Source organism: Chenopodium quinoa, unplaced genomic scaffold (assembly GCF_001683475.1).
Source record: "Chenopodium quinoa cultivar QQ74 unplaced genomic scaffold, ASM168347v1, whole genome shotgun sequence".
NCBI classification, from domain to species: domain Eukaryota; kingdom Viridiplantae; phylum Streptophyta; class Magnoliopsida; order Caryophyllales; family Amaranthaceae; genus Chenopodium; species Chenopodium quinoa.
Genome location: NW_018742204.1, coordinates 21009875 through 21152806, shown reverse-complemented (window position 1 = coordinate 21152806; position 142932 = coordinate 21009875). Strand labels below are relative to the sequence as shown.

Genomic DNA, 142932 nt, shown 5'->3' with positions numbered 1-142932 from the left:
AATCATATTGAAAATAAGAGATTTTATTGGACTTCTATGCTTGTCTTTTAGAGGGTTTGTACCTCCCATCTCTTTATATCCCTTGAAACACTTTTCAAAATGAAGATGTGTTAGCATTTTACTCAAACATTTTGAATAAAATCAACCTTAGACATGTGACATGGATTTATAAAACTTGCCTTTTAGAACCATCTTAGCAAAATTGGAATATAGTTTTATGGATTATCTTTTAACCTTTTGAGAACATTTCTCAACTTTATTTTCAATCGGGGAGATTAGCAGCAAAATTATATATAATAATAAAATTAGAACGACATGTTACTTATAAGTAAACGCAAAATTCAATTATGTTTAATAAAATTTAAAGTACCATAAGCGAAGAATTAAATATTGGTAACTTTAAAGCATTTATTCAATTTTAATTTGATCCCTATTGAATATAATGATTCCAAGATCCTTTATTTGTGCAATAATTGACCGGACTTTAGCCCTACCATCAACCATTACATTTTCAAGGTGAGTAAACTCTTTACTGATTACAACTCTTTGTAACTCTTGGTTGAATAATTAATCATCACATGTTTAATTATTACCCTTAGCTTCAAGGTTCTAAACTCTTTAGGTAACCTTGTTGAGTATAACCAATCAAAATTGTAAAATTTGTTATACCCCTACTCCCCTAAGATATAATATGACACCCAGCTTTAGCATGACCCATCATAAATATCGAAGGTTTCATCGGGTTTTTGATTGGAAAAGCTACCTCAATATTACTGGGACCTAGATTCATTATGTTGTGATTAATAGTGAACTCTAGCGCATCATCACAAAACATCAATAAAATCTAACATGCATAATAAACTGAATGCATAAACAAGACATAGCATGGCCTCCTAATCCTAAGAAAACCAATAAAGTAAATGCTCCCACTTGAATTGAATCATCACGGATTTCTTCCACCTTGCTCCTTTGGGCCTTCACTTCATGGGTTTCTTGGATTAACTGCAACCTGTAATTTTACTCTATTCTATCTACTACTTAAATAAAATGAAATAAAATTACAAAAATACTTCATCGGTACGTAGATCGTACTTAGATTACAAAAATACATCACGATGCGCAGATTGTATTTAGCAATCTACTGGGCCATACTAGTCATTATATAGCAGTAAATAATATCATATATTATAAAGTGCCACATAATAAATCACTCATCATGCTTTCCTAAACTACAACATCGAATGATCATAATTAAGGAAACATGGCATCTAAATATCTCATATTTTAATTAATGCAATTAGATAATATCATATATTATTCATGACCATCAATAAAATATCATATATTCTAAATTAGTCATGAGATAGAATCAAATATTATTTTAATCTTAAAAGATAAATCATATTTATCCTCAAAGATTATCCTAACAATGTTAGGAAATTCTATCCTAATTACTAGCCAATCACAAAATTTTAAATCAATTATATCAAAAAATAATTATGGGATAATCACATTATTTAAAACAATCTTTATCTTTTTGGAATATGCTCAGAATATTCTAACAAATCCTATCCAAAATTAACAACTTTAATTAAGGATAATTATCAAAAACAACTTTTGAAATTTGATATTATCTCAAAATAAAATCAGATTTTATCTTGAAAATATATTTAAAACAAAATAATTTTAATAAATTTTTTTTTTTAATATTGCTGCTACCACGTCAGCCAGGGAGTAATCCCCAACCAACGAAGCAGCTGCTTCTCGCAAACCCGCAACCGCAGCTAGGAGCAAACCCCTGCCACGGCACTGCCGCATTCCCAACCACAGCCAGGAATACACCACGGCGCAACCAGCAACCTGACTGGAACTATTCCAGCAGGACGTCGGCGCTACAACCTGAGGATTGTCCGCGCGTCGTAGCTAGGCCGGAGCCCAGCCACCTGCGCCTGTTGGCTGCAGCAAGTCGCCGACAACAGCTAGCGGCAGTGCAACTGTTGCACTTCCTGCTGCCGCTCGTAGCTGTGACTCGTTGTCGCCACCTGTCCTCCAGCCTGCGCCCTCCTTCCCTTCTCTTCGACCACCTAAGCAGCCGCCGTGGGCACCTGACGGTGGTTCGACCACCCAGCCACGGTTGCCCCCTCCCAACAACAAAACTTTTCCTTTTTTTTTTGAGAGTTTAATTTAATTAAAAAACTTTTGCAAAATTAAATTAAATTAGGTCTATTGAATTAAATCATAAAATTTATGCCTTATTCAATTTTGAAATCAAATTCACAATTCAATTTCAAATCTAGGGTTCTTCACAAAATTAATTCAATTTTAATCTAACTCTTAAATTAAAATATTGATTATACAAAAATCATATTTTATGTATCAAATCAATATAATTAAAATTATGAAGCATAAATTATTCGAAAATCATCAAAATTAAGCACAAAAATCAAAATTTAGGGCTTTATTTCAATTAAAAATTTTCGAAAAAACTAGGGCTAAATTCAGATTTTGCTAGAACAATTGAGCAATTAAATCATATTTAATCATATCCCAAAAATTAAATCTCCATTTAATATAAAGATTGAACCATAATTAATTATTCTCCCTCCTAATTGAATTAAAATTGTGGACTACTATCAAAGAATTATAGTCAATATGCGTAAATGCAATAGGCTAACTGATACCACTGTAGGGAATTATAGGTACTACGCAGCGGAAAAACATGAATCATATTCATATAGTACCTAATCCCAAGATCTAATGCATAACACATAAAGAACATATAATCGTACCTTTGAAGCGTGATTCCACGTGCGATCGAGAAAGAACAATGGGAGATAAAGAACCTCAAGCGTGATTCCTCTACTTGGTCCACGGGCACAGATTAAGACCTCCACTAATGTTAGTCAATTGCAATTGAACCCTTCAATTGACCTTCTATGGAAAAGTGCGAGCAACGAACCACCATGAACCACCACGAACCACCACACCGCGCCACCAAGGTGGCCGGTCGTACGGACGAGGGGAGGAGAGAGAATGTCGGGAGTTAGAGAGAGGAATTAGGGTATTTGGGATTGGTTGCCTTGATGTCAAAATACACCGTGTGTGAATTATGATTGCTTGCAAGCAACCCTAGGCATGGATCTTATTTATAGATCTCATCTCTAAATCAGAGCCCATGTCAAAAGCCCAAAACCTAATTCTCATCTAACTATGCTAGCCCAATCCATTTCATGATTAGTTAGTTGCTCATGAGGCCCATTAATAGGCCTCTTACTTGCTTAACCCAATACCCTTGTTGTGTGACCTCATAGGATCCATTATAGTAGGTTTTGGACTATTTGACTAGCCCAAAGATCATTGATCATAGTCTAGCAACAGATAATGACGACCCAAAAGAACGAACTTATTATCTCCATAATAGTGATCCTAAATATATCTAGTAATTACAGTTATCGAAGACACAATTCTTTCACAATGCACAATATTGCCCTATAATGTATAATGTATTTAATTTAAATACTTCCTCCAACTTTGTTTTATCTTAACAATAAAGAATTTTACACTATTTATAGAAACTCCTTTGACCATTTTTGTGATTGTATGTTACGGAGTAAGCATTAAGAGAAACATAATCATGTGACTCTTGTTAAATTAATTTTGTTAATTTTAAAAAAATTAACTTTTGTGAATTTTTAATAAAGTGTAATTAAAAATGTTAATAATGCAAAATGTGCATTCATAGTGCTTGTTCATTAGCAGGCAGTAGCACTATGAAAGTCTTGCAACTCTTCCTCTTCCTCTCCTATTCATTATTTTAATTTTAACAAAAAGTTACTCCCTCCGTCCCTAAATTACATTTCTGTTTGTAAAATTACACGTGAATTAAGGAGGAAAGAATAAGACAAATAACAATAATGAAATATTTTAATGGGAAATACAAAACATATGATTTTTTTTAATAAAAACAAAAATAGATTTATGATTAATGATGTCATGTCATCAATCCTTAAGTCAAAACAAAGGACCAATAACATGCTTCTAATTGAAAATTATGAACCAATCATATTCATTTAAATTAGGCACAAGGATCTTGAGTGAGATTCGGACAAAAAGAGTGAGAATGCATTAAATATACAACAGAAAAAGAAAAAAAAAGTTGATTTGGGATATTAGAAAAAAAAATTACTAAAAATAAAAAGGATGAATGTAATTTTGGAATACCCAAAATAAAACCAGGAATGTAATTTAAGAACGGATGGAGTAGTACTAAACAAATTACGTCTACTCGTAGTAATTAATAAGGGTCTAATAATAAGTTGACACTTCTAGAAACTTGACAGACACACAAGGATACTATCATCAAAATAAATACAAGTAGCACCAATCATTTTCTCTGGTCTTTACATGGAACTCTATTTAAGTCGTTTAAATACCTTACCAATTTTTCAAACTCTATAAAATATATACAGTACTTAAAACAATAAAACTCTATTATGCAAATATGGAGTACACGTATAAAAAATTCAATGGTCATATGCCTCATATCATTATAATTTAGTAGGGAAATGCAATATGTAGTTTGTAGGGGTAGAATACATATTTAGGGCCTGTTCTAATTTACTAAATTGAGCTGAACAGAAATGAAATGAACTGTTTATGAGAGGAAAAACCCCCAAAACCACTCCAAATCTCCATAACTATATTTGTATAATTGATTTTGAGAATGAAAAAAAAAAGGAAATTTAGAGGATTTGAGGGTGGAAAAATAGAATGTGGGTAGTTTCGGAGGTAGGGGAATGTATTCAGGATGGTTTCGGTTCATAATTAACTCTAATAATTGACAAAATTAAAAATCATTAGTCATCAAAGGTATATAATATATTTTTGTAAAAACTCATGGGCATATGATGAATTGAATATACAAAAGTTCAGGGGTATATGGTGAATAAACATACAAAACTTAGGGGCATATGGTGAAAATCCGTTTACATAATATAAACTTATCATATTTTATCAAATTTTATATAAATTTATTAGATCACAACTTGTTATAACTTATTTTAATTGTAGTTTGGACATGAATTACCCTTATCGGAACATAGTATAATGTTCCTAAACATATCTAATCTTACTTGAAAAAGGGACACTAGGTGAAAAAAGGCATTAGGCAGCGGTTCAAATCCGGTCTAAGGCACCGGTTTGAACCGCTGCCTATGTGAGGGGTGCCAAAAACTTAAAACCAAGTTTTTGGCACTGGTTCAAAACCGGGTGCCATAGAGTGGAATAGGCACCGGTTAACCGGTGCCATAGGGTAAAATAGGCACCGGTTAACCGGTGCCTAAAACTGCTCTCTCGCCAATTTTTTTTTTTGGTGGTAGATATTTTAGGCACCGGTTGCTGCCTAACCGGTGCCTATTCACCAAATTTTTTTTTTTTGTTTTTTTTTGTCCATCGTGCAATAATATTTAAAAAAAACCTGTTTCTAGCAATAATAATAACCTGTAATTCCAGTAATTATATTAAATATAATAATTAATAATAATATTATTATTATTATAATAACTAATAATAATAATATTATTAATTATTACAATAAGATACAAAAATAATATTAAAAACAAGAATTCAATTATATATATAGATATAAATATTCCCAAACGCAATACAAAAAAAAAGTTGCTTAAATATACAAATAATAGTAAGTACGTACATATATAATGAATAATAAGTTATATAGTTCAAAAGTTAACATAAATAATTTACAATTACAATGCCATTTACATGTTGAAGGTGATAAAAGACGCCAACATGTCACGAACTTTATTAAGCTCCTTGATTGTCAACGGACCATCCTTTTGGACCTTGCAAAACTTGAAATACAAAAACATTATTTTAAAAATAATTAATTAGGCAAACAATATGTATTTTATCAAATATTACCTATATGACTTCTATATAGCCCATTTCCTACATTACTTATCAAATGAACTATTTATTTCTCACAACATGTTAATATTGGATAGTTGTATGTGTGTAAGCCCTAAAATTGTATAGGAGAGCATTTTATTAAGGTTTATGACGCTTTTTACTCAAAATGGCCCGAATATGGCCTATATGACCTTACTTTGCCCATTTCTACATTTCTTATTAAATGAACTTTATTTATCTCATAAAATGTCAATATTATCTAGTTATAGGTGTATAAGGAAAGAAATCACATCAAAAGAGCATATTAACACAAAATAGTCCCAATATGGCCCATATGACTTCTATTCAGCCCATTTTCTACCTTTCTTGTGACATAGCCTTTTTGTTTCTCATAACATGTCATTGTTAAATAATATTAGGTGTCTAAGGCTAGAAATCACATCAATATAGCATTTCAAGAAGTTTAACAACGCATTTTACTCAACATGGCCCAAATAGGGCTTATATGACTTCTATGTAGCCCATTTTCTACATTACTTATCAAATGAACTATTTCTTTCTCATAACATGTCAATGTTGGGTATTTTTATGTGTGTAATCTCTAAAATTGTATAGGAGAGCATTTTATTAAGGTTTATGACGCTTTTAACTCAAAATGGCCCGAATATGGCCTATATGACCTTACTTTGCCCATTTCCTACATTTCTTATTAAATGAACTTTATTTATCTCATAACAAGTCAATATTATATAGTTATAGGTGTATAAGGAAAGAAATCACATCAAAAGAGCATATTAACACAAAATGGCCCTAATATGGCCCATATGACTTTTATTCAACCCATTTTCTACCTTTCTTGTGAAATAGCCTTTTTGTTTCTCATAACATGTCATTGTTGGATAATATTAGGTGTCTAAGTCTAGAAATCACATCAATATAGCATTTCAAGAAGTTTAACAACGCATTTTACTCAACATGGCCCAAATAGGGCTTATATGACTTTTATGTAGCCCATTTTCTACATTACTTATCAAATGAACTATTTCTTTCTCATAACATGTCAATGTTGGATAGTTGTATGTGTGTAAGCCCTAAAATTGTATAGGAGAGCATTTTATTAAGGTTTATGACGCTTTTTACTCAAAATGGCCCGAATATGGCCTATATGACCTTACTTTGCCCATTTCCTACATTTCTTATTAAATGAACTTTATTTATCTCATAACATGTCAATATTATCTAGTTATATGTGTATAAGGAAAGAAATTACATCAAAAGAGCATATTATCACAAAATGGCCCTAATATGGCCCATATGACTTCTATTCAGCCCATTTTCTACCTTTCTTGTGAAATAGCTTTTTTGTTTCTCATAACATGTCATTGTTGGGTAATATTAGGTGTCTAAGGCGTGAAATCACATCAATATAACATTTCAATAAGTTTTAGGACTTACCTCATCAAGCTGTTGAGTGTCCGTACAATGAGTCACAATGTCAAGCATGAATCTCATCACATACAAAGCACAATCAAGTCCATTCTCTTGTTGTGCGCACTAGCATATGACAAACAAATCACATCAGTGAAACATGCAAAGGAAATGAGCAAATATTTACTACCATAGATTTTCAAGATAATCACATTATCATGTAAATTACCAACGGTGTCTTCCATGTTGGACCCTTTGGAGCACGACAATGTAGCTTCTTCATAACACTGTAGTATAAAAAATTACATTCAAATTTGATTAGTCGTATGATTACTAAATTAGTTATCATTAGCAGTGGCGGATCCAGGATTTCCGAGATAGTGTGTCACCATCAATTATTGATCATTTGTGAAAGTACAATTTTTTTTTTCCATGTCTTGTTCATAATTAATTTCAATCCAAAACTTATATGTATAAAATATATATATATGTATATATACATACATATACCAAATTGATTTCAATCCAAAAATAGGACACAAAAATTCATATCACAACCAAATACAGTACTTAAGAATACAATTTTACAAGTCGAAAATACTACAAATAACATGTTATAAACCAATGGTACAATAAAATTATTATATTGAATTAACTTTATGATTTTTTAGTTAATTGATAAGCTTTATGGGAAAATATTAAAATTGGTTGTACAAATATAAGATATAAAAAGGGAAAAAAATTATTAAAAAATTATACAAAAAAAAAGTGAGATAACTTAAAAGACCAGTTATTAAATATAACTGGTCTCTTTAATGAAAAAAAAGTAACGCAAAAAAAATTGTGAAATGCAATAGCAGCATCAAAGAGACCTCTTATATAAATAACAGGTCTCTTTAATATATAAAAAAAAAAAACACACCAAGTCTTTTGTAGCAATAGCAGCATCAAGAGATCTCCTATCTTAATAAACGGTCTCTTTGATATTGTTTGTTGTTACTAGCAGCATCAAAGGGACCTCCTATTTATAATAAGGGGTCTCTTTGATATTTTATTTTCTTAAAAAAATACTGTGTCACCGGACCCACTATGACTAAAGGTGGGTCCGCCCCTGATCATTAGCAATAACCATCAGTAGGTCGCTTTATATATTTACTTTTGCAATATAGACTTCACGAGCCACTTCTCCGATGATCGAGCTGAATCAAGGTGATAAATTGTGTTAGTGTAATTACAAATCACCATGAGGATCCAATGCTCCCTACATAAGTTCACAATAGACAAGGTAATTAATATTTAGGAGTCAACATATAATGAGGCCAAATCGATTGAATTTGACATGGTTAGACTTACTCTCTATAACATGGGGCGAATATGAACTTGTCTCCCGCACGCGCTGATCCCCTTATACTCTGTTCAACATAGTACAACACGTCATGGGGGTTTCCTATGATTTTAGTAGTGGATAAATGCTCGGGGCATAACCACCCAACTTTACAAGGAGAATCAGAGTCAGTTAAGTCATGTCAGTAGAGAGCGATTGAAGAACAATGTCTTCAACAAGTGGAGTAGGTGGCATGGGTGAACCTTTCGAAGAGTGCAACTTCGACGCTTGTTCACTCTTGGACCGTTGTTCACTTAGCTTCTTCTTAGGTTGATCAATTCTTTTAGGCTTCTCCACCCTCTTTCTCTTTGAAGTTTTGCTTCCATTGGAAATCTGAAATAGTTTGAGAAATAATAAGTTTCAACTCACAGTCACTTATACATATGTAATTATGATATGGTTTGAGAATGTATAAGTTTAGTAGTTGAGAAATGAATAAAATAGTCAAGTGATTATGAGTTTATAAGTTATAAATATGTGATTATGAGTTGTTTCAAATGACAAACACTTATAAATATGTGATTATGAGTTGTTTTGAGATGCAAGGAGTTTATAAGTTGAGAAATGAAGAAAATAGTCAAGTGAGTAGCCATTTCGGCTCAAAATGGCTTTATTTTGATGAATTGGACCCAAAAACTTAGAAATTGGCGATTTTTATGTAATTTCAAATGACAAACACTTAAAAATATGTGATTATGAGTTTTTTTGAGATGCAAGGAGTTTATAAGTTGAGAAATGAAGAAAATAGTCAAGTGAGTAGCCATTTCGGCTCAAAATGGCTTTATTTTGATGAATTGGACCCAAAAACTTAGAACTTGGCGATTTTTATGTAATTTCAAATTACAAACACTTATAAATAATCAAGCTCCCATATTTCTTGAATTCGACCATAGTATGACAACTCTGCATCGATAGGTGATTTATCCTTAGAACTTGCAAACTCCCTTGACGATGCCACAAGAGTTACACCACTGTTTTGGGTGGAGGAAGATTTCAAATCACGAGCCTCGGTCCAAAAAGTGTACCCATTGATGTCATATCCCTCAAATGAATGGACATCATCCCTAGGACCGTACGCAAGCCACCGTACTGTATCGGTCACTTTAGTATCATTCAATCCACTCATTACTCGTTCACGAAACCAATCAACAAATTTCTTATTATGCAACTGCATAAGTGCCCTTTCACCTTTGGATGGAAATTCGGCACGCAAACAAGCCATGTGCTCGTCTAAATATGGGTGCACATCTGAAACATGGTGCAACACATAAAGGTGTGCTTGTAAGAACTGATCTCGGTCTGGTAACATTCGTTTCGACCCAATTGTGCCATGACCATCAAGTCTACCTTCATGTCAAGAAGTAGGAAGACCAATAGGTTGAGCAAGGACTATGTAGTCCGCCACAAAGTTACCTATCTCCTCACCCACTGTCCCTTGCATTATACTTCCTTCAGGGTGAGCTCGGTTCCGTACTTTATCTTGTAATGTACCCATGTGTCTTTCAAAAGGGTAGCACCACCTCATGAACACTGGACCGCACAACTTAATCTCACGCACCAAATGAAGAACCAGATGAACCATTATGTCAAAAAATGAGGGTGGGAAATACATCTCAAATTTGCACAAAGTCACAACCACATCTGCTTGTAAAGCATCTAGTGTACAAGGATCAAGAACTTTGCTACAAATTGTATTGAAAAACGAACAAAGGCTTGTAATCACTTCCCTCATGTGTTTCGGTAGAATACCACGGATTGCAATCGGTAGGAATACTTGCATCATAATGTGACAATCATGGGATTTCATACTTGTCAGCTTCAATTCTCCATTTAAGGTTACAAATCTTTTCATGTTAGATGAGTACCCTGATGGAACCTTAATTCCGTACAAACATGCACAAAACATACATTTCTCTACCCTTGACAATGTATAGCAAGACGGGGGTAAATAATTCTTTTCATCCTTCCCTTTACCCTTAACTTTCTTCTTTGACGCATCTTTGGCCTTTCCCTTTCCCTTGCTCTTCTCCTTCCCTTTTTTTGAAACATTTTCATCTTCTATTCTCGGCTCCTTCCCCTTTCTAACCTTTTCTTGAGGCCACAATTCTGGACGAATCCCCATCTCTTTCAAATCTAACCGTGCACCCTTTCCGTCCTTTGTTTTGCCTGGGATATTCATAAGCGTCCCCAAAAGAGCATCACACACATTCTTCTCTATATGCATCACATCAAGACAATGCCTAACGTCATGTTCTCTCCAGTACGACAGCTTCCAAAAGATTGATTCTTTCTTAAACAGAGCAGCTGAGACCACAGTTTTTTCTGATTTTCCAAACACCGTTCGTATCCCTTTCACCCGAGCACTAATCTCAGCACCAGTCAATGGTCTAGGCGCAGTATCCACTTCCACGGTTCCATCGAAAGCCTTTTTCTGCCTACGGTACGGGTGATCACGCCTAAGGAACCTTCGAGTCCGTAGGTAGACATCTTTGTGAGAATGAGTCAGGTATACGCTTGATGTGTCATCATACATATGGGGCATGATTTTTTCCCTTTGACCTTGTACCCACACAATTTTCCATATGCAGGGAAGTCATTCATGGTCCACATAAGGGCTGCACGCAATGTGAACATCTCGTTCTGATGAGCATCGAAAACGGAAACCCCTTCGTCCCACATCTTTCTCAAGTCGTCAATAAGCGGCGCAAGGTAAACATCTATGTCGTTTCTAGGTTTCTTAGGACCAATTATTAGCAATGAAAGAATTACATACTTACATTTCATGCACAGCCAAGGAGGCAAATTATAAATCACTAAAAGTACCGCCCATGTGTTGTGTTGGGTACTAAGAATGCCAAATGGATTCATCCCGTCCGTGCACAACCCAAGCCTTAAATTTCTGACTTCATTACCAAATTCCTCAAACTTCAAATCAATGTTCTTCCACTGTGGAGAGTCAGCTGGATGCTTCAGCATTCTGTTTTTCTTTCTTCCCTCTGCATGCCACCTCAAGTTTTTAGCGTCTTTTGGTATTGAGAACAGACGCTTAAACCTTGGAATAATGGGAAGATACCACAACACCTTAGCCAGAGGTCCCTCCGTGCCATGATTGCAACTCATGCGCTTGTACCGCGACCGCTTGCATCGTGGACACTCCTGCAGTTTTTCATACTCATTTCGATACAAAATACAGTCATTAGGACATGCATGTATCTTCTTATACTCCAAACCAAAGGGACACATGAGCTTCTTTGCGTAATAATAAGACTTAGGAATTTCATTCCCATCAGGCAACATATCACTTAACGCGGTCAACAAAGAAGTAAAACTGATATCCGTCCACCCATGCTTCGACTTAATGTTGAAAAGTGTTAGCACGGCCGATAGTTTGGAGTATTTTTTGCACCCGGGATACAAAGGATTTTCGGAAGCCTCCGATAATAATTCAAACACTTCACCTTCAACACCTTGCAACATCTCATCCACTTGTTCATCCTCGACCTCATCCGCCTGATCTTCATCGGCTCCATCCTCACCATTATCAACAATATACTCATCATTCTCGTATTCCTCGTCCACATGAATCTCAGTGCTTCTAACACGCACATCATTCCGATCAAGATCCCCACTGTACTCTCCACTTTCTCCGTGCCAAATCCACACATGGTATAATTTCCTAAACCCACGACATAATACATGATCTCTAATGATTTCAACATTATCGACCACATTCACATTATTACAATCAACACAAGGACAATAAAGGCCTTTGCCTCCCAGTTTGTGTTGATAAGCTAAAGCCCTCTCGCAAAACTCTTGAACCCCATTCCAAAATTCCAATGTATCGTGTCTACCATACATCCAACCACGATCCTTCTCCATTTAGTAAATTGTCTCTAAACATATATAGCACCATATAATTATAATGTGTAAGTGCTACATATTTTATGTAAATAAAATTCAAGTACAAAACGTGAATATACCATTCATATAGTGAAAAAATGCATGTTTCCTAAGGGTCCTTATCACTCCAACCTAACCCATCCTTGAATGTCTACTCTCACTAGTGAATGTATGTCAACTTTCCAATTTTAAGGAAAATCCGGCAGCATTTCCCCCTAGCTAGTTCTCCAAGTACACGATGTAGATAATTAATTACCCACATATGTACCCAAAGAACATAGTGAGGAAATGGCAAGCCAAGATGTTCCTTAAAATCGAAAAGAAAACATACATTCACCACCTAAGTGAGAGTACACATTCAAGAACAGTCCCAACCGGGGACTATTCAAGACTTTCTCCTAATGAGAAAGCCTTGAACGGGTATCTAGGCATATGATGATGCAATTCAAGTATTCTATATATTGTTGTATTTATTTGCAATTAAACAATGCACAAGTTGAAATTTCATGAATAAAATTTTATTAAATGGATAAATAGAAAGAAATATAGCTAAGTAAAGTTTATAAGTCATACCAATATAGCAACTACCCACTTGAGCTCAATATGTAGTCCTCAAGCTAATTAAACTCGTGCTTCAACTCACAAATCTGTTAAAAAAAAAACAATATACAAAAATTAGGTTAAATATAAGGTATGTACTATTTCTTTCTCATAACATGTCAATTCACAAATGGATCATACTTGGGATACTTCTTAGTATGATTTACTTCGACAAGCTTGTATTGTTCATGAATGTTCATTCCTTTACCACAATCCATCCAACTACAACTAAACAAAATAGTCTTGTACTCTTTTTCGGGACCGGTGTAGACAAGTTCAATTATGTCGTTTAAAATGCCAAAGTACTCTCCACCGTCCTCACTTGAGACACACACCCCGTAATTCATCGTAGATTTGTGTTTGCAATAGGACTGTGTGTGGAAATTAAAGCCACCGACAAATATCTGGTTCCAAGTTCGAACACGCTTGAAAGGCCTCATAGACAATGCTCGCAACACATCGGAACTTGGTTTTTGTTCTCTCACCTATAACCGATACGAATACAAGCGTCACACTAATTGAAATGAAATATATTATATTATATTATCACAAATTAATCGAGATGCAATGTTCGAAAAGTATTATCACCTTGTGATGAAACCAATCAGGGAATTCACTTTCGCATTTCTCAATGACATCTTCTCGACACAAATAAGTTCGAGTACTAAGAATGTAGTCCTCAAACTGCCTAATAGATTAATGACACATGGTTAATCATTGCAGGAATTATATTAAATTTAAGGGATTTTCAAAAGTTTATCGTAAACATATATACCTTTCGTATTCACTAAGAATGCCGGTATTTCTTAAAACGAACAAATGAGCACGTTCGAGTTCCTTGTCATCTAAATACCGAGTTGTACCCAAATTTGACACACGACCCTTATCCACCGTGAACAGCTCTGGGATTTCATCGTTGTCAGCCGGGGATTCCACATCAGCATTCACATTTCGACCTAGATCTCGTGTTTTTGTGTCAATTGAGGGCTGAAAGTAATTGGAGCAGAAGTTTGATATCTCTTCAGTGAGATAAGCGTTGCATATGGAACCTTCAACACAAGCCTTATTACCAATTTTTCGTTTCAGGTGATTAAGGAACCTGTAATTATGTTTATGTAGCCGTAGTAGTATAAGTAACGGAAATCAATGAAAGAGATGAAAGTAAGAGTTGAGAAAGGACCTTTGATTTACCTTTCGAAAGGATACATCCACCGATATTGAACAGGTCCACATAACTTGCCCTCATATGGCAAGAATTGGTAAATGCTCCATGGAGTTGAAGAAAGATGGGGGGAAAACCTTCTCAAGCTTGCACAGGATCTCAGCTATGTTTTTTTCCAATCGCTCCATGTCTCTAACTGTAATTGTGTAGCAACATAAATCGCGAAAGAATTGGCTTATCTCTGTAATTGCATTCCATATATGGGTAGGGAGAAATTTTCTCAAAGCAGTGGGAAACAACCTCTCCATGAACACGTGACAATCATGACTTTTCATTCCATGTAACTTACCTGATTGCAAATCAACGCATCGGCTCAAATTGGAAGCGTAACCATCAGGAAACCGCATCTGTTTGACCCACTCACACAAAACCTTTCTCTGAGCCTTGTCAAGAGCAAATGGAGCCTTTGGCATGAATTCTTTTCCTCTATCATCCTCTTGAAGATGTAGTTGGGGCCGTTTACAGTATTTAGCAATGTCATTCCGAGCTGATGGCGTGTCACAAGATAGCTTTTTCACGTCCATTATAGTGTGAATCAACTGATCAAAAAAGTTTTTTTCAACGTGCATGACATCTAAGTTGTGACGAACAAGCAGATGTTTCCAATATGGAAGGTCCCATAGAGTGCTTTGCTTGAACCACCCTTTTTTTGCATTCTTGAGACGTTTCAGTGCCTCGGGGCCATCTGTTGCTTTCGGGAGGTTTTTCACACATTCCCAAAGTTCCTCTCCTGACATGATGTGAGGTGGTGAACCTTTTGCGACTTTGTTTTTACAAAATGCATTTTTACTATTTCGAAAAGGATGATTTGTCGGAAGGAATTGACGATGGCAGTCACGCAAAGAAACCTTACCACCATTTTCGAGCCAAAATGCTTTGCTTTCCTCCATGCAATATGGACAAGCCTTCTTACCGGCTGTGGTCCAACCAGATAACATACCATAAGCCGGGAAGTCACTAACGGTCCATAGGATGGCTGCTCGAAGATTGAAATTTTGTTTTCTCAAAATATCGTAAGTATTTGCCCCAACTTCCCACAACTGTTTCAACTCGTGTATGAGCGGCTGCATGTAAACATCCAAGTTGCCCTTAGGGTTTTTAGGACCAGGAACGAGTAACGAAAGAAACATGAACTGTCTTTTCATACACATTGACGGAGGCAAGTTATAAGAGGTCAAAATGACAGGCCAACATGAATATTGTCCCCCAAACTGACCATGTGGAGCAAATCCATCCGTACATAGGCCAAGTCGAACATTACGAGGTTCAAAGGAAAACTCAGGAAAGCAACTATCTAGGTGTTTCCACGCTTCACTATCGCTAGGGTGTGCCATTGTGCCTTGAACTCGAGGATTTTTAGCAAGCCATGTCATTTCCTCAGAAACGTTTTTAGTTGCAAAAAGCCTTTGCAACCTAGGTGTGATAGGGAAATAAAATAGAACATTCAAAGGCACTAAGCTACCTTTAGAAGTCTTCTTGTATCGGTCGCTGCCACACACCCTACATATAGATAATTGAGCATCATCTTTCCAAAACAACATACATCCTTTCAGGCATGCATGAATCTTTTCATGAGGCAGCTCTAACCCCTTAACAATTTTCTTGACCTCATAGAATGTCTCGGCCATGTGATTGTTGTTAGGAATCGCTTCATTAACCAAAGAAGCAAATCCATCAACACATCTGTGCGGAAAATTATACTCACACTTTAGGCTAGTGATTCTAGAAGCCATCTCTAACACAGACAATGAACTCCCTTCGTATAACGGTTGTTCAGAACCCCTTAACAAATCAAAAAATGGCTTGGCTTGTGCATTAGGCTCCTCCTCTAATGAAACAGGTGGCTCTTCGGAATGGCCTTGATCTTGAGACTGACTAAAGGCATCCAAAACCATTTCACGATATTCATTTGACTCCCTTCTACGAGTTCCTGGAAACCCTTCCCCATGACACATCCACTCGTAGTAATTAGGTAAAAAACCGCTGCGATACAAATGAAGTTTGACCGTATCTGGATCCCAGAGACGTTTATTTTTGCATTTAAAACATGGACACCTAACTTCATTCGGGTTGTTACTCTCGGGATGATCTTCCACATATTTAAGGAATTCATCTACCCCCTTCAAGAACTCAGGATTAATAGAATTCTCAACCTTCCTTTCGTACATCCAGCTACGTTCTTTTCGTTTCATGATTACAAGTTCTACACAACTAACACATATGCCATTAATCACATTAGTCATAAAGCACAATATATATTCATTATAGATCAAACTGTTATGGAAATGCAAATGAGAAGAGAAATGATTTCCAAGGGTCCTTATCACTCCAACCTAACCCATCCTTGTACGTTCAATCTCACTAGTGAATGTATTCCAGAATTTCAATTCTATGGAAAATCCGGCAGCATCTCCCTACCATTCCCCGAGTACACAATATAGGCGATTAGAAACACATATATGTACCTAGAGAACATTTTAGAGAAATGACAAGCAAGGATCTTCCTTAGAATTAAAACAAAGGAATACATTCACCACCTAAGTGAGAATAAACGTACAAGGACAGTCCCAACCGGGGACTATTCAAGACATACTCCTAATGTGTATGCCTTGAACGGGTATCTAGGCATATGATTATGCAAATGATTTTTTTAAAAATATATATACTTAACTAACATACATAATATTAAACAAATATATCAAGATTAAACTAAACAAGAGAAACATATCATGACACCATACTATTAATATAAACCAAATCAAACCAAACCAAAGTAAACTAATATATTATATTAAACTAAACCAAACCAAACTACCGTTTTATATATTAAATTAAACTAACATATTTCTTAAAAAAACTAAACTACATAAGGTACTTTATATTAAAATAAATTAAACTAAAACACATTATATTAACATAAACTTAAATAAACTACATTATGTTAAACTAAACTAAACCAAACTAACATTATATTGTTTTTTTAAAGAGAAGGGAGCAATTAATTACTTATAAGAGATCACCAATGTCATTAAATTGACCAAACTAAAAGTTATTGAATATCTAACAACCAAAGTAAGATACACATATACATTATATTAGGGTTTGTAATGTAACTAACCTTTAGATCTGCACTTCTTTTTAACAATTAAACCAACAAAATTGTACAAATCCTACAACAAATTAAAAAAAATAATAATTAAGGGTTTATAAGTAAACAAAATTAAATTGAAAAAAAAGGGGGAAAGCAAAGGCAACTTACTGTCAGGCGGAGGTGGGACGTCGCCGGAAACAACCAAGGGCCGGTTGGTTCAGTCACGGCTAGGGGACGGAGGTGCGGCTGCGTTGTGGTGGTTATATGTTATTCCGGTAGTTTTTTATTGCAAAAAAAAAAATAATTGACAATTGCACACACTTACCTAGACGCGGCGGCTCGCCGGAAACCACCAGGGCTCGACAACTCTCCCTTCCTCCTTATCTTTCTCTTACCCGTTCTCATTCTCCTCTCTCTTTCTTTCCCGTTCTTTTTCTCCTCTCTGTTTCCCGTTCTCTTTCTCGGCGGCTGATGTGCATCGTCGGCGTAAAGAAATCACCACCGCCGCCGCGACTTTCTCCTCTCTCCTTCTCTCTCTCCTTCTCTTTCTCTTTCTCCTCGCGCTGCTTCACTTCTCTCTCTGCGTTTCAATTATTTCCCCCTTTTTTTTAGGGCAAGGTCGCAATTTTAATTTTCAAAAAATGACAGTAAACTTTACGACGGAATTTATTTCCGTCGTAATTTAAAACTTACGACGGAATATTCCGTCGCAAAACACTTTACGACGGAATATTCCGTCGCAAGTTTTAAATTACGACGGATATAAATTCCGTCGTAAATTTTACGAGAGAAAATGCCTCGTAATCGAAATTTTCCGTCGCTAAATTGCGACGAAATATTTTCCGTCGAAAATATCCACCTTAACGACGGAAAATCATGTCCGTCGTAAGCATTCCGTCGCAATTTAGCCTATTTCTAGTAGTGAAACACATCATTCATTGAACTAACAATTGCTAAACTAACAAGGTTACTAATATCTAATTTTTTCAAAATTACCCATCAAAACAACTTAAAAGTAACCATTCACCCATTCCAAAGTTCATCTACTTTAATAACAAGCAAGGTTACTTAGCTAATCTCAAATTAATTCAAATATACCCATCAAAACAATTTAATATTAACCATTTAAACATTCCAAAATTCAACTTATTTAATAACAAAGTTAACTAATCTCTAACTTATTCAAAATAATCCATCAAAACAACTTCAAATTAACCATTAAAAGTAAAATACCAAATTTCACCTATTTAATTAAGTACCAAGATTAATATATTTTCTATAATTGTTTCAAAATTATACACCAAAACATATTAAATTAACCATTAAAACATAATAAAATCCAACTAATTGAGTAACAAGGTTACTAATCTCTAATATTTTCACAATTTCCCAATAAAAAAACCAAAAATTGATAAAAATTGAAGTAAAATTATATTTAAACCTAATTAATAAATATATGTCGAAGCAATCAGTAGGAGGGTAAGTAAAGGGAACAAACATAACTCCCACAAACTAATTAATAAATATAAAATAACAGTGCAAAATTTTTAGAAAAATAATAAAAAAATATATATATAAAAATTAAAGGGGCTAATGGCCAAAGTAGTTGCATGCTTTAAATCTTAATGATCCCAATCAATCTGGTGCAGCTTGAATCCCATTAGATAATTTTCTATACTACGTTAATCTAGGTTAGTGATCATTTTTTTGCAAACATTGTATAGTTATGAATCAGATTTTACTTGAAATAAATTCTTGGAACCAGCTAGTAGGATATAGGTTTTGCAAAAATAATTAACACATTACCTCAGGTTTGCAACAAAACAATCAGTCTCAAAACAACCGCTCTCAAATTATTTACAAAACAATAGCTCTTAATGATTACCTCTCGCAACCCCGGGTTTGCAGCAAACCAAAGCCCACACATCACAGCTTTTGCTTCTGCCACCCTTATCTCCCAATTAGCACTACTCTGCTGCACCCCTACTACATACCTTGACAACCCCTTCCTTGTCCCTCACAACAGCACCCAAACCACAACCCAACTCCTAAATAAAGCCCGCATCTACATTCACTTACACAGCTCTTGCAAGCGATGACAACCATCTAGCAGCAGAACCCAACCATATACACTGAAGCATACAAATACTAGACGCAAACTGGGATAATAACAAGAGTCATGTGACCACTTGTTCTCAAGTTTTTTTTTCCTTCTGTTCAATTCATTTATATATACCAAACTATTTTAAGATCTCAATGTGATGTGATTATCATATTTATCTTCTAATTAGGAAGCCCCTAAATTTTAATTTGCTTAACAATTCAACAAGCAAAAGAAATTAATAAAAATACATAATTAATAAAATAATTGTGAATAAAGGAAAAAAAATTATACCTAGAACAGCCGTGGAAGGTGGTGCGGCGGCGACGTTTAGGGCTGCGGCGCGGCGTCTTCAAACAGCCCCAGAGGAGAAGAGAAGAGGAGAACAGCAGAGAAGAGGAGAAGAGAAGAGGAGAACAGCAGACCGAGGCTTCTTCAATTCGAACAGCAGGGCTGTGGCGCAGCTTCTTTAATTCAAACAGCAGAGATGGAGGGAAAAGGAGGGGACGGAGACTAGGTTCGGGTTTTCTGGTGGTGTTCAAGGTGGCAGCAGTGGTGGAGGGAAAAGGAGGGGACGGAGGCAGCAATGGTTTGGGCTTTTCGAATGAAACAGTGAATGTGAATGGTTAAGGAAAGGAGGAAGAAAGGAGGGAAAAGGGCTGGGTTTTTTTTTAAAAAAAAAAACCACCGGTTCACTTAGGCACCGGTTCAAACCGGTGCTTTTTAGTTTTTTGGCCCCGGTTTTAGTTGAACCGGTGCCTTTTACCAACTTATTAAATCCCGCCCAATTTTGGGCCGGTTTTTGGCACCGGTTTGGCTTGAACCGGTGCCAAAAGGGGGTTGCCTTTATGAATTTTTCTACTAGTGGGAATAGGATAATCATGTCAGCGTCATTCATATAAGATACAAGATACATGAATCAAAACTACAAAAAAAAGAATAGACTCTGCATAGATGTGTAGAAGAGAGAATTCTATTTGAAGCACATACCTTTAATAAATTTCCTAATTTGGTACGGATTATTAATTTAGAAATGAATGATAAAATGGTCGGTGTAATTAATGTTATTAATATTTTTTTTTTTCTATTTTCAGCTCATTATATATTGCCCTAAGGGATATATATATATATATATATATATATATATATATATATATATATATATATATATATATATATATATATATATATATATATATATATATATATATATATATATATATATATATATAATATTTTCTTACGAGTATAATTTAATATGTCAACAAATTGATTAAGGTCCTGTTCTCATACGTTGAAATTCAGTTCAGTTCAATTCGGTTCAGTTCAGTTCAGCTCCTAATTTCCTTCTCTCATAAATTATTCATTTCAGTTCATTTCTGCTCAGCTCCTAATTTCCTTCTCTTATACAATATTCATTTCAGTTCAGTTCAGCTCAGCAGTTCAGTTCAATTCAGTCAATAAGAACAGGCCCTTAGAGCATTCCCTCCCTCGTATAAGGTAATAAGGATTACTTTTTCATTGAAAAATAATTGTTAGATATCATACCAAGTTAAAGCTCTATAAAACATTAGAGAAACAAGGACAAATGGAGTAGAAGAAAGATATAAAAAGAAAAAACTATTGTCGTAGTTATGCTGCTAATGTGCTGATCCACAAAACAACCAACCAATTTAAAAGTGATCATCACTTGGGTGAAAAGATTTTTTGATTAGCTAATTACAAATAAATACGTACATTCAACCAGTTAATTAAATTAATTATAGTATTAATTCCTTCCAATATACTTTAAATTTCGGTAGAAAGGCCAACTTTAGTTTGTAATCTTGTGTGCGTCAACTTCACGTTGCAACTTTAGTCCAATGAATCATTTATAAGAATAAACAGTGGAGCAATTTCATTCGTCTTTAATTATGGAGCATTGTTTATGAGGTTGACTTGCATAATTAGACTTGTTTATGAGTTATATCTGTAAGTGAATTTGATTTAGCAGAGTCGTTCTCATATTATTATTATTTTTTTAATTAAAAAAGAAATCATTCGTCTTTAATCTGAGAGTGTTTTTTCTTTGTTATAGAACATTTTATCGTATCATATGTTATTGGTTTTTGTCAATAGGCTAAAACCTAATTGGTCATGTTATATATGATCATACCAAATACTTCTTTATATTTTCATACTTGTAACACATTTTCTGACACGTCATTTAATTGGTCATGTTATACATTGAGTATTTCATTTACTATATACTTCTTTCGTTTTAAATAAAATGACATATTTTGACTTTTGACACTATTTATGAACTTTGCTTTGACCAACATTTATGATTTATAAGTATAAAAACATAGTCACGTGGAATTTTATTAGATTCATTTCAATATGTACTTAATTAAAATTCAATTTTTTAATTATTTTTTACAATAATATAATTAAAGACATTCGATAAAACTTTTACTTTGACAAACGTGATTTTTTTTTAAAAACATAAAAATTGTCATCTAGTTTAAAACGGAAGAAGTATATTTTTAATTGAATCAAAAAAAGTATATTTTTAATAGTTACAACACATTTTCTCGTTACACAATTTGAGGTGTGGTTAGAAAAGGTAAACAAATTAAACCATTTTAATTTGTGAAAATAAAAGACTTAGCAACCTAACAATATTTTATTATGTGGTAAATTTATCTGGCCTTGATTAATATCTTCATTATAAACTTATAAGTAATGTGTATCAAAGTGATGTACGTACAACAAGTAAAAAGACGGAGAAATTATATGAGATGAGATTATTGTATACGAGCACAAGGTAAGTATATTCGATTTTAGGCTTAGCAAGTTAGTTTCATTGGTAAAAAGAATATTGTGGTTTATCACAGAAAAGATTCGAAGTAAATCGAGAGATTCCTTGGTCGGAATATTGTGGGGGGGGGGGGGGGGGACAACTGATTCGTTCCATACCTCGTAGCTGGCAATTTGTCAAATAAAATGCCTTTCATTAATCACAAATTGGGATCTCAATAAATCTAGTACGTACTATTAGACGAACTTACAACCATTTGGAGTAGAGAATAATACGGAGGAGAATTTTAATCTATCTCATTTTTCACTTAATTGATCTTAATTCAGATCAACTCCTTTTTCTTTTTTAATTGATACGGAGTACATTTCTTTAGTCATATTTGTCAGTACACAAATAAAATCATTAATAATAATAATAATAAAAAAAAAAAAAAAAGAAGCAAAAGTTATACAAAGTTGATGGCTTAAAACTATATATCGAGACGAATTTAATAAAACCTTACATGAATATATTTTTCATTATAAGTACAATATATAGAAAACAAAACACTGTCAAAAGGTTAGCACTCAACACGTGTTAATTAAAAAACAGAGAAAGTATGTATTGTGGACCATTCATAAGTTTAGGTTAAACAAATATCTTGTCTTCTCATGAACCCATCAGGCCATTACCATAACCCAATATTAATTCTAGCTTTAATAGTTAATTAAATTATTCATGGCTTTTCAAGCTAAAAATTTATTGGGAGCCATTTATCTTATGTTGTGGCTTATGCCGCTTCTCCAATCTTCACGCAACAACGATAAAATCATGACTAATGTGATAGCAAACTAAATTAGAAAGGGGTTACAACTTACAAATAAAGAACAACCCAAAAATTTTGGACATAAGACGTGCCACGTTCAAAGTGTTAAATGTCAATTTATCAAATATGGACCAAGCAATTTAGAGTGGGAGTCCCACTGCTTTGATTGATTAAAACCAATTAATTTACTAACTTAAAGGTTAGCTTGTGTAATTAATATTGCAAATACGTATCTACTCGATCTTCCAATCAAATGTTAGGTTTAGATATTGGCATTCCACAAAATTAGCATTCCCTTTGGACTACGCAATCAACAATGGGAGTTGTACATTTCACTCGGGATAAATGATTAACATGTTAGCATCAACTGAAACTATATAAAATTTTCCAAGAGTGAGGTTGTTTTTTGTCCCAAATAGGAAAGTTGAATACTTGGTTGATATGACAAGAAATCTTAAGTTGTTACGGAGTATTAAATCTATTCTAAGAAAATTAACGGGTGTCGATTAATATGAAAGGGATGGAATAAGATGCTTACAATTCTAAGATCTTATAATTAGGAGCTACGGAGTACGAAATATGTTTTCAAAAGGTCGTGAAAGTAGGTGAATATTTGTTTATGGGTGATCTCAATAATAAAAAGATTTCAAATTTTAATTAGATTTACACTATTAGGGGTCATTGATTTAAAATCAGATTGGATCAAACCAAATCAGATTGGACTAAAGTAAACCGAATTCAAATAAATAATATTTTAATAGTAAGATATTAGACCACCATATAAAATAGGACCATAACTGGAGTGAATGATAAAGGCTATGTTTGGCAAATGGCTGTTGGCTGGTTCACTTGGCTTGTTTGACCAACTGGAATGTTTGGTTGTTTATAAAAGTGTTTGGTAAATTAATTGTTGGTTGTTTATTAGATAATTTGTGGGCCAACAAGCCAAAAGCCAACAAAAAAAACTATTCAAAGCAGTCTTTTCATTTTGGCTTAAAAGCCAACTTTTTCGCTGACTAAAAAACCAATTACCAAACACATTTTTTGGCTGTTTGACCACCTTAATAAGCCAAAAGCCAAAAGCTAACCAAAAAGCCATTAAAAAGCCAATTACCAAACATGGCCAAAATCGGTCCAATTCTATATGGATCACTTTTGGACATTCTTCAAAATTTTCAATTTTCTTATAATAATATAAAAAATAAATCATTGGTAAAACGAAAGAAAAACAAAATTCAATGTTTTTTTTTTTTCAAAGTATAATATAAAATAGCTTATACGATTTAATTTACCTAAGCAGAAAATAAATCATATTAGACTAATTAGAGGTTTCTAGCTCAATTCAAAGATCGATTATTTTCGACATGGTTTGATCCATGTTTCTAATTCAGATCAAATTTTAAACACCACTATTAGAGTATTAGTACAATGACTCAACGATGTTTAGCCTAGAGGCAAAAACTGAATAATTGTGTACAATAGGTTACAAGTTCATCAAATCTCGCTTTCTTCATTTATAATTTGTGAAAAAAAAAACTACACCCTGTGTGTTATGCTTAGATTAACATTATCCATAATTTTATTTTCCACATTATTAATAAATATTGCATTGTATTGAAAACTTGATGAATGCAGTATGCAGAGCATCATTTAGTAAAAGTCAAAATTGGTGAATGCAGCAGATCAGAGCATCAATTTGAACTCCCAATGCATGAAAAAAATTGCATGGTTCATAATTTGCAGCAATTGCACCTCCCCTAGTTCAATCCTAAAAATCAAAATTCATGCAATTTTAGAACATAATTCCAAATTATTGTAATTGACATTTGCTGCTCTTGTCAAAGATTTGAAGTGACACATGAATATCATGAGGTAAACATATGGATCAATCTGGCATACCATCATCTAGACAACGAAATTGGTGAATAATATCTTTATATCAATATATGGTCCAACAACCTCAATTATATGTATTCATGTCTTCTAAGAAAATTCCAGAACTATTAACGTTTGTCCCCACATATATACTACTTCTCATTTAGCGGCTAGTGCGTTTGTTCTCCAAGTTTTTAGCGACCAATTGAAACTTGTCACGTTTACATACCAGTTTGTTTGGTATGATGATATATTGATATTTATACATAGAAGTATAGAACCCAAACACAACAAGTCTCGTATGAGGCAACTCCCTTGCTATATTTAAAGGGTCGCATTGAGTTTAGCTGATTTATTGTAAGACATGTTAATATTGAATATGGATAAAAGCATGACATAACACGCACATAGATAAACATTACATAACACACTAATATAAATCGTAGTTTAAACTTGGACCACATTTACGTGTAGCTCTTATTAGCTCACACTTTTTTCATTTTATGTGTTGTATTCCTAGTATTTAATTGTATTTTATGTTGTTGCGCGCGCCTATAAGTTAAGATGTCATAGATGTAGTCTTTGGAGTTTAGGTATCAAACTAAGATTCGACAATTGTCTGATCTTGTAACTACGATAGACTTGCCTTATTTTGTAACAGGAGTTTTCATTAACTCATTACATTATTCTTTGAAGTATTTGAACGGATGAATTGCCCAATAATCATTAGTATTCGGTTTTTTTTTTTTTTGTTTTGTTTTTTTTTTTTTTTTTTAATCTAGTATGTAATTATGTTCTATGTTTGTTGTGCCTATAATATATCATGGATGTATTGTTGGAAATTTAGGCACAAAATTACAATTTTACAATAGTCTAATAACAGGATGTTGACTTGCCTTTTTCCCTAATACGAGGCCATTAACATTTAACACATTACATGATTCTAAGAAATATATGAGCCGATGACCGATGTATTGCCTTATCCTATTCATTAGTATTCGGTTCTTTTTTACATACACAATTCAAGTAGCATGTATATGATTCATTCATTCAATTGATGTAGTACATGTTCATAATTTAAAATCATTATACCTTTTTCAAATTGCTTAATACTACCTCCGTTACAGGTTATGTACAACGATTAGATATTTTCCCTCTCTTCTTTATGTCAAATCGTTGCACATAACCTGTAACGGAGGTAGTATTTATATTTTCCGCTTTCGGATTGCTTCATTCTCTAAACGTTTTATGAACTAACTTACAAAGTTATGAATTTCTTATACATCCATCACAACTAGGGCTGTACACAGTTTGGTCTGGACCGTAACCAAACCAGACCAAACCGCATTTTAGCGGTTTGGTTTGGTTTACGGTTTGGTTTCGATTTTTTGGGAAATACGGTTTGCGGTTTGGTTTGGTTTTTCAAAAATTATAAACCAAACCAAACCGTAAACCAGTAAACCGCATTTTAATATTTATATAATTTTTAAATAAATTAAAATAGTTATTATATATTATAAAAAAAATAAAAAATGAAAAAAATGAAAAATCATTAGAAGACTATAAGGTCAGTATACTATTATACTCAATCTCAAATATCAATACTTAAAATTCAATAGGTCATACAACTATAATGTAGTATGAATTATTTTTTTGGACAATGTATTATGTTTTTTTCCACTGTTAATTTGTTATGTATTATTTTTATTATGTGTTATTGTGTTAGCACTTAGCACTTGATTAGTTGGTTGTTATTTTTATTAAAAATTTGTAGTATAATTCAATCCCTTTGGGCTAATTATTTGAACTTTATTATAAGTTTATTAATATTTGACAATTTTTAGGAAAAAATGTCGTCTCATCATAAACCGCAAACCAAACCGCACCAAACCGCATTATTACGCTTTGGTTTGGTTTGGTTTCAATACTAATATGGTTTGGTTTGGTTTGGAAAATTGACCAAACCGTATTTTGCGGTTTGGTTTGGTTTAGACTCAAACCGCACCAAACCAGACCATGTTCACCCCTAATCACAACTCTGTATATACATCCAGTTGTTGGGGCACATTAAAAAAAAAAAGTCAATTTAATTTTAGGAAAAATTGTCAGGAATTACTTGTTAAATAGGGGTATTTGGAAACAACTACCCACTAAAAAAAATTTATCAAAAAAACTACCCTCTAAATTTAAAAAGTTTGAGTAGCACTACCCATTTGCATTTTTCGACGAGAAAGTCCGGCGTATGGGGCCCACTTTTTCTATTATTCTTCTGAAAATTCCTAATTGAAGAAGTGAAAACAAGTAGGGTATGCAATTCATAGATAATTCTTCTCTTTTAATCTATTAATTATGAATTTTGATGTTAGGGTGTAACGATAAGAAAAATTAGGGTTCTAAGAAATTGAGGATAATTTAAAATTGGTTGAATTTATTGCTTTTAATTCAAATTGCTTATCTTAGGGTTACGAATTAAGATCCAATTTGTCATTGCATCGTGTCTTTTCAGAGAAAAATTGAAAAAGTGGGCCCATGCGCAGGACATTCTCGCCAGAAAATGCAAATGTGTAGTGTTACTCTAACTTTTTAAATTTAGAGGGTAGTTTTTTCGATAAATTTTTTTAGTGGGTAGTTGTTTCCAAATACCCCTATTAAGCGTGTAGTTCTTGATAAATTTTCCTTAATTTTATTAAACAGAATACAAAGTACATTAAAATATACAAACTGGTTTTTAAAAAAAAAATATATATATAAGCATTATCTTATCTATCAAAGGTCATGGGTTCTAATCTCCTACCCAATTAACAAATTTTGTTCGCCACTATATACATCACAACACCATACATACACACAAGCGCAGAGGTTATAAACATAATTTAATCTTTTGTTAGATATAAGTAGTATAATTTTAGATTTAATGCAATGAGCTAGAAAGATTGAAGAAAACCTGAAAAAGTTTTAGTAATTAACTTGTTCTTTGTTCCTAGAATACGAGGTTATAAACATAATTTAATTCATGGAATCATAGATGGATGCGAAGTTATCAACATAATTTTAATCTTTTGTTTTGTTTTTTTTTTTTTTCGCTTCATCTGTCTCGTTAAATTTTGTTCTCAAAAGGAGAGTACATAGCCTGCAGAGCCAAAGAAGAAGGCTCTAAAGAAGGGTTGCAACAAAAAATGAGTTTTCTCTAATCCTTAGTCTTTACACAGTGCCGCAGCTGCCTATATTCAACATTCTTTCATCTTCATAGAATTCGGTTTTTTTTATGGATAAGGACCCAAAAAGAGTACAGAAATGGCTTATCCGATAATTAGAAAAGTCATAAGACTCGAAAAAAGAAAATTAAAGTATCAATAATCCCTGTTTTCTTCAATTAATTGTAGGTTGATCATACTTAATCCTCTTATCCAAGGAGGATGATGAATAGTGAGGGTCAAAAGCTTTCCTGAGCTCTGTATACCTCTCGATATCAAAGTTATGGGTCTTCATAAGCCGCTTTTGCTTAGCACTAAACCGGCTTTGGTAGAATCCTTCGAATGAAGGTTCTTTAGCTGTCCTAAGGAAGAAGGTGTATCCAAGCATAAAGTAAACAGAAGTAACATAGAAGCAAATGGGCTCCATCACATCCCAAGATAGTTCCCAGAATGTGAGCCTCATGAAGGCCGCGGTTTGGACCACCATGTAGCCCAAACCAGCCCACAACTCCCGGCGGACTAGTGCCTCCGCCTTTTGGTCAATCTCTGCCTTTTGCTCCTCCAACAGCTCCAGCTCTTGCATCCGAGGATCGTTTGGGTCGGAAACAACTGCAGGTGTGACTAGGCTCTGAATGGCCTTAGCTACCTGTAATCAAAGAAATTGGAAACAAACAATATTTGGGTAAAACTTGATTTCATACTTACATTGGCCAATATTTTCAAAGACTTGATCTTTTAAGACAGTTTGACAACACAAAACACGTAATAACAAAGTAAATTATTACGTGCACCAAAGAGCACATATATTTCAAAACAATTTGGTTACAATTTGTCCGATCACATGATGGCGAATAGGACCAACAAACAAGACTCCTTTTCTTGTATAACTTTTTTACGGAGTAAATGAAAATAACGTATTAGAATTTTCCATTGTATTATTAACAGGTTTCTTAATGGTTTCGTTTTCTTTACCTTTATTGACTACTAACAAATGATTGTAAAATGGACAGAAATGAAATTTTTTAAAAAATAAAAAATAAAAAAAAAAAGTAATGTGAAATGTAACTATAGAATATGCAAGGATGATGATGTTTTTAAGGTCGCTTTCTTGCAAAAGGATCTGGCCCAAGATCATGGGGAAATTGGCTGATGGAAGCAATTAGTGACATCAATTATGTATGATTAGATTAATTATATGATTTTTCACATAAACTCCAATAATAACCTTCCTTAATTTTAAATAGTTCATACTAATTATAATTAGTCATTCATGACCAAAAAAATAAAATCAGTCATCACGATTTTGTTTCATACTCCGTACTAATTACAGTATAATTAGTCATTAATTACCAAAAAAAAAAAATCAGTCGTCACGATTTTGTTTGCAATTTTTTTTTATAAGAACATTTTCTTTATTAACGACATAAAAAAAGCCTTAAAAATTGTTTTTCTGTTGAAGGTAACACCGACTTTATATTAGCTGTCATCACATATCTCTTGAAAAATCCATTATGATGTCTAGTAATCCAGCAATTTAAATAAAACCAGCACTCCAAACATATTTAAAAAAAAAAATTGAATTTCTTTTTAGAGATTTAAAAAAAAATTTAAAAACATTTTGTAGGATATCAGCAAATAAACTCTTTTGCAAATCAAGATCAACAGTAAATTTTCCTTTTTAAGAGATTAAAAATTAAATTTGAACTGTTTGTAGGAGATAATTTCATTTCTAAGTCCCAAAAATAAATCATCTCCAACATTTTTTTTTTTTTTTTTTTTTTTATAAATAATTTCCTGGGTGGGGGAGGGGTAGGGAGGTTAATTGAAATTTTGTTTTTTTTTTCTCTCATAATATATAAATAAATAATTAAATAAATAAAATACACTTCTTTTTTTTTCATCCGTTCCTTCCTCCCTCCCTCTTTGGCTTTTTCCTCTCAAATATTATTTTTTTTCTCCCTTCCTTACTCCTTCGAGAAACGTTACCAGAATGCTAAAAATTTGTTCCACAAACGATAAAATAGATGTCAATAGTGGAACCCTTTTAGATCTGGCGTACCAATGTTCTAACTTCCTGTTCATAACACAATCCAAAATAAAAAAAAAAAAAAAAAAAACACATAATAAACTCATCAGTTCCCATTCAACATTTCAAATAATCAATCACAACTTCAACAATTCAATCTAATATTAGACTTTGTTCGTCATCGTTATGAGTTTTCACATTATTAATCAAAATTCATCTAACAATATATATTAACTTTTAAAAACTACTGAAAACTCGCAATGATACCGAACGAACCCTAAACGATGATAAAATTGAAATCGAAATAAAATGAGAGGATTGGAATTTGTAACCAACCTGATGAGGACGAAGGCAAACAGCGTTTCCAAGAACAATAACAGAACCGCTATCATCTAAACTCTTAGCAAAAGAAAACGCTTGATCTTTATTACCACCAACACTTTCCTCAATTAACTCCATAAATTCCTCATACGTTACCCAATCTCTCTCAACTTCGTTCAACTTTGATCTTATCAATTCAACTTGCGACGCTCTCAACACTTTTCGAACCTCACTCGCCGATAATCCTACCGGCGATTCCTCCTCACGCGCCGCCGTTGCCCTCGATTTCTCCGGTAACGGAATCAACCCGCTCAATCGAATTCGATCTTTTGCGACGTTTAATTCCTTTAGTTTTTCGACGAGATTTTCTCCCGTCGGAGGGAATAGCCGGAGCGCCGCCGATGACGGCGGCATCGCGGCTTGGTAGAGTGGACGGCGTTGCATGTTACGCTTTATTCTAGAAGGTTCGGGAGGCTCAGAGGGTGGTTTTGCGGCGGTGGTTCGTGATATTGAAGGTGTTGAGAATCGTGAGAGATTGAATAATCGTTGTACTAGTGTTTTCTTGAACGCCATTGTTGTTTATGAGAGAGAAATTGATTGAATGAAAAATGGGAAATCAGTGAATTTAATCGGTTTTTTTTTTTCAATTTTTGTGGGTTTTAAGTTGAATAGAGAGAATAGAGATCCGAATGAAAACGGAAGGTTTGAATGTAAAATGTTGGGTAGGCTGCGAACCTTTATATAGGTCCCATAGGTTAGGAGATAAATAAGACAACCCAACAGTTTAATTTTATTTTTTTTTTAAAAAAAAAAAGAAAAGAAAAAGAAAAAGGTAATATGGAATTTATGACGTAAAATTATAAAATTGATTTTGTACTTTTGTGTATTGGGACCTATAATAAGTTTGTGGTACAATAAGCTTATAGGGGTATCTATGCTTAATTACTTAAGTTGGAGTTACGTTTTTAATGTGTTAAAACTTTAAATGGATATCTCAATGTACCAAACCACCAATGGCAATAATTAACTTAAGGAGTTAAGGACCTCAGGGGTGTTTTATTCATCGGATTTTTTTTAATAAATCATCGAAATTTATTTTATTTTTATTTTTACTCGGATTGTTTCTCTTAATCTTGATTACTTTGTATATTTATCTAAATTAATTTTTACTGAAATTATCTTATCCGTTTTTATGGACCTTTTACTTGTAACTTGAAATCGAATTGTCTTCTTTACTTTGATTATTTTATCAAAACTTATGTCATTTTAACTCATCTTATCCAACCTTATTAACACTTAGTTGTAATTAGGGTTGTGCACGGTGCGGTTTGGTGCGGTTTGTGATTTTTCAAACCGCACCAAACCGCACCGTAAAATACGGTTTGGTGCGGTGCGGTTTGCGTTTTTTCCATAATTTTTTTACCTCACAAATAATGATTATTTGCTAATCTTTTGTTATGAAATTTTTACTTAGAAACTGTACAACTATGCAAATAATTCAATAAAGAAGTAGTGCTTTACTTCAATGTTAATAGTGACCCAGTAACATGCCAAGGCAAACATGGAGCAAAATCATTAAGTAAACCACAACCACTCCATTACAACTCCAAAGCACAAGAAACGGAGAGTAATAAGAAAGGAAAACTTTGGTTTTCTTAATAATGACCCACACAATTCAGTACATATAAATACAATATAAGAGTCTTCTTTCCATATAAGAGTCTTTGCATTAAATTGCGGTTTGGCTTGAAATTTTTTTGAAACCGCACCAAACCGCAAAACTGTGGTTTGGTCAAATTTGAAAACCACACCGTAATTTCCAAACCGCACCAAACCGCAAAATTGCGGTTAAGTTTGCGGTTTGGTGCAGTCTAGACCGTACTTTGCACTGCCCTAGTTGTAATATGAACTCAGAATGTGTTTTCTTAAAATTGATTAAAGTTTATCTATCTATAGATATATTTGTTGAACTCATCTCATTTGAACTTATTGACTGTTATAACTTGATTAAATTTAATTAAAATTATTTTTATTTGAATTTAACCTTTATTCCGATTTTTTTTTTTTTTTTATACAACTATATCATTGGTTCAAGACTCAAGAGTGGAGAGAAAAAAATTAATTAGGAATAAATATTTAGCGAATATTCTGTTATGTATATGGCTATGTGCCATTATGCTCCTAAGTGGGGTAAGGCTCTCCGTATAATTGTGGATTAGCAAATTAATTTCAGGGTATCACGAGAAAAAAAATCAAGTTTAATCAATATCCACGTGTTAGGCAGAGATCTTGCCAACCCTCCACCGTCCGATTATTTCTTACTATTGTATAATTATATGATGTGGACTCCTAGCCGTTTGATTGAGTGTACAAGGGAGGATAACTTTCTTCTTCTTTTTTTTTTTGAAATAAAGGGAGGATAACTCATGTAATACACGTGTGACAATGAAGAGAAATTGTCAATGAAGATGGAGCAAAATACCATTGATCGTAGAGGATAATTTTAATTAAATAATAATCAAATTGTATGATAAATTGTATGATTATGACGTGGAAATTGAAAATGCTGACAAGGATAATTAATAAAAAAGGGTAGTAGGCAGCTAAGACTTGAATTAAATTTTGCTAATATTTGATAGGATTACAATAAAATCATAACAATTTTTTTAATATTTAATGCAAAAACGTAAACGTGTCGCCACATATTCTGTTATATCTCTCACTAATTTTCACACTTTAACAGTCTAGATTAATTATCTTTTACTTTTAGTAACCAATAAGGAAAGAATTAACTCAAAAAACGTTGACAGGAAAATTTAGGAGAGTAATTAATGTTTTGAATTTTTTTTTTTGCCTAAACTTGTCGCCGCGTAATTGCCACATTGTCAAGTAAACCTACACCAAAGAAAATTAATTTACAAAAATTAGAAAAATTCTTCATTATTTCTTGGGAAAAGTATAGAGAACAAAAAGGGGGGTTTGTTTAGAAGAAGAGTTGGCACCTTCACCAAGTATTGCTTGCTATTTTAGAGTAGAAAAAGTAGTTGTGATATGGGGAAGGCTTGCTAGTTTTTAGTTTCAAAATGCTGGCCTTACTTTGATTTGAAGTTGACAAATGTGCTACATATAATATGTGATGTCTGCTTATGTCAACTACTATTCAAAAAATTAAAACGGTGCAAACTGTATAAGATGAGGAATAATGAAAATGATATATACAATCTTTAAGACTACGTACAAGAAGATTAAAATAGAATATTAAGAATTGTCAAGCATAATTACAACGATCAATGCTTGATTTTGTCATAAATTCTAAACTTATACTATCAATTTAGAAAATATTATTAATTAATTATTACTGTATTATTTTTATATAGATAGTTGTCATGAGGGTTTGTTGAATCTTGTAAAAAGTAAGATTGAAGAAACATAAATTGGGGGAAAAAACCCTTCATGTGGAGGTTATGAATTTAATAATGTATTAAGGGAAAAGGACAATGAAAGGAGAAATTATTCTGTGGAAGTTGTTGAAGATTGCAATTCACATTATTGCTTGAATTTTAGTGATTGTAAACATGAAATCCCTCTAAAAACTCTAGCTAGTCGAAATGAATGAAGACAGAGACTATGTTGAAATGCATAAAAATCATTGTTATCTAAACTAATAAACTCTTACTTAACAATAATTAATTTTGTAAGATTTTTTACTATACATATGCTTATTTTAATATATATCCTGCTCCAAATAACTTAGCATCATGGGGGTTTTGTTGCCTAAATAGCGAGCATTGATTTTGATCGAGTTAGAATATAATAGACATGTTATTAGCTGCTTTCGGAAATGCATATCATCTTTAATTTGGGTGTGAGTTTCTTAATTAGATTCTAGATCATACAAACTTTACTCCATATTTATAATTTAAAATCTTATACATCTCCATATTTAGTATTCGCAGACTGTTTAATACGGGTAATTTCTTTATGCAATAAGGGCTGTCTTGTTATTGCAACAACTCAAAGTCATACACTGATACACATGTTAAGAAAGTCGCTAGCTTTCCTTTTTTGGGTTGTAACTCGCTCCATCTATGTAACGGTGGTTTTCGAAGAAATAAAGTTACGTTCCTATAACTCTTATTGGTTAATAAAAGATGTGAATATAACTAGCATATGGATACTCAATCTGTTAAAGAAGATGGATTGTGAGGAAATTGAGTTCACTATTTTTGAAGGGCAAAGAAGAAGCCACTATTTTTGAAGGACAAAGAAGATCAAGCCACTAGTACGTACACAATTCAAGTGATATCATGAACAACTATGTTTGATGCCCTTTAAAGTGTGTGCATTGGTCTTTTATCCGTTTAGTTATTATTCGTTTAAGTCATCTTACCTCGTTTGAGATGTACATAATATTTAATTTGAAAGAAACTCTATGACCCAACGTTTCATCTTTTTAACGTAGATTAGGCTTTTGATTAATAAACTTGTATTTTAGCTATTGTTAAATAAACATGTGATAATTAAATAAAAGCCTACACTGGCCACTATTCTCATGTGAAAAGAATTTATTATAGAATATCCTTGTAGCTTAGGCATATGCAAATTTGAGCGAGGTATGAGTTCCTTAATGCCAATTAGTTGGGAGTATTACAAATATAATACGTGTATGTGACAATGCAATGCTTAGCTTGTAGGCTTGTATAACGGCTCTTTCATTTTCTTCTCGAAAGAAAGAACGCATGAGTGCCATGAGCAATAGTTTTGATACAACGTTTAATAATAGCCCTTCCAAATATCATCACATGTGTCTTATATTGGTTGAAAAACAGAGAGTTAACCAAACCACATTATAAAGCTAAGAGATTACTTCTCTTATTAGACATAGAGATAATAATAATAATAATAATAATAATAATAATAATAATAATAATAATAATAATAATAATAATAATAATAATAATAATAATAATAATAATAATAATAATAATAATAATAATAATAAACCGACCCTCTCTCAACCAACCAACCTATATTATTATTATTATTATTATTATTATTATTATTATTATTATTTAACTTTTTTTATTTATGGCAAAGGTGGTCAATCAAGTTAAAATTCAAATAGGTACATAAGTTTATGAAACCAAATAGGTACATAAGTTTATGAAACCAAATAGGTACGAGTACGTAAATTCGATTACTATCCTAGCTTCACCTTATAGGATAAGACGTTTTTTTTTTTTTTTTTTTTTTGTTTGTTTTGAGAGAGAGAATAGGATAAGACGTTTGACACTTCAAAAATCAAAACAATTATAAAGTACTTGAAACAGTGAAAAACTCAAAATGGTTCATACGTAAATGAAAATTATAATGTTGTTTATTTAATACAAATTGTAAATGAAAATTACGGGGTTTAGACTTGACCTTGAAAATTAAAAAAAAAAAAAAAAATTAAAAAAAAACACAAAAAACAAAATCCTTGTTGATGGCCACCAACAACTTTAATTTTCATTATCATTGTTAGTTTTGTTCTAAGTAACTCGGAGAGTTTGTCAGACTGACCGAACATTCTCACAATCAACGATTCTAATATATACATAAAAAGGGTTTTCCTAAGCTATGTCCCCAAGGTTATTGAATTTTTAAACTGTACCCACGCTTTTTCAAAGTTATAATCTGTGCTCTTCACTTCACGATATTTTATCAATAATACCATTTGACAGCCATATCCCTTAACGGAAGTTAAGTTATTTTATCGACAATGGTGTCGTGGCGTTCGCGTCCCATTCTAATTGGTTTAACACTTAAAAAAAATTAAAAAAATCAGAAAATAAAATAATAAAAAAGGTTATTGTTAACGTCAAAAGTTATTGTTAATAAAAATTAGTGAGCTGAGGTTGAGGGCACAAGTTAGACGTTTGAAAAAGCATGAACACAACTTAGAAAACGAAAAAGTTTGGGGGCATAACTTAGAAAAACCAAAAATATATTTAATTCGTATTGTATTAGACTTTACGGAGTACTAGCTAATTACAAAATTTTTAATGGATTTTCCATAGAGGTTTTGAACAATGGACTTGCATGCCAAGTCGATTAGAGACACATTATTTAGAGATACGTGTAAGTTGTACATGTTGCACGAGAAGACATGGTCAACTAAGAAATTATTTGGAGAGATTAATCATACAATATTAAGAATTGAGGGATCTTAAATTCTTGATGAGTTTTGTTAGGGGTGCTAAGGATATGGTATGATTTAATTTGATCATTCTTTAAATGAGTATAAATAGTAACTATTTAATTTGCTTAAACTAACTAAATTAATCATTGGTGTTTTTTTTTTTTTTTTTTTTTTTTTTTGTCAATTTGAAGTTTATGAAGACTTATCAAAGTATAATTTACGACTAAAATGAGTTATTACAAGATTAACTGATTAAGTAAATCAAATAAGTTAAGATAAATAAAAATCGGATAACTGAAACAATATATAAACACTTCGTATACAACATTGTGTGCTTCGTAAATTATAATCGATATTTTATGGTTGATGAGCAAGACTTGTATCCTTGAAAGCATTGAGGATACTCGTATAAAGGAACAATCCAAGTTCCGAAGCCATTTAATTCTCCTCAAATCAAGCCATTGGACAAGGCAAGCATTGGCAAGTCTAGGGTTATCGCATAGATTCAAACACTGCACGGTGATCTAATCTCAACCATGCATATATACATACATATCTGTTATAGTCTACGTAGCTGTATACGTATACTTCATCTGTATCTGTATACTACACAAAGCGGTGTTATACGGTACAAGTTGCTATGTGCCATGAATACTTTTGACCCTTATAAATGTTCTTCTCCTTTCTTCTCTTTTGACGGCTGATCCATTTTCAATATTTGTATATTTCTATTTTCCATTATTGCTTTAGAACACTTTCTTATAATCACAAGAAATAATCTCTTATTTTTATTACTCCGTTTTATTTTCTTGTGATTTTAGGGTTTATAGGTCATTTAAGATTTTATTGATGCTAGCAAGCTATGTTATATGAACTCAGGTATCCATGTCCGACACATGTATGTGTTCAAGCGTCTGACTCGGCTGTTTGTTTTGTGGAAAAAAAACCCCATGGTTTTAAGTGTCCAAGTGTCATATAATACCAATGTCCGAGTGTCGAGGATTTGACATGAGTAGCTGAGGTGAAATCAAGAGTTCATGTAACAAAGTTAGCAAGTTTTGTTCAAAAGAGTGCCAATTTCAAGGGCATTCTACTTGGGCACTCTAAACCCTAAGAGATATGGCGTGTTCATGTCACTTGTTTTGCTTACAATTTTAACAAATAAAGTTGGGTTTGAATAACTTTATTGAACTAATAATTATATGAAGATGATACTATTTTGTAAGAAAAGATAAAGTAATTTTTAACATATTTTTTTATGTATATAAAAAAAGTTTGTTTTTGTGTGGCTGACTACATTATATGGCCGACTGACACACACCAAAACAATGGTTAGGTAACCTCTAACTGATGAGTAATTCCTAACCATACGAGTAACCCCTAACCAAGTAACTCTTACTACACGACGAGACCAGTCACATTTAAAACTTTACATGCAAAAAATTTGGTTGTTTGGTTTGTGTGAAAATGATGAATATTTTTCATTCAAAAAATAAAATGAACATTTATGTTATACAAATTGTTTTTAAAAATATTTTTCTATCATAAAATTGTGGCACTTTTATGTTAGGTACGGAGTAACTTTTTAGTTTAGATGAAATAAATTATTGTGTTGAATCAACATTTTTTTTTGATGAGTTGACTTCAATTTCGATTCCATAATTTCAAGTTTCAAACTAATTTTTGGACCGATTAAGGGTAATTGTCCAAATTGAATTGCACAACTGAGTATATGTTTGTTTTGTTTTTGCTAATGAATTAGAATACAATAACATTGTTTTTCTTTTGCAAATTATGTAAAAACGAAATAAATGATATGATTTCGTGAAGATTTACATATTAGTATGAGAGAGACCCGTGCATATCCAAAATGATTCTGGTGATTATTTTTATTTATTTATTTATGCATATGATCGGCGTATAACTATTTAACAATAAACTATGCGTGACTAGTTGAAGTTTGTACATCATATTTTGCTTACGGAGTATTATTTAGGTGCATATACCATTATTAGACAACAAGAGATTCGACTAGTCGAAGAAATAATATCACATTATTCATAGGCTCATTGCTTCTTTGATACTACATTGCATATTATATAGGTCCTTACAATGCACAAATTATTAATTTAAAAACAATTATTTCACACTCCACGCCTTCTTTGTTGTATTTTAAATGCAGGCCTAGGTTTCACGTGTTATCAAACAAAATGGTCCACTTAACAATTGAAGGAGGTTCCATGCAAAATCATATGGCCGTAGAAGAGGAATACTTCCTTAGTTTTATAACGTGTTTAACTCTCTCATGATAGAGTATAAAACATATTCTTACGCCTTAACCATCAGCTTAAGCTTTTGGTTGAGATGGTCCACTAACATGGTATCGGAGCCAGCGTGACACAAAGGTCACGGGTTCAAATCTCATCTGCCCCTCTTTTAAAAATTAACAAAATTTATATCCTAATTTTGAATCGACATGTTGGTATCAATAAACAAGTATTTTGATATCATGATAATACTATCTACGCACAATCTACATTAACGGACATTATTAGTCATAGAACACTCAAGCTATTATCGACTGTCTCACTGAAATTTTCTAGTCAACACACTCCGTGCACCCACACGCGCACTTACTTGCATGTCTTTTTAATATGGAGTATTTAATCTGAACGCGGCAGGTCAACAAAGTAGGGGAAAAACATGTGAGAATAAAAATGAACAAGCAATCACGAAGTAAATACTTGAATATGACGGCAAAGATAGAATAACCATCAAAGAGTATTTCTTAATGGTTATTTAATGTTATCAGCAAAGTTAAAATAATATAAACGTGATTCTTATTCATATGAAACCTTAGCCTCATTATCTAATTACGCGAATTATAAATTGTTCTTATCTCGTCTGACCACATAATTTAGGACAGGTGGTTTATTCGTGAATCACGTAATATGAGTTGATATACTTTCACGAGGTTTGGGATTGTGTGGCTCTTCCCTATTAATTACTCCGTACTCCATATTGTTATTTCATAATTTCTTTCTTAATCAAACTAAAATGATTTAAATCGACTTTGTTGCGAATTTAATTCGATATTTCATCTTGTAATTTATATTTAATATAAAGAAGACAACAAGCTAAGATGATTAGATGAGAAATAATAAATGAATACTTCTGTTTTGATGTTGTTTAAATTAACAAGACAAGAAACAAAGTCTATTTCTAACATACAATAAAAATTTTGTATTTTCAAATTATAAATTAATGCTTGTATTAATATACGAAGTACTACCCTAAATCTTTATAGAAGTATTTTGAATTTTATCTCTCGTGCATGCATATAATGTAAAACAAGTGTCTTGAAATGAGTCACAGTCATCATGTCCTATAATCATCACTAGTGACAAATTAATTGCTAGATTAGTTTGCTTTGTAACGAAAGATTTCAAGCTACTACTTTCTTTTCTAGCTAATTTGTATCTTAATGATTAGCTACTAAACTGCTAGCTTAATACTTTGGAATAAGTCTTACTTGTCAATTAATTATTTGTCAAGTAAATTTAACTTGTTGGCCTTGCTAATTTTCCACTTCAACTCTAAAAATCAACTTATTAAATTGAACATCTAAAATTACAAGTTTTAGCTACGAAGTACCATACAACCATTGGAGATGTTCTAACTCTATAAATTTACTTCAATTCCTCCCATTTTAAACATAACTTCGGGCTTGTTATCATCATTGACCGAATCAGCTTAACTGAACTGAAATAAATATTTTATAAGAGTAGAAAATTAGGAGCTGAACTGAATTGAACTGAACTTATTAGAGCTGAGTTGAACTGAAAATAATCGTATGAGAAAAGACCCAACAAATATAGTATAACACTCCATCCGTCCCTTAATATAAAGCCTCTTTTCCTTTATTAAGTGAGTAATAAATGCTACAAAGAGGTTTTGTATTAAGGAACGGAGGGAGTACATGATTTGTTTAAAGTAGCGTATGGAGTACATCCAAACTATGATTACTCAGTACAGTACTTAATTAATTTAAGAATAGATAACAAAATCAACCTATGGAGTTTAAGCGCATAGGGCCTTTGTGTTTCACAAGCACATAGGAGGGCAATTTGGGATTTTTTTTTTCTCCCTTAATAGTGGCAGTGGTACATTTAAGGTACCATTATGTAGTGGTACTTTTTGCCATCAAATTTTGTACCGCCACTTTTTCTCATGTTCCCATTATTTACAAAAATGTCATTCTATGTGTTTCATTGGCATGTAGACCCTATGCGCCAATACTTCTCCCGTATATAAGCCTTTAGTTTTGTCATGAATCCATACTTAAATTACTCTGTACACTACTTAATTAATTTAAGAATATATGCCAAAATCAAGCCTATTGGTATAATTAATAGGAAAATTTGTCAATAAATTACTACCGCAAATTAAAAAAGTTGTGAATTACTACCACAAATTTTTTTAAGATGTTGCGATTACTACCAAACCCCTATTAAACCCAACTATGACGTCATTATATCACTTTAACCCATGGTTAAAGCCCTTAACCACGACGTCATTATATCCCTAACCCATTTTCTTTTTGGGGGGGCTGGTTAAAGTCCTTAACCATGGTCAAACACAGGTTAAAGGAATATAATGACGTCATAGTTGGGTTTAATGAGGGTTTGGTAGTAATCGCAACATCTTAAAATTTTTTGCGGTAGTAATTCACAACTTTTAAATTTGCGGTAGTAATTTACAAAGTGGTATTAACTTGCGGTAGTAATTGGCAAATTATCCTAATTTATATATACTGTAGTTATATTTTATTTATAATTTTTACTTTTATCACATTAATCTTTAAATGTAGCCCTTATGGTTTTATACATCATTTTCCTTAATTAAAATTTGCACGGAAAAGATAATCTCCTATAGGTGAAGAATTTGTTCCATTTATATGCAAGAATGGTGAGGATCTTTGTCACATTTTAATTCAAATCATCATCATAGCTTAAAAGCAACTTATTACAGTTCAAGATGATGATCTTCATTCAAGCATTTTATTGACAAACCCTTAATTTGTTTTTATTTATTTATATATTATTTTTTTCATATTGCTTATTATGGGCCTCGATCGAATATAATGATCCTTCTATATCCTCAAAATAAGAATAAAATCATTCTTTATTCTAGAGTGTGTTGTATTATCCATGATAATTTATCATATCGGTAGGTTTTATACACGATGAAAAGCTTAAAGCTAGGTAGGGAAACATATTTTTTTCTTTTCACGTTTATTAAATTTAAGGATAAAGTTAGGCCATTGATGTGTCGAGTAAAAATGACGAGGTGATGAAATGAATATGGATCGCATATAATGATTTTTTTTTTTAAAAAAAAAAAAAACACATTTCAACTGTCTAGTTAAACTTATGAGTTATGATATGCTCCCAAGCTTTCCAAATAATCCATCTACATACTAACTTACTAAGGGTCCGTTCTCATTTACTGAACAACAGTGAACTGAATATTTTATGAGAGAAGAAAATTATGAAATGAACTGAAATGAACAAAACTGAAAATAAGTTGAAGAGAATGAATTGTATTGTTTCAATTATTTCTTCAATTTTTGCTAAATAATACTCATTTTTAAAAAAAAAAATTATATTCATACTCATTGCATGTGTTTTAACATTTTTTTAAATACATTTTCATTATTTTCGTCAAATTGTCTTTTACTCCGTATCAATTATTCAATTTTCATACTTGTATTTTATAGATAAATGTACGAAGTATAGATCAATTTCAATAGCCCTTATTATAAATTTAATTTTCTGGATCATGTGAGATTCGTGAAGAAGAATAATAAATTACAACTTTTTTTTTTTCCAATTCGTATTTTTTATATTTACGCATGAATCATTGAATCACATACATAAAAAAAAAAAAAATTAAAAAAAAAAAGTACGTGCATAATCCAATCGAAATATCAATATTAATGATTAAACATCACGTCAACACTTACTTTCATTAGTTGCTAACCAAGCCACCCACTTATTCAAGTTGGTCTAGCTCTATAGCAGAATCTGATGCATTGGATGATTTGGATCTCTCTCTCTTTTTTTTTTGAAACAATTGGTATTGTCAGACTTCCAACCTGATTGGAAAAGTTTTAGGGGAAGAAAGGTCCATTTCAGAACCTCACATCCTCAATTAACATACCATTATAATTTCTAAAAAATAATTCAAACCTAAAGTGCCAATGGTCCATTTGGCAAAGAAATTAAATGAAAGTAATGATATCATGTGCATATTTCACTAAAATATCTTACGTTAACGCTTTAATTATACAGTTCATGTCATCTAGAAGACTAGAATTGTTTTTTTTTTTTTTTTTTTTTTTTTGGAATTGTGTAAAGACCGAAAAAACAATTGTAAATAGGATTCTATCATATATATTGACTACTATCGAAAAACTTAATCAATTACGTTAGTTGACATCATAAATTTAAAAGTGGTCAAAATTGTGTTTCAAGACTGATTAAACAAATGAGAATAATCTTGTGAGACAAATAGTTCCAAAACTTGTGGTGAAAACAAGTTAGGTAAGCCAAATTAGGTTTCAAGCATCATTCAACTAATTTAGATCTTGAGCTAGAGTTCGAACTTAAGTTATGACCGAGTGAAGCTTGAGTAGCTCAAGAATAGGCTAAGCCATTAGCCTATTATTAGCCCTACTTGAAGTTAAAGGCCGTGATTCCGTCAGTGACGAATCGAATAGAACAAACATGCTAAACGTAGAGAAGCATGGAACAACCCGCTTACATCATACATGGAGTCCACGTACTAACATGGAATTTTAGCAGAGTCAGCACAACAAGCGTGACGCGATTTCATAGCATCAAATCAAAAAACGCCATTATGAATGTCTTACATTACATTCCAAATATTCCTGATCAGCACTTACTAAGCTAATGCATGCTGACATTACAATACCATTGTGTAGTATGGACGGCAACTTAAAGCTACCTAAACAGCAAATTGTTCTCTGGATTCTTTACAGATTAAAGATTCAAGAATCAGATCCAACTACTTCGGAGTCCCATGCAGTATTAGCTCCAAAATTATGATTTGAGCGAGCATTTAGTGGTACATCCCATCAGGTCATAAGCAGTATGAACCTGACTGCGCTGTGCAGAGAACCGTTGTGTGCAACTTCTTCTAGGTTCACCTGGTTGTATGGTAGAATTTGCGCTGATTAAGGAGGGAATTATATGTTGTCCGTAGCTGATTAGGGACAGAACGAAGATCTCCATCTGCAAAACCATCACTGTAGGTGTGAACATGTTATTGCAGTGTAACATTATTGTGTAACGTGTACACGTAATAAATTCTCATTCGAAAATGATTGAATCAAAATTATAATGCCTAGATACTCTATTTAGGAAAAGAAACTAAAAACAAAGACAAATAGAGCATAAATCTATAGTGAGGCCATGCCAAACACAACTCTTTGTTATAAGAGAACATGGAATCTGAGAGGCATAATGATATGAGCATATTCCTAATTGATAAGAGCACATCATAGACACCAGCAACGCGATATTATTCTAATCCCTACAGCAAAATCTAATACCTTAATCCAAAACTGCTTCTCTAATTTCTTTAACTTTTCTTAGGCATATAATATGCTAATCATCTTCATCAGTACATAATTCAGAAAAGCCGTCATGACGTTCGGTTATGCCGTAATAGAAAGCTAAAGTGGCAATCATATTGACGAAATGTTGTTAAAAAAAAAATTATAGCATCATCTAATGAGGAATGGAAAATAATATAAGAGCATTATTGTTAATTAATGCATGCTGAATCATTAGCATAAAGAAGGATTAAAAGATTCATTAGCCAACGACTATACTGCGTAACCTGTCCTGTTCTATGTATTTCGTTAGATCAAGGCGAAAGCAATTGATAATTAATATATTCTTTACTAATCATGCCATGATCCGTACATTATCATCCAACAAGTTTTGTACGTTAAGCAACCAACGACATGTCATGAAATATGCTTATTCCGCTAAACATGATAAATTCATGCATCAAGTTTGCTACATTTTAAAATCTAAGATTGAGCCATATAAACATAGTAGTACCTAGCATGAACCATGTGCTAATGAAGTTATGTCTGATAATTCAATCAGAATCTGCAATCTTCTTAGATTCTCAAAACACTATCAGACAGAAAGAACCAACTACCTCCCCCTTTATTTCTCAATTTTGGCAGCTTTCTTATCCCAGTTCTTTCATATTGGTTATTGAGGTTTTAGGCCAGAAACCGTTAAATTACTTCCAGTATTTACCGATTTCTACCAATTATTTATCCTTTTTTTTTTTTTTCTAGATAATCGTAATGAATAATCTCAAGTATTATTTGCGTGTGATATAAATCCCAGCCCAAACATGCAACTAATTAATTATTTTTTAAAAAATCAATTAGAATAAGTCATATTTTGTACAACTTTTCAAGTCAATCCATAAGATAAAGTTGAGTTGGATTTGTGTCAAATTTGAGTTTATCATTACAGATCTACAGGTACAATACAACACGGGTCTTGTCTGGGTTCATCAATCAAATTCTGTACATGTCAACTTTGCCAGCTTCCTCCACCCTTTAATATATAAATTAAAGAGTTCAATGAGTAACATGTACACATACTTCATTATAAAATAAAGTATTTTATGTTATCTATGCGTGGAGGTGAAGTGGCTTAAAATGAGACATTGCGAGTTTGGGACATAAAACATAACGAGATAAATAAATGGGTTATTTATACATATACAATAATACAAGTACATGTTAGAAAGATAAAGAAAAGGCTATATTGGGCAAGGGAAAGAGGATCTTGATTGACAAATTACCCTTCCTAGTTCTCATTTAACAAAAGCCTCTCTATCTTAGTAATTATACGAAATGCCATGAAGATATGACACTCTTCTGTGTTCACATATCGAATTGAAAATTAAACCAGTAATCACTTCAAATAGCAATGACAAAAGCAATAATATCAAACAAACGCAGAAGCAATCACGTTGGAAAACAGACGCAAAGTTTGGACATAAGCACCAAGTTCAAAATCAGTACCTTAAAGCTAAATAAATGCTTCATTTGCATTTTTAACAAAAAACCGCCAGCACCAACGTCAACACTGGATGCTGACTTCTGATGTGGGGACAGGTTTAAGATGTACATCGTCCATAATATTATAAAACCACACTCTAGCACATGAAATTTATTCCAGAAAAATAAGGAATTAAATCAAGAATAAAGCTATTAAACATCTAATTAGAATTACCAATGAGTAAAAATCTTGGCGCTGATCAAAACAGGTGTTCATTCCAGCATTGGTTGTTCGGACACTGCCAAGTAATATCGCGCCGCGAATTATGTTGTTCCGTAGACAATCATAAAATAAAACTTTAGTCAGCGTCCATATAAAAGCTGGTGGGGCCAATAAGCCATCAATCAAAAGCAACCACAAGTAAACACTAATAAAAACAAATCCTTACCAAGGGTTAGTGGTATCGAGTCAGCAAGCAAGAAAACATTATAGCACATAGGCTAGAAATGCCACATGACTCATTCATCTGCCAAGACAGGATGTCACCATTTTGGGATTCAGAGTAACATTCCACCACCTGAGGAAAGAATGTTTTGCCCCGTTCGAAAACTGTCTTATAGCACTATATACCCTGCAAATAATACATCACAGAATTTTTCGTCTGCAAGAAGAGTTTCTGGAACATCTTCCTTCTGCAAACTTTTCTTCTCCTTACGATAAAAGTTGGCCTCATCGATTCTGCCGCATAACTCAAGCCCTCTAATAAGCACATTGTAGGTCGCTGTTGCACCCTGAATTCCAATGCTTTATCAGGATCTTCAGCTGAGAAACAGGCACTGATTAAAGCAGTGTACAGCGTAGTGGTCTTAATCTCCTTAGGAAATAACTTAAATATTTTCACAGCAGTGTCAAGCTCTCTGGCTTGACCAAGCCTATATATTAACGAGATAGCCAATTGTGGTTCAGAAAACAAATCATACTTGACCATTTGCTGAACTATTGGAAAAATCTTTAAAAATTCTTTCTTTCTAATAAGAACCCCCACTATTGAAAGGAATGCTTCATTTTCAATGTAAATGCCCATATCATTGCAGTTGTTTAAGACCAAAATAGCTGCTTCAATCCTCCCATGAGTACAATTTGCCTCAATGATTTTAGAGACAAGGTCAGGGGCTAACCGCTTATGCCGGTGCACTATTCCAGCATATAGGCGATCAATGGCAGAAAAATTTTTCTTTCTTAAAAATTCAATCAGAAGCCCCCTGTCTACGCTATAATTCATATCATATGTAGTTTCTTCCTCTCTCATGAACTCAGTGTAATCAGAAGCATCATCAGATATATGAGGATTAACTTGTCGAAGAAGCAAATCAGTCTCATTAGCCATCTTTAGAGTTTCCTTTGCTTGAAGATAGACAGGGTAACGAAGAACAAGTAAATTTTCCTTCATGTACAGCAGAATTTGGATAATTGCCCATGCTTCCCCTGCTTTGCTACATTGCTCTACCAAAATATTGCATGTAGCTTTGTCAGGCTGTACCCCAGTCTCTTGCATTTTCCGAAAAACTTCAAGAGCTGATTTGCATTTTCCTGTATGAAGTTGAATATTGGTTGATTGGTTTGGTATGATGTAATTTGCGATATCAACAGATCCAGACGGTTGAACCAGTGAACACGCAGAGATCAAATTTTGGCATTAACTGAAATGTAAATCTCTAAAAAACTAGAACCTTGAAATCATGATAGATTCAAAAAATCTAAGTGTTTCTTTTTTTAAAAAAATTAAAAAACGAGTAAAAATCAAGGCTCCTTATCAACAATAAAGGATGCAATTCAATAACAAATAGCTAAGCAATGAAACATGAGAGTACTATCGGAATTCAGATTATTTCAGAATTGATACTGATTATTTCACATGCCAATGCTTAAGATAGATGACTAAGGCAACAGTATCTAAGTGAAAAAGTCGTTAAGCAATTAGGATCCCCTTGTAATATCCGTAATAGCACCAAGTTCCACATAAATAATAAAATTTTAAATATTCTACAAATCATCACCTATTTCTATAGAGGCAAACTCTAAGAGCATCTTAATAAATCAATTAGAAAGTTCAGAGTCCCATTTGATACGAAGCCTCTGTAGCTGTTCTTGGGCAGAAATCCATGAGGTACACCTCAGAATATTAGAAATCTGTCTAATAATATCACTCATGTAAACCTTTCTATCTACATTTTTCTTATTGACTTGCTTCTCTGTTCTGATTACCTTTCTGTGAGGTGGCTGAAAGGGGCCTTTATATTTACATGAAGAAAGGGAATGTACATAACAAGTAGCATTTTTCCAACTCCAAAAATGCCAATCACTGTAAGCAAGCCGACAAGCCTTGAATTTCCAGAGAACACCTCCAAAGGCATAGGGCAAGGACATCAGTGACCACCAACTTTGCCAAAACAAGGTTTCATATCCATTACAGTGCTAAACAATACTAACCTTCATATTAATTCTGCATAAAAGAAAAGTACAATGAAAGTGTGTCCAGAAAAAGGGGAAGAAAGAAGTGTTATGTCTTAGGGAAGGGGGCTATATCCAAACCTTGCAAATAAGAAAGCACTTTTCATCTTTACAGAGCAAAATAATAAAGAACTTCAGCAGAAACCAATTGACTAAGGTGTATTTGCTAGTGTTGTCTATGAATTTATAGTGTTGGAAACAAAAAAAAATTGTAGAAATATCCACCACAGATATCGGAACAATTAGCAATGCTGAACAAGCACATAGTGTTTTGTTTGTTCATTTCTTTGAGATCAGAAAGGCTACAGAAGGAGGCAGAAAAAGTTATCAGCTAAAAGTTCCTCACATTGGCCCATAAATCCCATTATGTCCACCAGACTTAATTTGAGCAAATCCATAACGACCCACACAAGTCAAGCCCAATGACGTATATTCCCACACAGCTAACCAAACAAGTCAAGAAAAGAGCTAAAGCAAATAAATTCTTCAAGTTGCAGCTTTCCATTATAATAATAGGCATCAACTAGGTATAAGTTCCAGTCATTCAAGGATGTTCAATTTCCATAATTCCCTTTGTACCCCAACATTATACAGACCAACATACCCATTAATTTGATCCACAAAAGCCAACTCAAATTAAATTATTCACAAGGAAAAAAATAAAAGCTAAACGAAGCACAATCAAGCTCAAAGAGGAAGAGAAAAAGAAAGAGTGAAATTAATCATCTAGCGTCGTACTTCATAATAATTACAGTCCACATCATTCTAATAATATACAAAAATTAAGGGTCTAATTTATTCACCTAATTTTTACTTCTCTGAACTAAATTGAATTATTAAAACTGATATTAGTTGTAATTTGAACTTGGGTAACCCTGAACTAATCTGAACTTATTTTTTCTAATCTGAAATTATATTAACTTATCTTAACTCAACCTATCTAACCTGAAATAAGTGGGAAAAAAAAAAGTAAATAGTACAGACCCTAATATTTACATTCGAAACCTATAACTCATTATCACAAGTGGACACCTCTCCTGATACAATAAATAAATAAATCAACTATGTAAGTACAAAAGGTAAATTTATCAAATACATGACAGAAAGCTCAATATTAAAGGGTTATTCGGCTTAACAAGCAGGTCAAATAAAAAACAAAAACTACAGAGCAAGAATGTGAGTCTGCCAAAGAATTCTTAGAACAACAATGTGTGGGATGTAAAATATTAAATCATAACACTATGTGTACATATCTGAAAAGTTAAATCATCCCTTATACAGTTATACTTGTACATCTTCCCAATACCTACATTCTTTGATTCTCCATCTCATCACTAAATGCTCCATCCTTAAATAAGTACAATCCAACAAAATAGCACACAACTCTAGGAGTAAAGAAGCTATACACTCGTTTGGTCCACAGACTCCACGCCAGCTAACACCCAAGGTTAAAACATAACCAAAAGAATAAGATAGGCACTCATAAACTTTTTATGTTCACTTCAATTCAATTCTCCAAGCTTGTAGCAACCCAAGCAGAGCAAGTCCAACAACACTATATCCCACACATACCCAACCAAGTCAAGAGGACAATTCAAACACTTCAATTCTTCAAGTTGCAATGGTCTAGATAATATTGGGAATCAGCGAGGTAAATATTCCAAAAATTCAAGACTTGCAGTTTTCTTGAGCACTTAGAACTCCAGAAACTACTGAACTTTAAAACAATCTTCCCAAACAAAGGACCAAATGAAACAGACAGCAATAAGCCAGAGAGAGAGAGAGAGTGAAACCAATAGTATAGCTGTATAAGACTCACACTTTACACCATCCAAACTAAATAATTAAACCAAAAACGAAAACAATAGGATTAACATCCAAATTCCATAACAGATTATTACAAGTGAGCACCTCTCCCACTAAACAAAAAACTATCAACCCAAGAAATGTAGATAAGTACCAACCAGCATATGAAATTACAAAACTCTAAACATATTACATCAACCTCAATCAGTTTTGAAATTTCCTTTAAAAAAAATTAGTTTCAAAAAGAGCTTTTATATCCTCATCCTCAATCAGTCCTTCAAAGCAGCCCTCCTCTCTCCTACAAAAACCTACTCCAATCTATATCATTCCTCCATCAAAAACCAAAATGATGGAGCACAATCGAAATATCAAGCCTTAAAGGCCTTTAACATGTCAAGACATCTCCATCAAGACAATGGCAAGAGGGGTTGGGGTGAGATTACAAATAGCTTATGCCTTAAAGCGCATATCAATGCTAGTTAATATTTCCCAATGAATTGCAATCCTCTTGCTAATAAAAAAAAAAAAAAAAAAATGACGGTCCTTTCTCTCCTCTCACCATGAACAGGATGCTGTTGTGCTCTCACTCTCATTTTGAGTGGCATGTACAAGATTCCCGAAAGGGGATGTGGATACAATATTCAAACAGATTCATCACATGACAGAAAACTTAATACCATAAGGTCATTAGCTTAATATATAGTTCAAATATGAAAAAACATTCAAATTCTAGGAACTGGAACATAATATTTCCAATCAAGCATTGCAATTATATTTCTTAAACTTATCATGCTTTTACGCATACATGTCTATAAAGTTAATCTTTTAAACACACTTTCTTCCAACACCTACATTCTCAGTTTCATCACTACATGCTCCATTCTCGACAAAGTTCGCTACACCCAACATTGATATGTATCTAAAACGGGAAGATAAATAGATAATTTGCTACAATTCCTACATAAATCAACAACCACACCCTTAAGAAAAACACCATTAGTTCAACTTATAGCCTGATTTTCCTAACAATTTCACCACCATTCGAGCTGCCGGCTGATTTCCATCCAACCTCATTCTCCTTCGAAATGGTTGCTTAATTTAATTCATGAAAGGCTTGCTTAATATGTTCATCAAAAGTGACTAAATAAACTTTATTCTTCTTCAAATTCCATTTTTAGAGTTTTGTTGTAATAGTAAAGGTTGTATGAACAATAGGCTGCAACACATTAACAACCAAATATGGCTTAATTATCGAAGTAGGCTCGTTAAATTGTTCGAGTATTCATAAACAAAAGTTCAATAATCCGAACCCTAAATTGACTATAATGACAATTAAATCAACGAAAGTGTAGAAAAATCCAAAATTGAAGGCTAATATTCATGTTTTTTGAGAAATTTTGAAGGTTTTGGGGCCCGGTGTTGAAAAGTCTTGAAATTCTATGGGATACATCTCGGGTCATATAACGCCGTTTGGAATTATGTATGATCATTATTTGTTATCATAAATGTTCGTGGTAGGCTTGAATTAATGAAATCAGTGCAAGTTGTAAATCGGTAAATTGGTCGTTTAAAGGCAAATTGGATGGTTCCAACCACCCAATTGGAATCCCGGAGGGTATTATGGACTATGGTAAATATTTCGGCAATTTTTATTTCCGGACGTTAAAAAATCAAAAAAATTCAAAATTGAAGGCTAATATCCATGTTTTTTGAGAAAATTTGGAGGATTCAGGGCCCGATGCAGAAAAATCTTAATATTTTAGGTGATACATCTCGGGGTCATATAATGTCATTTGGAACCATATATGATCATTATATGTTGTCATAAATGTTCAAAGTAGGCTTGAGTTAATGAAATCCGTGCAAGTTGTAAACCGGTAATTAAATTGGGCGTTTAAAGGCAAATTGGATGGTTCCACCAACCCAATTGGACTGCCGGAGGGTATTAGTGACCATGGTAAACATTTCGGCAATTTTTATTTCCGGACAAAGAAAAAGTCAAAAAATTCAAAAATTGAAGACTAATATCCACGCTTTTTGAGAAATTTTGGAGGTTTCGGGGCCCGGTGTCGAAAAGTCTTGAAAGATACATCTCGGGGTTATATAATGCTATTTGGAATCATATGTTGTCATTATATGTTGTCATAAATGTTCGTGGTAGGCTTGAGTTAATGAAATCGACGCAAGTTGTAAACCAGTAAATTGGTCGTTTAAAGGCAAATTGGATGGTTCCACCCACCCAATGGGACTCCGGACGGTATTAGGTACCATGGTAAACATTAAGGCAATTTTTATTTTCGGGCGAAAAAAAGTAAAAAAATTTCAAAATTGAAGGCTAATATTCACACTTTTTGAGAAATTTTAAAGGATTCGGAGCCCGGTGTCGAAAAGTGTTGAAATTATATGGGATACATCTCGGGGTCATTTAATGTCGTTTAAAGGCAAATTGGATGGTTCCACCCACCCTATAGGACTCCCGAAAGGTATTAGAGAACATGGTAAACATTTCGGCAATTATTATTACCAAGCGAAAAAAAAGTCTAAAAATTCCAAAATAAAAGGCTAATATCCACGCTTTTTGAGAAATTTTGGAGGTTTCGGGGCCCGGTATCGAAAAGTCTTGAGATTCTAGGGAATACATCTCGGGATCATATATTGTCGTTTGGAACCATATATGATCACTATTTGTTGTCATAAATGTTCGTGGTAAGCTTGAGTTAATGAAATCGGTGCAAGTTGTAAACCGGTAAATTGGCTATTTAAAGGCAAATTGGATGGGGCAAATTGGATGGTTCCACCCATCCAATTGGACTATAGGAGGGTATTAGGGACCATGATAAACATTTCAGCAATTTTTATTTTCGGGAGAAAAAGTTTAAAAAAATTCCAAAATTGAAGGCTACACTACTACAAAAAACCCCTATCGAGTCGCCTGTAAATGACCTAACGAGTCGCCTCAAGGGTGACTCTACAGCCACCGACACGATAGCTTTCAACTTTAGGAGTTGCCTCAGAGGCGACTCGATAGCTTTTATATAAGTCACCTATTAGTTGTTAGGCGACTCTATATGTTAATCTATGGTGTCGCTTGTGTTGAAAAGGGTGACATGTTAAAAATTAACATTTTTTCTAACCACTTTTATTATCTCATATAATGTCAATGTTTATGCTGCTTAGCATGCTTGATATCTGGTTCTTTGCCTGGAAGGTTGAAGTTCTTGCCATTGTGCCAAAGCTACTTTATATGTATATATGATATTGTAACTATTTTTAATATTATTGTGAGAATCAACCTATCGAGTCGTGTCTTACGTATTAGGCGACTTATTAGGTAGTGGTCATATAATAAAGCACCTAACAAGTCGGACTTTTAGAGTCGCCTGTATATAAGGTGCGACTTGTAAACATATCGAGTCGCCTCATACTAATTAGGCGACTTGTTAATTTTGAGTTAAAATCAACAAAGCACCTAACGAGTCACCTATAATAATATACATGAGGTGAGTTGATAGGTTTACAAGTTGCATCATATATGCATGTGACTCTATAACCTGACTTATCGGTGGCTTAAATTAGATTTTTAAAGTCACCTGTATATAAGGTGTGACTCATTAACCTATTAAGTCGCCTTATACATATTAGGCGACTCATTAGGTGAGAGTTATAGCATCAAAAATCACCTATTAAGTCGCCTAATTAATATGTAGAAGGCGACTCGATAGGTTTTCGAGTCGCACCTTACATACAAGTGACTTTGAAAATCTAATTTAAACCACCAAATAAGTCGGGTTATAGAGTCGCATGCATATATGGGGTGACTAGTTAGCCTATCAAGTCGCCTAATATATATTAGGCGACTCGTTAGGTTCTTTGTTGATTTTAACCCCAACTTAAAAAGTCGGCTAATAGGTATGAGGCGACTCGATAGGTTCATAAGTCGCATCTTATATACAGGTGACTCTAAAAGTCCGACTTATTAGGGATTTTTTGTAGTAGTGCTAATATCCACGCGTTTTGAGAAATTTTTTAGGTTTCGAGGCCTGGTGTCAAAAAACTTTGAGATTTTAGGGGATAAATCTCAGAGTAATATAATACTGTTTTAAACCATAAATGATAATTATATGTTGTCATAAATGTTCGTGGTAGGCTTGAGTTAATGAAGTCGGTGCAAGTTGAAAACCGGTAAATTCGTCATTTAAAGGCAAATTGGATGGTTCCACCCACCTAATTGGACTCCCGGATTGTATTAGGGACCATGGTAAACATTTCGGAAATTTTTATTTACAGGAAAAAAAAGTCAAAATTTTTCTAAATTTAAGGCTAATATCCACACTTTTTGAGAAATTTTGGAGGTTTCGAGGCCCGGTGCCGAAAATCCTTGAGATTTTAGGGGATACATTTCAGGGTCATATAATGCCATTTGGAACCATATATTATCATTATATGTTGTCATAAATGTTCGTGGTAGGCTTGAGTTGATGAAATCAGTGCAAATTGTAAACCGGTAAATTGGCTGTTTAAAGGCAAATTGTATTGTTCCACCCATCCAATTGGACTGTTGAATGGTATAAGGGACCATGGTAAACATTTTGGCATTTTTTATTACTGAGCAAAAGAATTCAAAAAAATTCCAAAATTGAAGACTTGAGTAAAAAAAAATCCACGTAGTTTGCGAAATTTTGAAGGTTTCGGGATTCGGTGTCGAAAAGTCGTGAAATTCCAGGGAATACATCTTGGTGTCATATAATTCCGTTTGGAACCATATATGATTAATATATGTTGTCATAAATGTTCGTGGTAGACTTGAGTTAATGAAATCGGTACAAGTTGTAAATCGGTAAATTGGTCGTTTAAAGGCAAATTGGATGGTTCCACCTACCCAATTGGACTCCGAGAGGATATTAAGGACCATTGTAAACATTTCGGCAATTTTTAATTCCGAGCGAAAAAAAAGTCAAAAATTCCAAAATTGAAGGCTAATATCCACAATTTTTGAGAAATTTTGGAGGTTTCGGGCCGGGTGTCGAAAAGTCTTAAATCTAGGGGATATATCTCGGGACCATATAATGTCGTTCGGAATCATAAATGATCATTATATGTTGTCTTAAATGTACGTGGTAGGCTTGAGTTAATGAAATCGGTGTAAGTTGTAAACTAGTAAATTGGCCATTTAAAGACAAATTGGTTGGTTCTACCTACCCAATTGGACTCCCGGAGGATATTAGGGACCATGGTAAACATTTTGGCAATTTATTTCCTAATGAAAATTAGTCAAAAAATTCCAAAATTGAAATCCACGCTTTTTGAGAAATTTGGGATGTTTCGAGACCCGGTGTCGAAAAGTTTTAAGATTTAAGGGGATAAATCTCGGGGTCATATAATGTCGTTTGGAACCATGTATGATCATTAGACATTGTTATAAATGTTCGTAGTAGGCTTGAGTTAATTTAATCGGTGCAAGTTGTAAACCGGTAAATTAGTCATTTAAAGGCAAATATGATGGTCCACCCACCCAATTGGACTTCTGAAGGGTATTAGGGATTATGGTAAAAATTTCGAAAATTTTTATTTCAGGCGAAGAAAAGTAAAAAAAATCTAAAATTGAAGTCCACGCTTTTTGAGAAATTTTGGAGGTTTCGGTGCCTGGTGTCGAAAAGCCTTTAGATATTAGGGGATACATCTCGAGGTCATATAATGCCGTTGTGAACCATAAATGATCATTATATGTTGTCATTATCGTTTGTGGTAGGCTTGAGTTAATGAAATTGGTGCAAGTTGTAAACCGATAAATTGGCCGTTTAAAGGCAAATTGGTTGGTTCCACCCACCTAATTGGACTCCCGGAGGATAATAGAGACCATGATAAACATTTCGGCAATTTTTATTTTCAAGCGAAAAAAGTTTAAAAAAATTCAAAAATTGAAGGCTATATCCACGCTTTTTGAGAATTTTTGTAGTTTTCGGGCCCCGGTGTCGAAAAATCTTTAAATTCTAGGAAATACATCACGGGGTCATATAATTTCGTTTGGAACCATATATGATCATTATTTGTTGTCATAAATGTCCGTGGTAGGCTTGAATTAATGAAATCGGTGTAAGTTGAAAACCGGTAAATTGGTCGTTTAAAGGCAAATTGGATGATTCCACCCACCCAACTGGACCCCCGGAGGGTATTTGGGATCATGGTAAACATTTCGGAAATTTTTATATTCGGGCGAAAAAAAGTCAAAAAATTCCAAAATTGAAGGCTAATATCCACGCTTTTTGAGAAATTTCGAATGGTTCGGGGTCCGGTGTCGAAAAGCGTTGAGATTTTATGGAATACATCTCGGGGTCATATAATGCCGTTTGGATCCATATGTGACATTATATGTTGTCATAAATGTTTGTGGTAAGCTTGAGTTAATGAAATCGGTGCAAGTTGTAAACCGGTAAATTGGTCGTCTAAAGGTCAATTGGATGGTTTCACCCAGACAAATGGACTCCCGGAGGGTATTATTAAGGACCATGGTAAACAGCTTCAAACGCATAAATAACTCATCAATTATCTAAAACGTAAGAAACCTAATCTGCAATTAAACATCAAATTGAACCGGAAAAAGAGAAATACCTAAATTCAGCAATTTTTATTTTCGGGTGGAAAAAAGTCAAAAAATTCTAAAATTGAAGGCTAATATCCACGCTTTTTGAGAAATTTTGGAGGTTTCGGGTAGAGCTATTAATTCAGGTAAACGGGTTTGGTTTGGGTCGGTAGAGTGGATCAGGTCAACTCGAGTCGGGTGAATTCGGATTATTTTCATAACCTATGCGGGTCGGGTTTGTGTTGGATCATGCTTGAGTCGGGTCATGTTGGGTCATACTTCTTATCGGGTTTGGGTCGGGTTACATTCAGATCGAGTGAACAATAGGTCGGGTTTAATTCGGGTTTTCATGGGTTAAAATGGGTTAGGATAATTCTCGGGTTCGAGTCGGGTTCGGTTCAAGACAATAATTTGCGGGTTAGAATCAGGTCGGGTCATTCTCGGGTTTGAGTCGGGTTCGGTTTAAGTCAATAATTTGCGGGTTATAATCAGGTTGGGTCATTCTCGGGTTCAAGTCAGGTACGATTCAAGTCAATAATTTGCGAGTTATAATCAGGTTGAGTCATTTCCTGGTCGGGTCATTCTCGGAGTCAAGTCGGGTTATGTTCAAGTCAATAATTTGCAGGTTACAATCAGGCCGGGTCATTTCCAAGTCAGGTCATATTTGGGTTTAACTAACTATAAATATTCAATTATCATTTTTATCAAGCTAATTATTTCCTTTGACTATAATATATATGACAATATACTAGGGAATTATAGTTTATAATTTAGGAAGATAATTATCTTCTTTGACCATACACCAAATATATAATATATTTAACCCTTAAATTTGAGGATGATGTTCCTTTCTTTTGCTGACCTGGACCGACTTGGTCTCCCTAGACAAAATGCTTTGATCAACAATAATAAGGTTGTCTAAATTGCATTTAAGGTGATTTGAAATCGGGTTAGGAACAATTTGGGTTGAATTTAGTTTAGGTTAGTAACAAGTCGTGTTGATTTCGAGTCTGGTTAGTAACAGATCGGGTTAAATTTTTGGGCCGGGTTAGTAATTAGTCTGGTAAAATTCGGGTCGGGTCAATAACAAGTCGGGTTGAATTTGGGTAAGGTCAATAACAAGCCGGGTTGATTTTGGGTCGGGTTTGTAACATGTTGGGTTAAATTCGGGTCAGGCTAGGAACGGTTGGTGTTGAATTCAGGTCAGGTTAGTGACAAGTCGGGTTAAATTCGGGTTTTGACGGGTTAAAAAGGGTTTAGGTCAATTTCGGTTCAAGTCGAGTTCAATTCAGGTCAATAATTTACGAGTTATATTCGGGTCGGGTCATATTTAGGGCACTTCATGTTCGAGTTCGGGTCTCACATACTCGGGTCAACTCAGGTGTAGGGTTTGATTTCAGGTCAGGTCAGTACGAGTTTGGGTCACCATTTTTTCGGGTTCAGATAAATCGATTAATAATCGGGTTTGAGTCGATATTTCAGGTCGAGTTAACTTTTGACAGCTCTAATTGATTCTGTGATCAATCTATGGCTGTATGCAAAATTCATTTTGTTAGCCCACTTGAAGCACCAAATACGGGCTTGCACGGTCCGACCAATGCTCAACTTTGATTTGTACTCCGTAATTTCTTTCATCAAATAAAGACAAGCAACTAGCGTTCATCGATAAACTCCCAAATAGCGCGCTTTCCGGGACAAGTGGACAACGACTAATAACGATATTCAATTCAACGTTTCAACCCCTCCCACTCCGACGACTTTTCTCAATTTCCATCAAATTATCCCAGAAAATATACTCTTCACATTCACTCCATTAGTTTCAATCATGAAGTAGTACAAAAACCCAATTTTTTTTTTTTTAATAAAAAGTGCCACAAATCTTGTTACTTTTCCCCCAAAAATTCAAATCTAATGGATGATTATTATATGTACTCAAATATCATGTTGAGACCTCAAAACGACTGAGTTTTGGGTCTTCAAAGAACGGTTTAGATCCCCTTTTCGTATCGTTTCTTCATCACCATTTCCATTTCCCTATCTGGGCACCATGAAGTAAGTTCAAATCTAATATCCTCTCAGTTTTTTCATATTCTTATGTAATCTCTCTATTATATTTGCTGTTATTTATCGAATCGTTTGATTTTCCTTCCTGTCTAGATTTAGTTGTCACGTTACTTGTTGTACGTTATTACGTATGACAGTAGGGTTCTGAATAGACTGCTGGTATGGCAACTAAAAAAAAAACCCTTTTCAATTAATTGTAGTTTATTGATCCGGCATTGGGAAAATCGTGATACAGTTATCAGTGTTTTAGATTAGCCTTTCTGATAGATTATGTAGGGAAACATGTTTAGTGTGATGCACATGATGATGTGTAAAAAAAGTAACTTTATAGTACTGTATGTCAATACTAGATTGGTAGGTATTACTTAAACACTAGACATGTAACAGCATGAATATGCTTGATAAATGGTATCTATGTCCGGAATTAATAGTTGCATATACTATTTTAGAATGTCCAAAAAAGTTGTCAAATTTCTTATCTATAAGTAGTGGATTGTTGAATTTCTTTTGGCTGAATGATCGGAAATGGGAATGGATAGAAATGAAACAAATTTTTAAAATGTTCTTTTTGTAATGCCATGTTAGGTGTATATCAATTTCAGAGGGATTGGGAAATTGTGATAATGATGTCTAGATTGAGGTTCTACAATGCAAACTCAGTATACACTAATGTTGGGTTTTTAGGCTTATAGGGGTGACTAAATCGCGATGTTGAGTTTGGCCTATATTGGCTTGGTTCTGAGCCTCTTAACTGCTATATTATGAGCTTGGATTTACGAGCTGAAGGCAATATAATACCTCAATTTGTAACATTTATATTGCTAATGCTTTACAGTAAGCTTGTTTGTTGTAGAGGATGTGCAGTACTATTTAGCACAATTCTCTGATGCTGCAGGACCAGCCATTGGTATCTATCCTATGCTTGTTGCTTGGTTGAGAAATTAGCAATATAATATACAAAGTATTGTAGTAAATTTCCGTTCATTAACAATTTTTAGAGTCGATTTAGCTGTTCTTCTAAGATAATATAAGCAAATTAGAAAATGTTATCTTATTTAAGCAAACATGGCCGTTGAGTTCCTGTCATTGGTAGGCTGAAACATGTAGCATTTTTCATCCTGTCCGTGGCTGGTTCTTAGCTGTTGTGCAGTTGTGTTGTGACAGTTATACCCATTGCCTCTTTGTAGTCTTAAGGTTTTTCGGTTTTCCTTCTTTTCTTGTCTTGACTTGTGTGACATTTTGGAATTGGATTGCATTTGCAGAGCAAGGAAGATCTTTGGGATATCTCTGTCCCTAATTCTCATCAATATGGCCGCTGTAATGGAAAAGGCAGATGAAAATCTACTCCCGTCTGTGTACACTGAAGTTAGTCAAGCTTTTAATGTTGGACCTGCTGATCTGGGGTATCTGACATTTGTCAGAAACTTTGTGCGAGGATTGGCATCTCCTTTGGCTGGGATACTTGTCATCAACTATGACCGTCCAACAATACTTGCAATGGGAACTCTCTTTTGGGCAGTATCAACTGCAGCTGTGGGTGTAAGCCAGCAATTTATGCAAGTTGCTTTCTGGAGGGCTGTCAATGGTTTTGGTCTAGCAATTGTGATACCAGCACTCCAATCGTTCATAGCTGACAGCTACCTAGAAGGTGTAAGAGGGACTGGTTTTGGGTTGCTTAGCTTTGTTGGTAGTTTTGGTGGAATTGGAGGTGGTGTTGTGGCAACAGTCATGGCTGGTCACGAATTCTGGGGTGTAGCTGGCTGGAGAGTCGCTTTTATCATGATGGCTTGTCTGAGTATGACGATTGGCTTACTTGTTTTCCTGTTTGTTGAAGACCCAAGAAAGATTTCCTCTTCCGAAGCTTCTGATAGGTAAATATTACTCTCTTGAATTGTCACTATTATCATTGATGCCTTGCTAAATCCTAATCACCGGTGTCCCATCAATGTAACATTATTTTTTAAAACAAAAAAATATTTTTGGTGTCATTTCTGTTGTACTTGAATGACTTTGTGCCATGATGAGGCCTCTAGATTTGTTTTATTAAGTCTGGCCGTCTGGGGGTACAGTAGGCGTGAATGAAAATATAGTTTTATAATTATACTTGAACTTGTAATGTACAAGGAGACATATTCTTTTGTGGTATATTACTAGCACATATTATCTTCATAAACTTCCATGTCGGAATTCTTTGAGGTCCATATCTGTTTCAATTATTGCAGGAGTGCTCTGATTGTTAAATATGGTGGAAGTTCAAAATCCGTTTGGAATGAGTCACTGATAGCAATGAAAGCTGTTATGAAGGTTCAAACATTTCGGGTTATTGTTTTGCAGGGCCTGATGGGTTCACTTCCATGGACAGCCATGGTATTTTTTACCATGTGGTTCGAATTGATTGGTGAGTATGTTTTAAGAGCTCCATAATGTAATCTAATTACGTGATGGATCCCTGATGTTATTAATGACATCTATCAACAATTTAAAACAAAGGTTTTGATTCATAGGATAATAGTAGAAAGTATATATGAAGTATCTTGCATATTTCCTTCAATTACTTCACTATTCTATGATTCTATCCGTGTCACCTTTGTTTTTGCTTACTAAATGACTCTTACCAATTTCCACTTCCCTGGAAAATCAAGCACTAGTTCTGATGAACCTGCAGCTAACTAGGACTTTATCTGTATCTGTTGCCTCCAGGGTTTGATCATAATTCTTCAGCAGGGCTCCTTAGTCTCTTTGCTTTTGGAACTGCAAGTGGTGCCCTCCTTGGTGGGATGATTGCTGACCGGATTACACGTTTCTATCCCTATTCGGGCAGAATAATGTGCGCTCAATTCAGTGCATCCATGGGCATCCCATTCTCATGGTTCCTCCTCACAGTGATTCCTCAGTCTGTGAACAGTTGGTATATTTATGGAACCACTCTATTCTTCATGGGCCTGATCATCAGCTGGAATGGAGCTGCTGCAAATGCACCCATGTTCTCTCAAGTGGTGCCTGCTAAGCACAGGACAATGATATATTCTTTTGATCGTGCATTTGAGGGCTCCTTCTCTTCCTTTGCTGCACCACTGGTTGGAATACTCTCGGAGAAGATATATGGGTACGATCCAAAATCTGTCCATCCCGGTGGAGGGTCAACCCAGGAGGCCTATGCCTTGTCCCGTGGGCTTCTTACAATGATGGCAGTTCCATTTGGTTTATGCTGCTTGTTTTATTCACCGTTGTATTGTGTATTTAAGCAGGACCGTGAAAGGGCTAGGCTAGCTAGTTTAAGGGAGGAAGTTGCTCTTAGTTCAGCAGTTGACAAGGAGTGATCCATCTTTTCTCCGAAGAATTTGCTGCTCTTAAGAGCTAGGTCATGTTAGCATTGTCGACTTAAGGATTACACTTTTTTTTGCTAGAATTATACCACACGAGTTTAGAGGTGCTTGCAAATATCCACGAGACCATTCTAGCTAGTAGCTACAAAATGTAAAATGCTCCTCTTGTACACAAATTGAATTGATTGGCCAAAAAGGCCAAAATTTATTAAACAACTTTGTGAAGTTTGTATTGTTTTTTACTATAGGAGAAAAAACAACTATAACCTAAACAAAAATGCTTTATATCAATCAAAATGTGTAGTTATTGTTTCATACAAATAATATATGGAGTAATAATAACACATTTTGATTTTTTTTTTTTTTTTTTGGGTGTTTAGAGAGCCAAAATGGCTTTTGGGAGGGAAACTCTAACTACTTGAACTATCCCTTACTCTGATAACACATTTTGAATGCTAATGCCTAATACAAAGTATGATTCTAAATTTTAGCGTCTACTTTCTCAATCAAATTATAAATACGAATCTTCATTATACTATGTAAAGAGATATAGTATAAATTATTAAATTGCTATATCTATCGGTACTAGCATATCAAAGTCATTCACAATCGAGTGATTTTTTAAAATTTTATACAGTGCTCCGTAACAAATACTTCATACTTCGTATAAGTTGAAGAGGCAAAGAGAATAAATCCTCATTCTAATCACTAATCTTCAAGCCAGTAAGTGGGCTAGGTAGTTACACTCCGAGAAGACGACCAGCACAAACTCGGTCAAGCTCTCTATTCCAACTTAACCAAAACCTCTCTTTTTCCAGATCTCTGCGCATGTAATCAAAACTTAAAACCCTAACAATGGCGAAAATCCTCTGCATCTTCACCATTTTCTCTCTCCTCTTCTCACTCTCAACCGCCTTCGATCCAGTCAAGCCGACCGATCGAAAGATCCTCGTCATTCTAGACGATGCATCTTACAAATCTTCTCACTCAATTTACTTCAATTCTCTGCAATCTCGTGGTTATAACCTAGATTTCAAGCTTTCAGATGACCGCAAAATCGCTCTTCAACGTTATGGTCATTACTTGTACGACGGCCTCATTCTCTTCTCTCCTTCTTCTGATAGTAAGTATAGCTTTTCTCTAATTTCTCTCAATTTTGATTGATTCAATTGTTTTCGCATGAATTTCTATTTGTGCATTGTACAATCGGTTGTGCCGTTGATGAATTGGTTTTTTTGAGCTATGGAAGTTTGATTTTTGACTGTTATTTGTTGTGGAAGGTATTGGAGAAGGATCGTTGAAGTTGAATGATGTGTTGGATTTTGTTGATTCTGGACATGATTTGATTGTTGCTGCTAATGCCAATGCATCTGATTTTATCCGTAATGTTGCTTCAGAGTGTGGTATTGATTTTGAGGATGTAAGTGTTTCTGCAGCATAAGATATCTCGATTTTCGTTCATTTTCGAATTTATGCATAGAAGTTGGATATCTTCAGTAATTGTTTGTGATGCATTGTGCATACTTTAAAGAGATTGGTTCATTATCAAAATTTGTTGATCTTGTTAAATGAATTTTGGAAAAAATTTCATTCACAAGACTAAATTTCTGTTCAATTTGTAATTAAGCGTAATTCACAAGACTAAATTTCTGTTCAATTTGGTAATTAAGCATTGAATATATTGAGAAATTGTTTGAGGTTAGAGAAACATAAAATCTTGATATATGTTTGGCAACTACGGTAAGCATGGCTCTGGTTTTACAGCTCATCTATAGTTGGAGTTTTGTGATACGGATTAGCTTGGATTAATATGGACTAAACTGATCATATTGTCCTGTTCGTTTCGGCTTTTAACATTTAATTGGCATAGGATACGGCAGCTGTTGTTGTAGATCATACCAGCTATTCAGTATCTGAAATTGAAGGTGATCATACACTAATTGCCAGTGATAATATCATCAAATCCGATGTGATTCTTGGGAAAAAGAAGATTGAGGTCAGTTTCCGATTCAGTTTTCTTTTCTTGATGACTACATGTAGTTCATTAGTTATTCCATTATTCAGTTTCCGATTCAATTTTCTTTTCTTGATAACATATCTAAATGTTATTGGGTGTTATTTATTAGGCTCCTGTGCTATTTAGGGGGATTGCGCACTCAGTAAATGCTGCTAGTAGTCTGGTAAGTGATTCTATCTTTTTGTTGTGGTTCACTGTTGAAATTTAAGAGCTAAGATGTGATGTTTCATCATGTTTCTGACAAGTTTAACTCTTAAATCAGGCATTGAAGGTTCTCTCAGCTTCTCCGGCAGCATATTCTGCTAATCCAAACCACAAGCTTTCAAAACCTCCAGCTTTGACTGGGACTTCCATCTCCCTGGTTTCAGTTGTCCAGGTTTCACTTTCAATTTCTCTTCATGTTTGCATTGCATCTGAAAACAATACGCTACAGTAGTAAATATGCTATCATGACCTCTTAGTCCTATTTAGAACTTATTTTATTGGTTGGATTGATGTGGATTTTCTCTGATAAATCATAATTCGTACTTACTAGCCTGAGCCTTTTTTAATAATTTTTTTTTTATTTTATAATCTCAAGCCCTTTAATCTGGGTTATGGACCAGAAATTACTGAAGTAGAAGGGTCATGGTCATGAATATGCTTTATTGGTTATGGCATGCGATAGTGTTTAATTCTTGAATACTGCATTACTCAATATCTGCAGCTCTGCTTTTTAACTATGTAACTTAGCCTTTGGTGATGCTTCTTTTATGATGCTCTTGTTAAGGTTAAAGTGTTAAACCATTCACTAGTGTGTACATTTGGTGGCCAATAGTATAAAATATCCTAGTTATCTTTCAATTATCTATATGGATGGCTCAATTATATGTTCTGGTACTTGCTTTCAACTTTATACCCAAGGCTATCAATTTGACCAATAATATGCTGCTATCTTTCAATTAACTACAGAGCTGGCTCAATTATCATGTGCAATTTAAATAATATACGCTCAACCTTCAATGTCATGTTTAATAAAAATGAAGATACGGCATAAAATGCAAAAGTTTCATCAAATTACTTGTTAGCAATATGAAGTAGCTATACAATTATGCTTATATGTGAAATTAACTAAACGATACACTGAAATTACCATATTATATGCTATTGGAAGTAAAAAACACCATTCATTAATATTACCCAATCAGATGCAGATGTTCTAATAAAAAAAAGTGTTAACTGATAAAGAATGATGTAGATAATCATGCATTATTGCATCATGAATATGAGCCAAAAGCAAAATCTAGTAGCCAAAAACCAAAAATAGTTCTCCAAACATTAATCACTATTTATAAAGGCAGTTGAAAAATGGGGTTTGGGAGAGAATCGAGCCAGCGATTTTCATTGAGGAAGAGTTTGTACCTTACCACTAAACCACAACTAACTGATTTTTGGCTTGACAAAGTGTATATATCCTATCTATATGGAGGCCCCAACCAAAACCAACTTATGGACCCTGTGAGATTGCACAGCTCATTAACCGACCCGACCCTAGATATCTATATGACTATATGTGATGCATATCAGTTTATAACTAGTAGGTGCATTATGCATTCATGTGATTGTTCCACTATTTGTTTTATGCATAATGTGTAGTGATTTTAGTTGCTTTTACTGTAATTCATTTCCTGACATCTTCCGCAGCTAATATACTCCCTCCGTTTCTTATTTCTTGCAACAAAGGGGGTAGCGCGGTTCCCAAGTCAAAACTTTTTAAGCATACTTAATAAAAAATAAGGGCATGTAAATGATGTAATTAAGGAGGAGAGAGGGTAAATAATTTATCCAACTAAAAAAGCAATTAAGCAACCGAAGTCAAGCACCACCACCGATGAACGCACGCCACCCACAACCATCACCCAAACCACCGACCCAGACCCGTGCCACCAAACCCACGAAACCATCAAAACCACCCCTCCACCCCTGCGAAACCAACGACCACCGGATCTAGACCCACCGACACCACCAACACCAACTAAACCACTATAGTACCACCAAAACCACCCAGATGCACGCCCCCAAACCTACGAGTCCCTGCGAAACCACCAATACCACAACCACGAGTCCACGACCAACAAACCCACCGACACCACCAAAACCACCAACGAAACCACCGAACCCAGCCAGCACAAACCACCGACGACCCACCAAAAAGCTAAAAACTACCAATCCCGACAAACCACCAAATTCACTAAGAACGGTGAACCACCAAACCCGATGAACAACCAAACCCGACACCACTAATGACCCACCAAAGCCACTAACAATCAGAGTTGAAGAAAATCCACCAAACTAGTGATTTGATTATGAGAGATGCATGAAGAAGATGATAATGAGAGATGGAGGAGGAGAGAGAAAGATAATGAGTCTGATTTCATAGATAAGTAATTTAGATTAGGATTATAATGGGTTGCAAATCTTGCAATTATGTGTAGCATTATGTGTTAACATTTTTTTAGTAAGGGTAAATTGGTCATTTTGACAGCAAAAAGTTTCCAAATAAAGAAAAATATGAGTTTGTTGCAAGAAATGTGAACCACCCCAAAATTCAAATGTTGCAAGAAATAAGAAACGGAGGGAGTATATTGCAGTCAGCAACATTTACATGATGTTGTCTTGTTGATGCAAACTTGCAGGCTAGAAACAATGCTCGAGTTCTGATTTCTGGCTCTTTGGATATGTTTAGTGACCGGTATGTGGTTTCTCCATTGAGGATCTTCTATATATATATAATCCCTTGTATGTATTATTATTATTATTTTATTATTTTTATTTTTGGGTGATACAGGTTTCTCAGGTCAAATGTCCAAAAAGCTGGGACCTCATTTAAGTAAGTCCTGCTCAAATACTTGTTGCTTGGTGCCTTGACTGCTTGTTGAGTCCATATTTTTCTTTAAGTCACCGTCTTTGTTGAGGCGTTAATGATTAAACAGGAAATTGAAAGAATGTCCACTATATATTAGCCAGAATATTTGTTAACTTTTCCTTTACAGACGGTTCCTTAAGATTATTCATGTTAGCCGACCCCAAATCATTTTAGGACTAAGGTTTATTGTTGTTGACTTATTGTTGTCCAATATAAGGTAGCCGCTGCTTGTAATTGTTGAAGGGTCACTGGGATATGTGTAGTGGGCGCTAATGGAGCAGTGGTTGTAGGCTTGTAGCATTGATGATATAAGCAGCAAAAAAGAAGAGGAAAATGTTCGATTTTTTATATTAAGAAATCTTAGAGTAAAGTGCTTGTGTATGTGCATGAGATCAAGAAATACTCGTACATTAGTGTTGGTGACTTGCTAGTGGCAGCCAAACAAAACAGTAAAATTCTTTCTGCAATATTTCCTCTCTTTTCTTCTGGTGTTTTTTTTTTAGTTTAGCTGTCACAAGAAGTGTCAATTGGATACGTCAGTTCTCTTTCTTTGTATAATATGCAATAATCTTATTTCCTGAGGGAATGGAAACGCAATTTTGGCGCTCTCCTGTTCTTAATATGCAATAATCTTTCTTATTATGCAATAATCTTTCTTAATCTTTGTTTAATGAAGGTCTTGTCATACCATTTTGGTATGTTAGGATAATTTTTTTTTCCGTAATAGGTTACTACTTGCATGATACATTATATTCATTCAGTATGCATCACGGGGGTCGAAATTTACAGGCATCTTTATTTTCTACTCCAGTGGTTCTGTAATCTGTACACTGGATGGATAATATCCCCTCCCTGTGGTTGCAATGATCCTCACAATCATCATGATAGTTACCATTCAAGATGTGGCTAGAATTAGAGCATGTTAGGTGCACTTGAACCTTTATTTACATGGTCTTGGTCGTGTAAATGTAAAAACGCATCCTGTTTCTAGCTTGTAATCTAGATAAAATCTAAATACATTTTATGTGTCAAGGAGGTGTAAGATTTGGTTTCTATGCTACAGGTATGAAAAATCTGGTAATGAGCAGTTTTTAACAGAGTTAAGCAAATGGATATTCCATGAGAGGGGTCATCTAAAGGTATGCCACATTCATTTACTCTGTCACGACTCACGACTCATGAAGTGATTATTTGCTTATATGTTATTGTCTTTTTACTTGTAATAATATTGGCTCTTTATTTAGGCTGTCAATGTTAAACATCGTAAACTTGGGGAAACAAATGAACCTTCCATCTATCGCATCAAGGATGACCTGGTAATGCTTAATTTTTTAGTTATTATACCTGAACTGGTTGGGAGGGAACCAACGGGCTCTCATAGAGTTGACTTTATTTCAGGAATACTCTGTTGAGATATACGAGTGGTCTGGATCAAGCTGGGAGCCCTATGTGGCTGATGATGTGCAATTGCAGTTCTACTTGATGAGCCCCTATGTGTTAAAGACCCTATCAAAAGATAAGACGGTAATCTCATGGATTATCCGTAACTTTGTTGGACTTTAAATTGGCTTTATTTGGTTGGTTTTATCGTATATTCAATTATTGGTATTTTTGGTCAGCAGGGATTATATCACACATCATTCAAAGTTCCAGATGTTTATGGGGTTTTCCAGTTCAAGATTGAGTATCAGAGACTTGGTTATACAAGCTTGTCTCTTGCGAAACAGGTGATCTTCTTTACTGATCCATATCAGCTTTATATTTAATACGCCCTTTCTTATAACGGGGAGTTTATCTAAGCTTTTTACTAGTCAGAGTTGCTTTAAATTTTGGGAAATTCTACATTATACCCATGAGGTATTGACTATTCCACGTTGTACCCCTCCCTTTGAAAAGTTCCACGCTGTAACCTCAAAGTCCCAAAAGTGATTAAGTTGTACCCCTACTGTTATCCCTCCGTTGCATGTTGCCGTTAGTGGGGCCCACTTTACACCTATTTTTTTTTTTCTCGATTTTTGTGCTAACAAATTTCCCATTAAGGTTTTAGGGGTCACTTTAGGCATAAAGGGTCCAAATTGAGCTCGAATTTTGCATAAAAGTAACGTAAAAGCCCCGTTTTATGAATTTTAAATTTAACTATGAGAATTCAAATTCACAAAACGGGACTTTTACGTTATTTTTTTCAAAATCTGAGCTCAATTTGGACCCTTTATGACTAAAATGACCTCTAAAACCTTTAATGGGACATTTTTTAGCACGAAAATCGAGAAAAAAAAATAAATAGGTGTAAAGTGGGCCCCACTAACGGCAACATGTAACGGAGGGATAACGGCAGGGGTACAGTTTAATCACTTTTGGAACCTTGAGGTTATAACGTGGAACTTTTCAAAGGGAGGGGCACAACGTGGAATAGTCAATACCTCGGGGGTATTATGTAGAATTTCCCTTAAATTTTTCATTGTTATGATAGTGGCTTGGACTAATGCCTTGTGATGCGTATGTTTATGGAAGTTTTAGCATCAGATGATTTCATTGGCCGTATGGCATTTTTATATTATTTTAATAAATTTATAGCCCATTAGCTTTGTGGTAAATTAATTAGTGATATAACTTGGCTGCAATAAAATAAAGTACTATCTATGAACAGAAAAGAATGTCTTTAATTATCATTGTTCTTTTCTGTTCAGTCATCCTCCTGCTGCATTATAGTGTGGTTGTTGTTAGTGCTGCATGCCTGCATTTACTGAAAGCAAATCAAATATTGTTAATTGCAGATTCCAGTACGTCCATACAATCATGACGAATATGAAAGATTTTTACCAGTGGCTTTTCCTTACTATGGGGCTTCATTCTCGACGGTATCCTCAAAATTTCGTACATGTTACATCTATATAAACTAGATGGCAATACTTAGAAGTAAAACTGATTGCCTGTTTTGAATGGTTGCAGATGGTTGCCTTCTTTATCTTCAGTATTCTTTACCTGTACCACAAGTAGAACCCATCTTCAGGCTGTCACTGTGGGTATGCCCTTATTTGAGACTACAGTCTTTGCTGCGAGGATCAATTCATGATTTTGTTACTTTCAATATCTGAAGCTTTGCGACATCTACAATTACCATGATGTTTTGACGATTTAAGAAGCCGTTGGTGACCTATTTCCGTTGTAGGTCCAGAAAGCCATTATAGTTAGCCGAGGTAATTAGTAATAGCTAATCGAAGATAGTTTGAAGATACCTAAAAGAGGCTGATGTAAGAGCATTTGAGTTAATCTGAGTTAAATTTATTACAGATGCATTTGTAATTTAAGTGCACTTGGGGTCCTTGCAGCCTGAAATTGATATATGAGGTACGCTCCTGATGAGATGGCATCCCTGCTTTTAGGATACTAATTATCTCTTCTCCAATGATTTTAAATCCTAATTTTCTTACATAGAATTGTGATTTTATATCTCAGTTGTAATGGAAAGATTTAACATTATTAAAGTGGAAGAAGTGTAAAAGTTCAAGGGGAAAAAAAAAAAAAAAACTAAAGTTAATCTATGGAAAAAACAAAAGGAAAAAAAAAAATAATAATAATAAAAGGCTTTTTTGTCCCTCAATTTTTACCACTTGAAAAAAAAAAAGAATCGTATTTTCCCACCCACTTAAATAATTAAATTCAACATTTTATCACCTATTGAACAAATTACGCTCATGAAACTTAATTTAAGAAGGAATTAAGATTATGTTCTCATTTACTGAGCTGAGCTGAATTGTTTATGAGAGAAGGACATAAGAACTAAATTGAATTGAAATTAAGTTGAAGAGAATAGTCCCTGAATAGGTGAAGTTTAAGGGAAAATGTTGGAAGTTATGTGGAAAAAAGGCGATGAGTCCAATTAATGATTTTATGAACCTATTTTGTTCAAAGAATGATATAATAAAGGGTTAAATTTTTTAGGAAAAATGGAAACCAATAATCCCACCTTTGCCATTTTCGCTCAAAACAATCCCACCTTTTCGAAATCTGGAAACAATCCCACCTTTAACCCCCATCTGCTCAAAACAAGCCTTTTTACCCATAACCTGTGTTAACCGGTTGTTTTTTCCTTAAGCTTTCCTCTCTAACCTCTTTAATGGCAGCTCCACCATTATCACCACCCCCTCCATAACTAACACCTCATCAACACCACCACATACACCACCACCTAACCCAAACTCGCTAGAAGAACCCCCACCCAATCCCGCTTGGTCCAGCAGCCCCCCACCCAACCTCCTACCCAACCCCGAATCCCCATAACCCCCACCCAAAAATCCGACCACCCACCTCACTCGCCTAACCTCCACCACGACCTCCCAAGTCCCCACCATAACCCAGGCCACCAAATCGGCCAATCCCATCCAACCCACTTAAAACGCTAACCCCTTTTTCACCCAGCATCCTATGAAACACCACGCAACTTGAACTCCCACCCCCACAATCTCACATCCCACCTCTAACCCAAAACGAACCTTATTAAAACATTTAAATGTGGAAGATTGAGAAAGCTTACTTGCCACTTTAATGGAGACTAACACATAGTACACTTAAGTGGGTTTAATTTGCTCCGGTAAGTGATGGTGGTTGGGCCCGGCGGTGGCTGGTTCGGCGAAGGGACGAGGGCTGTGGCAGGGGAGGAAAGGGGAAAGAGGGTTTTTTTTTTTTTTTTTTAATTTCTTTATTTGTTTTTTAAATTAATAAAAAAAAACACCAATCAGACGGTGACATGTGGCGAGTCACCTTTTGAAACAGGTTACCAATTTCATAAACCGGTAAAAAGCTTGTTTTGAGCAAATGGGGGTTAAAGGTGGGATTGTTTCCAGATTTCGAAAAGGTGGGATTGTTTTGAGCGAAAATGACAAAGGTGGGATTATTAGTTTCCATTTTTCCAATTTTTTAATGGGTGAGAAAATACAATTTATATTTATTTGGGTAAACATTGGAAATGTTAGATTTTAACACCATGCAAATCAATGAAAATTGATATTAACACCACCCAAAAAAAAAGTTTAATTTAACACCACATAAAAAATTGAAAATTTGAAGTTACCACCATATAACGGTTTCTGTGACGGAAAAGTGACGTGGGTCCCATGTTTTAGGTTTGCCTCCAAATTTCACACTTAGTAAACACGATTCTTCCTCTTCATTGATTACTTCCAACCATCTTCATTGAATTCACTCTGAATTTTCATCTACTCAAAGTAGTATCTTCATCTAGGGCATTCAATTGCTTAAAATTTGTGTGGTTGGGGATAGGAAAGTACAAGGGAGCTGTCATTAGCAGAAGAAAAGCGTTCGAGGATTTCCTCATCCATCTTCAAAAAAAGGGCGAAAATTGCTGGCAATCTGACAATTAAAGGTGAGAGATTCCAAAGAAGGTATCTTTTTTATCTTTTTACAGCAATTTCGTCTATTATTGGTGAATGGTTGATGTCAATTTTGCAATTTTATGCTTAATTGGGGTTACTTTGGCAACTGAAACTGAGAACCCTAGAAAAAGGGATTATTTTGAAATTGACTGCGAATTATGTTAATTGGTGGTTTAGGTTGAAATTTGACACTAATTAATTGGGGTTTTTGTGAATGAACTTATTGAAGACTGTATATGTGTGATTTGTTTATTGATGCATGTTGGACTGGATTATTTGTTTATTTGTATATTTGAAGTTAAATATTCAATTACTGTAGTTGATTAATAAAGTGTTGATATTATATGTCTTATAATAAAGTAATAATACTATTGTATCTATGTTATTGGTGGGTAGATAATGGGTGACAATGAAGATATGGTTGACATCTGTCTAAGGGTGGGGGATGCATTTGTCCCTAAAAGAGTTAGCAAAGATAGACAACTGCTTTGTTGGTGTGGGGGGTGGTGTTATTGGAGAAGAAAAGTCCTAGTGTCTAAGTTGGATGTACAGGAGATTAGGTCAGCTGCAATTCATGGATTTGTTAATGGTGATATGGAGGTGCCTGTCTATTTCAATTGTTGGTATAGGAAGAAGGGGAAAACTTTTAACACTGGTAGAAGGGAACCAGTCAACAGTGATGAAGTGAGGGGCCTTTTAGAGACTAGAAATGTAGAGGGTTATGTAGAAGTCTTTGTGACAGCACAACCTAATTTGAAGCCCACAACTAAGGCCCAACCCAATCCCCAGCCAAAGGATAAGGTTACTAAAAAAAGGAAGAAGGGTCAAAGTACTTCAATTGTCAGTATTAGGAGAAGCCCTAGATTTAAGAAGACTGAGACTGAAAGGGAGGAAAGTCCACCAAGGGAGAAACTGAAGGGGAAGGTTGCAGAAGCTGGAGTGTCCGGTAGTTCAAAACAGAAGAGTAAGCTCAAAGGTAAAGCCTCAGCAAAGGCTAAAGCATTGGTGTTTGAAGAGGATGATGATGGTGACAATAAATCTGATTACTCTAGCTCAGATTTGAGTGATGAAGACCTAGATTGGGAACCAGGTGAAGAAGAATTTGATGAAGGGGATGAAGAATGGTTTATTGAAGGGTCTAAGGACATCTTAGAGAAGGTTAACAAGAATTTGAGGAAACTGCAGGGAAGTGGCATAGATGAGGGTGTTGTGAAAGATAAGAGGTCAGATCTGAAAGATGACCTGGATATAAGAACAGTTAGGGTCAATCCAGAGGGTGATGAAGGTGATTCAGAGAGTTCAAGAAGCTTGTGTGGATCTGATTCAGAGGAGGATACTGCTCCATGGTTTAATGAAGATGTGGACTTCCAAAAGCCCATCCAGCTGCAGGTGAGGCAGAAGTTCAAGAATGCTGCAATATTGAGAAGGGTATTGAGACTGCATGCCATTCAAGAGAGGTATGAGTTTTATTTCTTGCATAATGACTCTAAGAGGATTACAATGCAGTGTAGGTATAGATGTGACTGTGAGTTCAATAGTTATACTTGTAGAATGCCTGCATGTACATGTGTGGGGGGGGGGGGTAAAGTGTCATTTTAAGGTGTATGCATCAAAACTGGTCAAGCAGGATACTTGGCAAATTAAAAGCTGTAAATTGAAACACATTTGTCTTAGAGTCAAGAAAAATAGGATGATTACTGCTGAGTTCATTGCAGACAGATATCTAGAGGAGTTTAGGTGTAATTCTCCATGGAGAATTAAGGATATTAGGGCCAGGGTTCTTAATGACTTAGGTATTGAGGTGACATACTTTAAAGCATGGATGACTAGGTGTAGGGTTAAACTCATCATATATGGGTCAGCAAGGGAGCAATATGCTAGGTTGTGGGATTATGGGAGGTCTGTGATGAAGTATAACCCTGGGTCTGGGTGCAATGTGGTTGTGGAAGGTATAGACAGTCCTGAGCCCCCTATGTTTTTGAGAATGTTCATGTGTCTAAGGACTTTGAGAGATGGGTTTGCTAAGGGTTGTAGGCCAATGATGGGTGGATGGTTGTCACCTCAAGGGTGCATATCCTGGAATTATATTGGTGGCAGTAGCTAAGGATGGGAATAACAAACTGTTCCCCTAGCTTGGGCAACAGTGGAGGCAGAGAATAAAGATAGCTGGGGTTGGTTCCTAGAGTCTCTAATGGCAATGTTCACACATGATCAAGGAGAAGGGCTGACAATAATGTCAGACAGGCAAAAGGTAACAGTTTTTTGCCTTTTTTTTTGCACATTTTCATTTTCATTTGTACTTGTTTTTTTTTTCTTTGTGTAAGTAAGTAGGATGAGTTATTGATATTGTGAATGAATATGGTAGGGGCTTCTGGAAGCAATGGCTGATATAGTACCAAAAGCTGAAAAAAGATTATGTGTAAGGCACATTTGGGCAAATTTCAAGCTCAAATTCACTGGGTCAACATTCAAAGAATTGTTTTGGGCAGCAGCGAGATCAACAACTGCAATAAGTCATCCCATTCCAATACTTATTTAATGATTGTATGCATATGTGTGGGAATGTGATTGTCTTAAGTTGTTTACATTATTGCATTTTGTCAGTTTAACTTCAAATTTGCCATGGACTCTATCAAAGAGTTGTCAGAGGATGCATATCAGTATTTAGTGAACATTCCCCCCCAGTCTTGGTCAAGACATGCATTTTCATCTAACTGCAAGTCCAACATGTTGTTAAACAACATGTGTGAGACTTTCAATGCAGTCATCAGGCTTGCCAGAGATAAGCCTATCCTCACCCAAATGGAATGGATGAGGAGGTATGTAATGAATAGGAACAATGAGAAGTGGGAGGATTCTAAACAAATTACAAGCAACCTTACCCCTTATGTGAGGAATGTCTTAGCTAGGATAGAATTTGTTGCTAGGAAGTGTGTTGTGCAACCATCAAGAGATGAAACATTTGAAGTGCAGTTGATGGATGATCAAGAGTGTGTGGACTTACAAAAGGAAACTTGTACCTGTTATCATTGGGAACTAATTGGGATTCCCTGTGTGCATGCTTATTCATGCATGATGGACATGAGGGGTGACATAGAGGCATATGTGGACCCTTATTACACCATGGACTCATACAGGAAGGTTTATGAACCCCCTATCCAACCCATGCCTGGTCCTAAACACTGGGAGATAGTGAGTATGAGGGAACCACAGCCTCCAACATTTAAGGTACAGCCTGGAAGACCAAAGAGCAAAAAAAGGAAGCTGGAACCAGGGGAATGTTCTACTGCAACTGCACAACCACAGACAGCAAAGAGGCAGAAACAATGCAGTAAGTGTACAGGATTTGGTCATTATGCCAAGACCTGCAAAAACACTCCTGCACCAGCAAATGAGGAGCCAAGGCAACCAGGGAGACCACCCTCCAACACTCCTTGGGTGGTGGAGGAAAGGAAGAAGAAAGAACTCAGAGCTGCCAAAAAGGTATAAACCTTGAACCTTGTGTTTCTGTAACTTTATGAATTTGATCCTTTAAGCTAACTATGTTGTGATTTCCCTAAAACAGAGCTCAAGTCAGCCAAGCTCAAGTCAACCAAAGCCAAGCTCAAGTAAACCAAAGCCAAAGCAGCAGTCTAAGTCAAAGGCAAATCCTTCCTCCAGCCAACCTGCAACAACCGCTACTCAGCATCCACACAAAACTTCTAAGTGTTCCTCAAGTCAGCCTGCAACAACAACAGTTCAACAACCATCACACACAGGTGTGATAACTAGGGCCAAGCTGCAAAATTTCAAGGATGTTAACCTCACTCAGTGATGTAATAGCTAGAAAACAATATTATGTTTGAATTCATATTTATGTCATCATTTTGTTTGTTTGTCATTAGCATTTGAACAACCAGAGATATTAGGATGGTGTACATTTTGTATGGCTGTAATTGCCATTAAGACAGGTTCAAGTAAACACCTTTTGGCAACTTTTTATGAATATATATGTTCTGTTAACTAATTTGGCAATAATTCCCTATTTTACTGCATGCATGTGCTTTCAATTTTTTTTCAAAAACCATCATAACTGAACATCAACCACATGATTATAAATACTTGGAATTCATTTACTAAAATATTTAGAATTTCATTACACAAAAGCTCCCAACACTACAAGTCACAAAATAACAATTCAAACACCTACTTCTATTACAACTAAACACCCCTAACCATTAGGAAAACTACACCAATTGACAAACTAATACAGATAGCCATGCCCACCCACATACAATGCACTAAAAAGCCCCCCCTGCCTTGCAGTCCCTGTTCATTCTCTTTCTTTCACCATTCAAAGCCTTGCACCTAATCTTCAAATTGTCAAATTCATTAATTAAGTAGACACCTCCTCTGCCCACTGATATCATCAACTTCCCTTTTCAACTCATTCACTTCACCCTTAAGCAGCTTCTTATCCAGCAAGAGGTTATTGATAACCCCTGTTTGCCAGTCTGTCCCATCAGGTTGGTCAACCCATTCAAAGACCTTGCACCCCCTTGATTCTGTGACTGGATCATAAAACTTGCAAGCTCTGAACTTCCTCCCTGGATTCTCCCTAGTCCAGCTAGTTAGCCTTGCCATTGGCACTCCACAATTGCATTTTTTCTCCTTTGAAGGAGAATAGCTCAAAGAAGACATAATCTGCACCAATTTAAGATGAATATAACAATTACTGCTCTGTACACATACGAATTCAAATTCTCAACAAAAACTTTCAATTAAACCCGTCTACCATAAAAAGCCCCAATTTCGGTTTCACATAAACCCTAATTTTCGAAATTGACTAATTAACTGCGACAATGCTAATCCAACCACCAAATCCAGCATAATACATAACTGAATTGCTAAACTAAGGTAATTTAAGCAATAAATACATACCAAACAAGCTCAATTTGCCATTACATTGGAGAGAAAGTGCGATTTTGATGTCTGAACAAACATACCTGTTACCACCTTCAATTCCTTCCTCTTTCCCAGCAAACCCTAGAATTCTTGATATGAAATCACTTTTTTGAATGAATTGATACCAGGATCAACCTATGTAATCCACAAATTTGCTCACAAAAGAACAGAAATGAAGAGAATCGTGCTTTAATCGTGCTTTTAAAGAGAGAATTGTAAAAAGTGACCGTTGGAGTGGGGCCCAGTAATAGTTCCGTTAATAGAAGCAAGATTTTGGTGGTAACTTCAAATGTTCAATTTTTTATGTGGTGTTAAAATAAACTTTTTTTTTGGGTGGTGTTAATATCAATTTTCATTGATTTGCATGGTGTTAAAATCTAAAATTTCCTTCAAAAAAGTTTTTTTTTTTCCTTATACCTTTTAAAAAGTTCAAGCAAACCCTTATAAATAGTGTGTTAGTGTGTGGCCCTAAAAATGTTTGGATACTTATTTGTCCTCATTTATGTTTACTATTTTTTTTTATCTCTTATGAATGGTGTTTGAACATTCTAAAAATATTTGTTCACATATTTTTTCCGAGTTTTTTTGACATAACTAGGTACTACTCTTATAAATGGTGTTCGAACATTCTAAAAAATATATTTACCATAAAATGATACAAGAGTACAACTCATGAAACCACTGCAACACGAAATTATGAACTCTCATAATTTCTCGTCTTGTGGGATATTGCTTTCCTGGCTCAATTAATTGCAATCTTAAAACTTGTTTTTAAATTAGGGAGCAATTATCTCTTTCGCACTTACGGAACCTAATCACCAATTTGTGCAACTACATACTTCGTATATAATTGTATTTTGTACACTTCACATGTACAATTTAAATATACTTGTATTCCGTCAATAGTCAATTTCAACTTCAATAATTTAAAATATCCTGTAAAAAAAAAAAAAATCAAAATATACTTGTATATAATCAATTTCAACTTCAATAACTTAAAATATACTTGTATATAATCAACATTAGTGTATGTAAGGTTCACATGTACAAATTATATTTTTTATATTCAATTTCAACTTCAATTTCGTAGAATCTCAAGAATAATAATGAGTAATTGTAGATTTGTATTATTACTCTATGTCTAGGAAATTAGTTTTAGACATGTTCTGTTCTTGCTTCTAATTCCACATTTACACATCCAGATCATCCATTACTCCTCCCCTTTGAATATAAGAATATTAACAGGTTGCTAATTACTATAAATATGGCAGCAACACACATCAATATCATTATCTTCTTCTCAACATTTTTTTGACTTCATTTTTATCTCCTCAAGAAAACAAACATAGATAAAAAAATGTCTACATTCTCTGCAGTTCTCACAAAGCAAAATACTGCAATTAACTCAAGTGAAAACAACATTTCTTCTACAAAACCTTTTAATTTCAAGAAGTATATGGTGGAGAAAGTGAAATCGGTGCACAAAGCATTGGATATGGCTGTGGAATTAAAGCACCCTGAAAAAATTTATAAGGCTATGAGATATTCACTCCTTGCAGGAGGGAAAAGGGTTCGCCCTGTTCTTTGCATTGCCGCCTGTGAGCTTGTAGGCGGCAATGAATCCACAGCGATGCCTGCTGCATGCGCTCTGGAGATGATTCACACAATGTCTTTGATTCATGATGATCTCCCCTGCATGGACAACGACGACCTTCGCAGGGGGAAACCCACCAACCACAAAGTGTATGGTGAGGAAGTCGCTGTACTGGCAGGGGACTCGCTACTGTCCTTCGCCTTTGAGCACCTGGTTACTGCTACCCCGCTGGACCAGGTCTCCCCTTGCCAGGTTGTTCGTGCAGTCGGGGAACTGGCAAGGGTTATCGGGGCTGAAGGGCTCGTGGCGGGACAGGTGCTTGACATCGACTCTGAAGGGGCAGTCGATGTCAGCCTGGAGCAACTTGAGTTTATACACATTCACAAGACTGCTAAACTCCTTGAGGGAGCAGTTGTTCTTGGAGCCATTGCTGGGGGTGCAACCGATGAGGAGGTGGAAAAGTTGAGGAAGTTTGCCACAAGAATTGGATTGTTGTTTCAGGTTGTGGATGATATATTGGATGTAACAAAATCGTCTGAGGAATTGGGAAAAAACAGTGGGAAAAGATTTGGTGGCAGATAAGATAACATTCCCTAAGTTAATGGGGATTGAGAAATCAAGGGAGTATGCTGAGAGGTTACTTAAGGAGGCTAAAGAACAGCTTGTTGGGTTTGATTTAGAGAAGGCGAAACCATTGATTGCTCTTGCTGATTATATTGCTTATAGGCAAAACTGAATGTCGTGTGGTATATATAGAAAGTGCAAGCAAGGAGAAAAGTTGCCTTATGTATGACAAATATATCTAGGAGTTCCTATTTAATTACTCCGTAAATAATAGTAAAAAAAAAAAAAAAAAAAAAAATTATATGCATCGGTGTGGGGTGCACCTTGCACTTAATATTTTTGTGCTCATTCAATAATTTTTTTTGCTCATTTTAAAAATCTGAAAATGATTAATCTAAAAATGAGCAAAAAATAAATAAATTAAATGAGCAATAAAACTAACACTAGGCACAACTATAAAAGTTGTTACGTACATAATATTCAAGGCCGGCCCTTAGGGTGTGCGGCCTGCGCAACCGCGCAGGGCCCATCATTATTTGGGGCCTCAAATTCTTACAATATATACAAAATGGTTGTAAAAATGTATAGTGAAACTGTTGTGGCTTAGTGGTAATGCTGGTAAATGTGGAGGTATTGATTCTTGTAGGAACAAGGTTTGAATCCTGCTATGTACTTTATTTTTTAAAAATTCCATTCCTATATTTTGGAAGATTGTAACAATATTTTATACTTTATCCCCACTAATGGTCCCTTGACTCAATTTCATTTTTAGAAAATATTACCACTCTCTCTTCTTTACAATAACCCGTAAAAACTTTTATAACTTGTGTTTTTTTTTTCTTTTCAACATATTTCAATCGCTTCAATAATATTACAAAAATTACATTTATTTCTTTATTCTAAACCTCTGCAACAAATCATAGCAGAGCATTTATTTTTTTTTAAAAAATGCAATATTATTATACATTTCTTTTTTTTTTAAAAAGGGAGGGGGGGCTCAAATGTATCTCAATCGCACAGGGCCTCCATAATAGTTGGGACGGCCCTGGTAATATTGGAATAAAACAAAAAATTAAAAATTTGTTCGTTTTCATTTTTGTTTTTCTTTCTTATATTTGGAATCAAAATAGTTGTTGTTAGTTTTTGAAATCATAATAGTTGTTGTTAGTTTTTGAAATTGTGATGATTCTAATAAGGCCAATTTTTAATATTTTTATATCTTAATTTGTTTAATTTTCAAAAGCAAAAAACAAAAAAAGAAGGGAAGTGTAGCTTAGTGATTTAAAATGGGCCATAAAAATCCTTATTTAGTTATTAGTTACCAATCAATCATCAATATATCACAGTATACTACTTTTATAAGACAAATAAATTAATGTGGGCCTGACAAATGTCACTTTATGATTCGTTTGTATTATTATATGAAACGGAGGCAATATCAACAACTTAGGGTCTGTTCTCATTGACTGAACTCAGCTGAGCTGAACTGAACTGATGAACTGAACTGAACTGAAATAAATATTTTATAAGAGAAGGAAATTAGGAGCTGAACTGAACTGAACTGAACTGAGCTGAGCTGAACTGAACTGAACTGAATTTCAACGTAAGAGAACAGACCCTTAATATATTGATAGAACAATTTTTTTTGTTAATTTTTAATGTATAAATCATATTAATTTTTTTTTATCATACTCTGTGGGAAAATACAAAATACTTTGTATTTATCATGTCATTTTGAAACAAGGGTGTTTTTGAACTGAGATGAGACAAGCCTCTCTAAACTCGACTTGAGCTTGATACTCGTGAGCCTTGAGCTTGATACTCGTGAGCTCTTGAGCTCGAAACTATTTGAGTTTGAAACTATTGGGCTCAACTCGAGCGTGACAGTGTTGACACTAGCTCGGCTCGAGCTTAAATGAACTTATAATCCCAAGACATAAGTTCAACTCGACTCAATAAGCTTGACTCGACTCCAAGCTCTGCTTGGGGCTTTATTATCAAATGTTCGATCTACTTTTTAATTTATCTGTTTTAATTATATTATTTAATTAATAATGGAGTCAAAGATAGCATAATCTTAACTTGTCGAATTCAAATTCTTTGTCCAAGTTTTGACCATGCCAAACATCGAGTAGCTCTCGGCTCACTAGCACCCCTATCCCAAAAGATGTTATAACTCATGAGAAATCTCAACACGTGTACATGCAAGCAACCGTTGGAACTCTAATAAATTCTCGTACATTGGCACACAAAAGTACAAAACACAGTATAGGCCAAGAAAACGTGTTTATATCATTGTCTAGACCATTCATTTCGTCTAATTTATACGTTTGTCATTATTTTTTTTGAAACAATTTATACGGAGTAATATTGATTAATGTACTCCTTTTGTCCCTAAATTATATTTTTACTTCTCTTTATTATGCAAGGAATAAATGTTAGAATTAGGAATGTAATTTAGGGAGGGAGGGAGGAAGTAATTTTTTTTTACACATTTCCCCTCATATATACATATCACTTTCAATGCAACTATTCCCATTTACTAAAATAATTATCTACTCCTTTCAAAAAAAAAAAATTATCATACTCCTAATGCAACTATTCCTATTTACATAAATATTTACCTAAATTTTAACGCAAATATTCTTTTTTCCAAATGTTGAACACCTTATTACTTTATATTCTATGTAAAATCTTATCATTGTTTTTCACTATCTTATTTTCTTAAGTAAAATTTACAAATTGTAGTCATTTTTGCAACCCAAAAGTTATTATAAATTGTAAACTGCAATTTAATTCAATTTTTTTTATCGGTTTACGTATCAAAATATGTTTGTTTAAGAGTTTAGAGACCATTTTAGCCCTTAAGAATCCGAATTGAGCTCGAAATTGGCAAAAAAATAACGTAAGTGCATCGTTTTGCATAACAAAAATATATCGATTTATGGACAACTATTTTAGAAATGGAGGAAATATACTATGCATCTCAAAGAAGGAAAAAAAAAATGATGCCACATAAGATAAGCGAAAATAGTGGGCAAAAGATGCACACAATCCTATCCAATGCCAAATGCCAATGAACAAGTGCCATTAAGCTCGGAAAAATAAAGTATTTTGGGTGGTACAATTAATTTTTGGTACAATCCATTTCCCACTCTCAATCTATCTCCTCTTCTATTCAACCTATCACTTTTATTTCCTTTGATTTATGGCAACAAAATCAACTGCAAATATTGCTTTCCTTATCAATTGATTACAAACTTTGAACTTGTTTTTAAAATTACAGAGCAATTATCTATTTCAATCTTACAGATTCAAATCACCAGATTGTTCAACTTTATTTATATATACCCACAAATTATAATATATATATTTTCATTTTCAATATCAATTTCTTAATTTCTTCATAGTTTAGCAAACTCAAAATTCCAATAAAAATGAGTAACAGTAGTACTACTCTAAGTCTGGGAAATTGGGTTCAAACATGTTTTCCTCACCATTCCAATTCCAGATCTAGATCTTTCATTTTTTCACCTTTGAAGAATCAATGTTATAATAATGGCACCAACACTTTATCATCATCTTCTTCTTTTAATCATTTTTCAACCCCATTTTCTCTCTCCTCAAGAAAAACCTCAAAAATGTCTTCAATCTCAGCAATCATGACTAAACAAGAAACTGCGATTGACCCACCAGAAAACAAGATTTCATCATCAACCCCTTTTAATTTCGAGGCATATATGGTGAAGAAGGCGAAATCTGTCCACAAAGCATTGGATATGGCGGTGACATTAAAGCACCCAGAAAAAATTCATGAGGCCATGAGATATTCCCTCCTCGCAGGAGGAAAAAGGGTTCGCCCTGTTCTTTGCATCGCCGCCTGCGAACTCGTAGGCGGCGATGAATCGACTGCGATGCCTGCAGCATGCGCTGTAGAAATGATTCATACGATGTCCTTGATTCATGATGATCTCCCCTGCATGGACAACGACGACCTTCGCAGGGGAAAACCCACTAATCACAAAGTATTTGGTGAGGATGTTGCTGTATTAGCAGGCGACTCACTCTTGTCTTTTGCATTCGAACATATTGCTACCTCAACCCCATTGGACAAGGTCCCGGCTCGACAGGTTGTTCGAGCTGTTGGGGAACTGGCTCGAGTTATCGGGGCTGAAGGGCTTGTAGCAGGACAAGTGGTTGACATTGACTCTGAAGGTGCAACCAATGTTGGGTTGGATCAGCTTGAGTTCATTCACATTCATAAGACTGCTAAGCTCCTCGAGGGGGCGGTTGTTTTAGGTGCCATTGTTGGGGGTGGGAGTGATGAGGATGTGGAGAAATTGAGGAAGTTTGCTAGAGGAATTGGGTTGTTATTTCAGGTTGTTGATGATATATTGGATGTAACTAAATCGTCTGAGGAATTGGGGAAAACAGCAGGGAAAGATTTGGTGGCAGATAAGGTGACATTTCCTAAGTTGATGGGAATTGAGAAATCTAGGGAGTATGCTGAGAGGTTGATCAAAGAGGCTAAAGAACAGCTAGCTGGATTCGATCAAGAAAAGGCGAAACCATTGATTGCGCTTGCTGATTATATTGCTTACAGGCAAAATTGATTGTCATTGTTGGAATAGATTGTACAACATTATCAATTGCTGTTATTTATAATCGCGGCATAGTAGATTTAATTATAATTGTAATTGGTTTTGTGAGGGATACAATAATACTCTTATTTTTTGGATACATTTGGTATGGAATTAGCTCAATGTAAAATAATTTGGAGCTTCCTGAATGTTTTTGGCATGCTGTGTTTTTGGCTAATATGACAGATCTTCTTTACTTCTGAGTCTTGGTTACTGGTTTTACCTGTTAGAACTTTACTGCAGTCTTTGAAAGGAATGCTGCTCTAATTTCCCCTTTTAATTAGTTTCGAAATTGAATTGAATTGTGAGATATCTTGATAATTTCGAAATTGTTTGATCCATTTAAGCTCAAACCAATAACGTGCTGAACTATGTCTGCTTAACATTGGACTAATTATTGTTCTAGTTGTGCATTATCAATCCCATTTATTTTGTATACTTGTATAGTACATTGTATTTATTCCATTTTTTGGATAGGTAGATTACAATTCTCCCTTCTCTAGACATGTAATCCATGCTCATATGAACCCATAGGTCGCATTGTATCGACAATTGAGTTATTGCAAGGTAATTGAACAAACAGAAAACAGTTCAGCTGAAACCAGAATTCAAAATAAACCAGCTGCAATTCTACAAAAATAAGTAAGCCCCCCATCCCAAAAAGAAAAAGAAAAAACTAAAAATTGCAAATCAAAAATTACGCCGTTGCCGGGGATCGAACCCGGGTCACCCGCGTGACAGGCGGGAATACTTACCACTATACTACAACGACCTTGTCGTTAATAATATGGATTAATTTAGATTTCTATGTAGTAAAACGAATAATAACTTTGGATTACTGGTCAATTTTAATCATAAACAAGCATCTTCTCCGATTGTTCGTGGAAACCAAAGTAAACAGCAGCCTAAAACAACCACACATCTCAGTCAACCACTTACTGAAGATAATCTTCCTATTATTGCCATTTTTTTGTCCTAACTATCTAATTAATTATACAATTTACATTTGAATATTTCATACTTGCATCATATCCAGAAACATCACATATTCACACTATATTCACCTACTTTGAATGTTCAACCTTTGAAGAATCTCTCCTCAAAATTCAACCTTCAATTTCCTTCATTTCTTCTTATATTCCAGTTTTTCAATTATTTTCCACCTACATTTGGGGATCCAACCCCACAAATTTTACTAAATTTAGATCCCAATTTTGATGAACCCCTAGTAAATTCCAGTGCTAAATTTTATTGCGTATAAAATAAAGCTGAAATCTTGGGACCCTATTAATAATTTTTTTATAAGGGTTCATAATTTATGGGTTCTGTATTTAGTAAAAAGTCAGAAACTCCAACAACCCCATCAACAAGCAATGGCAACAGCAATGGCAGTAGTAGATCCAATTCAATAACAAGCAGTGATTTAAGCTTTTATTTAGCAGCTTGTAAACAAGACCCAGATGTTAAACTCTTTGATTCAAAGCTCCAGCAACATGCTACTTCTGTTATCAACACTTTGTCAACAACTGTTGACAATTCTGGTAATGGGTTTCAGCAACAGGTCGGTTCTCTTTCCTTTGACTCAATTACACAAGTCACTGGAAGTTTAATGGATATGAATCATGAAGTTGTTAAAGTTATTCTTGATTGTAAAGAGGATGTTTGGAAGAATAAAGAATTGCTGTCATTAGTTGAGGATTATTTTGAGTATAGTGTTCAGACATTGGATTTCTTTGCTAAACTTGATCAATGCCTGAAACGAGCCCGGGACCGCCATTTAATTGTTCAGGTTGCTCTGAGGCGGTTTGAGGAGGAGATGAGGGTTGATCAGGGTAGCAGTGAGATTTCTGATAAGTTTTCGAGTACGTTGCTGGAGTTGAGGAGTTTTAAGGAGGCTGGGGATCCATTTGGGCAGGAGTTTTTTGGTATTCTTCAGTCTGTTTATACTCAGCAGATTCAGATGTTGAGGAGATTACAGATTAGGAAACGAAAACTCGATAAGAAGTTGAAGTCAGTTAAGGTTTATAGGAAGGTTTCCAACATTATATTTGGTGCTGCTTTTGTGGCTGTTGTGATTTGTTCTGTTGTTGCTGCTGCTGTTGCTGCTCCTCCTGTGGCATCGGCCTTGGCAGCAGCTGTTTCTGCCCCGATTGGAGGGGTGGGGAAGTGGTTCAATTCGCTGTGGAAGAAGTATGAGAGAGAGTTGAAGGGTGAAAGGGATTTGGTCTTTGAGTTGCAGCTTGGGACTTATTTAAGTGTTAAAGACTTGGATAACATTCGAGTTTTGGTTCAGAAATTAGAGATTGTGATCGATTCGTTGTTGTCCAATGCAGACTTTGCCTTAAGGGACGCAGACACATTGCCAATGGTGATGGATGATATTAGAAACAAGTTGAATGTGTTTATGGAAGGAATTGATAGTATAACAGCACATTCAGATAAATACAGTAAAGAAATCAGTCTGGCCAGGTCTGTGATCTTGCACAGGATTATGAAATATCCTAGTGCACCTATCTGACTAACCCAATCTGCCTTCTTAAGAACATTGTTTTTCTGGAAAATTCGCGCTGCCTATCTATGGTCGGTGTTAAGGACTTGAATTCAGGTTCTATTATATAAACTTGATGAAGAGTGGCAGTAATTAGTGCTAAATAGTGACTGGCTTGCAAATGAGATTACTTTGCAGCAGTATGATGTATTACTCAAGAGCATATCGATCACAGCTCTCCATCTTATGATTAGCTCATACAATTACATAGCTAGCTTTCACTGAATGTAAGACAAAATCGGCATCCTAAAACATTGCAGCGCTTGTAGCTGCTCTACCAATGCGGCTTTATCTCCTCATCGATGTAGTATTGCTACTTTGCTAATGGCTTTCAATGTCAGAGAGAGCCTTTTCTATTAAAACCCCTTCCTCTTCTATTTACAATTATGCTGTTCAGATTGGTGCTATAGATTGTTTAGATATCTGCACTGGTTCTGGTACTCATTATAATAATATAATTTATGTCCAGTTGCTCCTCATTATATCTCTTCTACATCTACTGAGCAATTACTCTAATGCTTTGTACCTTTTCTTTTCTCATCACCCCTACACCTCTTTGCCCTCCAATGTATTTTGCATGTCAAAATTTGCGTACTCATTCAGTAAGAAAATCATCTGGATACCCATGCCCTATTTGCTCCTCACTGTACTTCGCCATGACAATACTTGCATATTCGTCTTGGAAGAAAATCATCTGAACACACTTGTGCTAGTAGTCATGTTCCAGTGGCTTAGTATATCTGTGCTGTTGTGACCGAGTGCAAGCGTGGTTTATCGTCTTCTACTCTTCTTAAAATCCCACATTTTTTTCGCCCCTCAACCCACATGAGCATCAATTACGATGGTGCACCTGTCTTTTTATTAACTTTTACTAAGATTAATTTTATTTTTTTGAATGCACTCTAGGAACATTGATTGAAAGTTTCATTTGTTGGTGAAAAGAGTGCATAACTGCAAACTTACAGCCAACACGGTGAGTAAAACTGTAAGTTTCTGCATTCCCTGCTGCTCGGCACACTAAATTATGCACCAGAAATAGGTCTTGATGCTCAAGAGGCACACTCAAGATGAATTCAAAAAAGCATCTGAAGACTTTCTTGAGCTGGAAAAGCATGCATCTTGTAGTTTACATTCAATTTATTGTGAGCTTGACCTGCCCCTCCTCTTCATCTCAACCATTAACCCTCATCTTTGGTGAAGTGCTATCACTAAGTTCTCATATAGTCACTAACAATCCCATGGATGAAACACACTAGCTCAAACCAATTTTAGAAAGCAAATGAAATTCCGTATTCAATGGGTAAAACAAGTGACAAACCTGGTTTAAGTTTAGGTGAATTTCTATAGTTTGTCACCTAGGGCCTGTTCTCTTCAGCTTAATTTCAGTTTATTTTAGCTCAATTTAGCAAATCGGAACAAACCCTTAGTTGCTACGGAATAGTATTGGATAATGTATTTTTCAAGAAAAACACAAGTTAAAAATGAAATTGCTTTACCATCTCACATTCAATTGTTACTTTACTTGCCAAATTACACTTAAAAACGTTTAAAATACTACTCCACATTATTTATAATCACCTACCTAATAAGTCGTTAATACTCTAATCTAAACTTATTTTTCTTAAACTTATTTTATTCGAACAAAATTTAGTTGTTAAAACAAGATAAACATTACATGACCTACATGTGATAATATAAACTCCTCCCTTATTTTTTAACCCAAAAAAAAAAAAAAAAACTCCTTTATTTTGTCCATTATTTTAAATATCTAATAATCATTTTATGCTTAAAATTGACTAAGATGACATTTGTCACGATGTCATTAATAATTTTCCCTCCTTTTTGCACTTTCCTTTTTTTTTTTTTTTTTACCAAATTTTAATGACTTCCATTTTATAAGCTACAATAATACTTATTTCTATTTTGACAACATATCTAATCCAATATATACTATTAATCTTTTAGTTACAAGTATACAAACATAGATTAAAAATAAGGTATTAAATATATCATTGTCCAAGATTATTATAATATTAAGGAGTATCAATTTTTTCCTCCAAGCTCCAACATTAATCATTTGACATTAATCGTTATGCAATGTGATTATTAAAATTAAAATAAAAACCGCTACTACTCACTATAAATACATTTTTAAAAAGTTGATTATGGAATACTAATTATCCTAAAGTAATATAAATCAACTAAATTTTCATTTAATGTCGGTCAAAGTGTGTCAACAAAAATATAAGGACAAATGTATATTAGTTTGTATTCGGGTACTGACCTTTTATTTTTTTTTCCCTTTTTTTTAAGACATATACGGGTACTAACTTAAGCTTATATTTTCGTTTTCTTATATAAAACCTAATAGCTTCTAAATTTCTATTAATAATTTTTTTTAAAATTCAAAACAATAACCTTTACGCATTTGGTATAAATTAAAATTCAAGTTATTTTGTCACAAATATTTTTTTTGGATAAATTGTTATATTAACAACCATTCTTTATTCCCCTCAAAAATAAAAAATAATAAATAAATAAATAAAAACCATTCTTTATAATTTTTATTGTAAAGTTTAATTATAACAGTGCATGGCGCGGGACTTAACCTAGTTCCAAATAATCCATAATATGAAGTTTCCCTTTAGGACTCGTGTCTCCCATTCCTTAGCTCACTCGTCAAGCATTTTCTAGTTTTTATTTTCCGTCCAACAAAAAAGTCAAAAAAATTCTGACTCTTCACACACACTCTCTTCACTTCGTCACTTTCCCATTCCTTCACCCACTAATTCCGCCTCTGTTTCAAAAGCTTCCCATACATGCTTTCTTTATATACTTCCATAAACACCTAAATTACCAAATTCCCCAAATTCAATCTCACAACCCCAGAAATTCTCCATTTTTAGGGTTCTTCCTCAATTTTCAATTCCCTAAAATGGGTGCTAAATCCAGTAAAGGTCCAAACAATCCAAACCCACCTACAATTGATGAAAATACAAATACTCAGATGAACAATTTCAACAACACTGGTGAATTAAGCTCGTATTTACAGGCCTGTCAATTAGACCCAGATGTTCAAGTCTTCGATTCTCACCTCCATGAACGAACTACTAACATCATCAATTCACTTGCTAAAAATAGCAATGACTCAGCTGAAGAAGATGGTGGATTTGAGGTTCATTCTGTATCTCTTGATTCTCTGCGACAAGTTGCTGGTTGTTTAATTGATATGAATCAAGAAGTTGTTAGGGTTATTTTAGAGTGTAAGAAAGATATTTGGAATAATCAGGAATTGTTTGGTTTAGTTCAAGATTATTTTGAGTATAGTGTTCAAACCCTTGATTTTTTTACTGCTCTGGATAAATGTCTTAAAAGGGTTCGTGATCGCCAGTTGATTATTCAAGTTGCATTGCTTCAATTAGAGGAGAACAATGGTGATCAAAATAGGGATTATAGTAAAATTTTGCAGGAATTGAGGAATTTTAAAGAGGCTGGTGATCCTTTTACTACTGAATTTTTCAGTATGTTTCAATCTGTTTATAAACAGCAGGTTGTAATGTTTGAGAAATTGCAGCTCCGAAAACATAAGCTTGATAAGAAATTGAAATCGTTGAAGGTTTATAGGAAGGTGTCTAACATTATATTTGCAGCCTCTTTTATTTCTGTGATCATTTGTTCTGTTGTTGCTGCTGCCATTTCGGCCCCTCCGTTGGTTTCGGCTCTGGCTGCTGCTGCTTCTGCTCCGATGGGAGGGATTGGAAGGTGGATGAATTCGTTGTGGAAGAAGTATGAGAATGAATTGAAGAATCAGAGGGAATTGATTAATTCAATGCAAGTTGGGACTTACATTGCAATTAAGGACTTGGATAGTATACGGATTCTTGTTGATAAGTTAATGGTTCAGGTTGAATCAATGTTGGCACATACTGAAATCGCGCTAACTCAAGAGGGGGCTGTTTCCGTGGTGATAGAGGAGATTAAGAAGAAGCAGGCTGAGTTTTTGAAGGCAATTGATGAGCTTGGGGAGCATGGAAATAAGTATAGTCGAGATATAAGAAGAGCTAGGACAGTGATCCTGCAGAGGATCATCAAGCATCCTAATGAAGATTGAATCACTACTTGTTTCAGCTGTTTGTTGTAACATTATTGTTAATCGTTATATGACTTAGATCCCATGTTGGATTGTTGGTTGTGTGATTTCAAAGATTCTGAATTTCGAGATGTAGGATTTCGTGGCCATTGCCATCTTTCTTGCAGGCTTTGCAGCTACTGCTTGTGAGATATGGAGACAGCTTCATTTGATGTGTGGTATAGTCTAAATTAAGTTTACATCATTAAAAAAAAAATGTATACTATTTGGAAGCACACTTAACTTCATGATTGTTGTTTTACATCTAGCTTTGGCATCAGAGATATGTTATTGTTCTGCTTCATCATTTATCTTCAGTAAGATGCATTTTTCATGTTGATTATGATCAACATTGTATCATAATGATAATTGTGAAATTTAACTTTTTAGTAGTGCCAAACCCTTTTATTACCAGTATTACCATTTACCATGACATTATTTTGTTTTGTCATCAGTAGTTTGCAAAAGTTATTAGGATTATATGCTGAGAAATTGATGAAATCTTATTTCTTTCATTTGATGATGAGCTTGGAAGTTGCACATTATTTCTCATAAATTTGAAGCTATGGTCATGTATTATGTTGATAAAATTAATAATCTGGACATCATGGGCAAGTTGTTATTAGTGCTCATTTGGTTCGCGTAGCAAATTTTAATTCATGGAATGTTAAATTGGAAAATTTGGAGTGATAAATATTCCATAATCCATTTTCCATATTTGCAGTTTCCATTGTATTTGTAAAAAGCCAGAAAATTTGGGCCGGCCAGACAACAACTGCAGCTCTAGTTGTTTACCCATCACGGCCCACATTCTAAGAAAATGAGCCATGCTATATTAATTAGTATACACTACACCCTAGTATAGGACCATAACCTACACCCCCTACAAAACGCAGCGTTTGCGTTTTTCCCCTACCCCCACAAACTACAGTAACTACCCCCACTCACCCCCACTAACCACAGTAAATTAGAAATAACTTCCCCTACCCCACATATATATTATTAAAAAAAAAACTATCCATTTCAAATTATTCTCTCTCTAAAAAACCATCTTCTTCATTTCTCTAGAATTTCTCTCTCATCAACACCGTCGAATCGGAACGAAATTCTCTTCAAATTATTGCAAAATTGCTTCAAAACACTTCATAATTGCTTCAAATGTCTGATATTCGAGATGAAATTAAACAATCACAACAAAAAGAGTTTAATTTCGTTAGTTTTGTTCATTTTTTGAGATTGTAGTGCAATTTTATGTGTGAAACCTTAATTTTGTTCATTTTGTTGCGATTGTAGTGCGATTTTGCAAAAAACCACTACAGAGAAGAACATGAAAGAAGAAATTGCAAAATCGGAGCAAAATGTATCTAAAGAGTAAGTAATTTTGTTCATTTTTTTCGATGACAATTATAGTGCGATTTTATGTGTGAAACCTAATTTTTGTTCAATTTTTTGCAATTGTAGTATGATTTTGGAGAAGAATACTTCAGAGACGAGTAATTTGTTGAAAATTTCTGAAGAAATGTATGAACTCTAACTTTTGTAAAACCTAATTTGTTCATATTCTTGCGATGAAAATTATAGAGCGAATTTATTTGTAAAACCTAATTTTGTTAAAATTTTTTGCGATTGTAGTAATTGTTCTAAGATTTTACTGAAAATAACTAAAACATTAACAATTTATTAAATAAAACAGAGACGATGATGATGATGTACCTCTTCAGTCAAGAGTAGACAAATTGAAAAAAAACCGCCAAAATGATCCAATTGTAGATCCGGAACTTTTAAAAGATATTGACAAGTCAATTGGTACGGATTTAACAATGTCTCCACTACCAAGGTAATTAGTCATTTACAGAATATATTATGTTCATGTCTAATATGCTAGTTGTATTTGATAAAAATTGGTTTTATCTTTGTTTAATGTTATTTGTATATGATCATATTTGATACTCATAATGTTCATTTATAGATATAGTTATGATCATATATTTATATTTGTTCATATGAGTATTTATTGAGATTTAAAAACAAAAGTACATTTCATTGAAACATCATTGTATATGATCATATTTGATACTCATAATGTTCATTTATAGATATAATTATGATCATATATGTATATTTGTTCATTTGAGTATTCATTGAGATTTAAATAACAAATATACATTTCATTAAATCATCATGCACATATATAAATATGATAATAATCATTTTAGTGATATGCATTCAAACTAATGTCATGTAATTAATTTATAATGTAGTGATGTGCCATTTAGAGTGATACACTTGCTTCAATTTAGGGATGGGAAATCTGAACCATTAACTCTAAAGAAGGTTATAGAACAAAATGAATATGGTAATAGTTATGAAAGATACACTTTAAACAAGTAAGTTTATATGTATAAAATAATTGTTTTTACATTCAATTATTGTACATTGTATATATATACCAAACTTATTAGGTAATTCTTAAAATTTTAGTGAAAAAAAAAGGTTCGAGTGAAATTTGTTATGTCAAAATCAAGACCACCAGAGACAAATCAAACAATAAGGTATAAAAGCTTTATACCAAAATAACTAATTATCTTCTTCATTGTATAAATTAGTTCATACTTTAATATCATATTATATAAAATAATTCTGTTTTTTTAAGTGAATAAAGTGAGAACATTCCTGCTACTAATGCAACAACTAAGAGTGTGTCTGCTACACATAACACAACTGACAAAGAGAGTATGGATGAAAGGTATACTAATGATCAATTTTATATAAACAAATGTTCATTTTTATAACAGTATATTTTATGTACAATTTATGTGCATTTTTTATTTAAAGTATTTCTTAATATTGATTTCAGCAAGCAAGAAGAAGTTGAACCAAAAGTGCAAAGCAATCCAGTAAAGAATAGTCTTGGCCAAAAGTAAGAAAACTTAAATGTTCAATTAAGATAGACTATATGTTCATTTGAAAATCAGTACAAAAAAGTTTGCTCATGGCCAATAGTAATATAAGTTATATGTTCATTTTTTTATTTACTAATCAAAATTGTAAATTCAAACATATTTTTAATGAAATATCAGAAAACCCAAAGATGATTCAAGAATAACAACATTAAAGGACAAGATGCAAGAAATACATTTAGACATAGAGAGAAACCCAAAGTATGTTTAAATTTAAATAATTGAATTAATTTAATCAATTAATGAATATATTTCAAAGTTATATCACAATATCATACATTTACAGGAAGTACAAAGAATCGACAATCAGAATTATGAGAAATCTCAAAAGAATGGAAAAGGCAAGCAAGGAAATCAGGAAAGGTAAATGATCATATTTATTGAATATTTTTGTTTAATAGTCATAAATATCAATTTTAACAATACTATTACTTTTGAAGGTGAAGCAAAAAAGAAAGAAAAAGGGCCAATAGAAGAGAAAACTGTGGAAAAAGGTTAAAATTTTAAAATGTACATTTTTATTACAAAAAATGTTCATATTGGAAAAGCATAATATAAAATATTCAATAAGATTAAAAAAATTAAATTTTAACTAAATAAATTTTAATAGAAGGACAAGAAGGAAAAAAAGGGACTGAAAAAGAGAAAAGCCCTAAAGACAAAACTGTGGAAGATGTCTTTCCAAAGACAACAAATGTAGAAGGTAAAAATTTATAAATGTACATTTTTATTACATAAAATGTTCATATTGGATCTACATAATATTGAATGTTCAATAAGATTAAAAAAATATATAAATATTAACTAATTAAATTTTCATAGAAGGACAAGAGGGAAAAAAAGAGCCTGAAAAGGAGAAAATCCCTAAAGAGAAAACAGTGGAAGATGAGTCTACAAAGACAACAGATCCGAAAGGTAAATAGTGGAAAATGTACATATTCATTATCTGAAATGTTCATTTATATTGTATATAGTAAACATTTGTCATCCAATTTAAATAAATGTTTATTTAATCTTTTATATTTGATCATTTCATATGCAGCACAAATTGCACCTGATTTTGTTCAAATTGAGGATGAAACTTATCTTCTAGATCAAGATGATGATAAAGTTTCCACAAAACTTAGTGAGGAGACAGCTCCATCATCACAAAAAAGTGATCAGTCAACCAAAATGAAAACAAGATACAAAATGGTTGCAAGGAAAAACAAAAACAAAAGCCTTGTTGTTGTGCCAAGTGGTAGAATTACAAGGAGCCAAGGTAATCATAATACTTTTCTGTTACACAATAAATATTACACTTTCAAATATACTGACATAAATTTTTTTAAAAGCAATAGATGTTCTGTTAGATGAATCTGAAAAGGGAAGCCTGAAGAAGGATGTTGAACCTGCTAAAGAAACCGCAAAAATAGGACAGAAGAGAAGAATGTCTACAAGGAATTTTCCTATTCAAAAGGAAGCTGATGCACCACCTCCAACACCTACTCCAATAAAAAAAAATGGCAGGTGCTCCTGCTGAATATCCTCCAGACCAAGGCAAAAAGGGTAAATGTTCAATCTTAATGTATAGAATGATCATTTATGATGGTATATCATTAATGTTCAATTTCAATATATAGGTGGGAAAAAGAAAACTCCAGAAGAAGTGAAGAAAACTTCTAAGGTTGCTGGCAAAAGAAAAGCAGGTATATAATGATATATTATAAATGTTCAATTTCTATATATAGAATGATCATTTGAGAAAACAATTTTGTTCATTTTATCATTTGCTTACTGTACATTTTCAATACTTAAACAAAATTATATATTTAATTTTCAGATGTCAGTCCTGCCAAGAGAAATGCTGGAAAGAGAAAAAAAATACAAGAAGTACCATCAGATGAACCCTCTCAAGATCCTACTGATGAAAGTTCTACTGACAGTGATGATGATAGTGAAGAGTCAGTTTATAGAGCAGAAGAAGAGCCTGTCAGTGAGGATGATTATGAGGTGGAGGAAGAGGAGGAAGAGGAAGAAGTAAAGCCAAGGAAGAAACAGGCAAAGAAAGGGAATTTAGTGAAGGCAAAGGTTGAAAAGGAGGAGCAAAAGATGGTACTGTATGATGAAGGAAAGGTTGAAGGTAGGAGAAAAAAGAAAATGAAAACTGAAATGGTTCAAGCAATAGAAACTGATGAAGTTGAGGAAATTCAGGAAGATGAATTTGAGGAAGAGAAATCTTCAAAGAGAGGAGGACATGTGAAGTTCATTGCATGGATAAAAAAGATGACACCTACCCAAAAACAACAAGTTGTTGATATAGGGTTAGGATCACTTCTTGACATTAGTTTACCTTAACTTGATCAAAAGTTCTGTAACTGGTTATTGGGAAGTTTTGAAGAAAATAGCCAGTGTTTTGAACTACCAAAGAATGAAAAAATAGAAATTGAGGTAGAGGATGTTAGGGTAGTTTATGGCTTGCCTACAGGAGAAATTCCAATTGTTGAGCCAAAGTCTGATAAAATTAGCGAGGAGTATGCAGAATTTCTGAAGAAATGGAGAAAATCATGGTCAGGAAAAACTCCATCAGTGAGTCAGGTATGATCAGTTTTAAATGTTCATTTTAAATACATTAAATGATCAAAAGTATAAATGTTTTGTTCATTTTGTTGGCAGATTGTGAATGGATACATAAATATAAATTCACCAACAACAGACCACCAAGTGAACATTTCATTACTAACTTTTTAGCAGTGGCTGTGAACTGCTTGATGAAATGTGTATCAAACAATCAATGCCATTTCAAATTTCTTTATTCTATGATGGACAAAGAAAACATAAAAAATTTGAACTGGTGTCAGTTTGTATATGACTCACTTATCAAATGTCATGTTGATTGGAGAAAGCAGCAAGGCAAGGGGTTCTACAAAGGCCCTCTTCAATTTCTGATGGTATATTCTTAGATACAAAATGTTCATTTAAATTTAAATAAATGCACTTTTTTTATTGTTTATGTTCTGTTCCATGTTTTCTTTTTTCTTGTAGTTGTTCTATTTTGATAGAGTTCAAAGGTTAGACAAAAGGCCTCCAAGAACAATTCCTATCATATCTGCATGGAATAGAGACATGGTTCTTGAGAGGTTGAAGATTGAATTAGAATTGGGATTTGGGAGAGGGAAGATTCTACCAAGGATTGCTGCAGAAGTTGAAGAAAGTCCTAAGGTTATAAAATGATCACTTTTGTTAACATAAATGTTCATTTGTATAATCTGAAATGTTCAACTGCATAATTTTTAATATTCATTCATATAGGTTTTTATGGATAATTTTGTTTCCCTGGTAAAAACAACTTGTTCAAACCTGTCAAAGCTTTCTTCAAAATTGGTGAAGGCAAAGGATATCTTCCCTGGAAATGACTTGGTGAAAAAAGTTGATGAAGTTTTAGGAAAGGTGGCAGCTAGGGAACCATCAATTCTAAGCCAAGATGAAGAATTCTTTGGCAGTGAGGATTTCCTAAATGCACTTGCACAAGCTGAGAAGAATCTGATTCAAGGGTCTGAAAAGCAAACAACTGAGAAGCAAATGACTGGGAAGAAATTAACTAAAAAGGGAAAGGAAAAAGAACAAGAATATGACATCAGAAAAGCTTTCAGCTTGGGGTTGACTCCACCTTCTCCAGCCATTGGTAAATTCTAACTAAAAGAGACTATATATCCTAATTTTTATATGAAAAATTCTAAATTTGTGGTCTAAATTGTCCTAAACAGAAACATGGCCCACCTCTTCAACACTTGGTGATATAATTGAACAACCAATAATTTCAACAAATGGTAATATGTTCATATATTTAATAATAATGTACATAAACTTAATTAGAAATGTTCATTTCTAATTATTATGTGTTAATACTATTAACTTAGTGTATCTCCAAAATGATGATTTATAATACAGCTGCAGAAAAGGATGTGGGTAAAACTTCAGCAGCTTCAGAACAAAGAATTGAAGAATTTTCTAGAACTGGTATAATGTTCAATTAAAAAGTGTAAATGTTCATTTACAAACAAGAAATATTCATTATTAATTGTATTTTTTTGTTAGACGCAGCAACTGGTTCAAAATTTGATGTTGACACTAGGTCAGATAATGAAGGATTGCCTAGAACAGGTATAATGTTCAATTATAAATACTCAAATGTTCATTTACAAAGAAATAATATTATATCTAATTAAATTTTTTCTTAGATGCAGGATCTGGTTCAGTGGTTGATGCTGACCCTAGGTCAGATGGTGGTGAAAAAAGTGATGATCCAAAAAACACAGTTGGAGGTGGAAAACAAAACAAGGAAGATGTTTTTGAAAAAACAAAAAATGATGAAAAAGTGGAGGGGTAAAATCCTGAAGACATGTCTTACTATTAGGGTTATGTAATGGTGTAGGATAAATATCTAGATGGAACAATTTAACTTATGTTACTATCGTGTTGTAACTTGAAACTGGTGTTTCTCAAACTATTGTATGTGTGAACATTATTTTGTTGAATATGTAATATGAATGTGTGGTTTATGTTAAATCAATAGGTTTATGTTAAATCAATATCTTTCATTTTATGAATTGAAAATGATTCAGGGTGTTACATAAGAAGCTTTTATTTTATTAATATGTACTGACATTGTTTGACTTTTCAGTGAAAACAAGAAGATTGTTGCTTCATCCTCAAAAGTCACAAAAAAGGTACATTATTTATATTAAGTAAATGTTCAAAAATAATAATGAACATTTTCATATACCTAAATGTACATTTGTGTTATGTAATATGACCAGGAATGATGATAAGAAAAAGTCAATTGCAGAAAAGAAGAAAAAAACTGAAAAGGAAAAGGTTGAAAGGTATAATTTCAAATTTATTTATATACACTCAAATGTTCATTTATGTTCCTCATAATTTTCTTAATTTAACAATATTTTATATTGAACAACAAGACCAAAATGCGAAAAGCAAACAATTCCTCCTGCTTTCCGATCTCCTTACTTGGTCAAGTACAAGGATCTGTTTAAAGATGAGAAATCCATGAACCAAATTGCAGTATACTTTGCTCTTGGTGGAAAAGATGAAAGGTAATTACTTACACTAATCAAACTTAAGGTTTAATATCTTTTATAAAAATATGTTCACATTCATATTATTAAATGTTCATAATTACTTACACTAATTTAACAATATTTTATATTGAACAACAAGACCAAAACGCGAAAAGCAAACAATTCCTCCTGCTTTCCGATCTCCTTATTTGGTCAAGTACAAGGATCTGTTTAAAGATGAGAAAGACATGAACCAAATTGCAGTAGACTTTGCTCTTGGTGGAAAAGATGAAAGGTAATTACTTACACTAATTAAACTTAAGGTTTAATATCTTTTATAAAAATATGTTCACATTCATATTATTAAATGTTCATAATGCAGTGCACTCTTATACTATGATGGCTTGAATCTCATCAATAGAAATGAAATGAAAACTCTTGGAGATGATGTTGAAGTGACAAATTGTGTCATAGATGGATGGGCAAGGTTTCTTAATCATAAAAAGCCGAGAAACAAGATTTATTTCTCAACAGTGCTTCATGTTAGTCTTTCTTCTTTTTTTATATTATTGATTCTATTTTCCTATGATAAATAATTGCTAAAAATTCATTTAACTTCTATATATTTGTTTCTATTTCAACAGCACATTATGTGCACAAATAGAGTTTGTCGAGAAGGATCATCAATGAAGACAAGAATTAATGCCTTCATAGAAAGAATTGACAATGAACTGAAGTTGAATAAAATTGACAGCATTGTTGGATATAAACAGGTATTAATTCTTGTTTAATACAAATGTTCAATTACCTTCAATATATTGTCCAATAACATTATATAATTTGTTCAGGTCTTCTTCCCAGTATCAACTTCTCAACATTTTTTTCTGTTGTGCGTCAATCATATTGAAGACAAAATTCATATAATTGACAATAGAAAACTACCAAAAAAGGTATCAGTCCAAGCAAAATATGAAGAACAACCAAAAATGATGGTGAGATAATATGTTCATTTATAGTTGACTACATGATCAATTATATTTTATTAATTGTTCATGTCTTCATCACAATACAAACTTCTAAACAATTTTTACTCTTTTTTCTATCAGTTAAAAGGATTGGCAGAGTACATGAAACACCTTGGATATCAAGATGCAAAAAGAATTGAAGACTACACAGTTGTTTTGGAAAAGATGAAATGGCGTAGCAACAATGACTATACAAACTGTGGAGTTTACATTATGAAGCATATGGAAACCTTCACTGCTGATCCTAATGAGAGCTGGATTTGTGATTTAAAACCAAACAATGTAAGAGTTATAAATGATCAATTATTTAAGATATAATATTCATTTATGAAACAGTAAAGATTGTTTAATTAAAATTTGACAATTCATTTTGTTCAACAGGTGGAACAAATTAGAAATCTAAGGCTCTAATACACAGCAGAACTGATGTTATTTGAAGAAAACACTGAATCAAGAGCAAATAGAAGGAAAGCTAGAAAATTTGCAACTTTGTAGTTTCAAATGTTCATTTACAACTATGTATATGTTCATTTCTTATATATGACTATTTTTTTTTTAGAAATAGACTTATGGATTTTATTTTAATATTATTGTAATTGATATTTCATTTTAATCTTTGAATGAAAGTTTTTTATATTTTATTTTAATATTATTGTAATTGATATTTCATTTTAATCTTTGAATGAAAGTTTTTTATAAGTTTTATAAATTGGATGTTGGTTCTTACTTTTGTTCATATACAAATGACTAAATAATCATTGATAAATATAGAATTTTAAAACATATAAAATTCTAATGACTAAATAATCATTGATAAATGTATAATTTTAAAAACATATAAAATTCTAATATAAAGTTCAAATATACTAAAATAGTACTATATAAAATATAATATTTATGTCTTTTACATAATAGATCGAAAATTCAAAATTACAAAATAGTAATTAAATCAACATTACAAAAAAGTCTAATGTTTATAAAGTTCTGGAATACTAATTATTTATCTTTATTAGCCAAACGTTTAGCTACACTTGTATCAAAAAAGGCTAACAACCTATCATACTTAGAAGAAATCTTTTTAGAACCTAATTGAACATTTCTTGATTGAAGAATTGGAACACGAGCACCTTGATCATTTCTTTGAACTGTGGGAGGAGTAACTTGAACATTCTGAACACGAAATCCTTGATCATTTATTTGAACCGTAGGAGAAATAACTTGAACATTTGTTGATTGAACATTCCTGGAGTTGGATATGATCATTTCTAGATTGGTGTTTGAACAATTCTGAGTTTGATTTTGAACATTCCTGGGAACAGTAGGTTGAATAACAACAGGAGATTTTGTTGACGCACTAGTATGAATTGGAACTCTTGGATTAATTTGAGAGTAAGTTTTAACACCAGAAGCACCTTTATTTGCACCAAAATTAGAACAAGGTTGAACAGCAGAAACACCTTCAAGATTTAAATCCTTCGCCTTTAAAAAAAATTAAATTGATCATTAATAAACCAGTATATGATCAGTTACAAACACTTATACAAACAAATATGGAAAAAAAACCTTAGCAATAGATGAAATATCAACATCAATAGATATGATAGATGAAAGAGAGCTTTCACCAGTAGCCTACAAAAAAACCAAAAAAAAATATAAAAAATTAAATAAAAAAAAATTATAATATAGATCATAAATGCCAAAAAATAAAATAAATTTATAATCAATAACAAACAAACATACCTGATCAAAATCATTGGAAATACTATGATTTGATTCCTTAGAACTAGAAGGAATTTCTTCTACAACAGCTGATTTTAAGCCGACCTATATTTTTAAATTATAAAAATCAATATTAATAAAATATAAATAAAATGTTTTTTTTGGCACATTTGAATTTACCTGAGCCCGTTTATTGCTCAAAACAATCAATTCAATGGGATCACTAATAGAATTAGCATAAGTAACAGCACAACCGTTCTCATCAAGTTCCTATTTAAAAAAAAACATAAATGATCATTTACGAAAACTGAAATGATCAATTTGAAAATATGAAATGATCATATACCTGTACAACTGCTTGCCCTATACCCCTTTTGTAAGGAGTGTACATAGACTTTTTCCTCTTGAAATTACCCTTTGCCTTGTTACACTGCTTCTCCAAGGTACTCTTAGGCCTTACATTCCTCTCACCTTTAGGCCTAGCTTTTTGAGGATTCTTGATCTCAAGATCAACAATTTCAACCTCTTTAACAGGTTCAATAAAGTCAATTACACCTGATACACTCTCAACCTTTTCTTTTAACAGATTGAAATAACACTCAACCTCTGCCCTTGCATTCAAAGAATTCTGACAACTTGTTATCAACTTAACAAACTTTCTGATTGTTTGTGACCTCCAAACACTAGTAGCCACAACATTTGTCCTCAAAGTAGGTTCTTCAATACCATGACTACACATGGCAGCCTTTGTCCATCGTTTCATTATATACTCTTGTGGAATATTACGCACACAATGCAAATGATATACTCGAAGAGAATGAGAACAAAGTAAACCAGTCTCACTAAAGTACATGCATGTGCAACAAATTGCATGTGTTTCCTTATTAAAAACAACTTCATGCTTAATTATATCCTTCCCAGGCCTCCAAAGAAGATATGAATATTCTGGAAAACGCAAACCATTATCAACATGATCATAAGCTGTCCCCCTAATGAACTCCTCTTCAAAAAGAACATAAGCTTGAATAGTGTACAATGATCTTGCATGAACTAATATACCAATATTAGCAAAAGCTAGGTGCCTATTACCCCTCAGAGTATTGTAATCTCTTGCACCTTCCTTACTTCTCCACTCAGAAATGACATCAAGAAAAACATGATAAAAATCACATAAACCTTGAGTCTTATTAAGACGTTGTGAAACTGACTTATTAGTAGTTTCACTACGTTGAGAAGACAATATACCACCAGACCAATACTTCTTAGAATAAGCAGGACACCACATTTCCTTTATTTTATACAAATCACATAACCAATCATCATTTTCACATTTGTATTTATCACACATCCTGTATAACAGAAATGATCATATATTAATTTAAAAATGAACAAAATATAAATTAAAATATGTACATTTGTATAAAGAATAATGATCATAAACAATATGGACACTAATAATATTATGATCATATGTAAAACACTAAATGTTCATATATATATCACATAATAATCAAATATATCACATAATAAAAATAAAAAATAAATACAAAAAACAATAATTTACCTTTTCCAGAAATATTCAAATTTAGCAGGAGTTTCACAATACTTCAAAAGATATCCAAAAAAATCTGTAAAGCCTTCCAAAGCTCTCAATGCTCCAATGTGTTTCTTAGAATTTTGTTCAAGATGCCATACACATAAACGATGATGAACAGTTGAAGGAAAAATGTTTCTTATACCCGCTGCAATCGCTTGTGCTTGATCAGTCATAATTGTAATGGGACTTTTCCTCCCCATTGAGTGCAAAAATGTATCAAACAACCAATCAAAAGACTCGGTGCGCTCATTAAGAATAAAACCCATACCAAACATGACATTGTTACCATGATGGTTCATCCCAATAAATGGAGCACATATCATTCCATATTTATTAGTTCTATAAGTTGTATCAAAAACCAACAAATCTCCAAAGTAATGATAATCTCTCATCATCCTACCATCACGCCAAAAAAAAACTAACTAAAGCACCACTATCATCTTGTTCAAAATCATAATAAAAATCTGTCTCATTCACATGTCTCTTGGCAAAATATTTAATCAATTGGTTACTATCACATCCTTCAATTTGGGCAGCTTTTTCAGATGACAATGCATTATAAGCATCATAAGCAGTAAAACAAAGATTAGGAGATCCCCCAACCTCCTTCTTTAGAACCCTCAAAGAATCAGTAACTTTGACTCCACTCAATTTCATTGTTGAAATGAAAAGAAGCTGCTCTTTATTCACATCTCTTTGAGACCTTATCAAATGCCTTTTTTCAGGAGGAATCATAGCATGATTATGAACCATTTCATGTCTTGTACATGTATAGACCCCTAAATGATCAATATGAAACTGCACAAAAGCTAAACAACCAGTTCGATGATCCAACTTCTCATAAATCCTTTTATTCTTACACTTATTATCTTTGAATCCCTCATTACAACAAACAAATATTTTCATCAAAAAAGAATCATATCTTCTTCTCTTACTCTTCCCAATTCGAATTCCAAAACCTTTCCTAAAAGCATATTCATTATACGCTTCGAAAGCTTCATCTTCAGATTTAAATTCTTTATCCTTTAATTCAGACTGTTCTGCTTCTAAATACATAATATCATCATTTTTTTCCACTGCACAATATACAATTATAAATGATCATAAAGAGTTTCATGAATGAACAATAACAAATAAGTAAAATGTTCAATATCAAAACAGCACATGATCAATTGCAAAAAGAATTTCAGCACATAATATTTTGAACAATATTTTCATTATTTACCACTACACATAATATCGATATAAAAATGTAAAAATAAATGATCAAAAATGACTTTAAGACTAAACATAAACACATTAGTAAGAATGAATAAGAAAACATAAACGATTAATTGAAAGTATAATCTACAAAATATACGACAAAAACACACAATTCTAAAACATAGAGAAAACAACAAATGAAACAACAAATGAAGCAACAAAATGTTCATACAAAGTACAACAATCCAAAAACGTTCATCATAATGTAATCAAAGTAGTAAATTCAAAAATCGAAAGTGAATAATAATACATCAATTAAGTTCAAATTAACAGAGCATTATAACAGAACTAATTAGAGATAATTAAAAATTGAAAAATTATGATCACAATTACTCACATTGTTGCACAAACGAATCAACAAAACGAAGTCCAGAAGGAAACACACGCTCGCAATCGCGATCAAAATCAACGCAATCTCCAGATGCAGAATTCGCCATTGATGATCGGTAACAATTAACGAATTCGTTCAAAAAATCAAATGAAGAAGATGAATTAGCGAGAGAAAAATGTAGATAAAAAATGGAGGTTGATCAATTGAAGAGAGAGAAAAAATAGGGTTTAAAATCATATATATACATAAATTGAATAATAAGAAACAAAGGAAAAAGGAAAAAAGAGGAAGAAAAGAAAAAAAGAAAAAAAGGAAAAAAAGGAAAAAAAAAAAGGAAAGAATCGCAAAACGACGTAGCATAGGGGGGTGTAGGCAACACATCCTACACTAGGGTGTAGGGTAAAATTTTCAATGCTATATCGGTCCACCAAAAATATAAACACTCCTCTTTATAAAATAAATTTCTTGTATATAAGAATAAATTCGGCCCATTGATTAAATCAGATCCAACCGTCTACAATACACCTTATTAATAATGGCATTTTTGTAAATTTTGTAGCTGATATACATCATTATTCTTCCTTTTTACTTGTATCATTTCTGTAATTTTCTCTGGTCCCTCTCATACTCTCTCTGAAATTCCGACTAAGGGGCTTCACTTAGAGGAAGATCAAATCGGCGATATTCAATTATTCATCATCAAATTGTTGTAAGTTTCGCAATTTAATCACTTAATTCCTACATTATTCTGAGCAAAGCCTATCGGCAACTCACTTGGGGGGCAAATCGTAGATTTTTTTGGCTTTAAATTGAGCAAGCCTATCGGCAATTCGCTCTCTTGGGGGGCAAATCGTAGATTTTTTCGGCTTTAAATTGAGCAAGCCTATCGGCAATTCGCTCTCTTGGGGGGCAAATCGTAGATTTTTTCGGTTTTAAATTGAGCAAAGCCTATCGGCAATTCGCTCACTTGGGGGGCAAATCGAATATTTTCTCATTTTGTCTCTTACGCAACGCGTCACAAGGTTCCATCGCAAGTGAGGACGTTAGTTTTGTGGGGCTAGTTGTACGGGATATAACGGTAGCAACCTTGATATGCCGGTAGTATCCTTCATAAACCGGTAAGAGAGTGCTGTGCAATATAAGCCCTCATTAATCGGCGAATAAAACCATGGTCCTTACCGGCATCACTCTATGCCACGTGGAGAGCTGCTTCTCGTCACGTAGCATGTCTCTCTGGCACGTGGAGAGTTGCTTGGGGCCACGTAGGCACCTACTGCCTATAAGGTCGGTGTGCCACCTATCTCTATAGGTGGTACCTGCTTGGTTGTGTCTATATAAATACCCAAGCAAATCCCCATTTCAAAGGTAGAATCTCTCTCTAAAAAACACTTTCTCTCTCTTCATTCTCCCTTCTTTCTCCTTCCTCTCACAAAGGTACTGACTTTAGCATCGGAGTGGTTATTCCCGGATAACCCCCGGGCTAGCTAATTTGTATTGGCTGTGTAAGTGTGCAATTGGACGGTAAACCATTACCAGCCCTCGGACGTTGACGGAAGCAGAATTCAGCAGGAACATATTCGATTTTTTTCATAATGTTGTTCAATTTTGCTCTTTTTTTTCTTTCAATTTTTTTGTATATTTTTCGGCTTATTTTTTTATGTATTAATTGTATACTTTTTTCTTTCTGAATTACGTTTTTGATTGTTCTAATTGGATGATATTTCAATACATTCTTTGTGTGTTTTCAATTGTTCAGAGTTTTGTTTGTTTTTCGAATTTTGTGTTTGCGATCAATTTTTGGATGATATTTAGCTGAATATTTTGTGTTACAGAGTTATTCAATCGAATGTTGTTTATATTCGTAGAATTATCTTGTTTTTAACAGTTTCCATTTGAATCGATTAATGTAAAATCTAGATTTTTTCCTCCTTAAATTAGGTATTGAAGTAGTATAATTGTTCGAATTTAACTTGCTTGGTTTTTTTCCCTTTCTCGGGGGTTGCATGTGCCCCCTCGGGCCAGTGATTCCACTAGTGTAGGCTTATACTCCCTTCGTCCCATAATACTTGAGGCGTTGTAGGGAACACGTAGGGCATGTTCACATTTAATGAACTAATTGGAGTTGAAGTGAACTGAATTGTGCTCAGCTTAAATGAATATTTTATGAGAGAAGGAAACTAGGAGCTGAAATAATTAGAGCTGAACTGAACTGATTAGAGCTGAACTGAATTGAAATTAAGCTGAAGTTAACAGGCCCGTAGTTTAATAAAAATGTAAGTGAGTCCTTTTAATATATTTGTTTATTGTAGAAAAGATGCTCTTTTGTTATTGGCTAAAAACTAAGTGGGGCTAGTTGTTAAGAAGGCGGAAGGGGGTCTAAATTTTTTTTATTATTTCTTAAAAAGCGGTGGTCCATGGAGTGTAAAGAAAAATAATTTTATAATAGTGGTTACTTTACAAAATCGGTAACGTGTCAAGTATTTTGGGACGGCGAAAAATGAGAACTGTGTCAAGTATTATGGGATGGAAGGAGTAATCAATTCTCTTGATTCTAAATTTGAAAGATATATAATAATCAAGTTATCAAAAGATTATCTTCCCCTTAAGAATCTGTATTAGCAAAACTTGGAACAAGTCATGAGTTGTTTAAACATTAAACTAAGTTGTACTACAGGTGGAATTTAATAATTGAAGCTTGATAATTATTTTCAATAAACTTGACGATTAGGAGTCTGAGCAAGATCCGCATTTGTTGGTGCTTCCATGTTTTGATGACAGTTTGATTTGTTTTTAGTAGTACAATTTGTTATAAGTATACTACTAAAAACAAATTTTTCTACTAAAAACAAAACATGATCTGCAAGTGTGCAAAGTAATGGAGTTAAAAAATTACTCGTAGTAGACGTCAACCTGTGCCTCTGCCTCAAAAGAAACCTCTCTAATTTGCTTCACTAACTCATCCGACACTAATTCATGCTGCTGGTGGTAACCCTCTACTACTCTCTAAAACTCTTGTTTGGCGTTAAGAAATGCTATTTTAGTGTCGGATGAATTAGTGTCGGATGAGTTAGTGAAGCAAATTAGAGAGGTTTCTTTTGAGGCAGAGGATATCATCGAAAGCACCATCCTCTCCATTGAGATGCAAAAACGGAAGACAATTTCTTGGAAAGTCGTCTGCAGCCCACTTTACGCAAAAGAACTCCATAAAGTGGACAATAAGGTTCAGGACATCAAAGTGATAGTTTCAGAGATACATGCTAACAAGGACAAGTATAGCATCAACGCTGGTGAGAGTTCTAAAGACTCTGACTTTGAGGACACCCTAAAAAGGCAGAGGGAGGAGGTTGATAAAGATCTCGTGGGGTTCAATGACGTGAAAATCAAATTGTTGAACCTATTGACTAAGGGGTCAAACAAAAGGGAGATTATATCTATAGTAGGGATGGGAAGACGACAATTGCCAAGAGTCTATACAACAGCTCAACCGTCAACATTTGTTTTAAGAATCGTGCGTGGGTGACAGTGTCAAAAGATTATGATACTCGTCAAGTTATGCTCATCATCCTCAAGGAAATGATGAAGTGCAAAGCAATCAACCTTGAGAGTCTTAATGCACAAGAGTTGAAGAAGGCACTACAGAGCCACCTCCAAAAGAACAAATACCTGATCTTTTTGGACAATGTGTGGCACTCAGAAATGTGGGATGAGATCGAGGACTGCTTCCCTGACAAGAAAAATGGCAGCAGGATCCTCATTACCACCCGCAATACTCCAGTGGGTAGGAAAGCTAGTAAATATAGTCCAAGTGATGCTCTTTGTATTCTCCGACATCTTGAAATAACAGAAAGTTGGGACCTTTTTAAAAAAAAAAGGTGTTTGGAGAAGAATCTTACCATCCCAAGTACAAAAGCTTGGGTATGAAAATAGTTGAGAAGTGCAAGGGGTTACCCTTGGCCATTTTGGTGATAGCGAGAATGTTAGCTGGTGAGAAGCGGTCAACAGCTATATGGAATAGGACGCTCGCAGATGTGAGTGTTCCCCTAGAAAAAAATAAAGTATGTTTTGCAATATTAGGTTTAAGTTACCGTTATCTACCATTAAACTTGACGCCTTGCTTTCTCTACTTTGCGGTTTTCCCTGAAGACAGTGACATATCTGTACGAAGTCTAATTGCACTATGGTTGGCAGAAGGGTTCATAGAACCAAGTGGGAACCTACCTCCAGAACAAGTGGCTGAGAGTTACTTGGATCAACTCATTGATCGAAATTTAGTCCAAGCAGGGAAGAGAAGGACTATTGATGATGGGTTAAAGACTTGTCGTATTCATGATCTTGTACGAGAACTTTGCATCGATAAGGCCATGCACGAGAACTTTATGTCTATACCTTCCAGGAAGGGCTCTACATCTTTAATCAACAACATCAAGCCGCGAAGGCTATCCATCCAACAACAGGGAACTACCCCATTGAGCAATTGGGACCCTTCCTCGGTACGTTCATTTATAAACTTTAATCTACACTTTAGTAGCTTAGCTTGTTGCAAGACCATAAGTAGCAGTAAGTATAAGTTGCTAAGAGTCTTGGACTTGGGAGAATCCCATGGAATCCAATCTGACGACTTCAGCAACTTAGTCAATTTAAGGTATTTAAGGCTCTTCCTTAGCTCAAAATCCTCCATTCCAGAATCCTTATTTGAGCTTTGGAACCTCCAAATGCTTTTCTTAGAGGGTGACATATCATACAATATTTCATTGAGGTCGCTACTAAAATTGCAACATTTGCAACAACTTGTTATAGGAAAGGGTGGTAAAGGTCATAAATTCTCAGGATATCGGAAAGCTCTTTTGTCCAAGAAGCAACTCCACAGCCTTGAAGTCTTATCTACCACTTACCCAAGTAAAGATTTCGAAAATGCTGTCAAAGATGGACTTTGCCCAAATATAAAAAAGTTAGCATTGTGTGGTGTTGAAGGTGGCTGGTCATTGCAAACCTACTTGGCGCGTTTGAATTATTTACAAGTGCTAAAGATATCCTTTTCCAACTCCAAGGATGATATATTCAGTGGAGTCCGCGACTTTGATCTTCCTAAAAACCTCACAAAGATAACGTTGAAATCCTCAACGTGGTCAGATGCTTCAATGAATATGCTAGGCAAGTTTCCTGAGCTTACTACCCTTAAACTAGTCAATCTTAATCATGCCAATCTCATTGCACCAGAAGGTTCATTTCTTAAACTCAACACCCTTCATTTGGACACTATCCGAGGTGGAGAAGTACGGTTTTTTAAAACCAATACTGTACCAGAGCATTTATATGTTACAAAATGCTGCTGTGACTTTGACAAGCACATTTTCTTGCTGCGAGGCCTTGAAGATATTAACATAGTGTCCCCAAACCCGCGTTTGGAACTACTAATACAGAGACTTCAACAAGAAAAAAGTATCAGATGCAGGCTGAAAATGCACTAGAGAGTTCATTCAGCAGCTATCAACACTCAATCAGCAAGTGGCATTAGGCCCCGTTCTTTAGAGCTGCTTTGCTTTGCTGAAATCTGCTCTGCTTTGCTTCAATTTGCTCTTCTCTGCTCTGCCCTGCTATGCTTAAAAATAGCTGTTTCAATCTGCTCTGCTCTGCCCTGCTCTGCTTTAATCTGCTCTGCTATGCTCTGCCCAGAAGCTCAAAAGAACAGGGCCTTACTCGATCACCTATTTAATTACACGCATTATTAGTTCTGGATTCAGTTAAATAATGAAAGTTCTTGTATTGCTCTTGTGCTTCATTTTATGTATTTTAATTTATTTCTTTTGTTTTAGTCTCCTATTTCTTTTAGCAGCTGTACTATTCTAAAACTAATAAAATTTTCTTTGATGCTTGGTTTTACAGCACTTCTATGATCGATCAAAGTTGCCATTTTTCTGTTGTTCCTTCCCCCTTCTTACCCCCTTAAGTTTATGTTGATTATAAACAAAATTGTATCATAATTGTGAAATTTAACCTTTTTAGTAGTGCCAAAACCTTTGATTGCCATGATTACCAATTTACCATGACATGATTTTGCATCACTAGTTTGCTGAGAAAATGGTGAAATCATATTTCTTTTATTTGGCGAAGAGTTTAAGTCGCACATTATTTCTCATAAATTTGAAAATATGTTCATGTATTAAGCTGATAAATTGTGAATCTAAAAATCATGTGTAAGTTGTTTTTATGCTCGTTTGATTGACACTTTGGTCCTAGTAAAAAATCATATAAAAAAAAAAAAAAAGGTAATGGGCCTTGCCATGGCCCATGGGTCCAATAAAAAATCAAACGCAAAAAGATCACTAGTTTACATGAAGAGGCTAACTGCATGTGGCAATTGTTGGCACCCTCTCATAATATATTTATTGTTCAAGTAATTTATTTATTTATTTATTTGTTTAGTTACCTTCTATACTATGACTGATACCAACAAATCAGAGCAGAGTAGATTTCTTTAATCAATTAATCTATTTTCCTTAAAGATGAAACACAAAGACAAGGGAACTCTCCAAATGCTTGACTTGATCTATCAATTGACTTACCTGCTACATTGCGTTGGCTTCTTTTGTTGTTTGGATGCCACTTAAGGTTTCGTGTCTCACATTCATGTCAATATCATTGTAGATCTTTAATGATGTATGAGTATTGAGTTCCACCTTATTTTAACTACTAACAAGTTTAGATTAACGAATAGTAAACGTTCACATTCATGTACTTGCACAGTTGCATCACTTTGAGGACATGATACTATTGTAAATAACTTTAACTATCTTTAATTATCAATTAATTTTTTCTTGAATCAATCTTTTTATACTCCCCATTTTTTTAATGCATCATTTTCTTTTTAAGAGTGTTTACTTCTATTTTTTGGTAACTTTATACGGAGTACTATTTAATTTTATCACTAGGTTAAATCCCGTGCCATGCACGATCATAATTAAACTTTACAACAAAATTTATAAAGAATGGTGTTAATTCAACAAATTTATCCAAAAAAAAAATATTTGTAACAAAATAATAGTCTCTAATTAAAGATATTGATGGTCAAAGTTGTGTCTCAACAAATGTGCAAATCCAACCATAACTTATAAAAAAACAGAGGAGTATAATATAATAAAATGATTTTGTTAAGTTGTTCGTATAAACGTTATGTATATTTGTAAGATTTATACAAATTATCCTACCAAAATTATTATTCCAATTTTTAATTAAAATAAATTTTAAGTCGGAGGAAAAAAAAATTATAATAATATTATGATAATCTTGGATGATGATATATGTCAATATCTTAATTTTAAACTATGTTAGTATATTTGTAACTAAAAAATTTATAGTATATAAAATATATGTTGAAAAAGAAAAAAAAAATTGAGTATGATTGGGTTAAATGTGTTGTCAAAATGGAAATAATTATTATGGTAGGTTATAAAATGGAAGTCATTAAAATTTGGTAAAAAAAAAAAAAGGAAAGAAAAAAAGGCGGGAAAATTTTTTATAACATCGTGACAAGTGTCACTTTAGGTTCGCTTTTAGTACAGGTTAATTGATTACACTCTTTTACTTTATTAAACTCCATTCAAATTATTTTTATCATTTCTCTCTTCCATAGTCCTCACTTAAATAATACAAATATATACTCTCACATATTTTCTCTTTTATTTTGCCAATCTTACTCTTACTATATTAAATTATTCATCCACTCATAATATGTAGTATTATATTACTTTCTTAAAACTCCGCCCATCACAAAGTGATGTAATTTTTTTTTAAAAGGGGAGTAAGGTTGGTAAAGATCTAATGTTTTGAACAATATATGCAATATTTTTTTTTTGAAACAACAATATATGCAATATTAATATAAATTCAATATTTTATACGGAGTATATACTAGGATTTGTTTTCAATTAATAGCCAAGAGGGCTGTGTAAATAGAGCAAAAAGTTAAAATAAAGCGAAATAATTCAATACTAACTGTAGATGATACATTTATTTACCTTGTCCGCAAAGAAAATGAATTGAATGGGAAATTTACACCAAATAATGTTAATCAAATGAACTTAGTATTAAATTGAAAGGTTAAGAAGTGATGACTACTGCATGAAGTCACCTCATCAAGCTAATTAGTCCATTAGGTATTTGCATCTTGGGGTCTTCACACGGCGACCACTCGGTGTTTACTAGTAGTAGCCACGGTCGTTTACCCTCTCCATAATTTGGTACAGCTGTGGTTTTTCTTTAAATAATGTTGACTAGCTTAGTTATGAATCACTTTAGGAAACAACATTCTTCCATCATTTAAATAGACATTAAAAAATGATTTACATTGAAATGAGCACGAAGTTTGCCAAAATTTGAAATATTAAATGCGCCCTTGGCCCAATTGATTGACCTAAAATTAAAACATTTTGGTTCATGGTCAAGTATTCTTGACTTGTAACAAAAATAAACTGATCTAAAATTGATTCGAATCTAATGACGTAAACTTGATTTGATAAACCTTTTTCAAAGTTAGATTTTCACGACTTGATAAACATTATTTCATGAAATAATGTTTTATCAATCCTCAAATTCTTACTAATAGATTAATAAGTCGAACATGTGTACGTGGTTGAATAGAGAGGTTGATAAATTTGATACTATGTTGAAGGACCACATCAACTAAAAAGTTAAGATACAATTGAGGTCCAAGAATAGGTTTCAAGAGATCTTGGGATTGATTCTCATCACCCGTCCTTGTGGCTCTCTAAGCACCAAAAAAAAAAAAAATATAGCAATTTAACACATTAATAATCATATATAATCACAGAAATTGCTAGGAACACTTGATTTTTTTTAATTTTATTATTATTATTATTATTTTGACGAATAGGAACACTTGATAGCTTGGATTAGTCACGAATTTCTTGGAAGTTTCTTTCTAATATTGAAGTCTCAGAACGGAAGTCGAAGACTAAAATAACATTTTCAATGATGTTGCCATACTATAATCTCTAGTTTTCTACGTTGCATTGAATGTTTGGTCATGATGATTTCTATTTTAGTAAAAAAAGAAAAACATCAAAATTGATATTTTAAATGTATATTGAAACTATTTCAAAATTATTGTACATAATATGAGTAAGATTTTCTTATTTATTCATATATTGGAGAGTAATAAAGAATAATGTGGCTAACATTAATATTCTTTTGTCTCTAAATAGAACCTTATTTAATAAAAATCTTATCCCTAAGTATGTAACAAACTCATGTCAATCAAATTCCACTTGTGGTTAAGGTAACGACTTGGGGCATGGCTAGCTCTCATAGTGTCTTAAAGAAAAAAAAAAAAAGCTCTCATAGTGTGACATGGCGATATTTTTTTTAAAAGATTTTTTCATAAACAAGCCAAACTCTAACCCCCAAAACCCTTAATCAACAGACCACAAAATTACATTTAAATATAAATAATTTAAAATTATGTAAAAGTCAAAATATTACTTCGTATAAGTGAAAGGAAAGAACGGGTTTTAAATACAAGGACCATTGCTAGATTGATCAAGTTGGCTAGCTAAGTGACTCTTGACTGTTTAGACTTTGGAGTAATCAATGGTTTAGATAGCGGAAATTTCATTGTATTAGAGAAGACGTGTGAAGTGTCAAGAGGAGAGGAAATAGCATTATTTGATTTTTTCCATGTCGTTGCCATGTTGCTACGTGATTAAATACTACTTAGTAACTAGTCTACAAAATTATAAAGGCAAAAGCTAATGAGCACCCCCCAGAGCGTTGGATAAGAGAATTAAAATGCAAATATTAGAGTAAAATTAACATTAATTATACCGAACGACGTGTGATTTTGTCATGAATTCTTAACTTAATACCATTTCAACCAATATAATTTATCCTTATCTAACGTCTCGGGACGCTCGTTAGCAAAATTACGTTATTTTCGGTAAGTAAATAGTTGGTCAATGTCAATATTTCTTAATCAGAAGTTTTATAGCCACTTGTAATTGTAGTCATCACCGAGTGAACTGCCGTAAACAAACTAGGAATAAACTCACATCTTTTCTTATTCATTTTCTTGGCGCACAAGGTCAAGGACTACGGTTTATGAATGTGAACACAACGTAATGCCAGCAATTTTCAAGTCTAACTTGTTAGAAGTAGTAGGTTAAGATAATACAACCATAAGAAATCAAAATATCTGGTGGTTAAAAATCTAGAACGACCTGAAAATGTTGATTAACATGTAAATTAGCGATGCGATAACTTAATTAACAAGTCCTAAAACAAATACTAATATAAGAAGGGGCCGTGTTGCAGTTGAAGTCAATAAATATATATGTAAACAGGTCTTCATCACATTAACTAGTAAAGAAAAATTTTAAATATGAGTAGAAAATTATTTAAATTGTATCATTTACATGAAATTCTGTTGCAATTTCTTATTCATTTCTATTTTCCACCGTACCTAGCCCGCTATATATATAAATGTTACATCCTAGCTCTATCATTCTCATTGTCAAAAATCCATTTCATCCATTAAAGCTATAAATAAGCTCTCTTTCATCATATATATACTTCACAAATCACAATGACCAATAACCAAAATCGTCCCAACACAGTGAAAGAAAAAGAGTTAGAGAAGGAAAAAGAAAAGCTCATGAAACTCCTTGGTTTGTCTCATTCTAAAATGTATCTTCATGAGCCATCACCATTTGAAATTACTCCCACCCTAGGAAGCAACCTAGTTCCTCGGGAAATAAATACCAACATCTTAGTTTACGCCATTACTATTGATGTTGAAATGGGTGCCGGAAGATACCAGACAAATAATTTCCAACATGGTATCAGAACTAATGTGATCGATGATCTTGAGCTCCACACGGCAGCAAGGTGTGGAAACACCAAAGGAGCTCAAGAGGCGGTTGGTAAGAACAAGGGGCTGTTATGTCACAAGGATTCTCAGGGTGACATACCCTTGCACCTCGCCGTGGAGAATGGCCACATGGAGTTGGCATTTTTCTTGGTTAAGGAGCACCCACAAGGGTCCTACGCCTTGAATCACTCTAAGATCTCTCCTCTTTATCTAGTTGTTTGTCGCAAGGATTTGGACTTGGTCAAGGACATGTTTTGTAGGTTGGCTAAAGATGACAAAGCTCTTGACAATTTAAAGAAAGGAAAATCAATTGTTCATGTTGCCATTGCAGATAATAACAAAGGTACGTAATTAAATGAAAAGCTCTCAATTACTTGTAATTTTCCTGTATGTAAATTATGACATTAATTAACTCAAATTTAATTAGGTGTTTTAGATTTATTTTTCATGTACTAATTGATTGTTGGTTTTGCCTAATCGATCACAGAAATGTTGCATACCATATTCAAATATCAACGCGAGCTAATCAAGTGTACCAATGAAGACGGATTAACCCCTCTTTCTGATGCATCATTAAATGGTAATCTTGACATAGTTCGTTACCTTCTCAAAAAATTTCCAAATTCTATAAGTTACCCCAACGACGATAAGTCCAACCCCTTTCACAAGGCAGGCCTAGGAGGCCATGTCGAGGTCTTAAAGGAGCTCTATTCGAATTCCATAACTCGTGGATTGTTGCTAGCCGGTGATCATCGTGGGCGAACTGTACTGCACCTTGCCGCTAAAGAACGCGACAACAAGTTGAGGGATGTTGTCTCATACTTGTTGAACCTAAAGGAGGGTAAGGACCTTATCAAGAAGAAAGATGAAAATTTTCGTACACCCGGAGATTTGGCCAAAATGAGCTCAAACAATCAAGTGGAACAACTTATTAAGGGAATTAAGCCTTAATAGATCGAATTTGTTGCAACTGATAGACGTATACATTCATTCGTTATTTAATTTCTACACCTTTATATAGCTTCTACATATATACAAGTAGTATACTACAAAGTATTCAAAAAAAAAAAAAAAAAAAAAAGTACTACATACATTTTTTTTTCCCTCCATTTGCGTGTGTGTGGACTTAGTCTAGGTTTGAGTGCCCATCAATCCATCATAGTAATGTTATAGCATACATATGTATAATTTCTTTTTTTAAATTACATATGTATAATATTATTTATTGTATTTGTTTTGTCTATTTTATTTACAAGAATTTTGTGTAACAATATTCTTCCGATTGTCATTTTCTTGTTGGTGGAGATTTTTTAGGTGAAAAAGGAAACTCTAGCTAGATTGTGGCAGTTGTACATGTCTATTTCAATATCAAGTTCATAATATAATAGTTTATCAGTGATAGATGTGTTAGCAACTTACCATATCTAGTACGAGTAGAGTTGATCATGACCACCAAGATGACCTTTAGGCTAAAATGTGCCCCGTTTAGTCTAGTGTCTAAAGATGGATTAGGCTTTGAGCCAAGTCAAACCACCAAGCTAAGATATAAGGTTTCTCAAAATATCCTAAAAGTGTTTCGTTATGTATGTGGATTACTATCTAAGGATTAATTAGACCATATATATATGTTGGTTGAATTGTAGGTTTTTCCTTATGTATGTAAATTACTATTTAAGGATTAATTGGACCATATATATATATATATATATATATATATATATATATATATATATATGTTGGTTAAATCGTAGGTTTTATTCACAAAATGCTAGATCTAAATTTTATATTTAACTATTAACCTTATCTAATCAAGTATATATCGACTAAGGATTAACTTCATTTTATCATATAACACCCACCCAATGGTTCTCTTAAAAAATTATCTTGACAAATTAATTATATTTTTATGTAATTATTTGAGGGGAGCACAATTCACTACCTCATTAAATATTTAATCCAAGGGTTGATGGGTAATGGTAGATTTTCCAAGTAACAAATAAAGGTGTTTGCTTCATTAAAACCCTAACCAATGGGAAACAAATTGACTTAATCAGAAACTTTGACGAAGAAAAGTCAATTAAGATGTCAAGAATGGCGTGCTTCTACTCCCATTACAAGTGCACTATTTGGTTTAACTATTTTGCTTGGCTTTTTAACATGATTCTTTTAGGCCGAGTAACCTTTAGGCAAGTATTTTTGCGAAATCATACCATATTATCTAAGAATATGTATAAAATATATATTACCATTAAGGTTAATTAATTATAATTCTGGCCAAATCTAAATAATAACCTTCTTCTAAATTTAAAGACTCGATCTCTTACACTTACATACGTATACCACATCGGTTTATAATGTTCTTTACAAATTACCTTACCCCTCTTACACAAAAATACTTGCATCTTTTCATTGAATGTACTAGCTCTCTTTTACTTCACTCACCCATCCACTCGATTATTATGTCTCTCATTCTATTAAATTTGTACTGTAAATCTATAATGTACACTTAAGAGCCAAATGGAAAAATAATGTAAGTATCTAAGCTATTTACATAAATTATTTCATCATCTTCCATTATTTGCATACTAATTAAATTCAGACGCCTCTCTCCTAGCTTTCCAAGTCATTTTTCTACTTAAAATTAAGTCTTCAAAACCAACCAAGCGCATTAACACTAAAAAATAATATGATTCCTTTACACACCACTCTCACATACTTGTACTAGGATGACTTGACTATGTGAGACTATATATAAATATATACTATATACTTAGAGGTGTCAATTTAGATATAGGTACTTGGATTGAGTTCGATGAGATGAGGTTGGGTTAGGTTGGGTCTATACCAGTCGGAATCTGAATCAGATTAGATTAAGTCATTGAGCAGATCAATTTTTGACACCTCTATATATACTTCGTATATTTTTTATAGCAAAGAAAACAAAAACTTACTCTGTAGTCTACCACTCATGGCAGCACAACAACTTCAGGCTCATCCCAGCAACACACCACCTTCTCCACCAAAAATCTCCATCAATGCCAGCCACTACTCAATGCTCCTCAACAACGACGCCAATGGTTTGTGGGACGAACTCGATGAAGGTTCCGACTTCTCTAACCTCGTCTGGGAGTCGGATAACAGCACCATCCTACACTTAGCAGCAAGTGTAGGGCAGTTGTACTTGATTGACAAAATCATACAGCAGCCATGTCAACACCTTCTTCGTGTTCCGAACACGAAGGATGATCTTCCTATTCATGTTGCTGCACGGTCGTGCCAGTTTGAGGCTGTTAAGAGATTAGTGTTTTTGGCTGATCGGTTTAACGAGATTTCTTTGTTGGAGAGAACAAATAAGGACAGTAATACTGTTCTTCATATAGCATTAGAGAATCAACAAGAGAAAATGGCTAAGTTTTTGTTTGAAAAATACCCAAAAACATTTTATTACTTGAATTTGCAGGGGTTTTCTCCCCTTTTTCTGGCTATTAAAGCAGAGTTTTGGGATCTTGTTAAATCTATGCTTTCTGAAGCTATAGTTGACGAGTTTCCTGAGGCTTTGGCTCAATTATTGGAAGGAAAGTCTGTTGTTCATGCTGCAATTATTGCAAAGAGGAAAGGTACAGAACTTTTTTTATCCAAGTGGATGATGTTTTGAATTTTCAATACAAGTCGAGTCCATCTATAATTAATTGTATGGTGGAGACGTATGCACGATTCAATAAATATCATGCAAGGTTAAAACAAAATATATACTTGTAGCATGAAAACTAAAACAAAAGAACAAAAAAACTTTAACAACGTAAACTCCAATATAAGATACACCAAATCATCTCATAACATGTTCTATTCAGCTTATTTTCAGTTCAGTTTAGCTCCAATAAGTTCAGTTTAGTTCAGTCCTTAATTTCTTTCTCTTATAATATATTTAGTTCAATTCAGTTCAGTTCAGCTTAATTCGGTCAACCAGAACAGACCCTAAGTTATAGCTCTTATGTTGGAGTGCAATTTTTCGTATTTCGTTGGTTTTACGCTTGATATTCGATGCACGGTGCATATACCTCCACCACCATATTTGGCCTAGCTATATGGATGGTAGGGTTAAGAAGTAAAAGGGGTTTAGGAAAAAAAGGATTAAAATAGATGTGTTAATAAGAACGTTATGAGCCAGTACAAAACTAAAAATTGGACCAGTAAAATTGGAACAATGTTAAGAATATTATGAAACGAAGGTCAACATCTAGCAACACTACTAGAAAGTTGAATAATCCACTAGCCCGTATATATGATTTTTACAATAAAACAATATTTAAAGTATAAATAATAAGATGAGAAAGGTGAAAGAATAATGTAAACTTGTATTCAATCTATTGAAAATCATATTTCATAGTAACATATATACACTATATAGTACAAATGTGCAAAACTAAGCTAAAAGTTTATGGAACATAATCTCATGATCATTAGATCACGTCTCACATTAACCCACTAAATCTACTACTCTTATAACTTAGACATACGTACATTCTGAAAAATTGAGCAGATATCTTGGAAATGATGGTTAAAGGATATCGGGAGCTACTATACGAGAAGACAGATGAAATGGGAAGAAAACCGCTATCATATGCTGCTTACACAGGCTTCCTTGATGGCGTTCAATACATAATCGATGAATTTCGAAACCAAGCTTACAAAATCGACGAAACTGGTTCATTTCCTATCCATTGGGCTTGCAGTGGAGGAGATATCAAAATAGTCAAGGAGTTCTTTTCTCGTTTGCCAATGAAGGCTAGGCTAACGTTGAACAACAAGGGGCAGAACATCCTTCACGTGGCTGCCGCGAATGGGAGAGCCGAGGTTGTCAAGCATATCTTGCAACAACCGGAACTTGAAATGATGATCAATATGAAAGATGAAGATGGCAACACTCCCTTGCATTTGGCTTCCAAGAGGAAACATCCTAAGGTGGTTTATGATTTTACTTGGGATGATAGGGTCAATTTAACCCTCCAAAATAAGGATGGACTCACAGCTCTTGACATTGCTGAGGATTATGGAGATCAAATTCCCTCATTTAAAGAGGTAACGCTTAATTATTATTGTTTTTGTTGAATATTTGTTGTTGTTCGTGTGTTATTCCCTTCTTCGTTACTATCTACATGAGGATTATCATACTACTTTCTCTGTTTTAGAATAACCGACTTAGATCAGTCAAACTTAGCTCACATGTTGATTGACTGATTCACTAATTTGGCCTTATTTTATATAATTAAAATTTATTGAAATTTATTTAAATAGTTATATTATTAAACTTATATTAGTACCTACTCCGTATTAAACAACATATTTTATTTTATGAAAAAAATATTTTAATTATGTTAGTAAAAAATTATAGTCAAAGTTAATACGTGAATAGTGAAATAAAGTTCGTTTAACCTCTCACTTATTATGAATTTATGAGGAGGAAGTATATTTTTTGTACAATTAAGTTAATGATTTTAGGTAAATGATGTACGGACAACCATGTATTCCGTGGGCTTTTCTTGTTACAAAGACTCTAGTTTTTAATAGACTAGTTCAACGGATTGAGTATAGGGGCGAAGTGATGAGTAGAAATTCGTACCAAATAAACATCCCTTTATTCTATATTGACACTGTCAAATCTACATGCATCTTTTTCTTACACATTTATATAAATGATTGTTTACTTTAATTAAATACTTTTTTGACCCTTTTGAATAGAATTCGATTATAAGTCAAAGTCGTCATTTAAAAATTAAAGCGTATGGTAGTAATTGTCTATGTAGGAAGAGTGGAAGATTGGGGTTGATTGAAAAAAGTATGATGTATATTGATTGGACGCCAGCAAAAGAGAGTTTGGTTTTATTTGATTGGATGTATACATTATGCATACATAAGTTATAAAATATATGTATGAAAGGGTGGCTAGCTTTTTAAGATTTCTTTTCCACTTTAAGAGTTGCTTTAGCACTTATATTATGTAGTGTATTTTTTTTTTACTAGAGTAGCAATAATTAAATAGTAAATTATGTAGCTATAACGTACCTCTTACACAAATTTGATGAAATGAACTTGTATAATGATGGGAGACCTAAAATTCTAGGGTATTATAAATATGCATGTAACATACTTGTATATTGTAAGGTAAAATAACACACAAGCATACATATATGCATTGTATTAAATTCGTTCTTATTTGATAGGTTACAATAAATAGCTAAGGACATGGCATCATTCTTGCAAGATAACAGCGATTCACTCATTATTGGTTCATATATACGTACTAATACCACTTGAGTTATTATCTTAAACTTTCACCCCAATCCTAACCCTCATTCAAGTTAGCACTTTTAGGCTACCCATCTTGAAAACTAAAATGTAATTTTAAATACATGGATACTTCTCATGCATACCAATTGCTTTCTTTTTGAAAGTTCTACTCAATGCTACATCATATCTCATTAACGTCATATTTATTCAAATTCACATAACATAACTTCTAATTTTATCACCAACACTGTCGTCTAATTAATGCACAAGTATATTCTAGCTCAATTGAATTTGGAGTACGGAGTATTATTTTATTTTTCTATTTTTCAATTTTGCAGCGTTTAACATGGTTATCCTTGAAGTATGCGGGTGTGCCAAGAGCCCCAGAATTTCACTGCCTAAACATAAATATAATTGAGCCAGCAAACATGACCATGAATAGCAATATAATTAATGCACAACACACTTTTGTAAACAATCAAAATGGCCCACCTACTTTTATGTTACTCAATCAACAAAGTAACCTAGGAAGATCTCATCCAAATAATAATAAACCAAAAAACAAGTACAAGCAGAGAATCCACACACTCCTAGTGGTAGCCACCTTAGTAGCCACAATTACCTTCGCCTCTGGCTTCACCGTCCCTGGTGGTTATAGCAACAACAAGCCCGACGAAGGGATGGCCACCCTAGTCCACGAGTGTGCATTCCAAGTTTTTGTTATTAGCAATACCATTGCCATGTATAGCGCCACCCTTGCAATGGTCACCCTCATATGGGCCCAACTCGAAGATCTTAGGCTCGTCTTGTTATCACTAGACTTTGCGCTACCCTTGCTCGGAGTTTCCCTAGCCATGATGTCGGTGGCGTTCATGGCGGGTTTGTATGTGGTGTTGCATACCTTAGTGTTTTGGCTAGGTCTTGTGGTGTTAGTCATGGGAGGAATGTTCTTAGGTGCATTATTAGTTTTTTTTATTCCTCTATATTCGCCAAGATCTTGTAGTAAAAACAAGATCTTGCGTAATATTTGTCATGTTCCCTTCACCCTCATGTTGTTAGCTTGTGAGAAGGTTAACGGTGGGAAATAGTGTTGATTTCTTGTATTTGTATTAAGATGTTGTTAGCTTCTTTAATTATTAGTGGTAGAAAATTAAATAAATAACTACTTGTATTAAGCTAGTGTTATCTATACAAAAGTTAACTAATATAAAAAGTTTGGCAATACTAAGAGATTAAAGAAAACGCCTGAACAATCAAGTTATAAGTCTATATGAGGTTCTACATTTATAACTATTATCCAATACTATATTTTTTAAAAATAAATTTATTTTAATATGAGAAATGAAGGGTCTTACTTTATATTTTATTTTTTTTACTTTTTTTTATACAGGAAGGGGTCTTATTAATTGAACTCCTAACATTATACTCCCTCCGTCCCCAAAAGAACGACCCATTTGGGTTGATTACGCGGGTTTATTAAGAAAGTTAAATAAAAAGAAGTAAAAGTATATTGAATATATAAATTTACATAGGGTTTGTAAAAAAATAGAGAGAGAAAGTAATAAAATTGCATGGAAAATCAAATTTTTATATGGGGAAGCTAATTTTGCACAAATATAGTTGCAAATTGGTGGATCTTTTAATGCAAATGGGTCATTCTTTTTGTGACTAAAATTAGGCCAAATGGATCGTTCTTTTAGGGACGGAGGGAATATAAAATGACTAGTTTACGGTGTATTCATGATTAATAACACTAACTACTATCACCAATATATAGACATATAGTAGTTGAACACCGAGTGGAGTCGGTGGACTGGTCGCCTTGTGAAGAATAGCGTGATAATTCCGCAATTCCAACATTTCCTTCTAACTTTTGGTACATTCAAATGATTCAATTAGTTAGATATAATTCCAACCGTACGTAATAACTTTTATAATTGTATACATTGTTAAAATAAAGATATAATTTCTCAATTTTTTAAAACAATTTTCTTGCAACATTTTTCCTTTCACAATTGTTAATGCATCATTTCTATCACTAAGTTACCAAAAAAAAAAAAAAAATCCAATGTCTATGTATATATATTAAAAATATGATATTATGAAAATATAATAGAGATGAATTTAACTAGATTCCAAATAAATATATTTTTCTTTAATTATAAGGCCCTGTTCAGTTCACCTTCAAAATTAATATGCAGTAAAAATAATTCAAATTAGTAAAATTTAATTTAGTTTAGTAAAAAAAAATCAAATAATTCAATTCGATAAAAGTTAATTTAGTTTAAAAATCAATTAATTCAGAGTAGAGTAAAATTAAAAGTGTTGCAATTAAAAAAATTAATTTCAACTTTTCATACTTGGTATATTGCAAATGGTTTCATTATAAGTTAGTAACAAACACCAAAACGTGAAATGTTTACAAAAATTGTAAAATGAATGTAATATCACCTAGGACAATATCAAGGAAATAGGTTGTCAACCTGTCATAATGTCATACTTTATGAATAATGATCCAAATTGTAACGAAATGCACGCTATTTACAACTAAATAGCAATCTAATATCATAATGTCATACTTTATGAATAATATAAGAACCCTTATTTAGCAATCTAAGTTACAACTAAAATTTGACGTGTGGCAAGTATCGCTTTCACTTAACCTAGCAAGTATCGCTATCTATGACATCCTTATTTGAATTTCTAGCTAGATTTCCATACATTGTCCATATTCTTTCAATTTCCCACCATATAAACTCCTCCGATTCACCCTATTTCCCTAATCCCCCTTCAAAGATCTCTTGCACCATCCTAAAACAACCCGATCCAAACCCGAAATCTAATTGATCTTTAACAATGAAAGAAAAAGAGATCATAGAGAAGGAAGAAGAAAAATTCTTAGAACTCATGGGCTTCCCACTCCACACCACAATGCCTTCTCATGCCGATGCTCGAGCCGTGGTGTACGAAATAATGAACACCACCGCGAGTAGTAACCTTATCCCGCGGCGTGTGAATACAACCATCGCGGTCTACCCCTTTACAACGGTGTTTAATGCTGATCTATTGATGCAATTGCAAAACAACACCACCACCAATTTTCAAGGTATTCCCAACAATACTTCTAACGGTGGAAGTAACATCAATAATAATGCTGTTGCCGAGGTACGTGCTGCCATTGAAAGTCAAAATCAAGGTATGTATGTATCACCAACTACCCTATATTTTTATTTATAAGACATACAAATAACTTGTAAAATGATCTATATATTTCAAGGTGTTTATTGTATTCCATATAAAGCTCGGCAAATCAACACACAACCTTTTGAGTTTTGACTTTACTGATTCAATTGTTAATTATAATTACTATAATAACATACAAGTATATACTTAGGCCTCGTTTGGTTGAATAAGGGAACTGCAAATTCCTTGAAAATTAATATTTCCATGTAACTGGAATTCCTATGAAATGCTAAATTTTGTTAGGATGACTATGGAAAGTGAAAATTTTCATGGAAAGTTCTGCTTAATTACCTAGGTTTTCCTAGGAAATAAATTAAATACCTTCATTTTTGTGGAAAGTGAAAATTCATGGGAATTTCTACTTTTCATGAATTTTTCAGCCAAACAACTCCAAAGAATTTCAATTCCTAAAAATTTTAATTTTCCATATTTTTATTTGTCAACCAAACAACACTGTAATCTAAATATCCACGCATATTAAATTTTGGTTGTTTATGTGTGCTATATATTACAGGTGTGTTGAGAATTATACTCGAGACTCAGCCTGATCTAATCAAGGCGACTGATGAAAAAGGGTTAACTCCTCTTTCGTATGCTGCATCCAAAGGATTTGAAGACATAGTGGTTTACTTCCTGGACAAGTACCCCGAAACAATATATATTCGAAACAAAGATAAACTTCAATCCTACCCGATTCATATGGCATGTCTAGGGGGACATGTTAGGGTCCTTGAGATGTTCCATTCTAAATTTCCTTCACCCCTTAGCTCCGTTGTTGACAATCAAGGACAAACAATATTGCACGTAGCTGCTAGAGAACGCGGTAATAAGTTGAAACATGTTGTTGAATACTTGTTGAGACTACCAGAGGGTATAAAGCTAATCAACAAGATGGACGAAATGGATTGTACACCCTTGGATTTGGCTAGAAGCAGCAAAAATGGTGAAGTTGAACAACTTATTATGGAAAAAATCATGCGTTAATAAGAAGAACTAATTAATCTGGTGTGAATGTTGCGATGTGTCGATATACAATATGTATTTTACTTTTGTTTTATTTATTTCCTTTTTACATAGTCTTCCGTTGTGTCGTGTGTGTGTTTTTAGCCTATTCTAATCAGCAAAGGTTAAAACTTAAAAATAAATTATTGTATTATTAATAAACTACCATGGAGTTTTGTGATATGGAAATTAAGTGTGACTTTTGTTATGTAATTTGAAAATTTGTCTAGTAACGCTTATATATTTCGTACCCTTTGAAAATATCAAGTATTTCTTCCTTTTTTTTTTTTAAGTATAACCTTCACATGATCGATCTCTTTGACTGACTAATAATATTAGTGATTTATTATTTCCTAAAAAAAAATAGTGATTTGTAAATTAAAAAATAAAAAATACTCCGTATTTATTCCATTGTGATTTATATATTTTTGCACCCAATGAAACATTATGTAACAATCGCTAACAAATTCCTAGTACTTTTTTGTGGACATACATTTACATTAATTACATAGTGGAGTAGAATTGTAGAAGTCATGAGTCTTTATTATTATCAATATAAAAAATCAGACAATTTGCAGCACAAATTTATCATATATGGCGGATAGTATAAGAAGAATGTGAATTCAACGAAATGTGTGGAATTGAATTTCAGGCCTAATTATGCTGATAGCAGTAGGTAGGAATTGATTAGACCAGGATGTTATTACGAATTACTTTTGGAATGACATCAAAACATATATCTCAAGATATTTGATCTCAAGATATTTGATCATTCATTGAAATTATAAGGTAAGTCACCAAAGAGAGTTGTGTGAGGGTCCACTATTTAAAGGTTTAAAACTTTCCAGCTTAAACTAGTAATTAAATTAAGGAGCTCTTAAAAAGTAATCGATACAATCAAACTTGACACACTTGTCAATTCGATCTTAAATATAAATGATTAAGTATTTAATAACAATACTACCCCGTTTTTTTAGTTGACATGTTTCTTTAATCATGTTTGCCAACAAACAATTTTAATGATAAATATCTCTAAATATAACATTGCAAATTTATAAAAAGTAAAAAATTGATACTCGTATTATATAATAACTTTATATTGTGGAATAATACATATTCTACAACATATTTTTATTATTAATCATGTGTAGTACATATAAGTCACATAAAAATTATATGGCCCGGTCAAAGTTAGTATATACATAATGGAAAAAAAGTCAAATAAGTAAATTATTTTGGAACACAAAGACTATAATTTAGACCGTGTTGTTTTCACCTTAAAAAAATAATATTAAGTAAAAATAATTTCAGTTCAGTAAAATTAATTCTAGTTCAGTAAAAATCATTTCAGTTCAGTATAAATAAGTTCAGTTCAGTAAAATTCAGTTTTCTTAAAGAAGAATTATAATAGAAAATCAGTATAAATAATTTCAGTTCAGTAAAAATAATTTAAGTTCAGTAAAAATAATTTCAGTTCAGTAAAATTAAGTTCAGTTCAATAAAATAAGTTCAGTTCAGTAAAAATAATTTCAGTTCAGCAAAATTAAGGTGAATCAAACAGTGCCTTAATATAGTCTAAAAAGATTTTGTGATTTGGGCGATTTTATAATATAATATCTTTAATTTATGTATAATAGGGATATGATAATTAGTAATTGTATATTTTCAAACAAAGCAGTAGAAATGAGAATTATTTGTGTAATTGTTTAGACCATGCATGTAATTTATTTTATTTTTTTGTATATTTTTTACATAACCTCAACCATACATTTATTTAAATTGTTTAGTCGAACTATAAATAAATTATACTAATACAATCTAACTAAACTTGATTCACTCCGTACTTCGTATTTTATTTTGGTTGGTGATCAAACAAAGGCAAGGGAACTCTCTAAATTTATGACTTGGTCTCTCTGTTGACTTATCTGCTACATTGAGTTGGCTTTATTTGCGGTTTGGATGCCATTTAAGGCTTCGTGCCACATCCATGTCTAAATCATAGGAGATTCTTTCTTAATGACGTCCCTTATTATTTTAACCTAATACTCACAACTTCACAAGTTTAGACTAAAATTAAAGTTCCTAACAAATAAATATTAAGCATTCACATTGGAAATAAATCGTACCTTGATCGCCAAGAAAATGAAATAAATTAGAATTTTACATCTAATAATTTTAATTGTAAATTGTATGGACTTTAAATAAAATTAGAATAATTAAAAATTAAGAAATGATGGATGATTACTGCATGACTTCCTCTCGTCAAGTTTATTGATCAATTATTTATCTATTGTGTTTGGGTCTTCACACGGTGACTACACGGTGTTTACTAGTAGTAGCTGTGTGGTCGTTTACCCTCTCCAATTCTCCTTCATTTTGCATGGCTATGGTATTATATGGATTAACCATAAGAAATAATGTTGACATTGTCTAAGTATGAAATAAATAACCTCTGGAAACATAGAGCCTTCGGGCCGGGCCTGTTCATATTTACTGAACTAAACTGAACTGAAGTGAACTGATTGAAGTTGAACTGAACTAAACTGAAATTAATTAAGTAAATGTGAACAAGCCCTTTTTCGATCATATTGTTAGGGTAAGGCTATATGGCAAATAAGTTTAATATCATATCTAATTGATCGACATTGTAAATATTACAATAAAACAAGCATTGAAATTTTGTAATAATTGATCAAAGTAGTATAAGTGCCAACCTAGTTGAACTTGCCCGACCACCTTGTTAATGTACTCAATATAATATGTCGCCTGCTTTATTTGTTCTGTACTCTTGAGGTGATGTATTGGGTTGCGGTTTGGTCTATTTAAAAGGTCTTTTCTTTTTCTTTTTTTTTCTTTTTTTTTCTCTATTATGGAATGCTATATAAATAGGTACTTTCACTTATCATTACTCAGATTATTAAAAATTAGAAATTTTATCAAGAATTACCATTAAATAACGTGTTTTGGAGATTAAATGACTACCTATTCATTTTTTTTTTTAAAAAAGAAAATTATCACAAAATCGTAAATTTTTTAACTAGCACTATCACTCTAACAATTCCGGCTAAAATTTCTTGCACTAACACAAGGGAGCTCTCAAAATTCATGACTTGGTTTATCTATTGACTTACCTGCCACATTATGTCTTTATTATATGGAATTCTATTATGATGTCCCTTATTATGTTAACCTACTACGTATACTCACTACATACTTCACAAGTTTAGACTAAAATTAAATGACAAATTAGAGAGAAATAGAATAGAATAGAAGGACTTATCTCTAACATTAAAGTTCCCAACAAATAGTAAGCATTCACATTGAAATAAATAGTACATATAGTACCTTGATCGCCAAGAAAATGAAATGAATGAGAATTTTACATCTAATAATAATGTTGCTAGTACGGATTTGAAATTATATAGTGAAAAATTAAGATAGGGACCCATATGATGAAAAGAGATAAAACATACTCCCTCCGTGTTTTAATAAGTGTTACAGTTTGACTAAATACGCATGTCGAGACACGATTTTTACCATCAATTTATCTAATTATATGTCAGTAAAAGTGTAACACTTATTAAAATACTGAGTGAGTATACAATAGAAAAAATATTGCAACATTTATGAAACTTATTAAAATTTTAATTGTTGCAATATTAGGGGAAGGGTGAAATTATTAGAGTAATAAGGCTATACCACAAAATGTTTGATACACAAACATGACATAATAAATAACATTATAAATTTTCTCTCATCCATTTTCCCATGCGGCATACACATACATAACAAACAAATTAAAGTATTTATTTTTGAACGAAAATTAAAGAGGTATACCCAGTTAATTCCCCAGATAAACAAAATTTGTTTATCTGGGAGTATAATTGTCTTTTCAAGTGTCATTGGAGGGGTATATGCGTCTTTTCATGTATTAGTTGAAGGTTACATGTGTAATTTCCTCACCAAACAGTAAAAACAAAAAAGTAAACATTAATTGGATAGCTCACAAAAAGTACTGAATAAATGACCCTGTTTTTTCAATATATTTACAAAAATGCCATCAGATTAACAAAAATTCGTTTATCTGGCAGATTAACTTGTATTTCCCCAAAATTAAATTAGTTAACATGTAGATCTTTCTTGTTTGTATTTGGTTAATCTTTCTTGCATTTAATTGTCACAACACTTATATATGTCGTGGTAGATCAAGACATCAAGTTGGGGCTAGGTAACGAACTCATGATGGTTTAGACTAATTAACCCAATTTATGGTTAATTGGGAGGAAGTTTCTTCATACGTTGTATTATTAGTGAAGACGTGTCGTAGTCTCAAGACTACGAGGTTAGATAACATTATTTCCGTGATGTTACCATGTTATTTGCTACGTTTGAGTTTACATGTACAAATTAAAAGAATAAATTAGGTAGTTTTTGGTAGGTAAATAGTTGGACAAGTTGGTCAATGTCAATATATACTTCTTAGAAATTTATAGCCACATGTAGTAAACACCGAGTGAACTGCCGTGTGTGTGTGATGAAGGAAGACCATGTTGATTTGCTAAGAGGAAGTGATGATGTGATTTACTAAGATTGTCACATAATTTTTAATTTTTATGTAATTACTTCCATTTTTAATTATTTTCTTGGCGGACAAAGTCTATGGTTTACAAATGTGAATGCAACATAATGCTAACTTTAGGACTAATAAATGTTATTATTAGTAGTAGGTTAAGATAATATAAGCACAAGATTTCGTTATATTTTGTGGTTAAAGTTAGATCTAGAACCGCTAGAAATTGTTCATTGAATTGGTTATAGATGTAAAACGAAACCTTAATTGGCAAGTCCTAAGCAATTAATGAAGGGACAGTGTAGTAGTTGAAGTCAATGTATAAACCAAGTTAAAAAAATTACTTTAGTTGGTTAGAATTATTAGACATTTTGACATACCCCAGCATTTTTGGTCTATAATTTACTTGAAATTCTGGTGCAATTTCTTTAACATTTCTCGCTTCTAACTCGCTATATATATTCAAACCTATCTCAATCTAGCTAGATAAAATCATTTCATACATTAATACTTACGTTTGATCAAAGTTTTATCATTATATATTCTCAAAACTTAATTACTTATCTCTTCAAAATGACTCGAGCCCTAGGCGGGAGCAACCTAATCCCTCGGCTCATAAATACCAACATCCTAGTTTGTACCGTTATAGGTACAGACTATGATATGAGTTCTAGAGTCCGAGCAAATTATTTTCAACATGGTATCGGAACTAATGGGGTGAGCAATATATATGACCTAGAGCTCCACAAGGCAGCAAGTTGCGGAAATACCAAAAGAGCCCGAGAGGTGGTTGGTACGAACAAGGGGCTGTTATCCCACAAGGATTCTCACGGCGACATACCCTTGCACCTTGCCGTGAAGAATGGCCACAAGGAGACGGCACTCTTCTTGGTTAACGAATATCCACCGGGGTCGTATGCTTTGAATCACTCCAAAATTTCTCCTCTTCATCATGCTGTTCGTCGCAAGGACTTGGACTTGGTCAAAGCCGTGTTTTGTGAGCTGGTTAAAGATGCTAATGTTCTTGACAATTTGAAGAAAGGAAAGTCAATTGTTGATGTTGCCATTGCAGATAAGAATCAAGGTAATTAAATGAAAATCTCTCAACTAGTAAATTTTTCTTATTTATTTAAGCTTATATGTGTCCTCTTTACTAAAAATATAGTCATATTAATGGTTAAACTTATATGTTGACATATCTGTGTGATAAACCTGTGTTAATTATTCTAAAATAGAGGTAAATGCTTGTTGTACGTATTGTTGTTTTAAAGAATACTACAAGAAGGGGGGGTTGGATTGTAGTATGAGAATTTAGCCAAACTTTTTGCGGAATTAAAATTAAGTTAGCTAAAGGAACTGAAAGATTAACTAAAGGAACTAAAGAATGCAAGAGAGATTTTACGTGGAAAACTCCTTGGCCCTAACAAGGAGAAAAACCACGACCACTTGGGATTTTGGGAAAAAAACCTTCACTATAATAGGGCAAATGATCCTATTACAGGCTAACGACTCAACCTCAAGTTCCTCTACGAACTTGAGACCCTGAGAAACAAGTCACCCAACTTGTTACTCTTCTCTTCTCTTTCTCTCTTCTCACTTCTCTGTTCTCTCTTCTCTTTATCTTCTCTTTCTCACTTCTCTTTCTCATACACACACGTTCACTCGAACTTCCCCATTCCCCAAATTACAACTCGAAAGAAAAACAAACTCTAGTATAAGAACATTAATAACACTCTAATGAACTTGTGTGGAATTGACACTTGACTCGATTTGAAGCTTGAAAACTTATGAGAGCAAGGGTGAGTTTTTCCATCTGAAATCAACAACTATTTATAGACCAAAATTCGTTTAGGAAAAACTTCTTTGTGCAGCAAATCCATTACGCCACTACTCCAATCCACTAAGAAGATCATGTTCCTATAATTAAGGAAACATGAACTCCTCAATGTGCAAGACCATGACTTGAAGAAAATCATGGAGTGCAAAATTTTAGAAAACGTGGGAGATTTTATTTGCAGAAGATATTTTTAGAAAATCAGAAATAAAATCTTTTTGGTTAAGAAAAAGATAATCGTTAAAAACTTAACCACTTTCCTAAAAACTAGCATGCACAATTTTATCTTTTTAGACCGATTCCACAGAGATTTTTCGAGTGCAAATTAATATCTTATACTTAATAAGTCCTAAAATATAAAAATATATTTAGTTTTCATGTTCTCTGATGAAGCTTCTACTCCGAGGCTTCTGTTCCTTGGGAGGAACTTCTCTTCTCTGGTGAGGCTTCTTCTCTGAAGCTTCCGTTCCCTAAGGGAACCTTTCTCTTTTCCAGTCTTCATTTCTGAAGCGCCAGTTCCTGTGAGGGAACTCTTCCATATGGATAGCAGGGAACTCTTCCATATGGATAGCTCTGCTTCTGGCCTTCTTGTTCCTCATGGTATTTTTACAAGACACTTCATTCTCCTAGTCTTTGTAACTGAGTACACACTTAAACAATCAAGCACTTATTAGTTTGTAAGTAAGTGAGGTTGTGTCATCATCAAAATCATTAAGTCCAACACGTGTAATGCGTCAGCTATATAACTATTGTAAGAATAATTTAATCTGATGGCAACATTCAATGATACAAAAGAATTTTAATAAAAATTTAGTTTCATAACAATTATTAGTTTCATGGTACTAATATTGGTTATTGGTTTTTGTCTAATCACAGAAATGTTGCAAATTATACTCAAATATCAACGCGAGCTAATCAAATGTCCCAATGAAGACGGATTGACTCCACTTTCGTTTGCAGCATTCAGTGGTAATCTTGAGATAGTTCGTTACCTTCTCAAAAACTTTCCAAACTCTATAAGTTACCTCAACAACGATAAGTCCAACGCCTTTCACAAGGCAGGCCTAGGAGGCTATGTTGAGGTCTTAAAGGAGCTCTATTCCAATTCCAAAACTCGCGAATTTTTGCTAGCCGGTGACAATCATAGGCGAACAGTACTGCACATTGCGGCCAAAGAACGCGGCAACAAGCTGAGGCATGTTGTCTCGTACTTGTTGAGCCTAGAGGAGGGAAAGGACCTTATCAAGATGAAAGATGAAAATCTAATTACACCCTTGGAATTGGCCAAAAAGTGCTCAAATCATGAAGTGGAAGAACTTATCAAGGGAACTAAGCCTTAATGGATCGAATTTGTTACAACTGATAGACGTATACGTTCATTCGTTATTTAATTTAATTTCTACACCTTTTTATTGCTTCTACATATATGATATATACAAGTAGTATACCCTACATACTCAAAAAAAAAAAAAAAAAAAAAAAAAGTTTTTTTCCCCTCCATTTGCGTGTGTGTGGACTTAGTGTAGGTTTGAGTGCCGATCATAGTAACGTTATATAATACATTTATGTGTATAATATTATTTTTTTTTTCGAAATTACATATGTATAATACAATTGTATGAGTTGTCTATTTTATGTACAACAATTTTGAGTAACAATATTCTTTCGATTGTCATGTTTCTTGTTGGTAGAGATTTTTTAGGTGAAAAAGGCAACTCTAGCTAGATTGTGCATTGTTGGTAGAGAAATAAATGGGTGTTTTGCAAAACCAATCAAACACTTGACCAGTGGTGGGCATCCTTTAAGTGGATGATTTATGAGGCAACTTATCTAAGACCAGATAAACCCTCCAAGACCATGTTGTATATCCTTCGAAAGACAAGGTTTTTTCGATCTCCTTCGAAAGACAAGGCTTTATTTGTGCTTAATTTGGTCTCCGGTTGTGCGGGGCTACTATTGATTGTGGCTCGGATTCGGGTTACGGAATCAGCACAAGAATTTACTTTCTCACAAAATTGCGAAGCGACGACGGATCCACTCAAAAAGTTGTATGAGACAACAAATCGAGAATATGCCGAATTGTTATATTTATGTATTTGAATTCTTAGCCCTTCCCCGATTAATTCTTGTTTAATTTTGTTAAATTCGAATTCATTATCGTTCATTGTCAATTATGCACTACTACAAATTCCTTACTATTCCTACACTTTTTTTCCGACACTTAATGAACTGTCGCTGTTGTTATTTTTTTCCACTTATAATTTCGACACTTTATTCTACACTTTATAGCATCGCTAAATTATCCCACTACTTCATGCCAAATATAAAAGGCGGGCTCTAAATTTTTGTTTGGCGCCTCTCCAATTTTACCAAAAAATAGGACAGCATACATATCTATCTATTAAATAAGTGAAAAAAAATTAAAAAAAAAAATGAAAAAAGCAAATCAACCTAAGCTACAGCGTGGAAGTTATAGGGTTCTATTCTAAAGTCTAATTAAACAGTACACTTTCCTTGCACACTCAAATTTCTCAAAAACCTAGCTATTGAAGATTGATTCATGGTTAATTGGTGATTTTTTGGCGGAAACTCAAGAATCAATTGTAGATTAAGAGGTAAGAACTCTAATTTCTTTCGTTTTCGTCTTAATAATTTATGATTTTTCTGGGCTCCAATCAGTGGCGGACTTGGGCTTAGACCTGGTGGGTCAAGTGACTCACCAGGCCCAAAAAAAAATTTTAAGTTATTTTAAAAAAAAAAAAAAATTAAAATCAGTTTTCCCCAAAAAAACCAAAATTCAGTTCAAGACTTCAAGCCCTAGCCTTCTTCTCTTCGCGACTTCGCCTCATCTCCATTCTTCAGTTCGCCTCTTCGCTTCGTCCCAGCCAGGCAGCCACCGTTCTCTTCGCCTGGTGGTCGGACGTCGGTGGTCGTGGACTCCGTCCTCTTCGTGGCTTCTCGCATAGTCGCATAATTGCATTTCGAAATCGCTACTCGCTAGTAAGTTGATTTCTAATTTTTATTTTTAATTTCTAATCTTCAAATTAATTCAGTCTAATTAGTTAATTTTATTAAAATTTGGTTTAAACTTTGGTTGATTTGTTAATTTGTAGTTGGTTGTGCTGCTGAATTGGCGAATTGTTGTCTTGCTGAGTGCGTGCCTCGGTGCCTGAGACTTGAGTGTTGCCGACTGCCGTGTTGCGGTGCTGGCCGGCTGCCCGTGGCCCTATTGCAGTGCTGCTCCGCCTGCTCCGCTGCTCGCCTCCGCCTAGCAAGGTAGGTAATCAACTAATCATCAATTGATTCTTTTTGTGAAATCTGTTTTGTGTAATTGTGTTTTGTGTAATTGTGTTTTGTGTAATTGAAATCTCTTGAACTTATTAGTTATTACTTATGTGAAATCTGTTTTGTGTAATTGTGTTTTGTGTAATATGTTTATGTGATTATGTTATGTCATTATGTGAAATTGCTTGATTTAGACCATTTAGTTGAATATTTATTCAAATAATTTTTCTGGGGAATATTGCTTGATTTAGTTCAATATTTATTCAAATTTCAGAATGAAGAGAAAACGTACTCCAAATGAAATGCAAAACATTACTAGCTTCTTTGCTAAAAAGAATCCTACTCCAACTTCTCTTCCACATCCAACACAAAATGAACAAACTATAACTCCACCTCAAGAAAGTGAGCAACTTTCATCTCCATCTCATTATTCAACTCAAAATGAACAAGGCCAATGTTCTCCTAATGCCCCAATCTTTGGAGAAAGATTAAGTGAACATGAATTTGCTAATCTTCCACAAGATCCAGGAAAGAGGAGAAAAATGAGTCAATTTCATAAAGATGATAGAGATTTAGTGAGAAGAATTTACATTCAAAGAAAGCCTTGTCAGCCCAAAGACTTTACATTTCCTCAAACTTCTATTTTTGGCAAAAATCGTCGCTTTTGTGCTAAGTGGTTTGATACTTGGACTTGGCTTGAGTATAGTGTGGAAAAGGATGCTGCCTATTGTTTCCCTTGTTATATATTCAAGGATGAAAATGCCTTTGGAGGTGATGCTTTTGTTAGTGATGGTTTCAAATCATGGAATTGATCGGATTTAATAAGAAAACATGTCGGTAAACACTTGAGTGCACATAATAATGCTGTTTTAGCTATGGATTTGTTCAAGAAACAAAATTCAAGCATCACACAAGCCTTAACAAAACAAACCGCTGAGAGTACAAATGCATATAGTACGCGACTTGAAGCTTCAATTGAATCTATCCAATGGCTTTTACTCCAAGGGTTGCCTTTCCGTGGTCATGATGAAAAAGAAAGTTCCTTAAGAAGAGGTAACTTTCTTTCACTTTTATCCCTTATTTCCAAAGGTAATCCTGAATATTCTAAAGTTGTTTTCAAAAATGCTCCTAGTAATTGTCAACTTACTTCTCCTAAAGTCCAAAAAGATATCATAAATGCATGTGCAAAAGAGACCACTAAAGCAATGCTTGAAGATATTGATGGTGGTTTATTTTCTATCCTTGCTGATGAGTCCGCTGATGTTTCTGGCAAGGAACAATTGGCTCTTTGTTTGAGATATGTTAATAGAAAGGGAGAAGTGTGTGAGAGTTTACTTGGTATTGTGCATGTTGTAAACACTGCTTCTTTGACTCTCAAAACTGCTATTGAATCCTTATTAATGGAGCATTCTTTGTCTTTCTCTCAAGTACGGGGTCAGGGTTATGATGGGGCAAGTAATATGCAAGGTTCTATTAATGGCCTTAGGACTCTTATAGAGAATGAGTGTAAAGAAGCTTATTTTGTCCACTGCTTTGCTCACCAACTTCAATTAACTCAAGTTGCACTTGCTAAAAAGAATTCAGATTGTGCTTGGTTATTTGTTGATGTACTTGCACCTCTCTTGAATTTTGTGGGGGGTTCACCAAAAAGGAAAGAGTTTCTTCGTGAAAATCAAGCTCAAAGAGTGGTGGATGCATTGTCTCTAGGTGAACTTGAAACGGGTTCAGGTTTAAATCAAGAACGTGGATTAGGTAGACCTTGTGATACTCGTTGGGGATCTCACTTCAAGACAATCTTGAATGTACTTGATTTATTCCCTGTAATCCTTGGTTCTCTTGAGGATATTGCAAAAGTATCTGATACAATATATTCTAATAGAGCTCAAACACTTACAAATCTTCTGATGTCCTTTGATTTTGTGTTCGTGGCACACTTGATGGTTAGTATATTTGCGATAACAAATGCTTTGAATGTGGCCTTACAAAAGCACGATCAAGACATTGTGAATGCAATGGCCATGGTTAATGTAACCAAGACTAATTTGCAAAAAATGAGAGATGAAGGATGGGATTCTCATATGGAAAAGGTAATTTCTTTTATTGGTGACTATGACATTGCAGTTCCAGATATGGAGGCTAAATATGTTGTTCCCGGGAGGAGGTTGTTTAGAGGTAAATGCCCACAAGTGTCTAATCTACATCATTTTCGAGTTGAAGTTTTTTTTTGGTGTCATTGATCTTCAATTGCAAGAACTTGAAAATCGATTTCCCGAAATAACTAAAGAACTACTTGTGTGTATGTCTTGTTTGAGTCCTGTGGATCGTTTTTCTAAGTTTGATAAGGAAAAATTGATTAAGCTTGCAAAATTCTATCCTAATGAATTTCCAAGTTCAGAATTGATAGTCTTTGGTCATACACTTGATAGTTACATTTGTTCTGCTAGAGGAGATGAAAGGTTTTGGAATTTGAAGGGTCTTAGTGATCTTTCAATCAAATTGGTTGAAACGGGATTGTCTGAAACTCATGATAGGGTCTATTTACTTTTGAAGTTGGTGTTGCTTCTTCCTGTCGCAACGGCAAGTGTGGAAAGGGTATTTTCTGGCATGAAGCAAGTGAAAGACAAACTACGAAATAGCATGGGAGATCAAATGTTGAATGATTGTTTAATTACTTATTTGGAGAATGATTTGTTTTTGAATGTTAGCATGGAAGATATCATGAATCGATATCAAAACATGAAAACTCGTCGAGAACTATTGTAATAAGTTTGCATTACTATTTAGTTGTCTTTTGTAGTATTATATGAACATTTGGTTGTATTTTGTACTGTTTGAATATTTGGATGTATTTTTTAGTACTATTATTTGGTTGTTTGGTTGTTTGGTAAAAAATTTTTTTTACATATTTGATTATCGATTGTGACTCACCAGTCGGAAAATCCTGGGTCCGCCACTGGCTCCAATTTGTTGTAATCCTTTTGAAATCGTTCGTTGTTTGATGTGACTTTGATTTTTCTTTGTATTTTCTACCTGCAATTCATGTGTTTTTCTTGACTACAATTGCTACAATAACTCTCTATTCTTATTATTTTTGTGGGATTTTCTCTAATGTAATTGGGGCTTTCCTTCAGTTCGGGGTTTTGTTAGGAATTTCAAGATTTTCTGGGTTTTTGTTAGGAACTTTATATCTTCATCATCCTACTTAGATAAAAGTAAAAATAATCTATTGATATTTATTTTCTGTTTAAGATCAGAATTTCCTTTGATTAAAATTTGAGACTTTGGTACTATGTTTATTATAATAGTGAATTGAGATTGTGACCCACTAGTGCTGTAATATTGTTTTAATATTAACACATGCAACTTCAAATATGAGTTATTAGGTATTAATTATTACTTCTATGTTATTAGTGTTGTACTGTGTCAATAGATGATTGTGATTAGCAAAGGATAGTTACGGCTCGCTTACTAATGGAATTTTCTAATATACACAAATTAACTAGTTGTCTTAGCTTAGTTTAAGCCCTAAATTATGTAGAAGGTCTGCTCCTATAAGTTTTCTTTATGATAAAAGCATAGTCTTCTTGGTCTTTTTTATTTTTTTGTCTTTTTCATTCTTTATGTCAATTAGTATACATGACTGCATATATACTAATTGACATAAAGAATGAAAAAGACAAAAAAATAAAAAAGGCTTTGTCATAACATTACAAATTTGAGTTAAGGATGTTCCTAATTATAATTCTTAGACTATTATTGCATATCACCATAGTCGTATACCTTAACATAGTATATACCTTAATAATATATTTAGATTTAGTTAATAGTGAAATAACATCTTATTTCTTTTTACCATTATAAGAGCTTAGAGTATCTATGAGATTTATATTCATATTGCTTCTATATGACCTTGTTAGGTTATACTGTTATAAATCAAATTAAAGTTAGATGCCTTTCATTGTGGCTTTGAGTCTTATTTTTTTCATAGTATACTTCAAAGCTTGCTTTTTTTTATTTTCTTAAATTTGTTTGTAAGGATAATCTTATTTGAAAAGCATGGATATCGATACAAGTTGGATTGAACTACCCAATAACCATCCAACTTATCGTAGTGGAACTATCAAATTCATTAAGTTGGCTAAAGAAGGGCTTGTAGATGGAAAAGCTCTCTGCCCTTGTAAGAAATGTAGGGTGGATGAGTGGTTGAAAATACCAGAAATAGAGGAGCATATTTTGTTTCAAGGTTTTGACAAGCGATACAAGAAATGGATTTTTCATGGCAGAGGACCAGTTCTTGAGCGCATGTTTAGTGATCAGCATGGTTCAATTGGGGATGTTGCTGGAAGCACTAGTAAAGGGGCTCAACATGGGGTTATAGGTCGAGATGATATGAGAGGCTTATTAGGAGATGCTTTTGGTGTTAATATGTCCAATGTGAATGAGCCTGAACCTGTAGATCCACATCATGCTGGATCTAGTGATCAAAGTGAGCCCAACTTTTTTGACCATTCCTCGATTGATGAGCCTACTCCATCCATCCGCAACGCAAGTGATGAATGAAAAAGAAAAAGCTAACTTTGAGAGACTATTAGAAGCTTCAAATAAGGAATTATATGATGGATGTAAGATATTCTCTAAACTTTCATTTCTTGTTCGATTGTTTCACATAAAGTGTATGCATCACTTATCTGTTGAATCCTTTACAATGATTCTTGAACTTCTAATTGAAGCATTTCCTCAAATTATGGATTTCCCATCTTCATATTATGAGTCCAAGAGAATGATTAATACCTTGGATCTTGGGTATGAAAAATTTGATGCTTGCCCTAATAATTGCATTCTCTATCGAGGTGAACATTCGGACAAGGATGAATGTGATGTATGCCATGCTTCGAGATGGAAAACAACTAAGTCTAAAGAATGTAGTACAAGTGGGGAAAATAAAGATGTAAAGAAAGATGAACCTGCCAAGGTATTACGATATTTCCCTTTGATCCCAAGGTTAAAAAGACTTTTTATGTCTTCTAAGACAGCAGAAGATATGATATGGCATGAGAAGGATCGCGATAAACAGGAAGGTATATTGAGGCATCCTGCAGATGCTTCATCATGGAAAGATTTTGATGATAAATATCGTGATTTTTCTTCTGATTCCCGAAGTGTGAGACTAGGGCTTGCTAGTGATGGTTTTAATCCTTATCGCTTAATGAATACCACGCATAGTACATGGCCAGTGGTGTTAATGATTTATAATCTCCCGCCATGGTTATGTATGAAACGTTCTTCAATTATTCTTTCCTCTATAATTCCTGGAAAATCAAGTCCCGGAATTGACATTGATATCTATTTGGAACCTTTAGTGGATGAGTTGAAGTTATTATGGGAGGGAGTAGATGCATTTGATGCTTACAAAAAACAATATTTTAAACTGCGTGTTGCTCTAATGTGGACAATCAACGATTTTCCAGCTTATGCAATGTTATCAGGGTGGAGTACGAAAGGCTATCATGCATGCCCTTCTTGTGCCCATGAAAATCCTGCTGTAAAGTTGGCAGGTAAAATGTGTTACAAAGGGTTTCGAAAGTGGCTGCTAGGGGTGTCCATAATTCGGATAAAAACCGAAATCCAATCCAATCCAAACCGAATTATCAATTCGGATCGGATCCGAACTTTAAATCGGATCGGATCGGATTGAGATTTTTTGAAAATTCGGATTTTCGGATCTGATCGGATTGACCCTATTCGGATCCAATTAAAACTGAACACCGAAATTTAGTTACCAACATTTATATAATGGTCTGCTGTAGTTTATAATTGGGCCTTTAAAATTTAGCCCAAATACAGATTATATAACTAAAAACCCTAAATTTGCCTCTTTCAGTCTTCATTACTCCTCAAGACCTCAACGCCTCCTGACTCCCTCATTCCCTCAACTTATCAAGCGCTCTTTCTTCATCATCTATTCATATCATGAAAATTTAAATCAAATCATTCCTTATTCTGATCTCACAATCCTAAACCACTTAAGGTAATTTGCTACCCTTCTTCTATTGTTTTTTTTTTTTATTTTTTTTGTTGAATTTCAACTAAATTTTTTTAATTTATTCGTAATTATACTTGCAGAGTTGCAGTATGTCACGAGTCTCACGCAAAGGGGGGTTGAAGCTAATAATGCTGAAAGTAATGTTGATGTTTGGAGGAAGTTGAGCAACTTGAAGAAGGTGATTGCTAAATCCTTTTATTTTCTTGTTTTAATTATGTATTAATATTGTTATTGATTTTAATTCTAATTATTATTTGTTCTTTATTTTTTCTCTCAATATCAAGATTTGTGCAAGATATCCATTGCTGAGCCTGAAACAGTTGAGGTTTTAGACGATTAAGCTTCTGCCTTGATTAAAGAATGCTGGTGGGTTGTTTTTCCTGCTATTTGCTGCTGTTCGTTGCTGATTTTGCTGCTGTTTGCTGCTGATTTTGTTGCTGTTTGCTGCTGTTTTTGCTGCTACTTTTCTTCTTAAGTTGTTCCTGCTAGTCTTTTTTGTTGTAGTGAACTCTTAGTGTTGCTTTTAAGTTGTACTATTTATTTTGAACAATTTAATTAGTCTTGATGTTAAATAATTTATGTTTATCTTGACTACCGTTTTATGTTATCGTATTAGTTTATTAGACGTTATAAATCAACTTAATTTAATTCGGATTTCAGATCGGATCCAAAATAACCGAATTTTAATTCGGATTGGATCGGATTGGATTGGAAGAGTAATTCGGATCGGATCGATTGAAAAAATGAAAATCGAATTATAATTCTGATCGGATTGGATTTGGCCTAAATCCAAACCGAAAACCGAATGGACACCCCTAGTGGCTTCCCATTGAT

At 33.7% G+C, this 142932-nt stretch overlaps 18 protein-coding genes, 1 long non-coding RNA gene, 1 other non-coding gene and 1 pseudogene across 26 annotated transcripts; 15 read left to right on the top strand and 6 right to left on the bottom strand.

The window, feature by feature from the left end:
- Positions 1 to 14485: 14485 nt before the first annotated feature.
- On the bottom strand, positions 14486 to 16657 carry LOC110686375. The gene has a single exon (XM_021863014.1). The coding sequence runs from the start codon at positions 16655 to 16657 to the stop codon at positions 14486 to 14488; it is 2172 nt and encodes a 723-aa protein (XP_021718706.1).
- Positions 16658 to 28174: 11517 nt separating this feature from the next.
- Positions 28175 to 31433, bottom strand: LOC110722984 (calcium uniporter protein 2, mitochondrial-like). 2 transcript variants are annotated; one of them, XM_021902257.1, is made up of 3 exons: positions 30694 to 31433; positions 30391 to 30405; positions 28175 to 28977 (listed from the first exon to the last, which is right to left on the bottom strand). In XM_021902257.1, exons 1-3 carry the CDS (start codon positions 31249 to 31251, stop codon positions 28507 to 28509), a joined length of 1044 nt encoding a protein of 347 aa, XP_021757949.1. In that variant the 5' UTR covers positions 31252 to 31433; the 3' UTR covers positions 28175 to 28506. The 2 variants fall into 2 exon arrangements, with proteins under 2 accessions (XP_021757949.1, XP_021757956.1); XM_021902264.1 differs by lacking the exon at positions 30391 to 30405 and having other exon boundaries at positions 30694 to 31432.
- Positions 31434 to 46218: 14785 nt separating this feature from the next.
- Positions 46219 to 47581, bottom strand: LOC110686288 (annotated as a pseudogene).
- Positions 47582 to 58484: 10903 nt separating this feature from the next.
- Positions 58485 to 62507, top strand: LOC110722975. The gene is made up of 4 exons (XM_021902250.1): positions 58485 to 58927; positions 60202 to 60810; positions 61162 to 61337; positions 61640 to 62507. Exons 1-4 carry the CDS (start codon positions 58923 to 58925, stop codon positions 62257 to 62259), a joined length of 1410 nt encoding a protein of 469 aa, XP_021757942.1. The 5' UTR covers positions 58485 to 58922; the 3' UTR covers positions 62260 to 62507.
- Positions 62508 to 62954: 447 nt separating this feature from the next.
- LOC110722952 (dolichyl-diphosphooligosaccharide--protein glycosyltransferase 48 kDa subunit-like) lies at positions 62955 to 70578 on the top strand. 2 transcript variants are annotated; one of them, XM_021902231.1, is made up of 13 exons: positions 62955 to 63388; positions 63546 to 63685; positions 64136 to 64261; positions 64392 to 64445; positions 64545 to 64658; positions 66958 to 67013; positions 67110 to 67151; positions 68251 to 68326; positions 68432 to 68503; positions 68586 to 68711; positions 68810 to 68914; positions 69962 to 70045; positions 70137 to 70578. In XM_021902231.1, exons 1-13 carry the CDS (start codon positions 63121 to 63123, stop codon positions 70182 to 70184), a joined length of 1311 nt encoding a protein of 436 aa, XP_021757923.1. In that variant the 5' UTR covers positions 62955 to 63120; the 3' UTR covers positions 70185 to 70578. The 2 variants fall into 2 exon arrangements, with proteins under 2 accessions (XP_021757923.1, XP_021757919.1); XM_021902227.1 differs by having other exon boundaries at positions 68807 to 68914.
- Positions 70579 to 70766: 188 nt separating this feature from the next.
- Positions 70767 to 76586, top strand: LOC110722964. Of its 2 annotated transcripts, XM_021902242.1 has the most exons (3): positions 70767 to 74831; positions 74946 to 76063; positions 76146 to 76586. In XM_021902242.1, the coding sequence occupies exon 1, from the start codon at positions 72980 to 72982 to the stop codon at positions 74177 to 74179; it is 1200 nt and encodes a 399-aa protein (XP_021757934.1). In that variant the 5' UTR covers positions 70767 to 72979; the 3' UTR covers positions 74180 to 74831; positions 74946 to 76063; positions 76146 to 76586. The 2 variants fall into 2 exon arrangements, with proteins under 2 accessions (XP_021757934.1, XP_021757930.1); XM_021902238.1 differs by having other exon boundaries at positions 70767 to 76063.
- A 2284-nt stretch (positions 76587 to 78870) lies between these two features.
- On the top strand, positions 78871 to 79980 carry LOC110697531 (geranylgeranyl pyrophosphate synthase, chloroplastic-like). The gene is given in 2 exon segments (XM_021874922.1): positions 78871 to 79667; positions 79669 to 79980. Coding segments are annotated over 2 exon segments (972 nt in total). The 5' UTR covers positions 78871 to 78881; the 3' UTR covers positions 79855 to 79980.
- Positions 79981 to 82729: 2749 nt separating this feature from the next.
- On the top strand, positions 82730 to 84518 carry LOC110722945 (geranylgeranyl pyrophosphate synthase, chloroplastic-like). The gene has a single exon (XM_021902220.1). It carries the CDS (start codon positions 83120 to 83122, stop codon positions 84293 to 84295), a length of 1176 nt encoding a protein of 391 aa, XP_021757912.1. The 5' UTR covers positions 82730 to 83119; the 3' UTR covers positions 84296 to 84518.
- Positions 84519 to 85022: 504 nt separating this feature from the next.
- TRNAD-GUC lies at positions 85023 to 85094 on the bottom strand. Its single transcript has one exon. It is a non-coding gene; the product is annotated as a tRNA-Asp (tRNA).
- Positions 85095 to 85209: 115 nt separating this feature from the next.
- Positions 85210 to 87383, top strand: LOC110722935 (UPF0496 protein At4g34320-like). The gene has a single exon (XM_021902212.1). The coding sequence runs from the start codon at positions 85641 to 85643 to the stop codon at positions 86838 to 86840; it is 1200 nt and encodes a 399-aa protein (XP_021757904.1). The 5' UTR covers positions 85210 to 85640; the 3' UTR covers positions 86841 to 87383.
- Positions 87384 to 88259: 876 nt separating this feature from the next.
- On the top strand, positions 88260 to 92140 carry LOC110722922 (UPF0496 protein 1-like). Its single transcript, XM_021902205.1, has one exon. It carries the CDS (start codon positions 89806 to 89808, stop codon positions 90979 to 90981), a length of 1176 nt encoding a protein of 391 aa, XP_021757897.1. The 5' UTR covers positions 88260 to 89805; the 3' UTR covers positions 90982 to 92140.
- A 3325-nt stretch (positions 92141 to 95465) lies between these two features.
- LOC110722907 lies at positions 95466 to 95812 on the top strand. The gene is made up of 3 exons (XR_002511648.1): positions 95466 to 95507; positions 95582 to 95647; positions 95782 to 95812. It is a non-coding gene; the product is annotated as an uncharacterized LOC110722907 (long non-coding RNA).
- Positions 95813 to 97900: 2088 nt separating this feature from the next.
- On the top strand, positions 97901 to 98526 carry LOC110697375. Of its 2 annotated transcripts, none has more exons than XM_021874841.1 (3): positions 97901 to 97958; positions 98037 to 98102; positions 98186 to 98526. In XM_021874841.1, the coding sequence occupies exons 1-3, from the start codon at positions 97902 to 97904 to the stop codon at positions 98363 to 98365; spliced, it is 303 nt and encodes a 100-aa protein (XP_021730533.1). In that variant the 5' UTR covers position 97901; the 3' UTR covers positions 98366 to 98526. The 2 variants fall into 2 exon arrangements, with proteins under 2 accessions (XP_021730533.1, XP_021730478.1); XM_021874786.1 differs by having other exon boundaries at positions 98180 to 98526.
- A 2488-nt stretch (positions 98527 to 101014) lies between these two features.
- Positions 101015 to 103822, bottom strand: LOC110722878 (protein FAR1-RELATED SEQUENCE 9-like). Of its 3 annotated transcripts, XM_021902173.1 has the most exons (6): positions 103325 to 103822; positions 102107 to 103109; positions 101941 to 102030; positions 101782 to 101865; positions 101605 to 101670; positions 101015 to 101520 (listed from the first exon to the last, which is right to left on the bottom strand). In XM_021902173.1, exons 1-6 carry the CDS (start codon positions 103750 to 103752, stop codon positions 101038 to 101040), a joined length of 2154 nt encoding a protein of 717 aa, XP_021757865.1. In that variant the 5' UTR covers positions 103753 to 103822; the 3' UTR covers positions 101015 to 101037. The 3 variants fall into 3 exon arrangements, with proteins under 3 accessions (XP_021757865.1, XP_021757870.1, XP_021757873.1); XM_021902178.1 differs by lacking the exon at positions 101605 to 101670; XM_021902181.1 differs by lacking the exon at positions 101941 to 102030.
- Positions 103753 to 105563, bottom strand: LOC110722897 (protein FAR1-RELATED SEQUENCE 5-like). The gene is made up of 2 exons (XM_021902190.1): positions 104958 to 105563; positions 103753 to 104433 (listed from the first exon to the last, which is right to left on the bottom strand). Exons 1-2 carry the CDS (start codon positions 105055 to 105057, stop codon positions 103760 to 103762), a joined length of 774 nt encoding a protein of 257 aa, XP_021757882.1. The 5' UTR covers positions 105058 to 105563; the 3' UTR covers positions 103753 to 103759.
- A 2379-nt stretch (positions 105564 to 107942) lies between these two features.
- Positions 107943 to 110871, top strand: LOC110697194 (putative late blight resistance protein homolog R1B-16). The gene has a single exon (XM_021874578.1). The coding sequence runs from the start codon at positions 108869 to 108871 to the stop codon at positions 110417 to 110419; it is 1551 nt and encodes a 516-aa protein (XP_021730270.1). The 5' UTR covers positions 107943 to 108868; the 3' UTR covers positions 110420 to 110871.
- Positions 110872 to 115158: 4287 nt separating this feature from the next.
- Positions 115159 to 116784, top strand: LOC110686214 (ankyrin-1-like). Its single transcript, XM_021862857.1, has 2 exons — positions 115159 to 116176; positions 116321 to 116784. The coding sequence occupies exons 1-2, from the start codon at positions 115549 to 115551 to the stop codon at positions 116782 to 116784; spliced, it is 1092 nt and encodes a 363-aa protein (XP_021718549.1). The 5' UTR covers positions 115159 to 115548.
- A 2017-nt stretch (positions 116785 to 118801) lies between these two features.
- On the top strand, positions 118802 to 124292 carry LOC110686123 (protein ACCELERATED CELL DEATH 6-like). The gene is made up of 3 exons (XM_021862742.1): positions 118802 to 119450; positions 120374 to 120912; positions 122460 to 124292. Exons 1-3 carry the CDS (start codon positions 118802 to 118804, stop codon positions 123207 to 123209), a joined length of 1938 nt encoding a protein of 645 aa, XP_021718434.1. The 3' UTR covers positions 123210 to 124292.
- Positions 124293 to 124701: 409 nt separating this feature from the next.
- On the top strand, positions 124702 to 126670 carry LOC110697098. The gene is made up of 2 exons (XM_021874472.1): positions 124702 to 125317; positions 125879 to 126670. The coding sequence occupies exons 1-2, from the start codon at positions 124978 to 124980 to the stop codon at positions 126346 to 126348; spliced, it is 810 nt and encodes a 269-aa protein (XP_021730164.1). The 5' UTR covers positions 124702 to 124977; the 3' UTR covers positions 126349 to 126670.
- Positions 126671 to 131411: 4741 nt separating this feature from the next.
- On the top strand, positions 131412 to 134384 carry LOC110697003 (alpha-latroinsectotoxin-Lt1a-like). The gene is made up of 2 exons (XM_021874368.1): positions 131412 to 132020; positions 133647 to 134384. The coding sequence occupies exons 1-2, from the start codon at positions 131510 to 131512 to the stop codon at positions 134108 to 134110; spliced, it is 975 nt and encodes a 324-aa protein (XP_021730060.1). The 5' UTR covers positions 131412 to 131509; the 3' UTR covers positions 134111 to 134384.
- Positions 134385 to 136930: 2546 nt separating this feature from the next.
- LOC110686035 (zinc finger MYM-type protein 1-like) lies at positions 136931 to 139509 on the top strand. Its single transcript, XM_021862643.1, has 3 exons — positions 136931 to 138227; positions 138307 to 138647; positions 139486 to 139509. The coding sequence occupies exons 1-3, from the start codon at positions 136931 to 136933 to the stop codon at positions 139507 to 139509; spliced, it is 1662 nt and encodes a 553-aa protein (XP_021718335.1).
- Positions 139510 to 142932: the final 3423 nt, after the last annotated feature.

What these genes read in the sequence shown, in the direction of transcription:
- LOC110686375 (XM_021863014.1), bottom strand. Translation starts at nt 16,657, where the DNA reads ATGAAACGAAAAGAACGTAGCTGGATGTACGAAAGGAAGGTTGAGAAT.
- LOC110722984 (XM_021902257.1), bottom strand. Translation starts at nt 31,251, where the DNA reads ATGGCGTTCAAGAAAACACTAGTACAACGATTATTCAATCTCTCACGA.
- LOC110722975 (XM_021902250.1), top strand. An exon ending in TCTTCCGAAGCTTCTGATAG is followed by an intron (nt 60,811 to 61,161) that starts GTAAATATTACT and finishes CAATTATTGCAG; the next exon opens with GAGTGCTCTGATTGTTAAAT. An exon ending in CATGTGGTTCGAATTGATTG is followed by an intron (nt 61,338 to 61,639) that starts GTGAGTATGTTT and finishes TGTTGCCTCCAG; the next exon opens with GGTTTGATCATAATTCTTCA.
- LOC110722952 (XM_021902227.1), top strand. Translation starts at nt 63,121, where the DNA reads ATGGCGAAAATCCTCTGCATCTTCACCATTTTCTCTCTCCTCTTCTCA. An exon ending in GCTTGTCTCTTGCGAAACAG is followed by an intron (nt 68,915 to 69,961) that starts GTGATCTTCTTT and finishes TGTTAATTGCAG; the next exon opens with ATTCCAGTACGTCCATACAA. An exon ending in ATGGGGCTTCATTCTCGACG is followed by an intron (nt 70,046 to 70,136) that starts GTATCCTCAAAA and finishes GAATGGTTGCAG; the next exon opens with ATGGTTGCCTTCTTTATCTT.
- LOC110722964 (XM_021902242.1), top strand. Translation starts at nt 72,980, where the DNA reads ATGGGTGACAATGAAGATATGGTTGACATCTGTCTAAGGGTGGGGGAT.
- LOC110722945 (XM_021902220.1), top strand. Translation starts at nt 83,120, where the DNA reads ATGAGTAACAGTAGTACTACTCTAAGTCTGGGAAATTGGGTTCAAACA.
- LOC110722935 (XM_021902212.1), top strand. Translation starts at nt 85,641, where the DNA reads ATGGGTTCTGTATTTAGTAAAAAGTCAGAAACTCCAACAACCCCATCA.
- LOC110722922 (XM_021902205.1), top strand. Translation starts at nt 89,806, where the DNA reads ATGGGTGCTAAATCCAGTAAAGGTCCAAACAATCCAAACCCACCTACA.
- LOC110697375 (XM_021874786.1), top strand. Translation starts at nt 97,902, where the DNA reads ATGTGGGTAAAACTTCAGCAGCTTCAGAACAAAGAATTGAAGAATTTT. An exon ending in TGAAGAATTTTCTAGAACTG is followed by an intron (nt 97,959 to 98,036) that starts GTATAATGTTCA and finishes TTTTTTTGTTAG; the next exon opens with ACGCAGCAACTGGTTCAAAA. An exon ending in TGAAGGATTGCCTAGAACAG is followed by an intron (nt 98,103 to 98,179) that starts GTATAATGTTCA and finishes ATTTTTTCTTAG; the next exon opens with ATGCAGGATCTGGTTCAGTG.
- LOC110722878 (XM_021902173.1), bottom strand. Translation starts at nt 103,752, where the DNA reads ATGATGAGAGATTATCATTACTTTGGAGATTTGTTGGTTTTTGATACA. An exon ending in TGAGCAATAAACGGGCTCAG is followed by an intron (nt 101,866 to 101,940) that starts GTAAATTCAAAT and finishes TTAAAAATATAG; the next exon opens with GTCGGCTTAAAATCAGCTGT. An exon ending in TTTCCAATGATTTTGATCAG is followed by an intron (nt 101,671 to 101,781) that starts GTATGTTTGTTT and finishes GTTTTTTTGTAG; the next exon opens with GCTACTGGTGAAAGCTCTCT.
- LOC110722897 (XM_021902190.1), bottom strand. Translation starts at nt 105,057, where the DNA reads ATGGCGAATTCTGCATCTGGAGATTGCGTTGATTTTGATCGCGATTGC. An exon ending in TGATTCGTTTGTGCAACAAT is followed by an intron (nt 104,434 to 104,957) that starts GTGAGTAATTGT and finishes TATATTGTGCAG; the next exon opens with TGGAAAAAAATGATGATATT.
- LOC110697194 (XM_021874578.1), top strand. Translation starts at nt 108,869, where the DNA reads ATGAAAATAGTTGAGAAGTGCAAGGGGTTACCCTTGGCCATTTTGGTG.
- LOC110686214 (XM_021862857.1), top strand. Translation starts at nt 115,549, where the DNA reads ATGACCAATAACCAAAATCGTCCCAACACAGTGAAAGAAAAAGAGTTA. An exon ending in CATTGCAGATAATAACAAAG is followed by an intron (nt 116,177 to 116,320) that starts GTACGTAATTAA and finishes AATCGATCACAG; the next exon opens with AAATGTTGCATACCATATTC.
- LOC110686123 (XM_021862742.1), top strand. Translation starts at nt 118,802, where the DNA reads ATGGCAGCACAACAACTTCAGGCTCATCCCAGCAACACACCACCTTCT. An exon ending in AATTATTGCAAAGAGGAAAG is followed by an intron (nt 119,451 to 120,373) that starts GTACAGAACTTT and finishes AAAATTGAGCAG; the next exon opens with ATATCTTGGAAATGATGGTT. An exon ending in AAATTCCCTCATTTAAAGAG is followed by an intron (nt 120,913 to 122,459) that starts GTAACGCTTAAT and finishes TCAATTTTGCAG; the next exon opens with CGTTTAACATGGTTATCCTT.
- LOC110697098 (XM_021874472.1), top strand. Translation starts at nt 124,978, where the DNA reads ATGAAAGAAAAAGAGATCATAGAGAAGGAAGAAGAAAAATTCTTAGAA. An exon ending in CATTGAAAGTCAAAATCAAG is followed by an intron (nt 125,318 to 125,878) that starts GTATGTATGTAT and finishes TATATATTACAG; the next exon opens with GTGTGTTGAGAATTATACTC.
- LOC110697003 (XM_021874368.1), top strand. Translation starts at nt 131,510, where the DNA reads ATGACTCGAGCCCTAGGCGGGAGCAACCTAATCCCTCGGCTCATAAAT. An exon ending in CATTGCAGATAAGAATCAAG is followed by an intron (nt 132,021 to 133,646) that starts GTAATTAAATGA and finishes GTCTAATCACAG; the next exon opens with AAATGTTGCAAATTATACTC.
- LOC110686035 (XM_021862643.1), top strand. Translation starts at nt 136,931, where the DNA reads ATGGATTTGTTCAAGAAACAAAATTCAAGCATCACACAAGCCTTAACA. An exon ending in CGGGAGGAGGTTGTTTAGAG is followed by an intron (nt 138,228 to 138,306) that starts GTAAATGCCCAC and finishes TTCAATTGCAAG; the next exon opens with AACTTGAAAATCGATTTCCC. An exon ending in CAACGGCAAGTGTGGAAAGG is followed by an intron (nt 138,648 to 139,485) that starts GTATTTTCTGGC and finishes CTGTGTCAATAG; the next exon opens with ATGATTGTGATTAGCAAAGG.